The 129,018-nt window shown below is 49.1% G+C and overlaps 2 protein-coding genes and 1 long non-coding RNA gene across 7 annotated transcripts; 2 read left to right on the forward strand and 1 right to left on the reverse strand.

The window, feature by feature from the left end:
* Positions 1 to 691: 691 nt before the first annotated feature.
* On the forward strand, positions 692 to 17,417 carry Zfyve21 (zinc finger FYVE-type containing 21). 4 transcript variants are annotated; one of them, XM_032908523.1, is made up of 8 exons: positions 692 to 908; positions 12,367 to 12,417; positions 12,923 to 13,091; positions 14,152 to 14,227; positions 14,307 to 14,398; positions 14,901 to 14,954; positions 16,530 to 16,672; positions 16,813 to 17,417. In XM_032908523.1, exons 1-8 carry the CDS (start codon positions 771 to 773, stop codon positions 16,846 to 16,848), a joined length of 759 nt encoding a protein of 252 aa, XP_032764414.1. In that variant the 5' UTR covers positions 692 to 770; the 3' UTR covers positions 16,849 to 17,417. The 4 variants fall into 4 exon arrangements, with proteins under 4 accessions (XP_032764414.1, XP_032764415.1, XP_032764418.1 ...); XM_032908524.1 differs by having other exon boundaries at positions 16,533 to 16,672; XM_032908527.1 differs by lacking the exon at positions 14,901 to 14,954 and having other exon boundaries at positions 694 to 908; positions 16,533 to 16,672.
* A 63-nt stretch (positions 17,418 to 17,480) lies between these two features.
* Ppp1r13b (protein phosphatase 1 regulatory subunit 13B) lies at positions 17,481 to 88,689 on the reverse strand. Of its 2 annotated transcripts, XM_032908522.1 has the most exons (16): positions 88,435 to 88,689; positions 56,045 to 56,192; positions 52,452 to 52,571; positions 47,478 to 47,554; positions 38,011 to 38,112; positions 35,410 to 35,584; positions 34,146 to 34,342; positions 31,360 to 31,500; positions 28,559 to 28,739; positions 25,278 to 25,444; positions 24,479 to 24,980; positions 22,810 to 23,576; positions 22,188 to 22,325; positions 21,982 to 22,115; positions 20,620 to 20,786; positions 17,481 to 19,685 (listed from the first exon to the last, which is right to left on the reverse strand). In XM_032908522.1, the coding sequence occupies exons 1-16, from the start codon at positions 88,441 to 88,443 to the stop codon at positions 19,405 to 19,407; spliced, it is 3,306 nt and encodes a 1,101-aa protein (XP_032764413.1). In that variant the 5' UTR covers positions 88,444 to 88,689; the 3' UTR covers positions 17,481 to 19,404. The 2 variants fall into 2 exon arrangements, with proteins under 2 accessions (XP_032764413.1, XP_032764412.1); XM_032908521.1 differs by lacking the exons at positions 17,481 to 19,685; positions 20,620 to 20,786; positions 21,982 to 22,115; positions 22,188 to 22,325 and adding an exon at positions 27,085 to 27,189 and having other exon boundaries at positions 22,654 to 23,576.
* Positions 88,690 to 92,848: 4,159 nt separating this feature from the next.
* LOC116905503 lies at positions 92,849 to 97,341 on the forward strand. Its single transcript, XR_004388546.1, has 3 exons — positions 92,849 to 92,889; positions 94,224 to 94,321; positions 97,137 to 97,341. It is a non-coding gene; the product is annotated as an uncharacterized LOC116905503 (long non-coding RNA).
* The last annotated feature ends 31,677 nt before the right edge of the window (positions 97,342 to 129,018 follow it).

Here is a 129,018-nt window from a genome sequence, read left to right on the forward strand (position 1 = left end):
CCTCTGTTAGTACAAGGAAGGCTGAGGCAAGGACTGCTGAATTCAAGGCCAGCCTAGGCTACATGCGCAATGAAACCGTCCTTACAAACACAAGAAAAAAAAAGTCACAGGTCAAGTTTGCAGCGACGCAGTGGCTGGCCCGGGACACTGGTGCTGAAAGCAGGTTCCGCGCTCAGTGGAGAGGGTCAGGACTCTCGATTCGATTCCTCCAAACCCCACTACAGGCCTGAAGGGGTGCCCCGCGGGGGAAGTTCGTTCTTGAGCCCCAGCCCCGGCCTGGGGCTCTCGAAACCCACGTTGCCCTCTGCCCTCTCCCGCCGCCCCACGTCCCGCTACCAGCGATCATCTAGCTCACCTCCGAGATCAGCGACGCAGCAATTCTCCCGCGCGCTCCACCCGCTCCGGAAGCCACGCCCATCTCAATCTTCTCTTCCAATGAAAATCCGGAGTCCGAGCCTGCTCCACCCAGAAGAAGCGAAGAGGCGGCTACGTGGCTGATTAGTTGGGCCAATCCAAAGTCACAATCTCCCGAGAGGGGCGAGGGTGCTCCCCGGTCTTCGCCGCCGATTGGTGGTCGGTCGTAGGGGCGGGGACCTTGCGCGGATTGGAGAAGGGCGGCTCTGGGGCGGATACTACTCTCGGATTGGCTCATATTCCGAGCTGTGGCTATGGATTGGGCTTCGGAGTTGTCATCGTTCTGGCGGGCGGAGCGGGGTGGCGCCCTGTGTGGGCTCAGCGCGGGCGGTGGCGTGAGGGGCTCAGGAGGAGACATGTCCTCGGGGGTGGCCGCGCGTTGCGACGCCAAGAAGCTTGTGCGCTCGCCCAGTGGCCTGCGCATGGTGCCGGAGCACCGCGCCTTCGGAAGCCCTTTCGGCTTGGAGGAACCGCAGTGGGTTCCGGACAAGGAGGTGCGTCCTAGCCCCCGGGTCCCCAACTGGAGTCGGGGCGTCTCCCGCCTCCGCCCTCAGGGCGCTCGGCCGCGGATCCCCTTCGGGCGGTCCCGCTGTCCCTTCCGCGCTGTGGGGCGTTTTCCATTCCTTGGCGGTCATTGGCTGCGCGGTGCAGAGCCCGGGGAGGCCCGAGGGGAGCGGGGGAGCGGTTGACCAGTTGGCCGTGAGCGAGTTTGGGGCTGGAGTGTGTCCATGGAGCGAGGGTGAGCGAGTCCGCCTCCACCAGCTCACGGGGGAACGGTGCCAAGGAGTTTGCTGTCTTTAGAGTTCTAAACTCTGCAAAGCTTGGCCACTTGGGAGAGAATGGGAGCACTTCACGCATTCCATGCGATTTTATTTCAGAGCCAATTGAAATGTCTAAAAGGCACCGACGTAAGTATTGCTGACTTTGATAAACTTTAAAAACAAAAACTTTTTTCGTTTATTCGTGTGCCTTTGCCCCCAATGTCACAGCGCTAGTGTGTAGATCAGAGGATAATTTGGAGAAGGTAGTTTTATTAAACCATCCCAGTGACGGATTTCAGGTCTCAGGTGCCTTTACTTGGTGAGCTATCTTAATGGCTCTTGTAAATTTATCCATATGTTTCTCTGTCCCCCACCCCTTTCCTCCTGTTGTCTCCCTTAGGCGGGTCCTCACTCTATTGCCCTGGCAGTTCTGGACTCACTACAGGGACCAGGCTGGCCTAGAACTCCTAAGATCTGCATCTGCCAGAGTGCTAGCATGCACTACCACACCCTGTTGCTATGTTGCCCTCAAACTTCTCCTCCGTCAGCCCCTTGAGTACTGGAATTAAAGATGTGCTTCACCACACCAATTTTTTAGGTTAGAGTTTCTGCTTGGAATTCTAGTCAGCTGCTCCTCTCTCCCCTTGGGTGGAGAATGGGTGGGGCCCAGGTGGGTGGGGCCCAGCAATTTATTAGAGCGAGGTCCAGTGTTCTTAAAACAGTGGGCACTGGGGGCTGGAGAGCCAGCCAGAAGCTTGCTCTGCCACTGCCCCGCCCCACTCCCATGTTCCCCAGTGACTCCTGGCTCTACCAGGTGTGTCACTGAGCTGTCACTGTCCTCCCTGGTTGTGCCCCTTCAGTTTTGCACTTTATCCTTGTACACAGTTCCTCTTGTGTGGAGAGATAACTGAGCACAACCCTTGAGTGCTCTTAGCGCCCCAGAAGTGGGTGTGGGCTTAGGAGTGGGTAAGGAGATCGTTCATGGTAAAGGTAGATTTCTGAGCTCAGGGTAGTGAGATCCAGGCCAGCCAGAGCTACACGGTTGAGACTGTCTCTAGAAGACACAAAAGGGTGTGTGTGTGGAGTGTTGGGATACAGCCTGGACTCTGGCCCCTGGAAGCTAAGAGTTTATAGTAGTTTATGACCAGCCTGGGCAATACTGTTGTCTTGAAAATAAAATACAGTGGCTGTTGGGGGTGTGGCTCAGGGAAATAAACTGCTTGTTGTGAATGAGTTTCGGATCTGGACAGACATGACTATTTCCAGGAAAGCCCAACAATGCATAGATTGGAATAAGGGTACATGGGGGGGGGGGTCAGGTAGAGGAGGCCAGGTGGGGTGGGAGGCCATGCCTGAGGAGATCAGAAGCCGAGGCTCTTGGGAAAGTGTTCACTGTCTGTAGGCCAGGGCTCTAGACAAGCTTTCTCAACATTCTCCTTGTCCTACAAGGAGCCTTTAAGGTGGGTGTTTTCACCTGAGTGACACCTTGTGACATCTTTATGTAAAACTTTAGAATTTACAGTGTTTGTGGTATATCCCCATAAGTCTGGATAGTCTGACAGGACTCCATGTCTGCTCCAAGAGGGGAGGAGAGGGTGCTCGGACAAGTGATTGCCAAGGAGAAGGGCACCAGCTCTGTGAGTGTCTCAGGGATCACAGAAAAGTGGGCTTGGTTTTGCAGGGTGACCAGGGCTGGAGAGATGTTTGGACAAGTATAGGTGGCAAAGTCCCGCACAGGGTAGGGTAGCCCAGGGCCTGGTGGAGGAGGAACGGCCACTCTACAGTCCAGTCAGGAGTCAGGCCTCAGATCCACTTGGTGTTTGAGAGCCCAATTCATCGAGTGCTTTATGGGGAAAAGAATGGGGATTTGGGGCGCCTGCCAATCCTGGCCTGGTGCTGAACCCCGGAGTGGGGGTGGTGCTTGGGATCTTAGTTGGGGGAAGGGCAATTGGTTTGACGGGGAAAGGCTGGGATTTCACAACTGATAGGCTCACAGTGTCAGGCTGGCCTGTGCTCCTCTGAAGGCTGCAGGCGCCTCCTTGCGTGTTCTGGCTCTGAAACCATGGGCCCTGTGAGAGGCTTCCTCCCATGGCTGGCTGAGAGCCCTATAAAAGTCAGGATGGAGTTCCCATCTACTCCAGTCTTTGAGCTGTGATAGCAGCCCGGGAGGTGGAAATGCTCTCTCACCTCTCCTGAGCCTGCAGCGCCGCCAGCTTCCAGCTCCAGCAAAGGCATTTATTCCTTCCTCACCTCATGCTGTGTGTCTGCCCTTTGCCATCTCCTTTTGAACATTTTTCTTTCCTTTCCTTTTTAATGTATATGATTGTTCTCCCTGCGTATATGTCTGTGTACCAGAGGTCAGAAGAGGGTGTTGGGTTCCCTAGAGCTGGAGCAGAGAGCCATGGTGGACGGTCGTGCTGGGTACTGAACCCAGGTCCTCTGCAAGAGTAGCGTGTTCTTGTCACTGCCGAGCCTGAGACTCATGAGTTTGAATGCTCGATCCACAGGGAGTGGCACTATTGGGAAGCTCCTGAACTGGGCTTGTGAACCTGCCAGTTAATGAGTAGTTGATGTTGCGGGGTGTGCCTGTGTGAGTAGAGGCCAGCTTTCATGTTATTTTTTTTCTTTTTTTTTTTTTTTTTTTTTTTTTGGTTCTTTTTTTTCGGAGCTGGGGACCGATCATGTTATTTTCTTAAGTCACTTCCTGCCTTGTCTTTTTCAGTCAGGATCTCTCACAGAACCTGGAGCTCACCTATTGGCCAGCCTGGCTGGCCGTGAGACCCAGGGATCTGCTTTTCCACTGGCCAGGCGCACGTGGCTGTGCCTGGCTTCTCATGTGAGAGCCGGGGATCTGAACTTGGGTCCTCATGCCCCTAAGCAAGTACTTTACCAACTGAGCCATCTCTCAGCACCCCCTTTTTTAAACTTTATTTTTTTTTACTTTATCGTGTAAAATACATCACAATGTATATAGTTATATATGTTCACTTGCCTGTTGTCTTAGGGATTCCATTGCTGTGAAGAGACCATGACCAAGGCAACTCTTACAAAGGAAAACATTTAATTGGGCTGGCTTACAGTTTCAGAGGTTCAGTCCATTATCATCATGGTGGGGAACACGGTGGGGAAGGAGCTGAGAGTTCTACAGCTTGATCCACAGGCAGCAGGAGACTGGGTGCCACTCTGGGCATAGCTTGGGCATAGTAGACCTCAAAGCCCACCTCCATGGTGACATTTTCTCCAACAAGGCCACGCCTCCTAATAGTGCCACTCCCTGTGGGTCAAGCATTCAAACTCATGAGTCTCTGGGGGCCATACCTATTCAAGCCACCACACCTAAGTGTGCACGAACCGCCCCACATAAGCACAAGTCGGAGGACAACTTATTTGGTTGAGGGTCAGTTCCTTCCTTTGCTGTCGTGTGGGATCTGGGGATGAACTGAGGCTTGACAGCAAATACTTTATTCTTTTGAGCCATCTTGCTAGGCATTCTCTTTATTGTGTGTGGGCGTGGGTTTTGTTTGTTTGTTTTGAGACATCCCACAAGGTTGTCTAGGCGAGTCTTTGATTTACTGTAGTTTGGGCTGGCCCTGAATTTGCCATCCTTCTGTTTCATCTCCTGAATAGCTGTGACTACAGGCACAAACCACGAGGCCTACCTAGGGCTTAACTATCTTTGAAAGATCTAGGCCCTGGTTGATCCGGAGCCTGGTGGATGGACAGTTTTACACACTGGGGAAGAAAGGGCGGTGGGGTCAGGGTTGTCTCATTTCTCCTTCCTCACAGGGGACGTAGGTGTTTTCCTTATATGCTGTTCTATGTTAATGTTTTCACGTGTTTGAATGTTTGCGTGCATGTATGTCTGAGTACCTTGTGTGTCTGGTGCCCACAGCAGTCAGAAGAGGTCATTGGATCCCCCAGAACTGGAGTCACAATGGTTGTGGGTCACCATGTGGGTGCTGAAAACTGAACGTAGGTCCTCTACGTGAGCAACAAGCGCTCTCGTCCCGGGCCATGTCTCCAGCCTTCAGCTTCTTTTCATAGTAATCTTCAGGAGCCTACAATACACGGTGAGGTCACAGTAGCCTTGTGCTTTTCTGTCACATGTCCTGGAGGAGTAAGCGGAAGCCACATTCCAAAGATCTGAGCTTCCCAACTGTACAGTGGAGAGAAAAGGTCGGATCCTATCTCCTGGGTACTCTGACCTAGGCCTTGCTTTGCCGTGGACCTCTTGTTCTTTGCTCTCTCACCTCATTAGATGTGTAGTCTGCATTAAACAGCTCCAGAGTCAGGCTGGGTGTCTAGACCAACAAGGAATCAGCAGGTGCCCTGCTCCTGGTGCTGGGAAGAGAGTGTATGCTGGAGATTTTCTGGGAGGGCTCTTTTTTTTTTTTAAAGATTTATTTATTTTATGTATATGAATACACTCACCAGAAGAGGGCATCAGATCCCATTACAGATGGTTGTGAGCCACCTTGTGGTTGCTGGGAATTGAACTCAAGACCTCTGGAAGGGCAGTCAGTGCTTCTAACCACTGAGCCATCTCTCCAGCCAAGGACTCACTCTTACCTGTCTCTTCCTCCTCCCCTTTGTCTCCTGACTGAGGTTGTCCTCAGGGCAGTTCTTTTTAGCATGTTCCCCTATCTGGGAAATGGAAGCAGTACAAGGGCCCCAGGAGAGCACCGCAGCCTGGCCTGCTCATGCCATGGATAGTGTCTGTCCTGGTCAGTTTGTCTGATCAGTCTTGGCCAGAGGCTCAGACCACAGGTAGGTCTCATGGGGCCATTGCTGAAACTGGCTTTGTCTGCCAGGCCATGAGTGCTGTCGTCCTTGCTAAGCTACTGACTGAGTGGGTTGCGTAGTCTGCTCTGTAGGTCTCATTCTGGGGTTAATGTGGCGGTTGAGTTTGCCCGTCAGTGACCTAAAACATGGGTCTGACCCATGGACCTCCGGAGTGAGAGTCTGCTGCAGACACTTTGCTGCCTGCGGTGAGGCAGTGGGTCTCTGGGCTTTGTGTGGTGTTAACGCTGGAATAGCTGTGTCATACACAACCCAAGCTTCAAGGCCCAGCTGAGGGAGAGCTGCAGGAGCTGGCCAACTCCCCTGCTCTCTCCTTTACCCCAGGCAGGCCCCTCAGACCAGCTGGTCCCTGAGGAGGGACTTGGGGACAGGCTGGCCTTTTACTTTTACAGCTTCACCATCCTGTTAGCCCTTTATTCTCTTTTTATGATAAATTGATGCGCTGATAATTTGAATCTTCTTTATTTTTCAAGACAGGGTTTCCTTGTGTAACCTTGCCTGTCTTGGAACTCACTCTGGGGACCAGGCTGGCCTCGAACTGACAGAGATCCACCTGTCTCTGCTTCCTGAGTGCTGGAACTAAAGGCACAGTGTGTCATCACTGCCTAGTGGAATTTATTTTATTAATGAAATCAACAGGAAAATTATTTTGTTTAAAAATCTGTTTTCTGAATAAACACACTGGTTATTTGTGGGGTTTTTTGGTTTTTTTTTTTTTTTTTTTTGAGATAGTCTTAATTTATATCTCAAGCTGTTCCCAAACTCACTGTGTAGCTGTGAATAGCTTTCAGTGATCCTCCTGCCTCAGCTTGGGAGTATAGACTTGCACTAAGCCTGGCTAGTTCGTTAGTCATTTAGAGTAACAGAATACCTTTGGCCACTTAGGTATTAGAAGGAATGGGTATGTGTTCTAGTTGTGACCCAGAAACTGGTCTTCAGGGGTCAAGGAGATAACTTAGTTGGCACAAGTGTTGGCCACAGAGGCACAAGGACATGCTGTCTAGAAGCCATGGCCAGGCTGGGTGTGCCACCACTTGTTGCCTGCCTGGTAGCCTCTTGCAGGTCCGGACACTGCCTGTCAGCCTCTGCGAACACAGCAAGGGGAAGGAGACCACTGTTGGAAGTGTGGGCTTGGGAAGGAGGCCAGGGAACGGGGGTGCAGGAGAGACACAGACCAAGGGTATGGCCGGTGAAGACAGTGTGTCCTTTAGAGGGGGAGGAACTCCAGATTGAACACACCTCAGGGAGAGGGTGAGACTGGGGTGCATACAGGTGCCTGTTTGGAGTGTGCAGCCTGGACGATGGGTACAGCATGTATAGTCATGGGCATTGATCGTTATTTCTTGCTTTTATATTTCCCCACTCCCACTTGGTTTTTCTTCTTTTGGTTTTTCTAGACAGGTTTCTCTGTGTAGCTCTGGCTGTCCTAGAACTCATCCATAGATCAGCCTGGCCTCAGAGTTGCAGATCCTACTGCCTCTGCCTCCCAAGTGCCAGCCTCCACCACTACTTCTTAAAAGAAAAAAAAAAGTGGTGGAGAATGAAAACCAAAGAGTCCTTTCCAAGAGTCCAGAGACAGGACAGAGATCTCTGCGTAGAGAATGGCAGAGAGACCTAAGGCATCCCTCGGATCCTAGCACCAAGCTAGGGTGGTTGTAGGATTCTAGAAGGGGCTATGGGTGGTGCGGTACTTACTGGGAAGATCCAGGATGGTGGATCAGGGATGGTGCAGGCAGTATTAGCTGGACGAGCAGCTCAGAAGAGCTGCCAAGTCTGACAGGAAGTAGGGGAGCACAGCGCCCAACATCGCCTCTCGGCCAGGGGTTTGCTCACTCAGCAGTAAATGTGTCACAGTAAGTCCTAAATCTTTCACTACCTCATGATGTGGTTCTGGGGATTTGGGTGGCAGAGTACACTCGTAGTTCCCCACACCAGGGAGGCCAGAGATGGGCAGATTCAGTCAGCCAGCCTACCCTGCTTGGCAGATTGTAGCCCATTGAGAGCCTACCTCCACACACAAAGTGGACCTAAGAAAGACCTCTGGTGCCCACACGCACGTCACTTCTGAACACAGCACTCCACCATGCATGCCCAAGTAAAGTTGTTCTTTGAAGGTCATGTGTGTGTTGTGTTCCAAGCCAGAACTCTCCTGTCATGGCTGCATCAGGGTGGTCTAAGGACTATAAAACAGCCACTCTTACAGAACTGGTGGCACTGTGGCTTCCTTTTTTAATCTCACTGTGACCACCGTTAGCTTTTGTGATGGACATCTGAGTCATGGAAGGCACCATATAGCAGGAACCTGCCACCATTCAAAGTGTGTGGAGTGCTCATGAACTGACAAGAAGCTGAGCGCAAAGTCCCCTGACAGAGCTACTGACTTGCCTCTGTGGACAGTTCCAGAGCTGGGATGGGTGAGGCAGGGATTCCAGGTCCAGAAACCAGCAAAAGAGCAGCAAGGAAACACATGGTAGCCCCCTAGGGACCTCAGGAAACCTAGAAGCTGCATGACACAGTGCAGGGTCCCATGGAGCTCACCAGGGCTTGGTGTCTCTGCCTTGCTGCAGTGATGCCCTTTAGGGTCCCTGCTCTCCCACAGTGAAGGGACATTGAGCATGACCCCAAGGACTCCTCCCAAGCACCTGCAGAGGCTTGGTGCTGTGAGGCTCTTGGATCAACTGAGAAAGTGGGCGTCTTAGATAGGACTTCCTCCAAGCAGGTGTGTGCCATCGGTTTGTGTGGCTCGTGTGTAGTGCACTTGCACTAGCCTAGTGCCGGTGCGGGCTTTGTAGGTTTGTGTGCAGGCTCTCAGATGATGGTCCCATGTTCTGAGCCACTTCTGTGTGGGTATCTTCCAGAATCTGCCTGTGACAAGGCCAAGAGCAGAAATAGGTCAGGTTCCCACTGGGATGAGGGGGGACCCTCAATCTTTTTTTTTTTTTTTTAAGATTTATTCATTTATTCTATATAAGTACACTGTAGCTGTCTTCAGACACACCAGAAGAGGGCATCAGATCTCTTTACAGATGGTTGTGAGCCACCATGTGGTTGCTGGGATTTGAACTCAGGACCTCTGGAAGAGCAGTTGGGTGCTCTTAACCACTGAGCCATCTCTCCAGCCCCGGGACCCTCAATCTTACCTAGCTGCTGTAGTGGGGAGGATGAAGAGCCTCTAGGACATGTGTAGGTGGCCAGGGCTTGGGATTACTTAGTGTCTGGTGACCAGATACTCAAGATGAGATTCTATTCTGTGCAGTCCTGTGCTGTAGAAAGTGCCTAGTGGCTAAGTGGACCCTGACAAAAGCCAGGCCCATGCCGCCATTGCTGCAGCCACACATGGCTAGCCTCTGACTGATCACATTGCTTGTCAGCAGAGCCAGAGATGAATTAGTAGGTGTCGTATCCGCTTGCCAAGGACGCCAAGCCTTTCCATGCTGTGCAGCCCTCTGTCAGTGCTGAGATCTGGAATAACTATTAGAACTATTAGATAAAAAGTCTTGGTCAAAACATGACATTCATTTTTTTCTAGAAAAAAAATTTTTTTAAGCAGGCCAGTGAGCCATTTCTCCAATCCCCTAATATGCCTTTCCTTTCCTTTTTTGAGACAGAGTTACAGTATGTAGGCCTGGCTATACTGAACTTTCATTTTATAGACCAGGCTGGTCTCAGACTCAGATCTGCCTGCCTGTCTCTGGAGCGCTGAGATAAAGGTTCTGGAGCGCAGAGATAAAGGTTCTGGAGCGCTGAGATAAAGGTTCTGGAGCGCTGAGATAAAGGTTCTGGAGCGCTGAGATAAAGGTTCTGGAGCGCTGAGATAAAGGTTCTGCAGCGCTGAGATAAAGGTTCTGCAGCGCTGAGATAAAGGTTCTGGAGCGCTGAGATAAAGGTTCTTAAAGGTTCTGGAGCGCTGAGATAAAGGTTCTGCAGTGCTGAGATAAAGGTTCTGCAGTGCTGAGATAAAGGTTCTGCAGCGCTGAGATAAAGGTTCTGCAGCGCTGAGATAAAGGTTCTGGAGCGCTGAGATAAAGGTTCTGCAGCGCTGAGATAAAGGTTCTGGAGCGCTGAGATAAAGGTTCTGCAGCGCTGAGATAAAGGTTCTGCAGCGCTGAGATAAAGGTTCTGGAGCGCTGAGATAAAGGTTCTGGAGCGCTGAGATAAAGGTTCTGGAGCAGAGATAAAGGTTCTGGAGCAGAGATAAAGGTTCTGGAGCAGAGATAAAGGTGCGCCACCACTGCTCAGCCCATTTGGGCATTTCCTTCCCGTCTCTGGTTACTAAGACATCTGAAGTACCCGCTACCTCCCACAGAAGGCCATGCTCCACCTCACTGGCACCATCTCTAAGGCTGGGGGCATCAGTGTGTGGGACAAGCCTGTCGTAGTTCACATCATTGACTTCCTTTTCTTGGGAAAAGCCTCTGTCCATGGGTTTGTATTATGGTGGAACTCTTCCTCCAGAGCCAGGTGTAAGCATCATCTGGGTGTACGTGGGACAGAGGGAAGCTGTCAGTGGTGTCTTCTCACACTTCCCCTCCTTCCAGAGCATGCAGGAAGCTAGTTCAGAGCAGAGCCTTCCCCTGACTTGGGAGTTGTGTGCCATATGTCACCAGATACCCTGTGCTTTGAGAGTCACCATACACATATGTGGTGTCACTCCAGCTGGGCACTGCAGACACAGCTGGAGTCAGCGATGTCCAGAAGTAGCATTCTGGCCTGGGATATCTGGGAGAAGTCTGTGACCATTCCTCAGGACTCTGTAGGCCCCAGCTGGGCCTTCCAAGGTGCCATGGTGCACTTAGAACAAGTTGGGAGCTCTGGGCTGCTGGGTACTCACTCCAACATGGAGACTAGACAGGCCTCAAATCCCATGGGTACCTGGGCAGACAACCCCATCCATGTATGACTGAGGTCTTGGGAAACATGAGTGTTTAAACCCCTTTTTATTTTTAATTATGTGCATGCAAGCACCAGTGTCCACGGGCCAAAAGGCAGAGTCCATGTCTCTAGAGCTGGAGTTAGAGGCAGTCGTGAGCGGCATCATGGAGTGCTAGGAACTGAACTCGGACCTTGTAGAACTGAACTCGGACCTTGTAGAGCAGCAGGCGCTCTTTACTGCCGAGCCGTCTCCCCAGCTCCCACCAGCAATGTTTCATTACCGATTGAGCACAGCGTGCAGTGCGGGCCTGGCTGCTGTGCATCCTTCACGTATTCTCTCCTGGTCTGTGCTTATGTGACGAGTGGGGGCCGTCCCTTAGCACCGTCAGCCATCCTGACTTGCTCACCCTGTGTCCTGGCCTTGTGAGCCCAGTTAGCATGACTCGTTTCACAATTCGGAAGGAAGGTGGTCCTTGCCTGCTGTATCATCCAGCCTTCTAGTGTGGAGTGAGCAGCTCAGGCTGAATCCTGTCATGGGAACAGCAGTTCTGACAGGACCATGGATTTGTAGAGAGAATGTACTTTTAAAGTTGTGACCCTTGGAGTAACCACCTGCTGGCCCCTAGAATTGAGGTTCCCCAGAGTATCTGAAGAGATCATACACATCCCTTGGACTTGATGGCACTGGGTCATCTGGAGAGAGCACTTTGCACTTGTGTCAAGGGGAAAAGCAGCAGAGGGCAGGCGAGCACTGAGAGCAGATTCAGCCCTGTCCACTGATGAACTGTGCAGCCGCCCCCTATCCCCAGGTCTTTCATGCCAGCCTAGTTGGTGCCATTCTCCTGCCTCTGCAAATTCACATGCACAGACAGCCATTTGCCTTCTGCTTCTGTGTCCTGCATGAGTTAAGTCTCTTCAGGACATTTCGGGCCACGTGGACCTCACTCAGCCTGTGCTCTGTTCTAGCCCCGTTCTTACAGGCCCTGGTACATTGAGTCAACTTTATGTTTCAACTCTCTAGAGCCATACTTCCTAAGAAGAGCCCCGTACTTTCCTTTGACTGTAAAGCAGGGTCAGCGTAGGTCATTTCCTGCTATGGAATGTCAGGTTTATTTCTTCCTGGAACAGGATGGAGGTGAAGCAGCCAGAATGAGCTGCCCTCCGCATCTGGGGTCTGAAGGAATCAAAGCCCTTCTGATCTGAACTCTGCTGCCAAGTTAAACTGTGCCTTTGCATCCCACAAAGTATTGGGTATTCAGGCCGGGTCCTGGCTGGGGCTTCTGCAGGCCTTAAAGCGGCCTTCCTAACCAAGAGCCTTGGGCTATGGCCTGGCCAATCTTGTCTGGTTTCTGAGCTAGACCCTGAGCTCAGCGGGCTGTTCTGCCTTGCTGTTCATAACCTGCCTCTACAGGCAGGAAGTTGGCTTTCCCGGCAGCCTTTCCTTGTACCTCTTGACCCTGTGTCAGCTGTTAGCCACGTGACAGAGCTAGGTTATAATTCTGTGCCGTCTTCTTCCTAGTGTCCAAGATGTATGCAGTGTGATGCCAAGTTTGACTTTATCACCAGAAAGGTGAGCCAAGGTTGTGGTGGGCATGGGGTGTGGGTCGGGCTAGGCCTGGTAGACTGGTAGAGTTCTTTCTGGGAAAGCCTGGTTCCTTGGAGGAGCTGGGTCTTACAGGCTATTTCGATGCCCCCTCAGTCACTGGTACAGCTCCCCTACGGAGTACTGAGCTCTCAAGGAGGCTCAGGGGCAGCCTGTACTGGGCAGCAGGAGGTTGAAGGAGTTGAGAGCTTGGGTTATACTTGAGTGATTGAACTGCTCACCTTAAATGCATAAGGCCCTGGGTTCAGTCTCTAACAACACGCAACCACCCACCCAACATGAAGAGACACAGAGAAGCTGTTTTGGCCCATTTTTCCCGAATAAGGCAGAGCTATGCTGTGTTGATAGTGCACTTGTGCAGGAGTGACAACAGTACAGGTGCATTCTGGGGGTTCTGAGAGAACTGGCTAGCGGGGCAGGCCCGGTGCAACCTTGTTGACCCCTTTTACTGCCCAACCCTTACCCTCATCAGCATCACTGCCGCCGCTGTGGGAAATGCTTCTGCGACAGGTGTTGCAGCCAGAAGGTGCCACTTCGGCGCATGTGCTTCGTGGACCCAGTGCGCCAGTGCGCTGACTGTGCCCTGGTGTCCCATCGAGAGGCTGAGTTCTATGACAAGCAGCTTAAGGTGCTCGTAAGCGGTAAGTCAGCATGGTGAGTCACTAAGTCAGCATGGTGAGTGGACATGATGCCATTAAGGCGTGGCCTGCTCCAGCATGGTGTGTCTTGCTCTCTACTTTTTTTTTTTTCTTTTTTTTTGGAGCTGGGGACTGAACCCAGGGCCTTGCGCTTGCTAGGCAAGTGCTCTACCACTGAGCTAAATCTCCAGCTCCTCTACTTTGTTTTTAACCTACTTAGAAGCAGCTCTGGAGTTGACTTCAGAAATGGAAATGTTCTAAGATGTCTGCCTTACTGGCACTGTCATCAGATGGACAGGAAGTAGGCTAGCAGCACCTTCCCTGGATGGAAGGCTGTCACCAGTAGTCAAGTTTGTGACCATGGCAGGAAGAGAAGAGGCCTGGAGACAAGCTGCGGCAGATACAGATGCTGGTTCTGAACCACATCCCAGGAGCATAGGAGAGTTCTCTCTGTCAGATGGGGCCTGCCTCCCACAGCCTCTCTGTAGGCCTTGTCTGTATCCCGCAGGCGAGGGCCAGCCTCTTCTCTGGCACTGTGGTCCACTCTGCCCTAGAGTACTTACTACTATCTGGTCTGGGACTTGAACTCGCTCCCCTACTTGCCTTCTTTGAAGGTTGTAACAAAATTCACAGCTCTGTATGCGTAACAATGCCTTGATTTTATGTGGATGGCTGTTTTTCCTACATTATATCTGTACACCATGTGCCTGCCTCATGTCTACTGGTCAGCAGGGGTCGCCCACTCCCCTGGACTTCTAGGCAGTTCTGAGCACCGTGTGTGCACTGGGTGTTGATTCCAGGTCCCTTGAAAGAACATGAGTGCTCTTAACCACTGAGCTGAGATCTCCAGTCTCCAAGCAGTGCCTTTTTAAGCTTTTGAGGCCCTTGATTCATTATTGCCTTTTTGCCTAACCAAAGGGATCCTACAGCACAAAGCCATCACTTGTATCAGCCTGTCCTGTCCCATGTGGTCGTGAAGGAGAGCTTTCCTGTCTTGAGAGCATGGGTCTGGTGGCAGTTAGATGAAACAATGTGTCACGTGTGGTTGGTTTTGTCTTCCAAGGAGCTACCTTCCTTGTTACTTTTGGGGACTCAGAGAAGCCTGAGACCATGGTTTGTCGTCTTTCCAACAACCAGAGGTAAGTGGACGTCCCCCAGCACTGGCCAGTGTTGTTGTAAGCTTTAGGCCTCAGCCTTAGGACTTTTCTTTTGTTACAGATGCTTGATTCTGGATGGAGACAGCCATCATGAAATTGAGATTGCACATGTGTGTACTGTCCAGATTCTCACAGAAGGCTTCACTCCTGGAGGTACATGCCTTTCCTGAGCAGGAGGGGTCTAGTACCTATGTGGGCAACAGGAGGTACTGTATTTGGTCCCAGATGGCCCGCCATACTCTTCATTGGGGCTTTTGTTAAGTCAGTAACTGTAGAACCCACCAGGTAAGTGGAGAGGAGATTCGAGGGGAGATTGCCTGTTGTCCATGATTTCCTCTGACTTGGGTATTTACTTACTGACAGACAGCGCTCCAAATGCGCGGTCTGAAGTTCCAGAGGCGTGTGGTGGTGGCTGATCTGGAGCCCTGCTTGCAGACTTGCTGTCATTGCCTCCCCTGCAGGCGTCTGTGCAGCCAAGATCCTTGTTCAGCTCCGTGGTGAGCTCAGTGGTCTTAGCTCAGCCTGACTTCATCGGCTGAACTGCGCGTCGCACATTCTAAACTTGCAGATCTGACCTAATGCACCTTGCTTTCCACTTTCTGACTGACTCTTGGTTGTTTCTTCTTTGCACTGCCTGCCTACCTTCTTCAAGTAGAAAAAGACATTCACACTTACAGCAGCCTCCTGGGGAGCCTGCCGGCCTCTGAAGGTTAGCCTCCGTCATCCCTGGGTCACTCCTCCCAGCATGCTGTGGTGTCTGCTCCCCTCTGCTTCTATCTCTTGGGGTGGTTCTGAAACTTTAGGTCACTTTTGATTAGGAGAGTCTAAGAGCCTATGCAGAGTAAGTCAGTGTCCTGAGAGAACAAAGTAAGCTTGCTCAGCTCTTTCCCAGGGAGAAGGCGTGCAGGAGCGACAGCTTCTGTCAGTGTTGGCCAAGTGTATGGTTCTCCTTTGCTGGTTGGGCAGCGGCGTTCATCACTGAACCCAGTAGCTTACCGGCCGGAGACACTGTCCTCCAGGGGTCCCTGACTCTCAGCTCCTCCATCGCAGTCCCTAGAGGGGCCCAGCTAAGGAATGCAGCAGGGAGGTGCACGAGGTGCATGGAGCATTGAGCATAGATACCCTAGTGCCAGAGACCCAGCTCCCCAACCTCTTCTAGGTCAGCCCCTGCCCGAGAGTGTAAAGGTCAGGGCATCTGCATGTATGTGTGCCATGCGCATGCCTGGTGCCTTCCGAGATCGGAACAGTGCGTTAGATGCCCTGGAACCAGAGTAGGTTGGGAACTGAACCTATGTAAAAGCAGTAAGTGCTCTTAACTACAGAATCATCTACCTGGTCCCCGTGGGGGTGGTAACATTTTGATGGTAAAAAGCCCCAGACAGCCACAGCCAACAGCGGCCATGACCACTTTCGGCCCGTTTTTATTTACAGAAGCTGGTGGTGCATGGCTTAGATAGGAATTGTGCAATGGCTAGGATGAGGCAGTGCAGCCAGAGGCCTTCAGGGGGATTCTGAAGTTTCTGATTAGAGTTGAGTTCAGAAAGCCTCTCTCTGGGTAAGCCCACCCCCACCCCCACCCCCAGCCAGAGGTTTTGCAGGCAAGGAAGTCAGGCCTCTTTCTGGCTGTGGTCTGCATGCTTAGTCCACTGGCCAATGGGGCTCAGACTGTTTTGAGTTTAGAATTAATGTCTGAATAAAGGTAGGTTATTTCCTAAAACATTTCCCTTCTGGTCACCAAGAGGTTAGCGATCATGTGAGGCTGCAGTGGCCCTGATAGGCCTGATTTCCCAAGTGGTTTGTTCCTGAAGCAGATCCTAAATTAAAGAGCAGCTGGTCACAGCCCAGAGATGGAGCTGACTTGGCCTCTTGCTGCATCCATGGGATGCCCAGAGTAGGGAAGAATGGCGCTTGGCAGGGTAGTGTGGCTGCACACCTGTGTCAGCATCTGCTCAGCTGTCAGCGGAGCCAGACCGGATGTAACGATCTGCTTGGCTTATCTGGTAGCCAGGCTGTCCCTGAAGCACATCTGTGCTTCCACTGCTCTGCTCTAGCTTGTGTGTGTGTCTGCCTGTGTGCTGTTTCTCTGAGGTAGGAAGGAGCATGGCTGGCAGTCTCTGGACTGTTGGGGAGGAGGACCATGTTACCATCCTATTCTCGGTGATAGGTAGGTAGTTTATCCTGGCTGTGGGGATCCCTTCCCCTTCTCTGCACACGGGGTCGCATGTTTCTAACAAAGGCTGCTTTCTGAGCAGCACACAGGGCAGACACCTCCTCTCCCCTCCAGCAGGCAGCACTCGAGCCACAGGCATGTTCCTGCAGTACACAGTGCCAGGGGCGGAGGCTGCAGCACAGCTGAGGCTGATGGCTGGAGAGGACGCAAGCGGCAGCAAGAGGCAGGCGGCAGCGTGGCTGGCAGCCATGCACAAGGTATGGTAGGGCTGGGGAGGCTGAGCTCATAGACAAGTGTGTTTTTACCAAAAGACTGCCACATATCTGGGGTGCCCCACTTGATTACAAGGTGCACAGGCCGCAGGCACAGACCAATCGTGCTTTATGGTGTCCCACAGGCTACCAAGCTCCTCTATGAATCGCGAGACCAGTAAGTACACGGGAACTGAGCTCGGGCACGTCGGGTTACAGAGCCCACGCAGCTGGCCCTGCCTGTGCACTCGGGGTTCTGCCCTGTGTGTACTTGGAAATGCAGTTCACGTGTCTGGAAGCAGAGTGTTCACTCGCCTAGTGCGTACACCGCTGATTAATGCTTTAAAGAGCTTCTGTCGCAGTGCATCATGGGTACTTCAGTAGGGTTGGGAGAAGCTGCAGGACAGCACTGCTAGACCAGGTTTAGTGTAACCACATTTCTGTACATTTCCAGGTTCCTTAGAGATTTTTGGCCCTGTTCCCACAGAAACAGATTGGGTGGTGATCACTCAGGCCCTGGTTTAGCACTGGGCACTTCCGTTCTCAATAGCCCATTCACAATGCCTTAGCCTGTTTCTAGACTCTGTTCACTCTGTCACTAACCGGGGCGATGGGCAGTCCCTTTGCTGTGTCTCTAAGGAAGGCATCAGAGTTTCGTGTTTTCTACCTTGACTTACTATTCACTTTATTAAAATGACTGTACAGTAATTTGTATATAAAGTGTATGATTAAAACTTATTTTGAAAGTACACGGCAGCTCTGGCGTCACTTTGTGCAGCTGTCCTGCGTCCAGAACACAAGACTCAAAGCCATGTGTGAGAGAGCGGTTTATTGTGCACGTCACACAGCATCGGTGGCGTCGGGATGGCAGAGGTCGCTCACAGGGCATCACTTTCGGTGCCACCCTGAGTGATCACCGCTTGGCAGCTGACCACAGACAGCACTGCTCCCAGAGCCCACACGGATTTACACGTAGTTATGCACAAGACTCATGAAAAATAAAGCCTAAGGCTTGTGTTTCGATGAGAAGAAACACTGCCAACACAGTCCCGGTAGTTTCCAGGCCTAGTTGAAAAATAACCCTGGTGTATAAAAAGCCTGTCTACAGCGCTCAGGCTCCAGGACACAGAGCCCGCCTCACTTGGGATGGCGTCCCAGGTTGACAGTTGTCGATCCTGAACCGGGCTTTGCCCAGCCCACCACAAACTTAACTTAGACTCCTCATCGCTCAGACTCCCGTGTCTTAGCTACTCAGAATAGAATGAGCTTATGCCAAAAAGGGGAGAATAAATGACGGACGCTGTGCAGCTAGAAGCCGTAGGAATCCGAGAGCCCCATGTGCTGAGGCGTGCGAGTCCAGCCACAGCAGAACGTCATCAGGTAACTAAACAGAGCAGTCTCCAAAAGGGCTCCTTTGGTAGTGAAAGGAGAGGATTTTGTGAGAGGCGATGTGAGAAAGGACGACGGTTTGAGACTTTCCAGGGAGGGGTAGCCCAGGCCGCCTGCAGCAGCTTGCTCTTGCTGAAGGTCAGACATTTAACACGAGAAGGGGCCTCTGGGCCAAGTCAGCTTTTGTCTTCATTGGCAAGTCAGGGCTCATGGTCATGACTTCTTACTGGCAAAAGGGATGGATGTTTTGGAAGCTGGGTATTTATTCAGATTTACAGTAATTGGCAGAAATGCAGTCCTCTGAAGGCAAACGTACTAGCTCTCCCAGTCACTGCAGACGAGGAGGCCCTCACCTGGGGAGTTGGGGTTCACATTGTGGATCCTGTCTGCTAAAGTGAGCACCATGGCACCATCCTGGCTTCAGTTTTCCAGGGCAGCAGGAGGCTTCTCCTGGGAGCAAAGGACTGGAACTGCAGGGGCTCAGGCAAGTGTTCGCTGCCGGGGCTTGATCCGTGGATACAACTGGGAAGCAATGGACAAGAGTTAGGGCAAAAGATGACTGCGAAGGATTTGGTCTCTGGGTTCCACTCCTGTCACCACAGCGTTATCTCCAGGATGTGCTTGCTCAGACCTAGCCTCAGCTGTCCCCTCCACTAAGACCCAAGGATCTTGTTCATACATTCATCACCCCTGGGAACCTGTCACTGTCCCTAGACCCCTCGGTGTAGCACCCATGCTGGCTCGTGTTGGCATCTGGCAGGTTCAGAGTATCTGGGAAGGTCTGGCGGGAGGTGGCACTTGAGTAGAGGCAATCTCTCTGTTAAAGCAGACGCCACTGTGGATGCAGCGTAGCCCACAACCGTGGCCACTCCTTTCCACTCCTTTCTTTACAGCTTCCCTTGTGAGCAGTCAGGTCTCTAACCAAGGCAGGCAGTTAAGTTCTTCTGCCTTCCAGGGGCCAGGTTCCAGAGGCTGGGGATTTGGCTCAGTGGTAGAGCCCTGGGTTCAGTTATCAGTTCAGGAGGGGAATGGGTGGTTACGAAACCACCAAAGCACAACACCATCACCAAAGCAACCAGGCAGTAGGACTACAGTGTGTACTTCACCAAGCTCTGGAGAATCCAGATCAGGGAGAGCTAAGTGGGGTGGCTTAGTACTTCCCAGAGTTCACCATGAGCGGGGCAGACTGAGGTGACCCTGGTGGTCTCTAAACCTCACATGGTCTCCATTATGTGGCCCCGTCTCACAGCTGTAGGGACTCGGGGACTTGCCCTTATACAAAGCAGGCTGCTGGGGCTTGGAGAGAGGTGTTCTGTTCTACCTTGATGCCAGCAGAACTGAACCCCAAGCTATGAGTGTCTTGTGACTTTTGTACAGGTCAACAAGACCAGAAGACTCCAGCATGAGAGCTGAGTGTACGGAGTGCTTACCCCAAGCAAGTTTTTGGGCACATAGCCCTCCCGGTCCCCAAGACGAGCCCACCACCACTCGGTCTCGTTTTCGTCTTTGCGCCTCAGGATGGTGATGGCATCCCCTTCATGGAAGGACAGCTCATCGTTGTTCTGGGCTTCGTAGTCCCACAGAGCATACACAATGCCTTTGTTCATGACCCCCAGCTTCTCTTGTACCCCTGGGACCAGAGAGGGATACAGGTTTCAGCAGAGGGTGACAGCAGAGATAAAGGTGACGAAACTTCCATCACAAACCAACCTTAGGCACCATCAGAGGAGGAGCTGTGACCACCGAGTAGGGGTGCAGCAGCTGCACGTGGTGCTTTGCCCCTGGTGGTGCGACACAGGGTCTCCTGAGTGTAACACCACACAGGGTCTCGTGTGACTTTCTCCCTACCAACCCATGTGACTGCAGCCTCTTTCCCACGTAGGCTGCCAGGGCCTGTGTGCCTGTCCAGCTTCTTTAATGCCCAAGAATTGTGTTGCCTGCTGCTGTGGGAGTTCAGAACAGGCGAGTTTGGCTGTCATCACTTGTACCATCAGGCCAAACAGTAATTTCCCAAGTTGTATGCTGAACAAGTGACTTGTGACTACTTAACAGGGGACATGGTTGAGCTTCCCGATTTTGTCGCTGGCTACAGCACTTAATTAGGACGTGCCCTTTACTCTCCAGATGTCTGAGGTCTGAGATGGCCCCAGCTCCCAGGGGGAGCAGCCCTGCTTCAGCTCATGTACGCAGCAGCAAGTGTGGAGGCCACTGCTACCTGGCTCCCCACTCCTGTGACCCCAGGGCACCAAACAAAGCATCCAGGGCACTCTCCCTCTTCAGCAACTGAACAGAATCCCAATGTGATTTCTGTTTTCTTTTGTTAAGGCAGAGTCTCGCCACGTACAGGTTGGCCTGCAGCGTCCTAAGCCTTCCGAGTGATGTGGGTTCATACCACCCAGAGACAAACAGGGCTTCCGATGTTTTGAGGGTGAGCATAAAGGCAGTGAGCACTTGAGCATGATCCACTCACTGAGCCGGACTCTAGCCCAGCAACAGGACAGACAGACAGACACAGTGCCGCTTAGCCGGGGGAGCGGCTGGGCACACCGAGCCCCCGTACGTACCGTACAGGAACTGAGAGCACTGGATGTAGCCCTCCTCCATCTCCTCACACTTGTCTGCAGCGGTCTCGATGTCACTGATGGTGGAGGCAAAGATAGCGGCTCCACTCTCCACCAGCTGCTTGCAGAGGTGGACACTGTTGCAAGAGGCGGCACAGTGCAGTGGTGTCCTAGAAGCAGACGGGAAACAGTCAGGAACCACCCGCTCCTGTGTGACGCCACCCTCTGAGAAGAGGGACCACAGCTGTGTCAGGCAAGGGTCTAGGTGCTTTGTTAATTTTATGTGTATGGATGATTTCATGCATGTATATTTGTGCACCGTGTGCAAAGGCCAGGAGGAGGGTGCAGGGGACTCCTGGGACTCGGTTACAGATGGTTATGAACTGTCGTGTGGGCACTAAGGAGCAAGCACTGGGTCCTTTGGAAGAACATCCAATCAAGCACCTCTGGAGCCGCAAAGTTCTACTTGTTTTTTTGTTTGGCTTTTGAGACACTTTCTCTGGCTGTCCTGGAACTTGCTCTGTAGACCAGGCTGGCCTTGAACTCACGAGATGCTGCCCCTGCCTCTGCCTCCTGAGTGCTGGGATTAAAGGTGTGCACTACCACATGCTTCCACATCTCTAGTTTTAAAGTGTTGATTCATACGGATTACTTGTGTGTAAATCTTTGGAAAAAGGTGACAGGGTGTGGATCAAGAAATGGGCTGTAGGGGTTGCTAGCTCAGTGGTAGAGCGCTTGCCTAGCAAGTGCAAGGCCCTGGGTTTGGTCCCCAGCTCCGAAAAAAAGAAAAAGAGAAAAAAAAAAAGAAAGAAAAAAAAAAAAGAAATGGGCTGTAACAGTGGACACTCCTGCACAGCAGTATCACATACGTACACATTTAAAGACAGGTTGATTTACAGACAGCTAAGCTGACAGTTGTGTATGCACATCCTACGCAGGCTCCTGTGGAGGCTAAAGGATGACACTCAGGTGTTCCCTTCAATTGTTTTCTAGCTTTTTAAAGATGATTATTATTCCTACATTGCTTTCCCATTATTTATGCACTTTACACCCCAGTATCAGTCCCCTCTCCTCAACCCCTTCTCCCCACCCTGGGACATCAAGTCACTGCTAGGTGTTTTTCACTTTTTGGATGCACGTCTCACACAGAATGTCCGGGAACAGGAAGGGCAAATGGCTGCACCAGTAAGGCACATGAGGAACACACATGGCGGCAGGAGGGAAAGGACTGAGCAGCACAATGCTGCAGATGGCTTTTCTGGGAATGAACGAGGGTATTCTTCCTCTCCAGATTCAGTTTTCTGAGCTCACTTCCTTTCGTAAGGGAGGGGGTGGCCTTCCATCCCCACACCCATGGGTTCTCACCATCCATCACTGTCTGCAGCATTCACATTGACACCAAAGTCCAGCAGAAACTTCACGATATGGTGGTGGCCAGCACAGACAGCATTGTGTAGGGGGGTGATCCCTTCGTCATTGGGTTTGCTAGGGTCTTCCACCTAGGACACAGAGCATGTGAAAGCCAGCCCTTCAAACTCCCAGCAGCACAGACATACGGGAGCATGGCTCACCTCATAGATGATCCTCTGCACTAGATCAAACTCTCCTTCCAGAGAAGCATCTAGAAGCAGTGCCAGGGGGTTGAAGCGCACTCTCAGCCCATGCCCTGTCCGCTCAGAGTTAGGCTTCTTCAGGTTGGTCCGTTTGCTCTGTAGGTAGATGGAAGCAGTTCAGCCTCACGGGACCTACCAAGGACCAACCGAGGACCAACCCAAGACCCTGCTGTGGGAGGGAGGGGGTGGCTAGAACTAAGGCAGGTCTCCAGGAGCAGCTCTGGTGGCTGCCTTAGGGTCTGGCTATCAGTGGAGTGCAGTGGCTGCCTGCGGGAGGGAGTGTGGTAACAGCCACACTGCTGTATCTTCCCACACCAGGTATCCTCCCCAAGGGAGTCAGCTTACCCCACTGCCGGGACACACCCATAGTGGCGGCTCAGAGATCCCCGAGATGGTCCCAAGCCCTCTGCAGTGTCCACAGTGACACAGTGACTTCCTCAGGGAGGCTCACTGCTTTTCTCCTTGTCTGCCATCTGGTGTTGGTGGCATCTAGCTTACCAGGGCACCATGTGCTATGCTTTGGACTATCCTGTCCCATCTAATTCTGCATGCCTGGCTCTGGTCTAGCAAGGATACCCACCGCAGATGCTGTTGGAGGATGGACGACAGGGGAAAGAGGTGCAGGAAGGACCTGATCCTCCTCGGAAGGAGCCTCAGCCACAGGACTTGGGATCTGCTCTGTGGAGGGCACCGTGGCCACATTGTTGTTATTGTCCTCAGTGGGCTCAGCAGTTTGATGAGTTGTCTGGGGACAAATGAGCTCCTCTGGCTCAGGGGAAGGTAACTCATTGTCATTGGCATCTGAGGATGGGGCAAGCTCATCAGGAAGTGGGGCCGTGGGCCGGGGAGGGAAAGACTCATCCAAGTTGCCATTGGCATTGGTGTTTCCATTGTCCACATCAGCTATGGTGCCCACAAAGTCCTGTGACGGGCTGGGCTGGTAGAAAGGGGTACCCTCCATGCCGCCAGCCAGGGTGTTGAAGCGTTGATAAAGCAACTTTTGAATGTTGGGCCCTCCAGGGCCCTCCGGCTCCGTGATAGAGCTGCGCTTCTTCAGGGGTCGGGGTGCATTGGCCAGCTTCCTGCGGAGAGCTTCCAGGTCCGCATCGCTCTGGTAACGGAGCGGGGAGTGTACAATGGGTGTGAGTTTGGTGGGACTGAGCGGCCGTGGCAGGCTTTCCACCGTGCTGCCTTCTCCAGGCACGCTGGGGCCTTCCGGCTCTGGCTCCTTCTCAGCACATTCTGAAGGTGGCTGCGGCTGTGTCGTGCCTGTGCCCAGTGACCCATGAAGAAACGGTAAGGGCGATGGAGACGCTGACCCTGACGGTAGGACAGGTTTACCATACACTGGAGGGGAGACAGAGGACAGAATAATTTCATCCCGGCTGCTCTGACAGGAGCATCTCTCCCTGGCGCTGTTGGTTCTGCTTTCTGAATCCACAGCAAACCTTTCCCAGACCCTTGCTCACTCCCTTTTAACTGGATTCTAGGTTTGTTTCCAAAATGGGGGTCTTTCAAAAGGAAAGGATGCTGACCTGAGTTTTCCCACTTTGATAAAGTCTTCTGTTTTCTGGCCAAGCAAAATGCCAAATCCACTACATCTCCACTCATGCCTGGGACTGAGCCAGGCAACATGGAGAGAGACACTTACCTCTTTGGAACAGGATGCATTTGATCTGTGGCCCAAGAGCTTCTCCCAGGGTCAGAACCATGCCCACAGACCATACTACTTGACAGGTAAACACACCCAGGAATTGAATTACAAGTTTGGATGCTGCAGCCCTGACCTGGCCCACAGGACCCTCCAGCTAGAATGGGAATCTCTTGGACCTCATGAGGTCCGTAGAGCTGTGCTGTATCTTCTCATCTGCCTTCCTAGAAGGGCCCTGTTCAGTCACCCACTCCAGGATGTCCCTCCTGGCAGCTCCTCACTGCCCATGCCCAGGATGCTTACTTAGCAATGGCCAGCAGGTCCACCCCAATCACTGGATAACTAATAGCACAAGTTGCCCTGAAGCAGGAGGAAAATGGAAATTCCGGAAGTGTCATCCTGGGTGACGGATTTACTACTGGGTGATGTGCGGACACCCGCCCGGTGGTAAGTCAGGTGACTCACCTGAAAACTATTCTGCATCTGTCTCTTATTTCATCCCAAACCGACACCCCGTATTTTAGGTAAGAATTACGTTTTATCGTAAGTAGCCTGCAATGGCTCCTCCATTTCTGAAAGACTGTTGCAGCCAGCATACCTGCTTTAACTGACTTGTTTAGGGTGCCATGTGCTGGTGGCTGGTAATTCTTAGGTGGCGTGGCTTGCTGGAGGTACATGGAGTATATAGAGCTTGAGTTTACTGTCTGAGGTCCCTTCCTGGGAGACTGTGGCCTTGACCCTTTATCAGCCAGGAAAGGCCTAATGGCCACTGTGAGTGGCAGCTCAGGTTTTCCGTCTCCAGCTGGGAAAGCAGGGGGCCCCGCTGGTGGGTATGTGGGACTTGGTGGCACGGAGATCCTCTGCTGAATCTGCTGTGAGGAGCCGGGCTGGGGAGCGCTGCCCGCTGGGGGCAGTGGGGCGGGCTTCTGCCGACTCGGTGGGCCTGCAGCAGGTCTGGGCAAGCTTCCTTCTTTCCTCCTCTCCAGGGAGCTTGTTGACCCTGGGCCCAGGGGCCCAGGGCTTGGATATGTCCCATAACTTGGGGGAAGTGGCTTGCCTACACCAGGTATGGGAGGTGGCCCTTTGCCAATCTCGATGCCCTAAAGTTAGGAGTCAAGAAGAAAACAGTAAGTTACTCTTCGGAAGGTTACACACACTTCTTTCCATTTAGAACAGCACAGTACAATTTGTGAGCCTTAAAAGGACACAGGACACACTAGTGGGCTCATTATCTAACTGAGCGTGTTCAGGCACCTGAGGGCCATGGCTCTCTACGACTCAAGCCATGAAGGGGACACAACAGGAGTCCCTTGCCTTCATAGGTCACACCCTCGAGCTGAAGATCGGAACATAAGGGAAACTCTCTGGGGCTCCGTGATTAAAACCAGACGACATACCAGCTTGTCTGTAGCTCCCAGTGCGGACAGAGGCAAAGGCTGGCTTGAGATGGCACCTTGCTTTAGGGTCCCCTCCATGCCTGAGTCCTTCCAGTCCCCACCAGCCATCTGAGTCGACTTCACTGAAGCAGAATTCTGCTTTAACGTTGGCCAGTTTCCATCATTAGCTTGAAAGTAGCATAGAATTTAAATAAAAACAACAAAAGTCTTGAGGTTAGTGGAGGCAGAAACAAATACAGCACCAGGGCTTCCAACACCCGCATGCTTATGCATTTGCTCAGCAGCCCACAGGCCTGCCTGAGCCCAGGGAGCTCCTGGCCACTGAGGTCAGCACTCACCACACAGCAAGGCTGTGCTGTGCAGCAAGGGCTGCCTCACACTGGCATCGCCACAGCACAGAACACAGCAAGCTCCGACCCATCAGGCACCGTTTATAAGCAATCACACTCAGCCATAGGAAAAGACATCATCTGACTTCATAATAGATTTGATTTGTGTGATTTCCATTATTTAAATAAAATTTCTCCTTTAATGTGAGGGTTTCTTGCTCTGTAAAATAATTTGTGACCAAGCACAAGAGGCCAGTCCTCTTTCTGACTGGGAAACAGCATAAGCAGCAGCTAACATTTTGTTGCAATGATTAGGAAGCCAGTCATCACCTGCAAGTTTCCAGGAAGCCCACAGAAAGATGTTTACATAGAGCATTTTTCCAAACTGAAAAGGAGTCCACACGAGTGGCCTGAAACTGGGTCAGCCGTTCGCCCTGCCTTAGGCCTCTGCTCCTCTGACAGGCACAGACACTTCTAGTCCCAGGACAGCTAGCTGTGAGCAGGGACAGCCCATGTGGGGAGAAGTGGGCAGCAGAACAAAAGTCATCTGTCCTAACTGCTCCCAGTCCTAAGGGTGAGCCTCTCCAGAATATTCCGCCAGACCTGCGGGACCAGTGGCATGTGCTGCAGGGACAAGCCACTCCGATGCTCTAGCTGCTCTGCGCCATCCACAGACCACAGTGCGAGCGAGGCCAGGACCGCTGCAGAGGCTAACACAGACTATCACTGTGCTTCAGTCTGTCAGCCTCCTCTGACAAGCACGGGAACGTTCACTCCCTGCTGGGCGAGTGACTAGAGTATGGGCTGTATGAAACTCACCAGAGGCACCCAGGGGAAACTCAGCTTACTGGGAAGGTGAGGCCAACCGGAGATCCATGGCAGGTAGGCTGAGATGGGATTTTCTGCTCTCAGGGTCATGGGAATCAATGTGGCTGGCTGCTCATTGGCCTCAGAAATCCCGCAGCAATGCGAAGTTTTATGGGAAGCAGCCATGAGCGGATTGTAAGAAACTTTTTCCTCAGGATAAGGGAGATGCTAAAAGTAGCCACTTATCCATAGTGCAAAGCAAAGGACCTTCAATTATGATGAGAATCAGGCTTCATAAATAACTCAAAATCGCCACTCTTTTTTCTGAGTTAAGGTTTCACTACATAGCCCAGGCTGCCCTGGTGTGCCACGATGCCCAGCTGTGCACCTTAATTTCTTGAGAAATAAGCGACTCTCCTCTGCCACAAACATCTATAGCACAACCCCCTCCATGCCAACATCTTGGTGACTAACCATGTCTGGATGACCAAGTAGGGGCCATACCCCCCAATTCCTCAACTGGGCTGGAAGGGGCAGGTGCATGGCCCAGAATTGCTTCCAAGTGCAGGGGTAATTAATTAACAGTCCTTTGTCAGTTTGGAAAAACAAATGATTGTTGATTCAGCGTGTAACAGATCAGAAGTGCCCCACTAAGGTGTTAGGTGACACACAGTTTACAAGTGGGCTTGCAGAGTGCCCTGAGGAGCCGCAATGAGGCCCGATGTCCAGGTCTGACACTGTCCATGTGCTGGTCCCTCTGCATCTACTGTAGCCATCTAGGTAACAGAACCAGGAGAGTCAACATGGATCACAGTAACCCTGAGGATTTCTCAGCCTAGCTCCATGGCGGAGATCCTGACCCCAGGTTGTGTTCACACAGGAAACTATATGAGCTGCTTTTCAGCTAGGGGAGGGAGGGAGGGAGGGAGGGAGGGAGGAGGAGGGTAGGTAAAGGCATCCTCTGGCAACCCTATGAGGCTACACGGCACTTAAGTAGAGGCTGGGAAACAGGTGGCATTTTCAGCTTGGAAGTCTGTGTTGGTGTTGTTTTGGTTTTTTGGTTTCTCTGTGTAGCCATGGCTGTCCTGGAGCTAGCTCTGTAGACCAGGCTGGTTTTTGAACTCGAGATCAAAGCCCTGCCTGCCTCTGCCTTGCTGCCAGCTTGGAAGTTCTAACAGCCGATCCAACAGAGCAGCAGATAGCTATGCTGATCTCCACCACTGAACATCTCTACCATTGTACCACAGACAAGGGAGTCACCCTTACCAATGAATGCTGCAAGGTGGGGATCCAGCTCAACACAGAACCTATTTGACTGCTAAGACACGGCCATAAAGAGTAGGTTCCGGCCCCTTTACTGGAGTCGGGAGCCAGATGGCAAGAGTACTAAGCACAGTAGGTGCCGAGCAAGAGAAAGCTGTGACAGTGCCTGGCTTGGTGGTGTACACCTTTATCTCAGCAGAGCAGAGGCAGGAGGATCTCTGTGATCAAGATCAGCCTGGCCTACACAGTGAGTTTCAGAACAGCCAAGGCCACAGAATGAGACCCTGACTCAAAAACTCAACTCCTACTCCCCATGCCCAGAAAAGGCAGCAGCACTAAAGATTGCCACAGACTTGCTACTAACACGAGGGCGAAAACACAGAGCCTCACATCGGGAGAATGACAGTTTCACAAATATAATACGCCAGGACACATTCTTGATTCCGTGTATACAGGCCCACCCTTGTCACTGTAAGGAAGCCCTGATATTTTAGACAGAGTCTCCTGTGTAGCCTAGGCTGGCCTTGAACTTGTGGCCATCTTCCTACTTCTGCTTCCTGATCACTGGGGTCACAGGTGTATGTCCCCATACCTGGCATTCCTGAATTCTTAATCTGTCAGTTTAAAAATAACCATCCTGTCCACCTGGAGAGCCCTGTGCCTGGGTGGACACCACGCAGGGAGTGCTCGGAGCACAGGGCTGCAACGACCAAAGGAAGGGGTTTGGAAGTCTTCCCTCTCCTCTCCCGAGTGCTGGAGAGCCAGCCCCTGGCTTCATAGCCACACCTATAATCCCACCCAAGTTTGTGGATTTTCTGACCGTGCTGTATGTACCTTGACACACTCCTCCTGTGCTCCCCGGAGAGGACTGGGGCGACTTACCAGATTTGGATCTTCCGTGGGCAGCACTCGAGGCAATGGTGAGAGACTGGGGCTTTACAGGATCCCCTGGGAGAGGAAACCCGCCAGTACTGGGAACCTGGATATAAGGACCCACAGCAGCGACCCGGCCAGATGTGCTCAGGGGTGACTGTGGTGACGATGTGCCGTTCACACGGTTCAGCTGCAAGGAGAATGAAACCAAGTCAAGATGAATTCAGTGAGAGACAGGCTGGGAAAGAGGGAATCACTCAGCTTAGAAGCTGAGTATAAGCTGGAAAGTCCCTTGCCTGAAAGACCAGCATGGCGAAGGGGAGTGAGCCTTCGGAGAACTTGACTTACGCTTAACACCTGCCCACTGGTGAGCACTGACAATCAAAAGCTGCGTGATACTAGCACAAGCTCTAGAACCCGAGGACGGCCTCCCTCACTCAGGGATGAGAGCCCCTGCTGTGTGGACACCCGAGGACTGCCCCCCTTCACTCAGGGATGAGAGCCCCTGCTGTATGGACACCCGAGGACTGCCCCCCTTCACTCAGGGATGAGAGCTGCCCCCCTTCACTCAGGGATGAGAGCCCCTGCTGTATGACACCCGAGGACTGCCCCCCTTCACTCAGGGATGAGAGCCCCTGCTGTATGGACACCCGAGGACCGCCTCCCTTCACTCAGGGATGAGAGCTGCCTCCCTTCACTCAGGGATGAGAGCCCCCTGTTGTAGGCACAGATAAGCCTGCTTGTTCCCTGAGCATGCCTTCAAATCCTGTCACTTACTGTGCAGTCTCAGGCTAGTAACTTAGCCTCTCTGAGCCTCTGTGTCTGAATCTATAATTAGGATGAGAGCTACCATAAGGATGCAGGGCAAGTGTTCAGGTGACACTCCAGTCCTGATAGGGGCTCTGCATTTCTGAGAGAAGTTCTGCTTTTGTAAGAAAAGGTACAACTAAGCAGAAGTCACCCACCATGTGATACTGACCAAGATCAAAAGCAAGTCCAGCAGGATCCTAACTAGAGGACCACAGGCTCCTTATGGCTCCTTGCTAGGAAGGTTCTAAGTAGGGAAGCACGGATTCCTAACTGTGCACTTGACTCCACATGCTGGGAAAGGTTCAAGACCTTCACAAATGCTGAGAAGTATCGTGGAGCTCTTCCAGGAGAGCCACGGCTCTGCAAAAACACAGTCTTTCTCAAGATCCCTGAGACAGAGTAACTTCTCTAGAAGCTATTTGTGCTCTTTCATTTTCAATCGTGTGTGTGTGTGTGTGTGTGTGTGTGTGTGTGTGCACATGTCACACAGCACATATGTAGAGGTCAGGGACAATTACTATAGGAATTGGTTCTTTGAGTCCACTGTACTCTGTGTGTCCTAGACTTGAACTTGTGTTGTTGGGCTTGGTGAAACACATCAGTCCTGTGATGGTTTGTTTTGTTTCCCCTTTGTTTGGGATGGTGGTGGTGTAGTTTCGTACATCTTGGCTAAGCCATGGTACACAGATAGGTGCTCAAACAGTAATTTAGATAAGATTAACACTTAATCGACTCTGAGGCAGATGGCACTCTGTAAGATGGGTGGGTCTCACACAGCCAGTGCAATGCCTTGAGAAAAACTGAGGTCCTCCAGAAAGAGGGGACTCTAGCAGCCAGCCTGGTACTTAAGCTCCCAGGTTCTTTGCGCCATGGGCTTCAGAGCTGCCGGCCTTATCAACACGTAGGCCGGGCTGGAGAACTAACTGCCTTACAGGAGAGTACTGGCCGCTTTGCCAGTGGATCTGGATTTGATTCCCAGCATTCATGTTCAGTCCCAGAGAATCCGACACCGTCTTCTGGCCTCTGTGGGCACTGTGTGCATATGGTGCACAGACGTACATAGAATAAAAATCTAAAGCAGAAAGAACCCAATTCCTGAAGGTATGTTTTCTTGTCCTCTTCCCCTCCCTTCTTTCTCCTTCTCCTCTCTGAATAACTCTCCCCACCACACAATCTTGCCTCTCATGGCTTCTGTGTTGTTAACCTTGAGAGAAAAACATCATCTGAAACTGTGGTTACTAAGTTACTGGCCTGGGAACTCAAGTTTAACAAACAGGGCAGCTCTATGAGAACCACTGTTAAAGCCCAGTTCCTGTTTGCCACCTCCTTCAAATCCATCCTCCTTCAAATATGACGCCCACGCCCACCTCCTCAGAGTATCGGGGTCTGTCCCCTATCGGACTGGCTCAGTGTGCACATGGAGACTCAGGGCAGGGGAGATGCCTGGCGGGTGGGCACCTGCCCTGCTCTCCAACGTGAGGGCAGAGTGCATGGCTCCTCCCTCAGCCCTAGGTGCCCATGACATCTGACGGTTGGGTGTGACATCCAGTTAGACACAGGGCACAGTGCTTGTTCTCACTCACACACTGAGAGGCAAAGAAGGTGAAGGACAGGCAGACCCTGGACCATGGTACAGCAAGTCGCTGTGTCTGAACTAAGCAGAAGACTAGAACCATTAGCAACTGTCAACTCTGGAGAACAGGGAAGACTACCAAATCCCTGTGAATATTCCTGTCCTATTTCAGCTTTTGCTCAAAGTACTTACTATCTTTGAAATTTAGAATAGCAAGTATTTTTGAAAATGTAACTCTATATAGCATTTTGATCAAGGTTGTTGTTTAGACGTGATTTCCCCAGACTGGCCTCTAATTTACAAATCTCCTGCGTCCACCTCCTGAGAATTGCCACTCAGTATGTAGCAGCAGGTCCAGCAACAACGGGCACATTCAGATGAAGCCCGCATGGCGGCTCAGCTCACAACCGCCTGCTCTTGCACGTGCCTGGATTTTCTTGCCGTAAAGGCGCTCACGAAGCTCGCTGATCCGCTTATCCATCATGGCCACTTCCATGTTGCGCTTGTTCAGGAGCTCCTTTTGCTGCTGGAGCTTGGAATTCTGCTCCTGATTAAGCTGGTTACGAATCTGCAAAGCAGAAAACACAAATCAACAGTTGCATTGGCTACGCCCTGTTGGGTGTCCAGTAGGTGGATCCTACATGGGTTCCACATGTGAGTCACTGTGTCTCTCCAGGGCCAGACTGCCCTGGCCACGGCATGGCGGTCATTCACACAGCCGCAAGGTACTCAGGCTCCATCGATCCAAACGACAAAGACTTTAAAAACTGTAATCCCCGCTGGCTCAGTGGCACATGGAGACTCAGACATTCTGGAGAGCAGCCGTCAAGAGCTTTCAGGAACTGCATGTGCACACCTTTGATCCCAGCACTCTGGAGGCGGAGGCAGAGGCAGGTGACTGAGTTCCAGGTCACCTAGCTACACAGTGAGATATCGTCTCCAAATTAAAATAAAAGTAATAAAATAAGAGGAGCTCCTGGTAGACAATTCCATTTGTTTTTCAAAACTTAGCAACAGACCCGTGACCTTCCAGCAAGAGCCGTGATAAAGTGGCTGGTGAAGAAGGGTCTGAGATCACTGGAAACACCAAGCTAAACTGATAGTGACTAAGGCAGGGAAGGGAGCTCAGGCCTGCAATCCTAACACTAGGGAGACAGAAGCAGGCGGACCTGGAATTTCAGGCTACCCTTAGCTACTTGCACACTAAGTTCTGGGCCTACACCGACCGTGTGAAACCCGTTCTCAATAAAGAAACGACGAGCACTTATAGTCTGTAGCCATTTCTGAGTGTACACTTGATTCTGTTGTGTAAGGAATGGGCAGTATAGAGGATTTTTAATCCCAGTACTTGGGAGGCAGGGGCAGCTGGATCTCTGTGAGTAGAGTCCTCCTGGTCTACAGAGAGTTCCAGGACAGTCAGGAAACACAGAGAAATCCATCTCAAAAATATACCTCCCCCCAAAACAACAACAACAACAACAACAAAAAAAACACCCCAAAGATTTTGTTCTATAAAATCACTCAAACAAAAGTGACTACAGTATTTCCCCTTCTTCCACACAGCAGATGCTGACCGCCAGGGTGCATTTCAGTGTCACGGTTCCACTGACAGGTCTGCTTATGCTGATCGAGAAAACAGTGCAGAGGTGAACTGGCCATTATGTGATGGCCAGGCCATTTCCATAATGACATATGTTACAAATGCATAGGAACTAATTCCAAAATTCCTGGCTAGGGATAAATACATTTGCCGTGGTAAAGTAGTCCCTTTATTCGGGCTATAGACTAATAGGGACAGCAAGGAAAGCTTACACGACAACCTCAGATCTCTTAGTATTTTCTGTTTCTTGTTGGGCTGTTGTGACTTAGCTGTTTTGATAGGCAGTTATGGATGTCAGAGAAGAGAGTGGCCTGAAATGACAATTTTACATTTCTACTTTGGAGAATATTCAATTCCAAATTTTGATTCCTGGCAGAGTAATCTAGAAGCACAAGACTCTGTGCCTTTTAATATTTATTGTGTTTTCCAACGAGAGCCCCCCACCCCCAAGTCGTTTTGGAAAACAGAATTTATAGATAGAATGTTTATTTTAATAAAGTGGGGTACTTTCTAAAGTAAAAACTATATTTATATTAGTTAAAATGTCAAATTCTTAGGCAGACATGGTATCACATGCCTTTAGTCCCAGCAGAGGCAGGGAGGCAGAGGCGGGTCCATCTCTGAGTTCCAGGCCAGCCTGGTCTACAGAGTGAGGTCCACGCTATCCCAGGACTACGCAGACAGACTCTGTGATAAAACAAACAGAAGGATGGAAAGAAGGGAGGGAGGAAGGGGGAAGAGTGACCGAAAGAAAGGTCAAATTCTCACCTCCAGGGAATGAAGAAGGAGAAGGGGATGGAGGGGGGGAAGGAGCTGGCTTGGTGCTGTGTCTGCAGAGACCACCTACCGCTGTGGCAGGCACCTCAGGGGAGCCAGTGCACAGTAGCTTCTGCTTGCCTGAGTTCTGTTGCCAGGGACTGAACCCAGGGCCTGATAAATAATGGCAGGCAAGAACTCCCCCACTGACCAACATCTCAGTCTCTGTTTCTTGAGACAGGATCTTACATATATGCAGATTGCCCATGTTCTTCTTGCCCAATAGAGTTCTTATGGACCAAAAATATGACAAACATTTTCAACTAGTCATCCTCCTCAAAGCTCATGCAGGACAAGGGCCAACAGCACTCTCTGAGTCCTGGGGCAGCCCCTGCAGCAGCTCTATCAGAATCCAGGAGGCACACCCCAGGGCACTGAATGAGGAACTTCAGCTATGGAAGTGACGGGAGGGTCACAAAGACAACCCTAAAGTCTAAGTATAGTGCTTACTTCGCTGACAGTCCTAGCTTAGCAAAGCTAGGAACTGAATGTGGGTCTTCTGCAAAAACAGTGAGTGCTTAAAAGCTCTGAACCATTTCTCCAAGGCCGGGAGGTAGAAATGTTGAAGACTGAAATCTGACTGTTTTGTCTCCCCCTAAGTAAGTCCAAAGCCAGAGCCTGCACCGAGAAGGCACTAAGAGTGAGCCCTTTGGGGGCGTTTACATGTAGGTGAGTCAGAACTACTATGAGGGTAGGATCTATGGATCTGTTTCCAGGCTCTGAACACCCACGACATCCTAAGGACTAAGTCAGAAGGAGAATATCTGTATTTAACCATCCCAGACCCGGGCTCTTACCTGCAGCTCTTGGTAGAGTCGTTTTAACTCCACTGCTGCTGGCCCTGTCAACCTGCCGTTGTATGACTGGAACCCATTCAGCTTTCCTTTCTTTAAATCTTCTAGTTGCTGACTGAGCTGATCGACTCGTAAGATGGCAGTCTGAACTTCCTGCTTCTTTTCCTGGAACATGGCGCTGAACCTTTCAATCTCAGCAGCTGTCATTACCAAAAGAGAAAGATGGTTATTTAAAGGACATACTCTGTTTTCATTTCTAGTCATTACATGCAATTCTGGTATTATTTAGTGCAAGCCTTGGATTAAAGAATATGCATAAAAATAAAGTAATAAAGATGAAGTATATGTATAATCCAAAACAAGAGTTTTCCCTTCCAAGAGCCAGGGATGAAGGACTCTGGAACTAGATTTCCTGTGCAGGAGTAACACCCAACGGGCTTTGAAATCCATGATGTGACTAGTCACAAAGTCAGTAACTATGCTCCTATTAGTAACTGAATACTCTTTTGGGGTATCAGTTCAAGATCTAGTTTGGTCAAAACACTTAGAATCCGAGAGAGCAAGATAAAAGCTTTGTTGTGAGGGTCTTACCTATTGCTGTACCATTGAACGGGCATTAGCTCAACTGAGAGACAAACACCGCAAGCCCAGAGTCCACAGAAGCACCTGTGTGGCGTAACTGACCATTTGCTGGGATGAGGCCCTACTGCATGGTCTCTGCCTCTCACGGGCTGGGATTACAGGTATGTGCCACCATGCCTGGCTGTATGGCCATTTTAATGCATGGATGGAATTTAAGTAGTCAAACAAAACCAGACTACTCATTATAGCCCCTGGAGCAACCTGACACCGATCCATCACCACCATACCCAAAGGGCCAGAGCTATTCCAAGACAAACCCAATGGCATAGATATGCAAAAATCACCATAGTTTATCAAATTTTAAGTTCGAGGAGACAGATGTGAACCTCCTGATTAACCAATACACATTCATCAAATTAGATTTATATTCTTCAGAACCCAGGAAACTGAATTCAAACAACACCATCCTAGAACACAATCTCATTTGGACTTCATCAGCTTTTTTTCGGAGCAGAATATAGAGTTAAAGATGGCAGTTAAGCCAGTGAGCTCCTTCCCTTTTGCTGCTGGTGAGAGTTCAGAATGTGTACGATGTCATCTGGTTGACACTGGGACTGCCAGGCCACTGGCCTGTCTGCCTTGCCCTATCCCGGGTGTGGGGTGCAGAGGCCCGTGCAGCACATACACAGATTGCCGTTCATGATTTTGCTGTAGTCCACTTGTCCTCTCATGGCCCGGATCTTCTTCAGCTTGTTTTCCTGGGCTTCCACTCGTTCCTTCAGTTTCTGAAGCTTCTCATTCTCAGAAATGGACTGCTGCTGGCGGCGCTCCTGTTGCTTTAGGAAATGTAAACGCTGTTCCTAATAAAGAATGAAAAATCTAAGCTTTGCAAGTGGAAACTTGTGATTGCCTTTATACAGTAAAAACAAACAAAAAGCCTGAATGGACTCTACAGCATCCCAATTGAAGAACACTGGAGCAGTCAGACCACACAAGCTGACGTTCCTGGACGTCCCTATGTGTGAGACGTCTGAGCTGGGGGATCCCTAAGGCAGACCTGACTGATCTGCATGTCCAGCTCATCCTGGGGTCTCTGCCGAAGAAAGGGACTTAGGTCTGCTCCCGCATTTCCCTCTGCATGCCACAGTGTCTGTCAAGTCCCACCAGCCTTGCTCCTGCTGTCTGCTCAGGGATCCCGACACTACAAAGTCCTCCAAGGATCCCAACTCAAGTTCCTAAATGGCCGAGTGTCCTACAGGGAAAGAAGGTCGAGAGATGAACCTTCGATCTGTACCTCACACTAGGCAACCAAGGGACAGTTTGCTTTCTTCATGGTGCCTTAAATGGTGAAACGTTTTAGAGAATAGCAACCCTACAGTCAAATGCATGCAACACTTCTCACTAGTTTCTCTCCTCCTCATGTGAAAACACGCCTTAAAAGTGAGTCAGCAGTAAGTGTGTGGGGTCCCTCTGTGCACACAGCACCCAAGAGAGAAGAGGCTTACGCATGAATCCACAGGCTCTACTCACTACATTAGAGTACACTAAGGTGCAGAAATTCATGCTCAAGTATTTCAGACTGAACATTAACTTGTTATATTGTATAAAGAATCTACAAAGTTCTCTTCATTATATGTGTGTGTGTGTATGTGTGTGTATGTATATGTATGTGTGTGTATGTGTGTATGTATATGTGTGTGTGTGTGTGTGTGTGTGTGTGTGTGTGTGCAAGAGCCCACAGAGGCCAGGAAAGGCACAGATCCTCTAGAGCTGGAGTACAGGCAGCTGTGCGCTGTCTGATGGGTGCTGGGAGATGAATGTGGGCCTCTGGGAAACAGCAGTTACCCTCACCTGCTCAGTTCTCTCTCCAGTCTACAGTACCGGGTTTTCTTTTTTATTCTTGAGGTCCAATAAGCTTTGAGACAACTCATTTTACAATGTGTGAGTATAAGTGGGTGGGTCCATGTGTGCCTTATGTGCAAGTAAAGGTCAGAGGAAAACCCACAGGATGCGGCTCTCTTTCGCCATCTGCATCCCAGAGACGGAGCTCAGGTCATCAGGAGGAGTTGTCTTGTTGGCCATCTTATTGAAGATGTATTTTTAAGACAGTACAATCAGTTCTCACTTACATAAAGCAGTCAGAACAGTGAACAAAACATTCAGTAAGTGAGAAAGACTAGACTAGTCACTTGTTGACTGAGTAACTCTACAGAGAGGACAGACAGGTCAGCCAGATGGGTAAGGCACTGATCCCCAAACCTGAACCTCGCTCCTCTCCTGGGACCCAGATGGTGGAAGGAGAGAAACAACTCAAGAATCTGTCCTTTTCCCTACACATATGCCATGGCACGCATGCCACCAACACCTAAACACACATATAAAAGAGAAACACAAAATAGAGGCAATAAGCCAAGCTAGAATGTTCAGAGGCCTTTTGTTCTCTGAGAAAGGGATTCTCTGTGTAGCCCTGGCTGTCTTGGAACTTGACTCATAGATAAAGCTAACCTTGAACTCACAGAGATCTGCCTGCCTCTGCCTCTGCCTCTCTGCCTCTCTGCCTCTGCCTCTGCCTCTGCCTCTGCCTCTGCCTCTGCCTCTGCCTCTGCCCCTGCCTCTGCCTCTGCCTCTGCCCCTGCCCCTGCCCCTGCCCTGCCCCTGCCCCTGCCCCTGCCCCTGCCTCTAGAATACTGGGACTAAAGGTCAGCTGTTCAGAGGATTTCTTTAAAGTAGAAACACTTTAAAACATTTTTAGCATGAATAGCCCCCATGAGGGATGGGTAGAAGCTCTGATTTTTTTTCTAGTTGATTTTCAAAGCCTGATTAGACCATGATTTAGAAAAATCCCCAAACCCACTTTTGGGGTTTACCCACAAAAGCAGGACTTGGGGTAACAATGCCCCACACTGTAATAGCTCAGCATGCTCCATGTGGGAAAGCACTGGAGGGCCCTCTGTTACCCGCTCTCAGTCTTCCAGGCTCCGCCAGAGCTGTCATCAGACTGCCAGTCTCCTCCAGGACAGTAAACCTACTACATGGTGGAGACCACACCAGGGACACTGCCACATTCTCTCTGCCATTCGGTTCGATCAGTCACATCCCACTCTGTACGGCACGTGTACCGAAGGCTCTGATGCAACTCCAACATGGAGGGTCAGGCACGCGTGCCACTGCAGACGCGACAACACACACTGCTCACTGTCCTGCCACAGCCCCATCTCACCCATGACGGTCACCTCAACCTTAACGGCTGAAACCCACACTGTGAATTACGTCTCCTTGACTGTACCTTGGCAACCAGCATTTGCTGCTGACTCTCAATCTGCTGCTGCTGCCTGGCCGCCATGTCTTGAAGTTCTGAGAGGGTAAGTTCAACACGTGGGTTCCCAACCTGTGGAGAACAAGAGCACTCACTGGTACGTAACAGCCGCCTTTTGCGGAACGACCTTTCTCAGTGCCCGAATTCACACACAGCTCAGGTCTAGATAGGTGCCCAAGGAATTGGAAGAATAAAACTTAGTTTTTTCTGGACAACAATTTATCTTATCTGGCAACTACTTTTATTAAAGGTAAATAACAAGTATATTTTTCTAAATACTATTTTTCTAATGCATAAACCTCAGATATTATATTTAATAAAAACTTAGTATTACACGACATTTGCCAGTGTGCGTAACTGAAGCTCCTCTGGTTTGAGGAGGGATTTATCAGGTTTTATCTGGATTTATCAGGTGTATCTGAGCAAAGGAGGCGGCAAACAGTTAAAGACAACCAGAAGAGTAAACGTACAGACGACCCCACCCCCATTCACTCTCACCTGCTCTAGAGAAACTGAAACACAGATAGATTCCAAAATGCAAATATTCACTAAGAACCTTCTGTATGGCCCACCTGACAGACAGTGCATGTGGTTGGCCCCACAGAGAAGGAAGAGGTGGAGCACAGAACTGGCCGTGTACCCTTCCCACACGGGCGGGCGGGCCTCAGAGGCTCACCAGGCAGCTGCCAGAGGCACTCCACCTCACGGGTGGGAAAGCAAGGGTGCAGCCAGCCTGCACTCTTACCCTTCACACAGAACACAGCTCACTAAGCCCCACCACAGGCAAGACGCCGTCTCTCAGATGTGCTCCATGCACTGTGCACATATCCTTCACGTCTACGAGCTGGGTGTGAGGACCCAGGAGAGGGCCGTGGGAGAGGGAAGGATGGGTCCCAAGGAGGTAGCCCATAGAAGCAGCAGAGTTCCAGTCGAAGGGCCTGGTCTTTCTCTGAGCCCTTCCCTTCTAGCCAGGAAGGCTGTGTTGTATGGCACCCCTCGGACCCTCACTAACTACTTCCTACTTGTACATTTACACACACACACACACACACACACACACACACACACACACACACACACGTGATCCCTTTTAACTTTTTAACCTCTTACGATTGTCTGTCTAATTTGGAATTTGATCTTATGTGTATGACTGTTTTGCCTGTATGTCTGTCTGTGCATCCCACAGAGGCCCGAGGAGTCAAAGAGTTGTGAGCAGCCGTGTTGGGGCTGGAACTGAATCTGGGTCCTCGGAAACAACAGGCTCTTAACTGCTGTGCCGTCTCTCCGGTTCCAGCCCAAATTCTACCAGCTCTGTCTCCTCCTAAGCTCTTAGGATTATCTGAGCTAACTTTAAGCTCCAGAAACAGACTCAAACCAAGAATTGTTCAACATTCTTATCTGAATATTATTCTTTTTTTTTATAAAGATTTTATAAAGATTATTTTACATATGTAAGTACACTGTCGCTGTCTTCAGACACACCAGAAGAGGGCATCAGATCCCATTACAGATGGTTGTGAGCCACCATGTGGTTGCTGGGATTTGAACTCAGGACCTCTGGAAGAGCAGTCAGTGCTCTTAACTGCTGAGCCATCTCTCCAGCCCCCTGAATATTATTCTTTTATCTAAAGATCCTGATAGAGCAATGTGGAGCCAGTCTCTTTAAAATTAGATATTTTACATTAATTAGTTAATTAATTAGCACACATGCCATGGGCAATCAGGATAATTTAAAGAGGCAGCTCTTTCCTTCCCACATACAGATGGAAGATGCTTTCCTCAAGCACCTTTGCCCTCTAAGCCATCTTGCCAGTCCATAAAAATTAGGTACTTAAAGCTGTCAAGTGACAGAAGCTTCCTTCTTAACATAAGCACGTTCTACCAAAAATAAAGTTCCCCTGCACAGGCTCTGAAGAGCAAAATCAGCAGCTTCACTTAGCTGTGGACCTGCGCCCCACAGCACTGACTTGCCAGGCAGGATGTGCTTATTGGACCATACTGCAGACAGTCACAGGGCCACCCACTGCTTTCTGACTGGAGCTGAGGCCTGCTCTGTGGAGCGAGTTCATGCCTGCTATTTATAGCTTAGTCATAGGCCCTAGAGGATAAGCTAATACTGCTGTCTTGCTAATAGACATCCTGTGACCATCACCCTGCCTTCTAAATACTTAGGTTTATGCCCAGAGGTCAGTGCTGCTGAGTTTCAGTTAGAGAAGCTCAGTTTGCGATGGTAAATGGTTACTGTGGAGATTCATGATTGGCCCAAAGGCTGAGAATAAGCAACAATTGAATGCTTGGCTATAAATGGGATCTCTACACTACCCAAATCAAGGCTCAGGGAGCATTGTGAAGAAGAGGAACAAAGGTGGTAAGAGTTGGGGATAGAGAAAGTGGTGTAGAACCCTGACTTGGGGCATGGCGTGCCTGGTGAGCTCTTGTCCTCACAGCAGCTCTGATTACTTGTAAAGGAACTGCAGAGACGTGGGCCTGCCAGCATCCTGTCAGGGATGGGTAAGGGTTCACCAGACTACAAGCCTTCCTCGAGAGTTACTGACAGTTAATGGCTGCTGAGGCAGTAGCCACTGGTAAACTGCCCTGCTCCTGAAATAACTGTTCAGTGCTCATGTGAGCCTAATTAACCTCACTGGGTCACCAACACAAACACACAAGTACAGGGAGCCTGGCTGGAAAACCAAGTGAGTCAGTGGGAGTTGGGGTAGGACAAGAAAAGCCAGACACTGGGGCTCACACCTTGGTGCTTGGGAGGTGTCTGTCTGTCTGTCTGTCACATGCCGGAGCTGCTCGAGGGAAGAATAAAGTGTGCTGCATACGTTTGCTGACCCTGGTGACTTCAGGTGAACTATCCCAGGCTCTTCTGTTATGGTGTGAGTCCTGCACTGAACACTTGGGTCACAGGTGGTGGCCGCTCGAGATGTTATAGAACCTTCAGGTGAAGCCCTGCTGGAAAGTGCAGTGCTGGCTCTGAGGGGTTGGTTATACCTAGGCCCCTCTTCCTGTGTGTGGACTACGATCACCCCCCTCTCTCTCTCTCTCTCTCTCTCTCTCTCTCTCTCTCTCTTTGAGGCGGGTTTCTCTGGGTAGTCCTGGCTGTCCTGGAACTTCCCCTGTAGGTCAGGCTGGCTTTGAACACACAGAGATGCGCCTGCCTCTGTTGGTATTAAAGGCATGCGCCACCAACGCCTGGCCCTTTTTCTCCTTTTAAGTTTTGCCAGGCAATTCCTTCACAACAGCAGAGAATAAAACAATGCAGTCCCCAAAGCATCGCTTCCCTACATTCATCAGTCCCATTAAAAAAAGGCGATATTCTGCTGTTATCATTTTAGATATAAAAACCCACTGGTAGTTTACCCCCCCAAGGGCCGAGCTCTGAGCTGTGCGTGGGGCTCGGACACTCAGACCGGCCTTGGCAGTGTTTGGATCTAGTGCTTCTGCTGTACTGGGCACAAAGTCTGTCTCTTGACTTGAAGCTCTCTTGTCTTGGCAACCCTATCTAAAGATACATTGTTGTTCTTGAAGTCCATGCTGAGTCCAACCTACCCACAGGACAAAGCACACAGAAGAATGTCTAAAGGACGGGTCCTCGCCTCACACCCGCAGGCTACCCGTCCTGTGGCTGCTGCTTTCCTTTCCCAGCCAAAGCGGCAGACATACACTGTTCCTACAGAAACACGTTTTCCATTGTGTCTCACATGTATGAAAACTGTTTTGTACTGGGGGACTGTTAAGATCCGAAAGCACACAGACAGGGAGACAGACCGAGTCTAGATGATGGAGACGGTGAACTTGCTGTGGGCACTGCCTTCGGACTGTCCTGCAGGTTCAAGATCAGATCAGGACGTCTTACCAAAGCTATGGACCTGTCAGCCTCCCTGTTTTGGTTCAAACTGAGCAACCCTAAACTGAGGCAGGCAGACCTCCTTCAGAGACCCTGACACCACAGACTGTCCACCCACACGACGCAGGTGTAAGTGGAGCATCAAAACCTGTGCAGAGGGGTTGGGGATTTGGCTCAGTGGTAGAGCGCTTGCCTAGGAAGCGCAAGGTCCTGGGTTCGGTCCCTAGCCCCCAAAAAAAAGAAAAAAGAAAAAACAAACAAACAAACAAACAAACAAAAAAAAACCTGTGCAGAAGCGGCTGGGGACAGATGCTACCAAGCAAAGCCTGAGCTAGAAGTGACCTGGATGAGCGACCCAGTCAGCTGTGACAGGAACTGCAGGCAAGAGGGAGAAATAACAGGCATCTACCCACAACAGGGCAGACTAAGCACAAGCTGCCGCAGAGGCAGGTAAACCCGGGCCTGGCCCCACCTCTATGCTCCTGCCTCATCTCTATGCAGTAGCTAACGTCTAGGTTACTTTCCTCGACAAGTGTCATCTGACATGCACGAGCATGTCCTCAGTACCACACAGAAAATGAACACCGAGTGACCACACTAGTAACTGCTTCCACAGTCAATCTTGGCATCAATATTCAAGTGATCAAGTGTCAGGCAACTTAGGTGAAAGGAGAGTGTGTTTTTAATCAAATGATAAAACAATGCAAAGGAATGAATTTGGATTTCTACCTATACCATACCCAAAAATTAACTCAAAATAGATCATAGACCTAAATCTGAGCTGCACTTGTAACAGCTAGAAGAGACAGACTGTACTAGCCTTGCAGTGTGCTGGACATATGTGAGTACATAGGAGGTGGCTTTCTCAGCAGGGCTGGCTGAGGACATCCAGGACTCTACCAAGAACACGCTTTTCCATGCACTGTGTCCTTTCAAATCGAGTCATACGTGCGAGCACTTTATGGAATCAAAGAGCCCACGATCGTCAGAGCCCCACACAGGGCACACAAGAGAGTAAACCAAGTATCTTTACAGCACAGTCAGCCAGCACCAAGACCAGCCCGTCTGTCCTGGTGTCTGTCCTGGTGACTTGCAGGCTGTAGAGAGAACTTCCCCAGCCCTTGCCTGAGCAGCAGTGGGCATGACTCACAGCAGTTCAGTTCCTGCCGACTCCAACCCACCCACGCGGCCTGTCTCCCTCACGGCTGCTATGCGGTCTGCTCCTTCTAGTCTCAGCTCACAAGCAGAACATCTAAGATGCAACTGCTCCATCCGGATCACAGAAATCGTGGGGAAAATATTTCTAACATCTTGTTAATTTAAAAACGCAGGTGGGGGCTGGAGAGACGGCTCAGTGGTTAAGAGCACCCGACTGCTCTTCCAGAGGTCCTGAGTTCAATTCCCAGCAACCACATGGTGGCTCACAACCATCTGTAATGAGATCCGATGCCCTCTTCTGGTGTATCTGAAGACAGCTACAGTGTACTTACATATAATAAATGAATAAATCTTTAAAAAAATAAAAGTTTTAAAAAAAAGAATAAAAAGATTTATTAAAAAAATGCAGGTGAAAGTGCTCTGGAGACAATGCAGGGCTTTACACGGCCATGCAGGGCAGGTTAAAGGCGGGCAGGTGCGCGTTGTCGAATCACAGACCGCCTATCGAGTCACAGACCGCCTTTGACGTGACGCTTGCAGCAGTCAGCTCTTTACACAGGGTCTCAGACCGTCCTCTAGTTACAAGCACTTATAAAGCTTACAACACACTTTTTAAAAAGTTATTTTATTTTTTATTTTACTCTATGTGTCTGAGTGTTTTGTCTGCTTGTATGTCTGTGCACCACATGAATGCAGTTCCCTCAGAAGCCAGAAGAGCTGTGGATCCCCTGGAACTGGAGTTACAGATGGTTGCTAGCCTCCGTGTGGGTGATGGGAATTGAACCTAGATCCTATGGAAAAGCAGCCAGTGCTCTTAGCTGCTGAACCATTTCTCCAGCTCCATAAACACACTTTTAATTTTAGTTTCAGGTCTAAACCTTGTTGCTCCTAACAAACAATTTTATCAAGGAAGAAAACATCACAGACCTATCAAAACTAGCCTTCTCCCTTTATTACACATAGGAATATTATCCCATCTATCATTCATTTATGTTACCATCCCTGGGGCTCAGATCATGATCAATCTTAGAACTCAAAAGGATTTTCAACAGCTAAGGACATCAGCCTCCAAGACTGACAACCCGAGTTCAATCCCTGAAACCCACAGGGCAGAAGCACAGAACTGACTCCCTGAGTTGTCCTCTGGCCTCCACATACTCTTATAGTGTGCACACCCGCACGCGCGCGCACGCACGCACACACGCGCGCACACACACAGAAACAGTCACATAAGAAATGTTTTAGAGCCACTTCACAGAATCACAATTACACCAAGCATGCATGCATGCATCCATCCATCCATCCACCCACCCATCCATCCATCCATCCATCCATCCATCCATCCATCCATCCACCCACCCATCCATCCATCCATCCATCCATCCATCCATCCATTCTGAGACAGTCTCACTATACAGCCCAAGGTAGCTGAGAGCTTTACTGTGCAGCCCAGGATGAGCTTGAACTCAGACCATCTGCCTTCTACTTCCCAGGTGCTTGAAATGCAGGCCTGTGCTGCCACATCGAGCTGTGTCAGGAAATCCTAGAGTACGAGATGCCAGGTGTGGTACAGGCCTGTAAAACCAGTGCTCAGGAGGTGAAAACAGGAGGAGCAGGAGTGAGTGAAGATCATTCTTGGTTATACAGCAAGTCTGAGGTAAGCCTGGGATACAGTGAGGCCTTGTCACAAAAGTGGGTAAGAATGAATATGAAAGAGAGAGGGACCGAGGGAGGGAGGGAGGGAGGGAGGGAGGGAGGTTGGAAGAAACACAGAGACAGATAAGAAAGATTACAGACACACAGACAGATTGACTTCCTGAAACAGTTAAGAGGTCTCTGCATAACTCCTCCAGATTTAGAATAAAAAAAAGTTAGATGAGGACTGTGAAGTGATTGTTAGAGACTGGAGTGTGAGGAAGAGGAACATCCACCTTAACACCGGCACAGCTATGAGTGACAAAGGAAATACGACATTGAAACCAAATAGAAAAACTTATGGGGCTGTGAAAATGGCTTGGTGGGTAAAGCACTTGCCACAGTGTGAGGACCTGAGTTTGAGCCCTCAGAACCCACATAAAAGCTCGTCTATGTAGAGCACAGCTGTAACCCAGAGTTTCCTACAGAAAGCTAGGAGGGAGACAGGAGGATCCTGGGAAGCTAGCAGGCCTGCTAGTCTGCTGTATGCAGCAGGGGACAACAAAATAAAGACCAACACCTATAGCTGTCTTCTGACCTGTACAAATACGTATATGTACATGTGCACACACCACACATATACTTACACATGTGTGCATGCACACACACATTCTGTCTAATAACAAACTAGAAATCTGTCTCTGTGGTAGTCTGAATGAGTATGGCTTCCCCACAGCTTCATTTATTTGAATGCTTGGTCCCTAGCTGGTGAAATGCTTTGGGAAGGACGAGAAGGTGTGGTCTTGTGGAAGGAGGTGTGACCTTGTTAGAGAAGTATGTCATTGGGGGTGGGCTTTAGGGTTTCAAAAGCCATTGCTAGGTGTAGTCCTACTCTCTCTGCCTCTAATTTGCAGGTCAGGAAGCAAGCTCTTAGCTAGTGCTCCAGCCACATGCTGCCACCATGCTCCTACCTTGATGGTCATGGACAGCCTCTAAAATTGTAAGCAAGCCCTCAAATAAATACTTTCTTTTGTAAGTTGCCTTCATTATGATGTCTCTTCACAACAGAAAAGTAACTAAGGCAGGTTCTACGATGGCTATCTATAAGACTTAACGGAACTATTACTGAGTTATTTCCCTGCTCCCTCTCTCGCCTCAGGTCTGTCTCTGTCTCAGACTCACAGAGAGCCACCTGTTTCGGCCTCTCAGTAGCTCTATCTGAAGGGTGTACCATGCCGGCTTCTCTCTTTCTCAGACAGGTTCTCATCTATCCCAGATGGCTTTGAACTCACAGTACAGCCAAGGATGATCTTGAACTAATAACCCTCCTGTCTTTACCTCCTCGCTGCTGAACTTATAGGCATATGACACCATTTTTGGCTTGTATGGTGGTAGAGATGGAGCCAAGAACTTTATACATGCTAGGCAAATACTCTTAACAACTGAACTATAGCCTAGAACACTCTACTGACAAAGTCTAAAATGGTAACTACTGAGAATTCAAGTATATAATTATTGTCGACCTGACAATCTAAGCTATATACTGCTTAAAATTTAGAAAGAAGGAAACGATGGACTAGGAGGCTACTATCCTTCTTTTACAAAGATGGGCATCATGTGATTCAAACAAGTTCAAAGAAGCAGAGATTTGGGGCTGGAGTGATGGCTCATCAATTAAGAGCACTTCCTGCTCTTGCAGGGGACCTGAATTTGGATCCCAATACTCACATGACAGCTAACAATTGTCTGAAACTTCAGTTTCAGGGGATCCAGAGCCCTCCTCTGGTGTCCACAGGCACTGGTCATGCACATGGTGCACATATATAGATAGATACATATATGCAGGCAAATCACTTATACATAAAATTGAGTCTTAGGAGGAAGAGGAGGCGGTGGCAGTGGCAATTCAGATTAGATCGAAAAGCTCAAAATCCAACACTTCCTAAAGCTGTAACATTACTTTAGGATTAGAGATAGTCGATCGATGAAGCCTAAGCAAGTATTTCCAGTCTGAGAAGCCATGAGATCTGAAACCCTCTGAATAAGCGACTCTCAAACTGTGCATTCACAGCACAAAAACGGCATGTCAGTAACCTGCTGGAAGGGGAGAGGCAGCTGTAGCCGGAGTGCAAACCGTGCAGCAGTGTACAGCCAGGCCCCATCCGGCCTTCTTACCATAATCACCAGCATCTAACAAGACCACACACACCTGCCCAAGGTTAAATGTCTAGTTAGTTGTAGAGCAGAAAGAAATAAACTAATCCTCTAGTCTTAAAATATTTGAAAAAGTTAAAACTAAAACTTCCAAAGATCAGGCTTAAATGTTCCCTATCCCCTCGTTCTCTCGATGCATGCAGTGTTCCTAAGAACAAAATCTTCACGTGACCTAACAGCAACATCAAACTGACTGCCCAATGCCACAGAGTGCTGAGGGAGCCCCTCCTCTCCCTTCAACTGCTCAGACACGATCTCCCTCCACCTACCCTGTCCCTCGATCCTGGCACTAATCGGAGCATCAGCACCACAGAGATGGGGCCAGATGCTCCATCCATTGCTTTGTTTCAGTGCTGGGAAGGCAGACACAGGCCGACCTGTGCTCCCTGACTAGCCAGCTCAGCCTACTTGGAAACTTCCAGGCCAGTTAGAGCTCTCAAAACCAAGGTGGACAGGTCCTCAGGAACACTGCAGTTGTCGTCTGACTTCCCTAGGCTCACGAACTCAAGTACCTGCATACACACAGGACCAGTACACACATACAGAACCAATTCACTTAGTTCCCACGACTTACCCCATTTTCAGTGTGCTTCTCTCCAGGAACATTCATAACGTTTCTCTGCGTTCTCTGCTCTTGGCTCTGACGGACACCTAAAGAGATGAGAGGCTGAAGCACACTGTGATAGTTCTTCCACTGTTAACTGGGTCAGAAACACCTCAAAAAACACTGTGTGTCTAGGAAGGGGGATTGAGAAAGGTTTGACAGAGGTGGGAAGCCCGGGAAGACGCTCCCCGAAGGCCAGCACGCATGTTCTGCTTCCTGAGTGTGAGCAGTGCCTCACTCCTGACACCACAGCCGGAGCAGCTCTCCCACCACGCCATTCCCACCACCATGGACAGCTGTCGTTTTCAACGGTAAGCCACAGGAAACATTGTCAGCTATCTTCTGGATTTTTATTTTATATTTTTGAGAGTTTCAAGGATGAGTACTAAACTCACTTCTAGATTTCAAACAATCATCACCATTATTGTTTTTCTGAGACCAGGTCTTGCTGTGTGGGCCTACACACATGAGGGCAGGACTCATGAGGCCAGGAGAGGAGGGCACTGGGGGCCCTTGGAACTGGAGCTACAGGCAGTTGTTGCCTGGGTGCTGGGGACTGAACTCAGGTCCCCTGTAGAAGCAGTACGTGCTCTTATGCACTGAGAGGACTCTCCAGTCCCAAAAATATTTTTTGTCTTTTTTCAATTTTTTTTTTTTATTTTCAAAAACATTTTCTATCTTTCGTGCGCCCTTGGCCATGAGCACGTTCACTGCGAGTGTTCAGGGTCCAGAAGACTAGGGTTTCCCAGCAATGTGAGCCACCTGATCTTTATTCTGGGAACTGAACTCAGGTCCTCTGGAACAAGAGCTGTTGAGTCATCTCTTTGGCTCTCGGCTATTATCCCCCCCACCAGAAAAGAGAAAAAAATAACAAACACAACAAAAACAACCAACCCTTCGGTTTTTCACTTATTTGCATATTTATCGACAGTAAGTATAAAGTACCAGGCCAAGAAGTCCAAGACAGCACAGCTAAAAATGTTTTCCAATCAGTCTTTGCGTGTGTCGCTTCTTGTATTTTAATTACAAACGCACACGCGTCCTCAAGCATGAAACTGACTTGTTATCAAAAGTGTTTTAACTGGGGCTGGACAGGCAGGTCTGTGTTTACGAGCCCTGGCTGCTCTTCTGCAGACTCTGGGTTTAATTCCCCAACACCCACATGGTGGATCATAGACCTCGGTAACTACAAGTCCCAGGGGATCTGACACTCTTCTAATTCAGAAAGCACGGACACATATGTGATGCAGACACAGATGTCAGCAAACACCCATACACATAAATAAGTAAATAAGATAAATATAAAAACAAACAAACAAACAAAAAAAACTGCACTTTAAGTCCTAGGCATGGTGGTACCTGCCTTTAAGTCCAATACTCAGAGACAGAGACAGGCGGATCTCTAGGAGTTTGAGGCCAGCCTGATCTACATATTGAGTTCCAGGCCAGCCAAGGCTACAGAGTGAAGCCTTGTCTCAAAAAACAACAAAAAAAGAGAATGTGTCAGGAGCTACCTAGGAAAGGCTACAGACATGTGAGTGTGTTTCTGGAGATGCCACTGTTCTGCATGGCTGTGGTGGGTGAGCTCTGAGATGCGGGTCCTCAGAGACTTCATCCCAGGACTGCTCCTTGCTGCTGATTTGCCCTTCCTGTTATTATAGCCTAAGGATGCCTGGGCATGAGCCACCCTACTGAGCAAATTCCCTGCAGATCAGCATAGAGATGAACTTTCGTGAATGAATGCTGTTTAGATAAATTAATGATTTTACAGAATTCCTGATTTGATTCAATTTTTTTTTTTTTTTTTTTTGGTTCTTTTTTGAGCTGGGGACCGAACCCAGGGCCTTCGCTTCCTAGGTGGCGCTCTACCACTGAGCTAAATCCCACCCCTCAAATTTTAAGAAGAAAATTTAAGGAGATGGTTTTAGTTGTTTTGCCAGAAAGATGTAATAACATTAGAATCAAGAATAGAGTGTCCTGGGGTTGGGGATTTAGCTCAGTGGTAGAGCGCTTACCTAGCATGCGCAAGGCCCTGGGTTTGGTCCCCAGCTCCGAAAAAAAAAAAGAATAGAGTGTCCTCCCCTCCCACCCCCACCCCCCGTAGAACAGTAAGTAAAGGCTGCATAATAAGGAACACAATGAGTTTTCACAATTGCACTAAGAAGAGAAACAGGCTTGGGACAGACTTGTGATCAAGGAAAAACATTCATTCTAGGACAGGTCCAAGGATGAGGCCGCAGGTGTGCACTATGATAAAACTAGGCCACATGAAACTGTTGCTCTGAACTGATAATGAGCTTACAGAATGACACCCTGCCTTGAACTCAGTATCTACATCCTTCTGCGACTCCCCTTCTGTGTAACATTTCATCTGTGAGGTAACTTTATAAAGAACGTTTGTCTGAGAAGGTATAAAAAGGCCAGATAGAGTGTGGCATTTGGGGCTCAGCCCCATTCAACAAATGTATATATCTGTCTATATGTATGTATATACATACATATGTAGGTATATGTGTATGTATGCATGTAAGTATGCATGAACACTTGGAATTGATGAGGTGTTTGGCCTGACCAGAGTGTGAGTGAGTGTGTGTGTGTGTGTGTGTGTGTGCGTGTGCGCGCGCGCACATGCGTGTCTGTATCAACGATTTTCTTTCATTTACTTTCTTTTCTCTCTGGCTCATAAAAAGTTAATGAGTTCCAACGCTCTTGCCTGGCCAGTGAGCCCCTGAGTCAGAGGGAAAAGAAACCAGGGTTTATTAGTACAATACAGTAAGAGAAAAGAATCCCGCATGTATTAGCACAGAACAGTCAGAGAGAGTTACAAAGCCAGAGATCCCCAGCCTCTGGCCTTTGTCCAATGCTGTGTCCCACAGTACCTTTCACTCTAAAGGCCAGGACAGGCCCTAGCAGGAAAGAAACAAGAAATATAATTTTATAGCAAATACTAGTTCAGCTAGCAGGAATAATTCCTTTTAATACAAAATACAAATAAAGAACAGCAGCCGGGCACGGTGGCACACACCTTTAATCCCAGCACTTTGGATGCCAGTGTGGTCTATAGAGATTCTAGTATAGCAGGGACCAACAGAGAAAACCCTCCTCAATGAATGAATGAATGAATGAATGAATGAATGAATGAATGGATGAGGGTAACTTGAAGTACAGGAATCCTTTATAAAATTGCCTCCTTTTGAGTTTATTTTATAATTAATATCAAAAGTCATCCATAATCACTGTTAATACAATAAAAATCTCCTAACTCTACAGTGTTTATGTATCAGGAAAAAATTACCTTATTTTCTGCAAAATTTAGCTTAAATATGTATATATTTCTACTGTTCAAAATTCAAAAGAAACAGACAGGGCTACAATTAACACTGGCCACTTCCTGTCCTGTTCCTTTCGCCAAAGCTAACATGCCCGCTTTTCACATGTCCTTCCAAAGCTGCTTCACATACATACAAGCATGTGTGCTAACACGGTCACTCTTGTCTGAGTCACACAGGGCAGCACTAATACCGTATGCACACTGCCTGGCATCAGGTTTCCTCTACTGAACACAAGTCCAGGCCTGGGCACGGTGTCTTTAGTATTAGAGCTGCAGAGCACTTTACCGTGTGGACAGCCTGTAGCTCACAGTCCCTCGGGGTACAGCGTGAGCCTCATTTTGTACAGACTCAGGAACGGCTTGAACGTAGGACTTCCACAGGAAGACTGTTGGGCTGAAAGGCCTTGTGCTCTCTTGTTTAAGATTAATTCATTTTATGTGTTCTGCATACAGGAATGTATGTAATTATGTATGTGCTTTGAGTTTAAGGAGGTTTTAAGAAAGAAGATTCCCAAGAACTGAAGTTAGAGATGGTTGTGAACCACCAGCCAGTGCTCAGAACCAAACTCAAGTTCACTGCAAGAGAGCCAGTGCTCTTAGCTGATGAGCCATCTCTCTCTGGCCCAGCTTTGTGCTTTGCCTACATGCATGTTTGTATGTATGTATGTACATATGTATGTATAAATGTGTGTGTGTATGCGTGTGTGCGTGTACGTACGTACTTCTTTAGAAACAGGGTCTCTTGCTTCTCTACTAAACTTTTTTTCATATAAATCTCTAAGACTTCCTTACCTGGGAATGAAAATATACCCATCCATGTTGTCAGGATGCTTACTGCCATCGGTTTTTCTTTTCTTTCTGTTGTTTATTTTTTTGTTGTTTTGTTTTGTTGTTGCTGCAAGTGGTAATGGTGTTTTACTGTTTTTTGAGTTTTTTTGAGGGGGGACAGTTCAAGACAGGACTTCTCTGAGTACCTCTGGCTGCCCCAAACTTACAGAGATCCCCCCACCTCTGCCTCCTGAGGGCTGGGGTTACAGGCATGAGCCTCCATGCCTGGCTGGTTTGTTTGGTTTTGTTTGTTTTGAAGACAGGGATTCACTATGTAGCCTTGGCTGGCCTGGAGCTCAGAGATCCACCTGCCAGGTGTCTTGAGTGCTGGGATTAAAGGTGTGTACCGCCATGCCTCGCTTTGTTTTTAAGTAGCATACTTGCTTGTCTTTATGGTATGATGTGATACTGAGAAAGGCCTGGTCCACTCTAAAATTAGAAACATCTCTCATAACCTTTTTATTACTTCAAGGTTTAATTTTAAAAACTGGACATTTGACACATGTGGTACTTATTAATATTAATACCTTCATACACTGCATGTCTACACATTATCATACCGAGTGCATCATCTTACCCACAATGCCCTGTGAGAAAGCGAGAGCCGGCGCCTACAGCTGTGACACACTCAAGTCTGCATCGCAGAGGTCAAGGGCACGGGAATGCACATTCTCTGTCCTGACAATTTTGAGTCCAGGAAGAAAATGTGTGACTAATCTTTTCTAAAATTAACGAATATGACCAAAGTTAAGAATTGAGGGAGGTTTTAGAAAGCATTTACCGACCTTGTTCACTGCTCTCAGTTGGAGAATCCTCATGGCGAAGAAAAAATTTTACCTCTTCCCTGCGAGGCCCCCACTTCTGTAGGTGCTCATACATCATGTGGTCACAGGGGATGGGACGCTCTAGGAGAAAGACTACAGTTCACTCCAGAAACAAGACAGGGACACCGCCAGAGCAGACCCCACACTTGCTCTCACTCCCCTCCCCTCCACGAATCCAAGAACATTACAAGCACCACACTTTACTTTAATAAACAAGTAGAATTAATGAGAAATGAAGCACAACGGGGCAACGTACAAACACAACAACGTTAGCACAGCAAAGGAACTCCAGCGTCCGAGAGGGGACAGTGCCCCGATGCACCTCTGTCTCACTAGCTCTGTTTCCAGTGAGGCTGCTGTGGGCCTTGAGCACTGCAATCTGCTCCTCTGTAGCACCACTGTTTTGGTTTTGTCTGAGGGCTGAACTCGGGGCCTCACATAAATAAGGCAAGCACTCTGACACCGAGCTCACATTTATGGAACCTAGAGTTTCTGTTTCCCCCACATATTATCTTTTTTTTTTTTTTTATTTCCTTTTTTCGGAGCTGGGGACTGAACCCAGGGCCTTTACCACTGAGCTAAATCCCCAACCCCCATATTATCTTTTTAAAAGACTCCTTTTATGTGTATGTGTCTGAGTATAGGCATGGGCAGGGGTACTCAGGTACCCATGGAGGCTGGAAAAGGGGACCGAATCCTCTAAAGCTAGAGTTAGAAGGAAGTTGTCAGCAACCTAACATGGGTGCCAGGAACTGAACACTGGGCCTCTGCAAAAGCAGCAAGCATTCCTAATTACTGAGAAATAATCTCTCAAGTTCCCACATCATATCTCTCAAAAATGTTTTATTCTGAAATATTAATAATTTTAAACTATTACATGCCATGTTTATACTCCCATCACTTGGGAGGCAGAGCTAAGAAGACAGCAAGTTTTAAGTCAGCCTTATGGATAGGTAGGTCCTGTCAGCCTGGGCTACCTAGTGAGATACTTTGTCAAGAGATTTTAGTCCACACTGTAGAATAACTGCCAAGGCAGTACTACATACCTTTATCTGAGTCTCCCTAATGTAGAGCTTTCAAAACCAAGCAGTTCGCACTGGCAGACCACTGTAGATTACTGGCTCTATCTGGATTTCAGCAGCTTCTCGCTAACACTTCCTTCCTGTATAGAATCTCATCCATGAGAGCATATGCAACTGCGTAGTTCCCTGGTCTCAGCAGTTCCTCAGTCCTTGTTCTTTAGGACGGTGACAACGCAGAGAAGCAGACAGGCATTTGCAGGATGATCTTAATTAGAGTTTGTCTGATATTCTAAGAGGTCACATGTTTGGGCAGAAGACTACGGAGAACACTTCTTTTTCCTCTGGTTCTAACAGGTATGTGCTTCTTCAGTCAGAGCCAAAATTAACACGTGTGAGCTTTACTTTAGGCTTCCAAAGGGGTCACTTATTGACTAGGGAGAAACCCATTCTACTCAACTGGTAATTAATGATAACGCTGATCTTTAATGCACTTGGACCAAGTGCATGCTCCTCTATAACAGACTTGTACGATGTCCCACAACCTTTCAACTTGCTGTTGAAATGCATTAGCTGATATTTCTTTATTATTTTCTCATCTGTGTTCAAAATAAGGGGGCTGGAGATGCAGCTCAGTGGGAGAATGTTTGCCTCGCTTGTGGAAACCCGTCTGCCCTACACTGCACAGGTAGCATGGTTCCAGCACTAACGGAAAGGGAAGAGGATTAGAAGCTCTAAGTCACCCAGGAGTTTGAACCCTATCTGGGCTACATGAGACACTGCCTCAAAACACTCAAGCTAAGATTAGTCTATACTTTTCTTGCTCAGTTTTGGTACAGAATTTATACTTGTCTCATGAATGAATTAAGTGGTCATCTCGTTTCCTAACTGACTTTGCTTATATCAAGGGGGATGATTCGTTTTTTAAACATGTGAAAGAGGGAAAATTTGGGGGGCATATAAGGGAAAGGAGCCCCACCTCAGAGAGTAGCTGAAGCCCCTGACTAGCAAGGCTGTCATCCAAGGCTGTGAAGGTGCCCATACGGCGACAGGATGTTTCAGGTACTTCATGTTAAAATGGTCACAAATCAGCTTAGACCGGAATGCATGACTCTGGAAAAGGTTGCATCCCCTTTGGACATTTTCTGGGAATCTCAAGATCATTTGTTCACATCAGAGAGAGCCTATGTGCCACACTGTTGCTGCCATTATTATTTTCTGCTTGTCACCATCACTGCCACTCTTTTGCTTTGGAGACAGTGTGTCACCTTGCAGTTCAGGTTCCTCTGACCCCATGACCTCCTGCTGCAGCTCCTCTCCAGGCTCTAGTTTACTTGAAATTGTTTGGGTTTTATTATTTTATTTTTTAAATATTTGCTTGTATCTTATGTGCGAGTATGTCTGTGCACTACTATTTGTGTACCTAGTGGCTTTGCAGGTCAGAAAAGGACCTTGGATCCAGTGAAACCTGACTGACAGAGATCGTGTGCCACCATTAAATGCTGGGAACCAAACCTGTGTCCTCTGCAAATGAAGGTGAGTGCCCCCCTGGGCCGTCACCCTAGCCCCGAGCTGCTCACTCCACCCGCGCACAATAACCTGTCTCTAAGAGTTGGGTGAACACTTCCTTTGGATACCTCACACTCATGGACGATGACTCTCTGAGCATCCAATGTGGACTCGCTGCCCACCTCAGCTACCGGGCATATTCCCTCTAAGCATCACTTTCATATGCCGTTCCTATTTGAGATCTGCACAGCCGCTTTCCAGCTCCCTACGCTCCAGGACCTGTGTGCAGTGGACTTCTTCCTTGTCTTCTAGGTTCAACCCCTCTTTATTGTCTTGTTAGCTCTTACTTTGTCTTTTCAAGATGAGGTCTCATGCAGGTCCTAGGCTGGCCTCAAACTATGTGGAAGAAGCTAACCTTGAACTCCTGATCCTCCTGCCTTCACCTCAAGTGCCAGAATTATAGGAGACAGGCATGCACTAACACACCCAGCTTAGATTTCTTCTTTAATCATATTGTCTTTGAGAATTTTCTCTGCCTGCTTGCTAACAAGTCTTTTAATATAAGAGCCAGGATTTTACTATTTTCAGTTTAATACTATTTGTGGAGGACTTACCACTTACGCCACATGCTATCTTCCTGATGTTATTAGAACAGAAAAGGGTTGTTGAACAGAAGCTCTTGAACGTATAGCTCTTTGGTAGAGTGTATACTGAGCATTTGTAAGGTCCTAAGTTCCATCTCCAGCACCATAAAATACAACATAACACACACCAAAAACAAAAACGTTAAAAACCGTTGCTGATGGGCCAACAAGATGAGTCAGATGCTTGGCACCAAGTGTGACTCGAGTCTGATCCACAGAACCCCCATTACAGAAGGCTAGGACTCACGAGCACACCACTGAGCTATCCCACTCACGGTTTCCTTTACATGAGCTGCCTTCTACCACAGATAACTGGAGTCACAGCAGTGTTTCCAACTGAGCCCTGAGCTGTATGTGGCTAGCACCGGACAGCCTGACATACCACTTCCTCTCCACACTTCGGCCAGGTGGCAGCCGCCCTCTCCAGGTTCCTTGCAGAATTCTACGACATCTCGACAGGTAGTTTCAGGTGTTATAGGAACTTCTGTTAAAATCTGTTCATTGTTGCTCAAGAACACGGTTAATATCATCTGTAGAGAAAAGATTAATAGCACAATTTAGACTCCTCGTATAAAGAGCTTTCTACTTTAAACTTCCCGCTAGCAGACACAGCTCAGGCTGGAGAGATGGCCCAGTGGTCAAGAGCACTCCCAGCTCCCACACACCAGCTTCCAGCCCCAGGGAACTCAATGCTCTCCTCAGCACTTCTGTGGGCACTGGCATGTGTGTTACACACACATACACATATAAAATTAGTTTTAAAAATCTAAAAAGGAAAACCATCACATAGTAGAGCGGTGAGAGAGCTCAGTAGAGAAGACCGCTGCCAAGCCAACAGCCAAAGTCCAGCCTGAGTCTGACTGGGGACCGCAAGGTAAAAGGACGGCTCCAACATGGTCCTCTGACCGCCCTCATATCTGCACCCCAGGACATACACGCCCACACCAGCACCTCTCCCCCAGTACAAGTTAACTAAGCAAATAAAAAAACACACAATGCAAAGATAGAAACGAACAAGCTGACATCTCATAATCAACCCCATTTAAAAGGAAAAAAAAAAAAAAAAAAAAAAAAAAAAAAAAAACGCAATGCTTCAAAACCAAGTAGGAAAAAGGCTACATTGTAAGTGAATGTTTCCCATGGGGGGGGGAACTGGACTCATTCTCTATCTCATGCATTGACAAAAGTCTCTTTTAGATCAAATGTTTCATTTATTTTATTTTATCCCCCCCCAACCTGAGGACCGAACCCAGGGCCTTGTGCTTGGCAAGTGCTCTACCACTGAGCTAAATTCTCTATGTTTCCCATACAGAATCTCACTTTCTTTGCGAAATCTCTTCGTTCCAAATGGGACGCACTTGTAGCAAAACTACATTTCAAGATATAACACAGGAAGCTTTTCCCATACAGAATGGCACTTTCTCGTCTTATTATTTTCCTTCCAAACCGGACGCTTTGTAGCAAGCTCACTTTTCAAGATAAATACACAGAAGCCTTTCCCATCCCCTCATTTTATTTTTAAATTAATATTTCTCTGCATGTGTGTATGTTATGAATCTTAATGTAAATACCTGATATGCAGGACATCTGATATGTGTCCCCCAAAGGGCCCATGACCCTCAGGTTGAGAACCTCTGCCCAGAAAACATTCCAAAGTTTTTTCATTAATCCTTCATCGACCTTCAGAAACAAGGGGGAGCAGGTATGGTGGTGCACATCTTCAATTTTAGCCATCTGGAGGCAGGGGCTCTGTGAGTTTGAGGTCAGTCCAGTCTATACTGTACATTTCAGGCCAGTCAGGGCCACACAGTAAAACTCTTGTCTCAACATCAAAAACCAAGGCCAAGAGGACCTCTGGCAAATCGTCACGGAGAATAATCAGGGCACGGTAGCACACTTGCGGGCCCAGCACTGCAGAGGCAACAACTCCTAAACACTGGGGCTTGTTGACCAAGCAACAGACTACATCTCTAAAAGCAAAGTGGCAGGTGTGGTGGTCCACACCTTTAGTCCCAGTCCCCAGGTGGCCAAGTGTGGTGGCACACGCCTTTAGTCCCAGTACTCACGCAGAGACAGAGGCAGAGGCAAAAGAACTTCTAAGCGTTCCAGGCCTGCCAGGACTGCACAGGGAGAGCCTTGCAAACTACAAACAACAACAATTTAAAAAACGTAAAGAGGGCTGGAGAGGTGGCTCAGTGGTTAAGAGCACCCGACTACTCTTCTAGAGGTCCTGAGTTCAATTCCCAGCAACCACATGGTGGCTCACAACCATGTGTAAAGAGATCTGATGCCCTCTTCTGGTGTATCTGAAGACAGCTACAGTGTACTTATATATAATAAATGAATAAATCTTTAAAAAAAAAAAAAGTAAAAGATTGGACAGCACCTCAAAGAGCACCCCCTGGGTTGCCCTCCACACACACATACATGTATCCAAACACATGAATATACACAGCATATGCACCCCACACACAAACATACTTGACATACACATGAACATACATGTGCACAGACACAAAAATAGAAGTAGTATCTATAATCAAAAGACAGGTACTATAAGTGTTAACAAGGATGTGGAAAATAGGAACCCTGCACACTCGTGGTGGACGTGTAGTGGTGTGGCCATTCTGAACAATGACGACACAGCAGTTTCTTAACGATATGAAGCACAGATTAACCATGTGGTCCAGCAGTACCACTTCTCAGTATCCGCTGGGGGAAGTAACATCTGTCCTCACAAAGCACTCCACAGAAATGTTCATGGCGGCTTTGTTCATTCATAACAACTAAAGAAACAACTCTATCTTACAGAAGAAACAGTCTATCACCTATCAATAAAGAAAATGTCTTCCGTCACACAGATTATTGTTGGATAAATTCTGACCACATTATACAAGTGGAAGAGGCCAGAAACCAAACCAAACCAAAACAAAACCAACCAACCAAACAACCCCCAAAACAAAACCCAAAACAAGGCACACATAATGTATGACCCTGCTTATGTCTACAGCCATCGACTCTGCTGAGGTGGGAAGACTGGCTGCCGGGGTTGGACTGGCTAGAGAAAGAGACAGAGTGCTCTGAGTGACGACAGGCTGTGGTTCTGCAGCTTTCTACCTGTGCTGAGGATTACTACACTGTTCACTTAAAGTTCGCTTATTTATTTTTGAGACAGGTTTTCACTATGTGCACGAGATTGGCTTCAAACTCACAGAGATCCACCTGCCTCTGATGGCATTGAAGGCCACCAAATATCTGGCTTAAAACAGGCAAAGTTTATGGCACATAAACTGTACCTCAGAAGCTGTTTTATAAAGTGGACACTAGGGTTAGAGAGATGGCTCAGTGGTTAAAAGTACTGACTGCTCTTCCAGAGGTCCTGAGTTCAAATCCCAGCAATCACGTGGTGGCTCACGACCATCTGTAATGGATCTGATGTGCTCTTCTGCTATGTCTGAAGTTAGTTATAGTGTATATAATAAAGGCTTGATAAAAACCATTTAAAAAAAGAAAGTGGACTCGACTTTCCGAAAGGGAACTCAATTCTTAGGTAGCACAAACCCCTGACTGAGACTCAAGCTCTCTCCCTAATTGTGCGCTGACTTTGCTGATGCTGATGGGAAGGGCTTTCCTTCACTGCTGGCTCTCAGTTCCCGGAAGGAGCCTGGCAGACTCTGAGGAGGTTTCTTTTAGGGCAATGGCTCTGACTCTGCTCTGAGAAGCTTTAGCTCTGTCCTACTTTCACTTCCTATGGAAAAGGAACTGCGGGATAGCAAAGATAAATGACCTGGAAGAATTTAGTATGTTTAATACGAAATTTTAGCTAGTGATAAGTAAGAAGCTCACAGAAACCATGGAAAGGATCCATCAAGGTGGGTACACACAGCCATCTTGAAAGACCCTTAGCTCTTCCGTGCACCGGAGGACTGACTCTAAGCTCCTTCTGGGTCTGACATGTTATGTTACATCTCCGTGTACTGACTTAAAATACTAGTAGGCTGGAGATGGCTCAGTGGTTAAGAGTATTGGGTGCTCTTGCAGAGGACCCGGGGTGAAGTCTCAGCACCCACACGGCATTTAACAACAGTCTGTGAAACTCCAGTACCAGGATATCCTGTACTGGCCTCTGAAGCCTCCTGCACATACATGGTACACATGCATACATACATGCAGGGAAACACTCATATACATAAAGTAAATAATGCTAAGAGATAAGAAGACAATATACTCAGTCTCTGGTCACATCACCACTGTCACTGCTGGAGCTCCGACCTCTGCAAAGCAGCCTGACTGGAGTCCGCTGCAGCTCGGCCATTAGGTACATTACTTCACCTACACAAACACTGCTCTGATGCTGGACTGAACCACTCCACTCAGCTCCTCAGAGCTGTGACAGCCCCTCCTGGCACTTACCAGAGCTCTCCCTCACCTGCCTGTCTAAAGGAGCCCCGTCTGTTATCTGACTCGTTCCCAGCTCAGGGAGCTGTTCAAATGCTTGTTTCATTTCCCGAGATCAGAGATCCCGGCCAGTCTTAGCTGTGTATCAGTATCTGGATCAGCACCAGACATAGGGCATGGACTACATAAGTCCCCACATTCTATGACTTTGAAGGACTTTTGAATCCCAAAGAATACGTGTTTGTCTGACTTTTTATCTTCAAGATTTCTTCCCAAAAAAGATAAGAGAATCTTTACCCCTTTACCCACTGACTTAGTTCACATAACAGAAGGCAAGTATTATTGTGGAAGTCAGAAACCATGATTAAGATGTTAGATGTAATGTAAGAACATAATTCTTGGCAGATTCCTTCATAGCTAAACATTGGGATGCCTCCAGTCAAACCCCCTCCTCCCACAAGGTGGCGCTGTATGGCAATGGGGAGCAATGCCACCTTCAGAGGAAAATAACTCTAAACAAGAGGTAAGTTAGATGTGGCAATGCACTCAAGAAGTTGAGGCAGAAGGATCAGGAGTTCAAGGCTGGCCCCGACTCCATAGAGAATTTGAATCTAGCCTAGGCTACAAGAGTTCCATTTCATTTTTTAAAATAGATATAATTATAATTGGAAATTGATCACGTTTTAAAGGAAGAGTTGGCTTTAATAGAGTGGTGAAAAAATATCAAAATAAATAAATCCTTAAGCCTGAAAAATGCATATTAATTCCAAGCCTGGGGATTGTAGTTCAAAGGCAGGCCGATCTCCTGAGTTTGAGGAGCACCTGGTCTACAGAGCAAGTTGCAGACAGCCAGGGCTACATAGAGAAGCCCTGTCTCAAAAAACACCACCACCACAACAACAAAAATCCTAAAAAGAAAATTAAAAGTCACATCTCAGACTGAGAAGATATCTGCAAAGTGTACAGGTTTCGAAGGACTTGTATCCTGAAACACAGACGTCTCTTAACATTAAGTATGGGCACACTTTCAAAGAGGTGAACGACGTGAACACACACACATCCGAGCAGAGCTGACCTGTGAACGACATCAACACCAGTCACAGGGAGCAGCATTAGAACAACGACACACTAGTCACTGTCCGTCAGTCAGGTAAATGGCCCTCAAGAGTCTTGCCAACTCTGCTGTCTCTGTTTCATTTACGGCCACAGAGCAAAAGGAACTAAGCACTAGACAAGGCTACAGCCACTTCGGAAGACAGTACTAACTTTTAACAAAACAGGGACCCCTGCTGTAATCCAGTCCAGCACTTAGAAGCTGATGATGTAGGAGGAGTGCTACAAGTTCAAGACTAGCCTGGACTCCACAGTTAAGTGTCAGGCCCGTCTAGGTACAGTGTGTCAAGGCCCATCCTAGGTACAGTGTCTCAAAACCTCTCCTCAGACACAAAAGACCACTTTTACCAGATGATGTTTATTTCCACACAAATGCTTTTAACAGTTCTCAGAAGTGCCGGAAATTTGGAAACAACCAAGATGCCATTAGTAGAGGAATGAATCAACAAACTATGACCTATTCAGACAGTGAAATACTATTCAGCAATAAAAGGATATATGCCATCAAACCAGAAAAAGACATGGACCTCTAACTATAAGCTGCTGGGTAAACTGGTCTGAAAGGCTATGTACACACTGTAGGGTTCCAACTCTATGAGATTCTAGAAAAGCAAAACAATAGAGTCAGGACCAGCTACAGGGCTGCAAGGGGCAACACGCTATTCTGAATGACACCAGAAGTGTGGCACATTACACATCAGTCAGAACCCACAGAACCACCAAGAGTGAAGCACACATATATGCCAAGGACCTCAGTCAACCAAAACATGTCAACCCTGGTCCAGCAATGTGACAGATGGACCGCAATGACAGTTAACAGGTGCTAGGTCTAAGGTGGGAGAAACAGGAAGCAGGGGAGGAAAATTTTGTTTCTGTTCCATTTTTCGTATTCCTAAAATTGCTGTATTTAACTTATAGTATTTAACTTAAAATAACAATAGTATCCTGTAGCTTCAAGAGTTCGTGCAGATTGGGGCTGGGGATTTAGCTCAACGGTAGAGCGCTTACCTAGGAAGCGCAAGGCCCTGGGTTCGGTCCCCAGCTCCGAAAAAAAAAAAAAAAAAGAACCAAAAGAGTTCGTGCAGGCGTGTGTGTGTGTGTGTGTGTGTGTGTGTGTGTGTGTGTGTGTGTGTGTGTGTGTGTGTGTGTGTGTGTGGCAGAGGAGGGGTGTATATAAGAACTGAGTCACTTAATAAATGTGACCCGTGTGGCCCATGGTCTAATACTTAGGGAAGTCTCAGGATGGTCCTATGAGCTCCAACAGTATAAACTAAAGGAAGGGTCGCTGCACTACAAAGTCCGTGTCCTCACTGGTTTCCAATCTCCTTAGTACAGTGCCAAGGGCTTTTCACATTCTTAATTTCTGTGCTTTCTCTGTGAAGACAGTTACTAGTTTTGACTTTACAGATTAGGAAAGGGGCTTAGAGAGGTTAAATAATGGGTTCAAGCCACGGAGCCCACAAAACTAGAGAGAGAACTTAATTCACTCTGCCTGACTCCAAAGCTAAGACACTCTGAACCCGTTCTCCAAACCAATTCCCCAGTGCTTCAAAATGAAAACAGAGAAGAGAAAAATCAGTGAAAGTTTTAATAAATAGTATCTTAATTGTATAATCTTTCATTGTTTGTTTACATTTCAATTAGCCAGGTTATACCTAGTGTTTTTATTCAAAAGTATCAATTGCAAACTGAGAGCTTTTTCCCATGTAATCTCTATACTGTGGAAGTAAGAACAAAGAATCATGGCATTTCCCCCAAGTAACCACAACAAAGGAATCGAAAAATTACTTGGCCTAAGCCATACAAACTTTCTAATTAAATGTTCTTGGTTTTCCAAAAATTTCCATTAGGTATATACCAATAATTCTCAGAATAAGACTTCCTTGTCCTACACACTGATAAAACTCAAGAGAACTTATTCCTAATGCTTTTGTTGACACTAAAGACTGGGTCTCTATGCTGCCCAGGACGTCTCTGTCTTATTGGCAAAAGCGACCCTCCTACCCTGACATTCTGAGAGGCAGACACCACAGGCAAGTACCCTAAGCCCAGCTCTGTGGCTATTGTGATGGTGCAGGGGATGGGATCAGGGCTTCATGCTCGCAAACGTACTATCATTCTATCTACCCTGTCCCATATGCATTTTTATCTGTGTCACTCATATACTGAAGAACTACATATGTACATTTCACATAAGCCTGAACTCACACTATCATTTAAAACAGCCAAAAATAGAAATAGCCCAAGCTTACAAAGATAATTTAAATGTTTCCTTATATCTCTGTGTCTGACCCTGTGTGTGCATGCCTATGGAGGCCAGAAGGCAGGGACTGACTGATCCCATGGAGCAGGAATTAAAGGCAGCTGTGAGCCACCAGATGTGGGTATCATCTTCCTGAAGAGCAGTGAGCACTTTTAACTGCTGAGCTGTTTCTCCAGGCCCAAACATATAAATGGCCGAGGAACATGGAATATACTCTGAACTTAGATTACTACCTGGGCAGAAAAAGAAGTGAAGTGACTGTTACAGCACAAACAACCCTTGGAAAGAGAGCAAATAAAGTCAGACACAAACTGGCTGGTGGCAATGGGACACACCTCTGATGTCAGCACTTAGGAGGCAGGCGGGTCTCTTGAGTTGCCAGCCTGGGCTACAGACTGAGTTCCAGGACAGCCAGGGCTACCCAGAGAAACCCTGCCTCAGAAAACAAAAATGAACAAAAAAAGAATAATTCTATTCACATGAAATGCCTGGAGCAAACAACCCATAAAGACAGGAAGCAGACTAGTGCTTGCAGGAGCTGCCGGGATAAGTAGCAACTGACAGCTGCTAAGAAAATGGTCTTTTGGGGAAGATGAAGACACTAAAGAGTTAGAAAGTCATAAGGATTGTACAACTGTGGATATTTATTAAAGCCCAGAACTATATGATTATGTATCAACAAAACATATTAAGACATCAGTTCTGCCAATTTGATCTATTGGTATTCTTCCTCGATGAAGCACCTTTCCCGATTACAACAGGGCACTGTACCACGGGCTCATGAGCCCAGCAATCAGGAAACTGAGGCAAGGAGACTCCTGAGTTGAGGCCAGTCCAGGCTACACAGCTAGACTTTTCCTCAATTATTTTTGTTTTTTTCTTCCTTCCTGGTAATACAACCTTATAGCAACACAAATCCTGCTCTGTCGTGTCTATAAACACAAAGACTCACATTAATCCTTTGGTTAGCAGGAACACAGGGCTTAAAACAAAGACAGTTAGCTAAGGATACTCCTCAGAGGTGGAAACAAAGACAGTTAGCTAAGGATACTCCTCAGAGGTGGAAACAAAGACAGTTAGCTAAGGGTACTCCTCAGAGGTGGGAACAAAGACAGTTAGCTAAGGATACTCCTCAGAGGTGGAAACAAAGACAGTTAGCTAAGGATACTCCTCAGAGGTGGAAACAAAGACAGTTAGCTAAGGATACTCCTCAGAGGTGGAATGCAGGACTGGCAGGCATGGAGGCATGGAGGCATGGAGGCCTACCACAAAAAAAAATTAGGAACCTTGAAGAATAATTTTTATAGAATCTGGTATATAACAGCAACACAAGCATAGCACAAGTTCTAGAAGAAAAGTAAACCCAAAAACCCACCCCATCCCTATTTTACAAGAGACTGCTAACTCCATCCTTCAGGTGTGCACTGGCTCTTGAAAGCTGTACCACTTTGGATTTGCTTTATAAAGGTCTGAGTTACTGTTTTTAAATATTTCCCATCTTAAGAAACTCAGCAGGAGCACAGTGGAGCACACGTGTCAGTGCCGGGACACTTGTCTGTTGACATAGGAAATACCCAAGCAGATGACCTGGAGGTCCAACTACACTGGGAGCTACTGCGACAAGACACCATGAAATAAGGCAGACACACTGTGTCAGAGTGGCCTGGGTAGTTTCACCTAATTAAGTGTGTTCTACAGGGACAGCCAGTGTGAGCAACCTTCAATGGCAGCTATGAACAGGGCCAAGAAAACAACTGGGAAAGTAAAGACTGAACAGGAATTTACCAGGTACACTTGTGGCATGTGTTATATTGAAAGAGGAGACTGAAAAGCTGGTTCAGGGGTTTAAGAACACTGGCTGTTCTTCCAGACCTGGGCTGCATTCCCGACACCTACACTGCTCACAACATCCAGGGGCTGCCATGACCTCTCCTGGCCCCCTCAGGCACTGCACAGACACAGCACACCAGCTTACACACAGGCAAGACACTCATAAGGAAAAAAAAAAAAGAGCAAAAAGAGGAGGAGCAGGAAGAGGGGTGCCTTACATAAACCTAATTATCACCTTTAACAGTAAAACCTGAGCCAGGCGGTGGTGGTGCACACCTTTAATCCCAGCACTTGGGAAGCAGAGACAGGCAGACATCTGAGTTTGAAGCCAGTCTGTTCTGCAGAGCTAGTTCCAGGGCAGCCCTACACAGAGAAACAGGTCTTGGAAAACAAAACAAAACAAAACAAAACAACGAAAACACAAACGAACAAAGACAACTAACCAAACAAAAGCCCAAGGACTAGCCGTTTACTAGTGTTAAAAAGCCATGCATTATCCCAGTGCTTACTGAAGGGTAGGTCTTCTTTTCTCACTGCGCTACATCATCAACTCTCCTAACAACTTTCTGGGCCAGTTTCTGAGGAGATCCATTCTACAGGTAGGCCGGACTGTCCAAAGCCACAAGAGAGGAACCAGAGAGCAGGAGCTAAGCCAGAGTTGGCTGCAGAGCACACGCTTCTGCTTGAGTAGTTCTGAAACTACGTGACCATGGAGTCACGATCACTTCAGAACCCAATTAGACAAGTTCCTCATGTCCATGAAGCTGTACACTGGTCTACACAAAAGTTAGCAGATAGGAACATAAAGCCAAACTTCTCTAAATGAAAGAACTCACTTCATACATATAATATGCATGTGGCTTTGGAAAAAAACACATTTTAAGTATGACTATAAACAGTCAACGAGTAGAAGCATCATAAATGAAAGCCCATGCTGCTTCGGAGAAACTTCCTATTTAACAACAGCCATGAGAGTATCTCTGGTGCCTACAGACTCTAGCAAGGCTCCACCATCATGTCTTCAGTCTCCACAAGCTGCCCAGTCTGGCCTAGACATTGTACTCCCACCGCAGGCTCCGAAGCTGCTGGGAATACAGGCTTGTGCCCATCCAAGCACGGGAATGGACCTGATCTGAGCCCTAAGGTCCTTATAAATCCATGCTAACTGGACATGGTGGTGCATGCTTTTAATCCCACACGTAAGATGCAGAGGTAAGGAGATTGCTAGGAGTTCAACAAAAATTCATGCATACTTGTGGAATTTTATCCTCATTCCTTTCAGTCTAATTTAATAAAACATACAGCTAATTTGAGTTTTCATCTCATTACACGGCTATAATCTTCCAAACAAGCTGCATCCTGAATGGTTAACTGCTGGATGTTGGTAGCCATCCTGGTGCCATCAACTGAGATAACAACTTGCCCCTCTCTCAGGGACTGGGCTCCCAGAGCGTGTGCTTGTTTCACGTGGTGCCTCCCTCTTGTCAGTGCTCACTCAAACACACGTTTTCATTGTTCCACAAATATGAGTGCCTACTATGTGCTGGCAACTGCACTGAGGAATTAAGGCTCTAGTCCTTATGCAGTTGTGTGAAGGTGAGGGAAAGACACAGTAAAATATGCCGTATAGCAGATGGCGGTATGCACTATGGAATCATACAGCAAGCAGAACAGATGGGTGATGGAGTGGTTTCAGTCTTAAAGAAGGTCGGTAGAAGGGTTGGGGGTTTAGCTCAGTGGTAGAGCGCTTGCCTAGCAAGCACAAGGCCCTGGGTTCGGTCCCCAGCTCCGAAAAAAAGAAAAAAAAAAAAAGGTCAGTAGAACCTCAGAGCCCAGGCATGGTGGTGTGTGCCCATAATCCCAACATGCAGGAGGTGTTCAAAGCCAGTCTGGGCTACAGAAGACTCTGTTGTCTCACCAAAGTGAGTGCCTCACTGAAGAGGGTGACAGTAAACCTTGACTACAGTCTGAAAGAAGAGCACACAGAGGAGAAAGTCTAGCAGCCCTGAGGCAGAATGAAGGCCAGGCAAGAGTAAGATCCCTGAGTCTACCTTGGCTGGAGCAGAAAACTCAGAAGAGAGGAAGATGGGCAGTAAGACACTTGCCAGGCATTCCTAAGAGCCTGGTGGGAAGCCAGAAGGATGCTAAGACCAGCACATTTTGATAGACATCTCCCAGCTCATTCCAGCTGCTGTGCTGAGAACAGACCCATGCAGAACAAGCACAAATACAGTAACTCCTCAATAATCAACTAGTGTAAGAATCCAAGCAGAGCGCCAGGGTGCAGCAAGAGAAAGCAGCTGGAGAGACTGTGAAGGATGCTCTGACAACCTTGCTAATTGGCACAGATGTGGCTTTAAAGAAAAGAGGGATGCGACAGGGCTTTAGTACTTTGGCTGCCAAGGTCCCCAAAGCTGTCCCTTTCTTGCCCTAGCTGAACACCATGCTGTTTGGTTTTCCACCCAATGTCCTTCCAAAAAATGTGTTAAAACTATTTATCTATTATCATTTGTATATACGTGTGTGAGGTGGCACTTCAGTGTTCGCCTACATGTAGGTCAGAGTACAATTCTGGGGAGTTGTAGCAAGCGATTTACCCCCTGGGTTACTCTGCTGCTCAGCAGGTAAGGTGCTTGCCGCTGAGTACCAACTCTATCCCCAGAGAGCAGGAGGGAACTGATGCCTTCCGGCTGTCCTTTGACTTACATACATGCTGTAGCAACTGAAAATGCACACGTGCACACAAATACAGTAACTAAATTTAAAATTATTATCACTTTACAAACAGAAATGTGAGAGCAGTTTTTGAAGGTTTTTTTTTTTTTTTCTTCTTTTCTTTTTTTTTCGGAGCTGGGGACCGAACCCAGGGCCTTGCGCTTGCTAGGCAAGCGCTCTACCACTGAGCTAAATCCCCAACCCCGTTTTTGAAGGTTCTTATGTTTCCTCCAAGTACCACAGCTAATTGTAACAGCTCAGAAAGGCTACCTTTGCTCCAGTGAAGCCAACTGCTGGTAGGCTCTGACTAGCCGAGTGCCTGCCAGCGGTATAGAGCTTAACGACTAGGGAAGGGAGTGAGAGAGAGGGTAGCAAACCCTGCTTCAGCCCACTAAAGGGCTGCCCAGAGAAGCAAGAAAGGCTTACAGCTGTAAAAACGCCCTTCCTTTTCCATCACCCCAAGGTCAAGTCGCTCCTCCGTTCATAACACAGAGAAATCCTGCCGCGCCTGGTGACAGACAGCACAAGCTGAAGAGGCGTAAGCTAAGGCCACCTTCCCCTGGTCTTATCTCTTTCTCAACAGTCTGTCTCTTCTGATCTCAAAAACAGTTCCTGTGCTATGATTGGCTCAGTACCCAGCATGTTCTCATAAGGATCCATATTCCAGCACAAAAATAAAGGTAGCATTCATACTAGCCCACTAAAAGGAGCGCACATTTTCAGCAGCAAATTTGAGACTATAGTATCTAGATGCTTCACTTTCTTTTCTTTTTTTCTTTTTTTCTCTGAGCTGAGGACCACTCTACCAATGAGCTAAATCCCCAACCCCGATGCTTCACTTTCTTAAAACAGTGTTTTGTGTGTAAAAGAAGAAACTTTTTTTTTTTTTTTGTAATTTGAGTTAGTGATCAAGCGATTGCTTCCTTCTCGACCCTTTTAAAGGTGTTCAATTTAACAAAGAAACAGTCTGAGGATTTAAATGTAAACGCTTAGCTCTGCCATCAGATGTCAGAGCCAGACTAGCAACCATCTAACCAACACCCGGTCCTCAGTTTACAGATGAGGGACAGAAAGCCGCCAGAGATCAACAAACTTTTCAGTAATAAACCAAGACTGAAATCTAGGTGCTTTGATTCTCAGCACAGCAAGCTGTTTCCTTTCTACATTTAGAGACTTAAATTACCTCTTATATGCTAAAGCCTGTGAGACGTCTAGCACAAAAGCCCGGCACATACCTGCAGCATGTGGCATGAACCTGTAGTCTCAGCACTAGGGAGGCAGAGGAGGGCTCTGAGAGTTCTAGGTTACCCAGGGCCACATAGTGAGCCCATAAAGATAAAATAAAATAAACTAGAGAGGGAGAGAGGGGAAGGGAGGGAGGGTGGGTGGGGGGGAGACACTACCTAAGCTTGATTCCCAACACCTGCATGGCAGTCCCTAACTGTAAACTCCAGCTCTGAAGGATCTGGCATCCTCTTCTGGCCTCCACAGTCATTCCATGAATGTGGTGCAGAGATGCATGCAAAAATACCCATACACATAAGCATTTTTTTTTAAAGTTAAAGGTCACATTGGGCTCCAAGCAAGTCCCACAGTGAGCAGAGCCCTTGAGTGAGAGCCTCATCCCGCAGTGAACAGAGCTAACTGTCCTGACGCTTGGTCTCTGCCCTCCATATGCCTGTGCTCTCTCACACATACAAAGTAAAAACCTGCCTCCCAGACTTCCTTACTGTGAAGGGAACAGGGCTCTATTTATGACATGCTGGAAAACGAGGCAGATCACATCAGCTCTTTTTAAAGGAAATGCAAGCTTGAGGGGCTTGGGGCCCACTCTGGAACAGACTCTAAAGCTAAACACGGCTCCCCAAAGCCTATGATATGACACTGGTGGGCCTAGGTCCCAAGTAGCTTTAAAAACTTTAAAAAATCTTTATGTGTATGGATAACTGAACCAGGCACTCTTGTAAGATCAGCAACTGTTCTTAACTGCTGAGCCATCTCTCCAACCCTGTAAGATCTTTTAAGACAGGTACGACTTGGTAGGCCATTCAACCTCTCCAAGATAAAAATGGGCACCGTTGCTCTCCAAGAGAATGGGGCAGGAGGGATGAAGGGAGAAAGAAAGGGAGTGTTCTTGTGTGCTTGGCACTCAGCTGAGCTCAGGGTGGCATCTGGCCTACGCCACATGAAGGCAGCTAAGACACACAGACTTGTCCCCATCTGATAACCTACACTTGGGGAACCAATTGGTCTAGGAAACCATCACCCCAACAGCCATTTCTGCCGTCAAGGGCCACATGTAGTCAAGGAGTCTCCCCCTCAGATCCATCTCCAGTCATAACCGGTACTAGCGCTGATCCAGGGGGTCAGATCTACTGCCGAGCACTAGCCACACAGAATGTTTCGGCCTGGGATAAGAGGTTTCCTTTTCTTTTCAAACAGCCATCTGTGGTAGTATATCCTTATGATCCCCACGCTCACGAGGCTGAGGTAAGTTATCATGGATCTGAGGCCACCCTGAGCTACATACTAAGAAGACAAAGGCTGGGGCTAGCTCGGTGGTAGAATGGTTGCCTGGCATGTACAAGACCCTGTGTTCAATCTCAGGCACAAGATAAGTATGTAAACGATAAATCAATGATGAAAAACACATTGATTTGTAAATGATAGCACATAATGTTTTGAAAGTGGCGAACAGAGGAAATGAAGTTTCTTTTACTTTTCACATCCAGTACATATTTCTCAGACCTGTCCTGCACCACACAATGTTCTTTTTATTTTAAATTACGAGGGCACACTAAGGAGGATGTTTAGCATTTAGCTAATGATACCCCGTAGGCATGCTCCCATTGAGTACACAGCTCTACTCTGTTTAGGCTACGTACTCTTTCTCTATGTGACCACACGGTAATTCATCAACAGGCACTATTACTTTATTTCACAAATGAGGAAATGAGTTCCAGAAGGTTATATAATTTGCCTAAAGGTCACACAGCTAGTATGTGGCCCAGACAGGTTTGAAGCCTGACTCTTGAGACTGCACTCTCAAACACTCCCGCCCAGTCACGCCTGTTCTGCCTCTACCACCAGGCTGAGACGCATCGAGAAAGTCTGCGCCAACCACTGTGAGAGCACACAATAAGTCAAGTATTTGCTCCATGACAGTTTTGGGTTACTATATTCATCTGGACCACTCAAACCTCTCTCAATGCCCTGTCACAGTTGACACACAAACAAAATGTCTGGAAATATGGATCCAACAACTAGCATAGAACTTCCTCTCACATGACCAAAGCAGGGCCTCTTGGCCTTCGTAATTAGCCTGATGTAATTTAGCCTGACACCACCACCACCTCGAGAGGAGCCTCACCCGAAACGTTCTTACACTTTTTGCTTTTTGTGAGACAGGGTTTCTCTGTGTAGCACTGGCTCTCCTGGAACTCACTCTGTAGACCAGGTTGGCTTCAAACTCAGAGCTGCCTCCAGAGTGCTGGGATTAGAGGCGGGTGCCGCTATGCTCAGCTGGTGTGCTTACACTCTTCCTCGTTTGCAGAAGTCTACCCTCCAACCAATCCTGGCAGGATTATCTGTGGTCAATCACTGTATAACAAGATCAAAAGCCAAACTGATAAACTTGTGTGACATTTTCTAATCACTAGTAAAATGCATGCAAGCTTAGATCACACCAGGACCTGTAATATTTAAATGTCTGCTTGAGGCCCCAGATAGGAACCCCCAGTTCAAACTCTATGCTTCACACTCAGTAGAGTGCCCCAGTTTGATTTGGGCCCTCTCTAGCACAAGATGTCTTTGAATATTGGCCAATATTCAGTAGGGTTTATCTGTAGTCTTGGCTGTCCTAGAACTTGCTATGTGGGTCAGGCTGCCTTGAACGTGGAGACTGGCCTGCCTCTGCCTCCCGATTGCTGGGACTAAAGGAGTACAGCATCACTGCCTAGCAGGAACAATTTCTTGATATTAACAATTAGTTGTCACCTTAAAAAAAGTTGGCAATACAGAAAATTTTACTTTTCAATTTAGTCATGGAATGTAACTTCTTTTGACTTTAACATTAAAAACATGAGTAGGGGCAAGAGAGAAGGCTCAGCAGGTAAGAGCATTTGCTGCATTTACACAAGATCTGAGTTCTACTGTAGAGACAACCTCGTACAAACTGTGTGGGAGCATCACTTCTCAATTAAAAACAAAACAACAACAACAAACCATGGCCAATGAGCTGAGGCAGGAAATAGGAGGGGGCATTCTAGCAAAGAGAAAGGAATTCTGGGAAAGAGTCAGGCATGGGAGATGCACCCCAAACTCTGCAGGAGACAGTGGCATAAACCTGAGGAGAGGTAACTAGCCATATGGAAGACATAAAATAGAATAAACAGGTTAAATAAGTTAGGAGTTAGTCAGGGAACGAGTCAAAGTGTATGACCTAAGCATTTATTCAGATATAATTAAGTCTCAGAGTTGTTATTTCTGGGAACAAAGAGGCCGGGTAGAAAACCTTGCAGTTACATTCAATTCCCAGCACCCATGTTGGGCAGCTCACCACCACCTATAATTCCAACTCCAGAGTCTTCTAGACTCCCTGGGTACCATATACACATCACCCCCAACAACACACACAAGAATAAATATTTCAGAAAACAATTTCAAAATAAAACATGAACAGCTACTATTGCTACTATCTATCTATCTATCTATCTATCTATCTATCTATCTATCTATCCATCCATCCATCTATCCATCTATTTGGTTTCTTGAGATGGGTTTTCTGTGTAGCCCTGGCTGTCCAGGAACTCAATCTGTAGACCAGGCTGGCTTCCAACACACAGAGATCCACCTGCCTCCCAAGTGCTGGAATTAAAGATATGCACCACCATGCCCTGTTATTGCTACTTTTCATTTTATTTATATACATATTTTAACTTTTATTTTTACTTGTGAGTTTCACATCATGCACCCCAGTCCTGCTCATCTCCCCATCCCCTCATATCTGCCCTTTGCCCTTGCAATCCCCCTCCCCCCACAAGGAAAACATACAAAGAAACAGCAGCAGCAACAGCAGCAAAGCCTAGAAGACATCTCATTGTGGAGGCCGCAGTGTGTCAGTGTGTCCCACACTACACCCCTCTGTCCACACGTCTTCACTTGCAAATGCTCACTGCAATGAGTCATGGGTCTGGTTCGAGATAGATCTCTGGCTTCTGTTACACCAATATTGGATCCTCACTGGGACTCCTCCGGGTCATCCCATCGCTGCCCTGTGTCATAGGCATCCTGTAGCTTTAGGTCAGCAGCACTGGCCCTTTCACACTTCCCAACCGTTCACAGATGATACAGATTCTGGGGTGGGCCTGGGTAAAAGCCAAGTAGGACAGCACGCCAGCTCTCCCTTATCTGCACCACCAGGGCGAGCTCTCCAGCACTGCTCCGGCTGGGCCACCCAACACTGACATCAGCAGGAGCCAGGGCGAGCTCTCCTGTTCTCATGCCCTTGAGCCTGCTTACTCTCACCTATGCTTCCAGAGCCACATTCCCTGTGCTGTCCAGGTAAAGTATGGGCCCACCCTCCCAAGTGCTGCAAAAAGAAGCCAAAAGAGGGCATTAGAGTCCTCAGGACTCTAATCGCTGAACCCTCTCTCCAGCCTCTACTGTTACTTTTTTTTTTTTAAAGGAACTTTATTTTATTTATAATTTTTTAAATTTTTATTTGTGTGAGTACACTGTAGCTGCCTTCAGACACACCAGAAGAGGGCATCAGATCTCATTACAGATGGCTGTGAGCCACCATGTGGTTGCTGGGAATTGAACTCAGGACCTCTGGAAGAGCAGTCAGTGCTCTGAACCTCTGAGTCATCTCTCTGCCCTTACTGTTACTTTGAAAAGTCCCACTCTTTCTCCCCTCCAACTTAGGCATCTATTTCTGGACATTCTCCAAAAGGACAGGAAACCAACAGGACCATAGGCTTTCCTCTATTAACAGAGCTATCTGAAGTATATTCAGTTACACAGGTAAACACTCATATAAAAAGATTAAGATCCAGCTACCAAGTTTCTTGTCACTTCCTGCAAAGCTTACCGTACAGTAGGAGGAAACATCAACACTCACACAAAACAAACTGCTACTTTGTATGTACCTAAGTTGGGTACATTTGCAGGGTCACTCTCTATTCATTTAGGAAATGTTATTGAGTCCAACCTGGCCCCGAGCCAGACTCTGGACATACAAGGTCAGAAAGACTGGCCAAGCCTCACTTCCTCACTGGACCTGAGACCGAAGAGAACAGAGAACTACAATGTGGAGCTGCTAAGTGCCATGGATCCCGTGGGGAGGAGCCAGACTCCAGGATCAGAAAAGACTTCCCAAAGGAAGCAACAAGTAGGCCGGGCAGGAAAGGAGTTAGCTGTGGACAGGAGTGGGGAAAGGAGTTAGCTGTGGACAGGAGTGGGGGACTGGACAGGCAGTGCTCCAGTTGACAGAGAGCAAAGAGCAGAGCCAGGCGGCAAGGAGTCTGCCAAGATGGCCTTATTAGGCACAGCAGCAGTCTAGATACACCGACCAGACAATCAACCCCACCATGACATGGTTATCCACCCTGCCTGTCTCACTCTGCAAAACAACACAGGGCCTCCTCTTGGTCTTCCTGACAAATGGTCATCTTTTTACTCTCTGATTTATTTCTGTTATTCTCTTGTAAAACTCAAAATAACTTAGTGTGTTAAAATATACTAATTGAAAAAAATCAAAAAAATGAGAACTGGAAAGTCTCCCCAGACACAGTAGGGCTAATAAAGTATTTCAGAGAGAAAGAGTAGCTTAATTATAACCGTACTGGCAATTAAAATGTTGATTAAATCATCCCTTCAAATTTTTTCGTATACCTTAATTAGAATCCTAAATCATTTAATCATTAATTATACTATTCCTCTAGTTGTTGGGTAGACTCGAATGTTGCAGCAAACAAGAAAATTAGTTACCCAAAGACACCAATTAAAAAAATCCTTATAAAAGGATAATGCAACATTTTCTTCACCTGTGAAAACTTGTTTTGTAAGCCCTTATCTAGAACAATCTCCAAAGCAAAGCCGTCTGAGCTGAACTGACTGAAAACCACTAAGCACTCTGCAGCAGGCCTTAGTGCTTGCAATGCCAGACCTTGTGGGTGCTTCACAGTGCCTCAGCGCTTCTCTCAATGCTCCCTAACTCCACAAGGTTAGTCTGCAGTGCTCCCCATTCATCAGGAGACGGGGACAGGGAAAGTAAGTAACTGACCCAAGATCACATTGCTGGGACATGAGAGTCTTCCCCCAAATACGTGTTCCCTCATTACTTCACTGTCCTGATTAACAGTCTACAAACATCAAAGCAAATGTTAGCAGTGGAAAACAACGATAATAAAAGCCCTTCCAGGCCCAGCATGGTGGTACACGCCTTCAATCCTGGCACTCAGGAAGTAGAGGTAGGTGGATCTCTGTGTGAGGCTAGCCTCGTCTACAAAGCAAGTTCCAGGTACAAAAGAAAAAAGAGAGAGAGAAAAACCCAAAGCTCTTCCATCAAATCCTTGAGGAATTAAACTGCAGGACTGATAGCATTCTCTGTACAGTTAGGGCTTTAGCCCTTTTACCTAAACCACACATGGCCACTGAGAACTTAAGAACGTGGTAACATGAATTGAGATAGATTTTATGTGTAAAATATGGTCTAGAATTTGAGACTCAGTCTAGGAATTTAACATATCACTAACACTTTAATTCTGGATGTTGAAATGCTTTGATAGAAAGGGTTAACTGTACTGAGTCGTCTGACTGTTCTGCTCAGCTCCTGGACATGAACAATTAGAGCTGCAGCTCCATCGTGTTCTACTGCACACAGCAATCTAAAGAGCATCAGCTCTAGACATCACTGACAAGGTTTCCTCTTTTCTGATGACTCAGGCATCATAAGGAGCTTTAACTATACCCTGCGTGACCTGTAATCATGCCTCAGGTACTAACAAGTCAGGCTGCCCCGTAGACCTCAGATTATAGCCTCCTGGCGTGCTGAAGCCGTGCCACTGTATGACTTCCAGGCGGAGACGGAGCCCTGCAACTCTCTGTACCTAGCTCCCTAACCCTGGGAGGCTAGGTAAACTGCAGTGGTGCCACACAAGAGTAAAGATCCTAAGAGAGTTTAAAGAACTTTGACAACCATACTGATGGCTCAGTCGTCCTCTGTCTTTACTTCAAGAGACTCTTTTCTCCAGCTTTAACTGGAAGACACTCAGTCTACCTTAAAAGCTTCAATAGTAAATTTAGATTGAAGACAGGAAGGTACTGTAGAGGGCAGTGGTGAACAGTGTGACTTCAACTCCCTGCCTCCACCGAACTGGACAATCACATGGTGACTTTACCTTACCACAGTAATATACTTACATTTAAAGATCTTCCCAGTTTCATGTTTTCCTCAGAATCCAATTCAAGCTCAGGCACAGGTCAGGGTTAGCCCTCAGACTCTAATCTCTGCCTAAGTTCTCAGCTCCTCCTCCTTCCTCTAGTCTCCTGCTCCAGTCACTTTTCCTTGTCATAAATTTCAATTCTGACCCTGGTCCTTTCTGACTTGCAACCTTTCCACCTGTCAGCCCTGCTCCATCCCCTCCACCTTCTTTCCTCGCTCTTCTAGAACTATCTCTGACCTCCCACATCAATCAACATGGAAGGCTGGAAGACGGTGGCCAGCACGCTCCCCCCCCACACCCCAGCAGCTGGTACTTTGAATCTTTCAAGTGGCACTTCTGTTTACATCCTACAGGATGAGCTCATTCAAGCAGGGCCAGACCCTGCACATAATTAGTGCATCCCAATGCTGTTGAGCTCATTCAGTAAACAGGACTTTCTGAAGGCCACTGGGGCCTTGCAATGTCCTCAGCACCGAGGACACCAAAGGAAAACAGACTCCTGCCCTCCTCAGTGCCCAGAGATAAACACCAGGCAGGCACTGGCCTGAAGGAAGTAAAAGGCACAGTGTGGGAGGGGTGTTTCCTCTGAGGCTGTCTGGGAGGTGCCGGCTACCGGCTCCTATCAGAACCCTGGTGAACTGCACTAGTCTGGGTCTGAGTTGGTCTGAATATATTAGAACACTAGCCAAGGCAGGCAAGCTTTCATTTCTAACAGAAGGAAACTATGTTCTCTGTGTTTTATCAACTAGGTAGATGTTACAATCTCATTCCAGCTCCCTCAGCAGGAAGAGCGGAAGCACACTGTGAGTGGAGTCTCAACTCTGTCCTATCTCCACAATGGCTCCTGGTTACAACAACAAACGTAAGAGCAAATGTTTACTGAGTGCTTATCATGAGTACTGATACTCCAGCACCTGACAATCACACAGCCATCTTAAGAAACGTGTCAGTCATTAAACCTATTCCAAAGGCGAGGAAGATAAGGCACAAAGATGTTACATTATTTATCCAAGGCCTCAGAAAAGTGAGTGGCAAAGCCAGAATCAGAAGCCACCATGGCACTGAGGCCAGCTTATAACCACCATGCTGTGTGGCTTTATACTAGTATTCCTCCAATCAGAGTCTGCGGTAGGAGGATGCAAGCTCAAGGCCGGCCTGAAATATATAGTATATCATATACGTATGATGAATACATATGAAATACATATGATATACACACATATATGATATATTTCGTGTATATGACAGTGTGTGTGTGTGTGTGTGTGTGTGTGTGTGTGTGTGTGTGTGTGTGTGAAGCAGTACTTCAGTACCAAGAAGAAAGCGCTCTATCCAGCCGATGTGGGAAACTTGGGTCAGTCATCTCAAGAACCTGTGTACTCTAGGAAGTGCAAGGTGAGGTATTCAGTGCAGTGGAGATGCCCAGGGAGCAACACTCACGTCAAACACACAGCACTAAAAGCCACTGAATCTGAAAGGAAAGACTTGTTTACCCTGCACTGACTCAGATTGAAGAGTAAGATATTTCTGGAGTAGCGAACATCTCAAACAGCCCAAAGACAACACATCGTCCTCACAGCCCTTTACACTAACTGCTTCTCTTACGCTCCATCTTGAAGGGAAGACAAATCCAGCTGCTGAAGCAATGAGCCTGTTACCCTCAACTCCTGTCACTGTTCCTCCTCTCGCACACACACGTGCACTCACATCCACACAAGCACTCACACAAATACTCACACATGCACTCACTCATGTAAACACTCTCACACTCACATGCACTCACACACACACATGCACTCACTCACACGCACTCACTCATGTAAACACTCTCACACTCACATGCACTCATACACAAGCTCTCTCACACGCACTCACTCACATGCACTCACACACATGCACTCGCACTCACACACATGCACTCACACACAAGCTCTCTCATTCACACACACTCACCACATGCACCACCACACGCACCACCACATGCACTCACCACATGCACTCACACCACATGCACTCACACTCAAGCCTCATTCACACATACCACCACATGCACCACCACATGCACCACCACATGCACTCTCACCACATGCACCTCACCCACATGCACTCTCACCACATGCACTCACACTCAAGCCTCATTCACACATACCACCACATGCACCACCACATGCACTCACACTTACATGCACTCACACTCACATGCACTCACACTCACATGCACTCACACTCACATGCACTCACACTCACATGCACTCACACACAAGCTCTCTCACTCACACGCACTCACTCACATGCACTCACACTCACATGCACTCACACTCTCACTCTGCACTCACACACACCCACTCCCACTTACATCACACACACACACTCACACACATGCACTCACAAAAACTCTTACTCACGTGCACTCACACACATGCACTCACACACATGCACTCACACACAAGCACTCTCACATGCACTCACACTCACATGCACTCACACACATGCACTCACGCTTACAAGCACTCATCTTGTACCCTATCAGATTACCTTTACTAGTAATTGAAACTTCTTCTGGACAGTCTAATCAACTGGTCTCTTAACTGATCTTGTTACTTTCATTTTTTCCAAGGTATTTTCTTGATTATTACATTTTGTTTATTTCTGTATGGTAGGTGGGGAAGAGGTTGTGTGAGTGCCACACTACAACTGCGGAAGATGGTTCTCTCCTTCACCGTGAGGGTCTTAGGGATCACACTCAGGTCTTCAGATGTGGTAGCAAGTGCCTTTGTCCTCTAAGTCTTCTCACTTGGCACCAACTACATGCCAATTGCCAGATTAGGGAGCGGCCAAACAGAAAATAAAACAGAGTATTCCTGCTCTCCTCTCCTGAAAGGCAGAAACGGAGCCACACAAAACTGTTAAGAGCTGCAACTGTAGCAGGTACAAGTCGAGCATCCTATCCAAAATCTGAAGTCCAAAGTTCTTCAAAAACTAAAACTGAACATCAGTATGAAACACAAGTAAAAGACTCCACACCTGACCCATGTGACAGACCTGTCGAAATAGTGGACATTAAAAATATTTACAGAACCTCCTTCAGTCTACAGGTATGATGCATATGGAACAACAAACCGTGTGTTTAAACATGAGCTCAATTCCCAAGTCGTATATGTAGAGAAACATTCTAAGATCCGGGGAAGGAGCTAACTCTGAGGTGCAGTCAGAGGCACTCAGATAAGGACACACGCTCACTGCAGGACAAAGAAGAACTAGGTAAACTATTCTGAAAAGAGACGGCTGCCACAGTGCTGCCTTGCCACACTCTAAGCCGCTGATTTACACACACTCGAAGTGGCATATAAAGAATATTCCCTCTCACTACAGAAGAACCACCACCCACACAAGTAGGATGGCGCAGCAGGTTTCTACTGCTACGATACAATGCCACATCCAAAACCAACTTAGGGAGGAACTGGTTTAGTTAGCTTACAGTTTAGAGTCCATCATGAAGGGAAGCAAAGATAGGCACTCAAGGCAGGAACCTGTAGGCAGGAACTGAAGCAGAATATCACGGAGGAATGTTACTTATTGGCTTGGTTTCCACAGCCTGCTCAGCCTGCTTTCGAACTTATAAAACTCAGGAGCACCTGCCCAGGGCTGGCACCACCCACAATGGGCTGGGCCCTCACACATCAACTATTACTAAGAAAATACACTGCTGACTTGCCTACAGGCCAATCTAATGGAGGCATTTTTTAAAATTGAGGTTCCCTTTTCCCAGATGTCCCTAGTTGTGTCTAGTTCATAAGACTGACCAGCACAGCAGGTAAAATCACTCGCTGTGTAAGCCCGAGGACCTAAGTGTGATGCCCAGAGCCCACAGGATGGAATGACCCCGGAAAGTTGTCCTGACTGCTTCATGTGCACTGTGGCATTTACATACTACAGAATCTCTCATATTTTCATTCATTCATTCATTCATTCATTCATTCATTCATTCTCTCTCTCTTTCTCTCTGTCTCTCTGTCTCTCTCTCTCTCTCTCTCTCTCTCTCTCTCTCACACACACACACGCTCGCTTGCTCACACATTCATACACTTTTAAAAAAAGAAAACCACTACAGCAGGCTGTATGTATGCTTCTGAGCATTTACTATGTGCCAGGTACCTTTTATGTAAGTTTAGGAGCTCCTCCAATCCTAAACTGTGACTGTTATCTTTAATTTAGGGAATAAAGAATCCAGGCATGGTGGCACACACCCTTGATCCCAGCATTTAGGAGGTAGAGGCAGGAGAATTTCTATGAGTTCGAGGTTTACCCAAGACCCCCCCACATGCTTTCCTAACACATAAAGTCACCTTAGCAATGCCTGAAGCTTAGAACTATGTCAGATACATTAAGGAGAGCCTGTCCCACTTCTTATAACAGGAATGTCGGGGTTGGGGATTTAGCTCAGTGGTAGAGTGCTTGCCTAGCAAGCGCAAGGCCCTGGGTTCGGTCCCCTGCTCCGAAAAAAAGAAAAGAAAAAAAAATGTCCCTCTCCCTTCACTGATGCTGAAGACACTACTACAGTTACATCACCCCCCACCTCTGCACCCCTCATGAACACCAGCACTTTCCACCCTCTGTCTCCTCCCTCACTCACTTTGCTCCAATCACAGGCCTCCCTGTGTGTCCAGCATACTGGGCACACTCCCACTATGGGGTCTTTGCATCTGCTTGAGCTATGATGGCGACAATCATGGCATATGCTATCAATCACAGCTGTGCCAAATCTTCAGTTACCATTTCCTTTAAACATACCAAAGTACCAACAGCACCTTGCACTGACGTATACACTCATATTTAAGATTTCATTTATTAATCTTAACAAAACTGCTTCTCGTTTTTCAGGGCTTTCATTGTTCTTCATGATTTCAGGCCTTTCATTGTTCCTCATGATGTCACCACACATTCTTATTTTATAAAATCTAGTAGCAGCAGCTTTTGCTTATCAATTAGTATGTACAACAGTCAGAAAGCTATCTTTGCAGCAAAATAAAGCAAGGCAATCAAGCCAAGAAAGTGTCACAATAGAACCTGATTATACTACTTTTTGGGCCCCAGAAGCACACAGTCTGTGAAATAACTATGGCAACAGCACTCCAAGGCACCATACCCCACCACACTTTGCTGAACAACCGTTCTCCATCTGGGCAAACACACAAAGATGCATGCTGACACCCAGTTATGTAACGTTAACATAATAGCCCAGTGGTATTTTAAGCTCTCGTCGTGTTTAAAGTCCTCAGTAACTACAAAGCGAATATGCGGCCACACACTGAAGGAGGCTAAGAAAAGGAAGACACAAACATAATGCAAGGCAGAGAAAACTACCACTCCTTACCAAGAACACTCGCCCTAGGAGTCTTTTAATGCCAGGCCCTACTTGACACAAGCATAAAAGAAAGAACCTTTTTGCCAGATCCCATTTAGCGGCACCTCTGGCAACACGCTTTGACTACGGCAATCTCCCCGGTTTCTGGCACAAGGACCAGGAGCAGAGGTGTCTGAGTCAGATCCTTTGTCTTTAGACCTTGCCTCGCCACGTAGCTTGGAGAACTTGGCCAAGTTTCTTTACCTCTTAAGGCTCACTCTGCACACAGACAGCACACAGCAGAGCACACGAGGACAAACACCACTTGCTGAGAGCTCACTCTCACCAAACTCAATCGTAGGAAGCCACAGAGCTGCGAAGATTCTGGCCTGAGGTGGAGCCTGGAGAAGAAAGGGTTCTCCTCTTAAACTCTGTTGCATGTGCAGAAAAACCACACCGGTAGCTTTTATACAAAACATTTTTGGCCCAGTGAAGTGGGGCTTAGTAGTTCAGAAATGCATTATGTTTAGGTGATCTTGTATGTCTGATTCTATCTGGGGGGACTTGAGCGTTATTTACTTAGCGTATAAAGTCAGGCTTATTGAGCAATCAACTAAATGCACCAGCATCACACACCCAAGTCCTCCCATCTGCTCCATCACACCACCTCCTTGACCTCCTTGACTCTTGCCATGCAAGAATTAGGATGCCTAGGTCTTTATGTGGACAAAATGAATGTCGGCTTCAGGGAAGTTTCTGCTCTAAACCAACTAACAGGCCAACCACAAATGCTTGGAAATTACCAGCTCATTGGACATATGAGAGGCTAAGGTCACAAGCCATTATAAGTCAAAAGGTCACAACATTACCAAGTAGGGAGTTAGAATCCAAGTCTCTCACATTTACTATTCAGTGCTGTGTCGCCCGTGGGACAGTTGGTGGTTTATAAGAGACCTACTCTGTATCTTAAAATATTTCTACGTAGGGGAAAGAAACATTGAAAACCTGCAATGTTTGTTTAATAAACGCTAACTACCACAAGTGAGTGCTACCCATACCTTACAGTGAGCATGCTCAAAGGGCTCCAAGGGCGCATTCAGTGGAACCAGGTGGTCAGACGGGACAGTCAGGTGGAGGTTAAGGAGCGCCAGCGTGACCATCACCACCGAAGCATCCTCCTCACACAGAACACACTTCAAAGCTGCATCACTTCCTGCTAGCCTCCTTTTGGAAGGGGAGAGCAGCCTCAGTCCCACTCCCTTGGTGTGTTCTATCCTCCGAAAGCTCTGCCAGCTCCCAAATGTCACTCTTTTCACAAGCATCTGTTCCGCAGTGTAGGTCAGACTTCCCGTTTTCAACTAAAATTTTTATTTCCACTCAATTTGTCTAGATATGGCCTCGGTATTATCAGCCCAATTGGGTCCTGTGGCATTCTTTAAATACCCCCTTTCCCTTAGGCACACTAAGTTTTTGCTGTTTTTAACTTCTATGTGTGTTTGCCTTCATGTATGTCTGTGTATCACATTCATGCCTGGTGACCACAGAGGTCAGAAAAAGGTGCTGGATACTCTAGAACTGGAGTTTCAGTTGAGAGCTTCTACTTGGATCCTGGGGCTCAAACCTGGTCCTCTGGAGCAAAAGCTAGTGCTCGTAACAGATAAGCCATCTCTCCGGCATCTTAGGCAAACTTCTTGTGGGGGCAGTGGTAGAAAATGCTTTTCTTTTTGTTTTCCTGAAAATAATTTTTCATACAGCATATTTTGATGGTGTCTCTCCTCCCCCAATTCCTCTCATTCCCCCCTCCCTATCCATCCAACTTCGTTCTTTTTCTTTCAGACACACACACAAGCAGAAGTCCACGAAAACACCATTGAGTTCATTTTGTATTAACTACTTCTGAGCATGGGACCTGCCCTTAAGTGTCACTGATACACCCAATGAGATTTCGTCCCTTTGCTAATGGTCATCAACTGCAGGTGGCTTGTCTGTTAGGGGTAAACCCTATGTCTCCACTTGCCCTTCTCAGTGCTGGGACCCTGTTGGGTTTGTGTTTATGTGGGTCTTACTGTCTCAGTTTCTATGTACATCAGGCCTGTAGTTCCTGGAAGACACCTTTTCCTGGTGTTATCTATCTCCTATGGCTCTTAGAATCTGTCTGTCTCCTCCTCCACATAAATCCCTGAGCCCTGAGGAGAAGGGTTTGACAAAACATCCCATTTAGGACTGGGTGCTCTTGTGTTGCTCTTTCTGCACACTCCCCATTGTGGGCCTCTGTGCTCTCATCCACTGCAAATACAAGCGTCTCTGATGCAGGCTGAGTGCGGCCCTGACTTATGGCTATCACAGCATGCCATTTGGAGTCAGTTTTTGCTATGTTCCTTTAACAGAATAGCCTGTGAGCTGTCTAGCCTTAGGTTCTCAGCCACGTTAGCAGTGTTAGGTACGGGTTTCACCTCATGGAAAGTGGCTGGTTACGCTCCAAACATCTGTGCCACCGTTACACCCGTAGATCTTGCAGGAGGGTCACTGTCGTAGGTCTCAGGGACTGTAGCTAGGTACAGTAGCATGCAGAGCACCTTCCAGTTCCCTGAATGCTAGCCAGCAGGGGGAAAGCTTCTCATCAGGTACGGGGGCTCAACCGCTCCGCGCTCTAGAGCATTAGTGTTGCCTTCAGTGAGGGGCCCTACCACCATCGAGTAGTAGAGAGGAACCAATAGCCTTGGCAGCAGCCTATGACGTTTGGGGTTTCCGTGGAACTGCTTCCCCAACAACTAAACAAGATGTACCCACTGCTGGAACTGGAGTTCCTTGGTGGCATAAGAGATCTAGTTGGGGCACTGTCTCCCCTATTATTTGGTGACTCTATTTAGAGTTCTTTCATATATGTGTATATTTCAGGAAGATTTTAAGAGTAGGTTCCCATGTGGTTTTTGAAATAGCCTTTAGTGTTAGTGGTCCCTCTCCATATTCCCTTCTTGACCCTCCTCTGCCTTCCCTCTCTCTAATCCTACTCTTCTAGTTTCCTGTCTTCCCACAACACTACATTCTAGTCCCCTCCCCTGGGGGAGCCTTTCCTCCTTCCATAGGCACCTGACTCTGTGGACTGCAGCACACATTGAAAGCTCCAGATATAAGAGAAAACATGAAATGTTTGTCTTTTGATATCTGGGTTACTTCATTTGGGATTTTTTTTTTTTTTAGCTCCATCCATTTACCTGCAGTTTTCAGAATATAATTTTCCTTAACAGCTAAGTAAAAAGTCCACTGTGTAAATGTCCACAATGCATTCATTCATCAGCTGATGGGTAACTAGGCTGTCTCCAGTCGGGGCTATTAGGAGTGGAGCAGCAATGAACGTGACCGAGTGAGGCTGTGTAGTAGGATGTGGAGTCCTCTGAGGTTATTAGGGAAAACATCTCTAAAGGGTCATCCATTGACAGAGAAGTAGTAATTAATGACTGGAACATAATATAATTCTGTTTATAGGGGAAATTTTCAAATCCAACTTTAAAAGGAGGAAGTTGCCAGGTGCTGTGTTATACTCCTTCAGTCCCGGGGTTCAGGAAGCAGGAGCAATCTCTGAGTTTGAGGCTATCCTGGTCTACAAAGTGAGTTCTAGGCCAGCCAAGGCTACATGGTGAGACTTTTGTCTCAAAACAAACATCCCCCCCACACACACACAAAGTAGAAAGTCACAGTGCTTTTTTTAAGTTTTATTTTCTGACACAAGGTCTCTTGATGTAGCTCTGACTGACTTGGAACTATGTAGGCCAGTGTTGCCTTGAACTCACAGAGATTCTCCGCTTCCAGCTCCCAAGTGCAGGGATTAAAAGTGTGTGCCATCACATCAGCCCAAAGCCTTGGGACTTTGCACAAGCGAACAGATGTCTTTTACAAGGACTTTGTCTGATGGGAGCTTGGCCACTCTTCACTGATTTTCAGCAGCTGAGATCCGGTGCAGTACACAACCATCTGGTCAGTTAAAAGTCACCAGAGACCATCATTACACCTGTAAGTCTCAAATCTGCATTGCCCAACCTGTTAACCACTACCTACCTATAGGGGACAATAAACACTTGAAGTGTATCAGTCCACTGGAAGTATGCTGTAAATGTATACTTTCAAGGGATTCACACAAAGTTTAATTTAAAAAAAGGAACTTAGGAGGCAGAAACAGGCGGGTCTCTCAGTTTAGAGAACCTTCTAATCTAAAAGAACAGCCGAGGCTACACAGAAAGACTATCTTGAAAACAACAATATAAAGTCTACCATCATATTGATGACTTAGGGGTCACTTTTTAAAACTATAGTTCAGGTGACCAGTGAGATGGTTCAGTGGGTGAAGGCATTGCTATCAAGCCTGACAACCTGAGTTTGATCCCGGAGACCCATCTGGTGGAAGGAGAGAACCTTCTTCTGTAAGTTATCTTCTGACCTGCATACTTAATGGTGGTACTGTGCATATACAATAAATAAATGTAATTTTAAAAGTATAATTCAGATAAACACAGTTAACAAAAGGGTATGAAGAGAAATATTTTGGTAATTTTTATAGGACCTAGGATATCTTATACTGCATTTAATCCTAATGGGTATTACATTTTATCTGACAGTCCTGCTGCTTTTTACAACCACAGAATAAGAACCGATCTTTCTTTGATTATTCATGGTGATGATCCACATCAAATATAGAATAAAGCCAGAAAAATCACATCTACACTTTGGATACATAGTGTAAGATATCATTAAGAAAGAAAGATGTGTTCTTAAAAGTTGTATTAAATTTACAATCTCCACCTGTGTTAACAGAGGAAGGACTCAATCATACAAATAGTATCTTTAAAGATAAAGAAAACACAAAATAAAAGACATAAAAGAGGGATTAAGAAAAACACCATAGGTTTCTCAAAGTCTCTTTAAACAAAAGCAGTTTTAAACTAATAAAAGATCTGCTTTAAAAAGCACTATTTGAGTTTTTAAAGTAAACATCCCATTCTCCTGCTAAACAAACATTTTAAAAACAAAATTTGTTATTGTAGACTGGCAACTCCAATTGCATGGATAGGAGTAAAAATGTCTGAGCCACCATATGGAAAAGTAACCCAAGGTTCCTAACAGGACATTTATAATTAAACACCACACAATGAATCATAAAACCTGCCAAACATTTGATAATCTTCAATATTATTATAGTGTGGCTGCATTGTCACGGTAACTTTCAGGACTTCACTGAAACGGCTTTCAAAATTCCAAAATACCACAATACCATCTCGACATTCAGCCAGTAAGAAAAAGGAGGAAATAAGGTATATCCTGTAGAGATTAAAATGACAAACTGAAAACCCAAATCTATATTTAAAATGTAGTACGGCATGGCATTCTGCTTAGCACTTCTGAAAAACCGTCCTGGTTGATCTTCAGGATCATACTTCAAATACTGATGAGTTCTTATCCCCATTTTAGAGGTAATTCAGGCTCAACTCTGTCAAGGACACAATGCTTAAAAGTTCCAGAACAATCGTTTGACCCCCAGCTCTGATGCTCACTTAATGCTCTTTCCACTACCAGACAAACGGTTAAAAACATGTTTAGAACTCAACAAGCCTAACACCAAAGGATTTAAGGATCAAGTAGGTCAAACCTTAAAACTCTACAAACACCAGGGGTTGGAATCAGCTCAAAAGGGGGGAGAAGAGATTACCAAGAAACAGGCAATTATTTCAAGGGGGGAGGTGGCTTATAAACTAATCAGCTGGGTGCAGCATTGCAGAACGACAGTATTCAAGTAAAAACGCAGAGAGACATATTTCCCCTGTTTCACGTAGGCTTCAAATTTTTTCCCCTGTGGATCTGGGATATATAAACTCAGTGGTAAAGCACTGGCCTAGCCCTGCAAAGCCCAGGTTTGATCCCCAGCACTTCAAAGAGAAACGAACAACAAAAAAAGCATTGTGTGTTACTTTATTAGTCTGAGAATTTTACTGAGTAGACACTCAAAAAACAAGACGTCCAATTGGGTGCAACCTATGTCGCGTTTTGTTTTTTTTTAAACATCAATTAACGTATATACTTCACAAAAAGCCCACTTTAAAGAAATGAGAATTCGGCGTCCACCGCGGCTTGTATCGCACGCAGGTAAAGGAAAAGGCAGGGAAGGTGGCAACTCCAAAGACGAACGTCTTCCTAGCCAAAAGCATCCTCAAGAGCAGGACAAAGGCTCCAGCGACACACAACCCGCTCAACCTTAAGGGCACAGGGACATCACGCCAGGTGGAGCAAATGTACCCACGGGGAAGCCTCGACAAGGGGACTTCTAAGATGGCTCTCTCAATCCACGCACGGCGTGCGTTCCACCCAGTGCAGGGGGAAACGTGAATTCCGAGCGTGTGAACACCGCACCCGGGTGTCGCCGCGAGGAAACCGAGGCACGGGTCGCTGGCCGGGAGGGGCCGTCCGTATGCGCCGCAGCCCCAGGGGCAGCCGACAGCCCTGCGGAGGCCGCTCGCCCGGTCCGCGACCCCGCCCACGCTCGCCCGCCTGCTGACAGCCGCCGCCCCACCTGCCCCTGCGCCCGCCCGCCCTGCGCGCCCGCCCGCCGCTTCCTCCCTGCCCGGCCCGCCTCCGCGCGGGCGCCGAAACGCGGCGCCGCCGCCCGCACCCACCGGCATCATCGCGGCGCCGTCCGCCGCGCCCGCGCTGCCTGACAGGACGCAGCTCCGGCCGCCTCACAGGCCGCGCACCCGCTGCGGCGCCCTGCGCCCCGGCTGCGGCGAGGCGGCAGCTGCGGAGAGCCGCGCAGCCCTCGCTCGTCCTGTCGCGCCGCCCCGCGAGCCGCGTCGCCGTCCCTCAGCCGCCACCGCCGCCTCTGCTGAAGCCGGCCGCCTTCCGCCACCCACTCCGCTCACCCCCGCAGGCTGCGGAGGCCCCTCCCTACGCGTCGCTCCCCCACCCGCCTACGCCACCCATGATTGGTCCGGTGGGGGAGGCGGGATAAAAGGGCGGGGCCTCTCCGCCGCGGCCAGGTGAGAGCGCGCTCGTGCGCGTCTGCGCGCTCGGAGGCGGGGGGAGGGGCGCGCTGCCGACGCCGGCCCCGCCCCCTCTCCTGCATACCAGCTAAGGGGGCGTTGGGGCTCCGAGGGACCTCCGAACCTGGAGTCTATGAGACTTTGGCTCAGGGTCACCTCGGACGAATAGGGAAGGGCAGAGAGGAAAGGGCGGCTGGGTCTGGCCCAGAGTCGCAACCGGAGGAGATTCGAACCTCAAGATCCGAGAGGCCAGTGGCGAGTTGGCCACAGACCAACTCTGACCGTAACATACCGCCCCCCATGTGTCCAGAGCTATGTAAGGCCACGGGCCGAAGCTATGAGGTGGGCACAGGGTGTCCCCGACGTGTCTACATCAGCCGATTGCAGACTGCTCAGTGCCCCGGGCCGGGCCGCAGGGACTTGGGTCTCTGCCCGGCTTCCACCGCGGACTGAGCCATTGAAACCTTCCTGGACAAGACACAGGCTCTCAGCCTCAGCCCTTCACATGATCCATCCCACGACTGAAGAAAGGGCCCATCCCGACCTGTGTCAGTGTCCTTGGAGATCCAGCTGGAACGTCCCAGGGTAGGGTCCAGTCTGCAGCTTCAGGGCCCAGGTCTGTCTTCAGAACGTTGCTTCCTTTGTCATTCTTCCCTCCAGCCTGGGAGCCTTCGTGACAGAGGCTAGAGCAGGCCCCAGAGCAGATCCTCAGCAGAGGCTGCCGGGTGGGCAGGCACCCTTTCTGAGTACTCCAGGTTGCGCCATTTGCCTGAACTCTGACAGATGAGACGCAGCGGCTGATGAACTGCACCGGACTTAAACTTCCATGAGATTCCAGAAACATGAAGACCCGCTGGGTGGCCCCAAACACAGAAAGGGTAGATCACTTTGGGAAGTACCCAAGCCCTGGAGAGGGCAGCAGTTGTTGATCAGGGGCAGTGGATAGCCTGTCTGGTTAGCTGAGTGACGGGAGGCTGCTGCTAAGTGGGGGCAGAGGGAGGGAGGAGGCCAGAGTTACACCAGCCCCCTTATAGGCAGCCACGCCTGCGCTTAAGAGGCCACGGGGGTTAGTGATTGAGAGCGTGGACTTTCCAGTTGAACAGACTCGGTTCCACGCCACTGCTGCTGACACACCCTCGCTGTGTGATCTTAGGCGAGCATATCTCTGTCATAGGATGTGGTAGGATAATAGTACCTCTCTGGAGGAAGCTCAGGTGTGATGGATGAATACTTCCCGAAGTTTGTGGCATGTGCCAGCTGCCCTGTGAGTTCTGTAGTTACTTATCGTTAGCAAGCAGGCTTGGTGTGAAAATGTCCCCAGGGTTCTAAGGCTGAATACATATGGACCATGAATGGTCAATGACACATCCTTTCTGGGAGCAGGATTCTGAGAGAGGAGGAAGTTCGGGGAATGAGTGATTTTTACACCAGATGTCAAGAGACCTGGGCCCCGATTCCAGCTCTGCTCCATTTCCTGCAAGGTCTCAGGCACCTCATACCCTGGGCCTTGCATTTCCCATCTGAAGCAGAAGGCGGGTTAGAGTCTGTAACCTCTGGGCCCTTCCAGTCCTGATGTACTAATGTCCACATGCTGGGTAGGGGTAGATGCTGACCCACTTAGGCCGGACAAAAGACAAGCCCAGAAAACTGTTAACTCACTCTCCTAAGAGCATCTTGACTACAGGTCTGTTTTTGCATAGATTTGATCTCCAGAACCCATGTGGCTGCTCACAACTCTCTGGAACTCAGTTCCAAGGGACAATACCCTTTTCTGTCCTTTTCGGGCGGGCACACAGACATATACAGAAAAACAAATCTAAAGTTTTATTTATCTATGTGTAAGGTCTGTGTTACTGATGCACACATGCATACATTTATGTATAAGGTCTGTGAGTGTAGATGCACGCATTCATACATTTATGTATAAGGACTGTGTGCATTGATGCACACACACATACATTTGTGTATAAGATCTGTATTACTGATGCACACACATACATTTTATGTATAAGGTCTGTGAGTGTAGATGCACACATGCATACATTTATGTATAAGGTCTGTGTGTGTGGATGCACACATGCATACATTTATGTATAAGGTCTGTGAGTGTGGATGCACACATGCATACATTTATGTATAAGGTCTGTGAGTGTAGATGCACGCATGCATACATTTATGTATAAGGTCTGTGTGTGTGGATGCACACATGCATACATTTATGTATAAGGTCTGTGAGTGTAGATGCACGCATGCATACATTTATGTATAAGGTCTGTGTGTGTGGATGCACACATGCATACATTTATGTATAAGGTCTGTGAGTGTAGATGCACGCATGCATACATTTATGTATAAGGTCTGTGTGTGTGGATGCACACATGCATACATTTATGTATAAGGTCTGTGAGTGTAGATGCACACATGCATACATTTTATGTATAGGGTCTGTGGGTATTGATGCGTACACACATACATTTTACGTATAAGGTCTGTGAGTGTAGATGCATGCATGCATACATTTGTGTATAAGGTCTGTATTACTGTTGCACACACACATAAGGTCTGTGTGTGTGGATGCACACACATATACATTTTTTTCTAGAGGAACCTTCTGGGTCCTCTAGAAAAGCAGCAATTACCCTTAACCGCTGAGCCATTTCTCCAGCACCCAAGCCTTTTACCCTTACCTGCAGAACTTAGGGGCACAGTGTCTTCCAGGATTGCCTCCAGGCAGTATTTACCAGGCCAGGCTGGACAGCATGTCCCTTTGGTCCCAAAAGTCACACTAGTGTTCAGGTCCCATCTTCTTGTACCTCAAAAAAGACATTTGTAGTTGCCACCCTCTTCCCCCAGACTTTAGCATCCGCCAAGCCGCAACCATTTCCCACAGCACCTGGAACACAGACACAGATTCACCACAAACCCTTCAGCATTTCCCATCATCTACATCAGGATTGGTTCATCAGAAGCCCCCCAGAATCACATTAATGGTAGATTGCAGACATTGGGGGTTATAAGGTGTCCATATTGTTTAGAGATGTGTCCCAGCACGTGTGAGAGGTCTAGGCTACAGTTGGGTGTCAGAGGGACAGAACAAGGCAGTGAGGAGCAGCTGAGCTGTAACTGGTAAATTCTCAGTTAGTCTTAAGTCGGGGTGATGAGTCTGTGGGGCGTGCTGTACTCTCCTCTGTTCCGTACCTTTCTAGTATTGTGTACTAAAAATGGTTAAGTATCCTTCAAAGCAAATTAAAACTCCCTTGAAGAAAATTAGCATATACTCACATTTGCATAATGAAATTCCGGGAGGGTTCCACCGAACAGGAAGAATACAGGAATGCCTGCAGGTGAGGATGGGGACTGGGCATACCAGGGACAGATATAAGTCACACTTGGCACAATTAGGTGGCTTTCGTTTTTTTAACTAAGTCTTGTTTTCAGAACAGTTTTAGAGTTGAATATTTACACCACCTTTGCAGCCACTCTCACACTTACAGGGTTTGCGTTCCAATAAGCATGCCGACATGGAACATGTCAATGTGGGGAAGTCCGTGTACCTGTAAGCTATCGCCTCAGCGGTAATCAATAGATCCCCAGAGTACCACTTCCTGGTGATCGCACAGCTGACTGGGAGTTACGACTCTCCTGCTGTCCCAAGTCATTGCAATGTACCGATCCCAACACTAACTGCCCACACAAAGATCAAAGTCCAAAATGTGAAATATGGTTTCGACTGAGCTCACATCTCCCTTGCACCACCATAAACAGCCTTCAGTGAAGCCGCTGTAAGGTGTGGCCCTCTGTAGACTTTTCCTGCCCAGTTTCCTCTAATTATCACTATTATTCTGAGGGTGTGTCCGTGTTTGTGTGCGTGCCTGTGGTATGTGAGCATGTGAAGTCCCATGGCTGATGTTGGGTATCAGCCTCAGTTGCTCCCCACCTTATTGCTCCTAATTATTTTTAAACTTTATTTCATGTGCATGGGTGTTCCCCCTCCACGTAGGTCTGCGCACGCATGTGTGCCTGTGCCCGTAGAAACCAGAAGAGGGCACGAGATCCTCAGTCCTGGCGTTACAGATGGTTGTGAGCCATCAGGTGGGTGCTTTGACTTGAACCCAGGTCCTTTGGAAGAGCTCCTACCTGCTGAGTGGTCCCTCTAGTCTCCCATTTTAGTTTCTGAGACAAGGGCTGGGACTGGGTCTGAAGCTCATTGGTTCTAATAGACTAGCTGGCCGTCAAGGGTCTGCCTGCCTCTGTCTCCCCAACACTGTGGCTGCAGGCGTATGAGTCTGTGCTGGCTTGGTTTACTCGGTTTTTGGTTTTGTTTTGTCTGTCCTGGAACTCACTCTGTCCACCGTGGTGACTTTGAACTCAGAGATCCTCCTGCTTCTGCCTCTTGAGTCCTGCTGGGATTAAAGGTGTATGTCACCACAGCCAGGCTCTGTGTCCGTTTTTTTTTTTTTTTTTTTTTTTTTTTTTCGGAGCTGGGGACCGAACAGGGCCTTGCGCTTGCTGGGCAAGCGCTCTACCACTGAGCTAAATCCCCAACCCCTGTGTCTGGTTTTTTACCTAGGTGTCCTAGTTTGCTTTCTAACAGCCTGAAAAGTGTTTATTTCTGCTTAAAACCTATTGAGTCCACCATGATGGGAAGTCAAGGCAGGAACTTAAACAAGAACCTGGAGGCAGGAACTAAAGCAGAGGCCATGGAGGAGTGCTGCATAGACTTACTCTCCATGGCTTGCTCAGCTTTCTTGTATGCCTCAGGGTCACTTGCCCAGGGTAGGGACCACCCACAGTGGGCTGGGCTCTCCCACATCAGCTAATAATCAAGAAAATGCTCACAGGCCAATCTGAGGGTGTCTTTTTCTCAACCGAGGTTTGTTCTTCCCAGATGACTCTAACCTGGGTCAAGTTAACAAAAGACTAATCGGGGCACGTTCTGTAGAAGGTTCCTCTTTGGCATGTATGAGATGTTTTTTTTCTCATGATCAGACTGAATTAGGGGTTTATTTCAAAGGAAGATCGTAGAAGCGGCTGCCACTCTTGTCATGTGACAGCAGGGCATAGACTGTCACCAAAATTTAGCCTTGGATGTGTTCATTTTTATCACTTGGTTGCCATAACATTTTGTTTGATTTTTTTTTGAGTCAAACTGTATAGTAAGATAAATATTTTAAAAATTTAAGACATGCATAGCTTACTGTGGTTACCATGGGAAATACCACATACAGAACTGAGTGACTTAGACAACAGAAATAGGCAGAAATAGTTTGAGAGGCTGGAAGTCCAAAGTCAAATTCAAAAGATGACATCCAAGGCAGGGTGGGTTCTCCAAGGCCTACCTTGTGGTCTTGCCAATGGCTGACACTAGCTGTCTCTTCTAGAGTCTTCTGTGTGTTCACGTGCGTGTTACTTCCCTCTTTTTATAGGATGCCAGTCATAGTTGGACTGGGGCCCAGCCACAGAACCTCATTTAGCCTTAATTTCCTCGTCTTGCAACCACAGTCACATTCTGAGGTGTATTAAGGTGAGGACTTTTGTATCTGACTTGGGGGTAGGCACAGTGGAACTCATAAGACCTTTCTAAGCACAACTTCTTTGGGGGAGGTATTTTATTTTTTATTTTTGTCTTTTTTTTAAATTGGATTTTAAAAAATTATTTACATTTCAAATGTTATCCTCTTTCCCGGTTTCTTGTCCATAAGTTTCCTATCCCCTCTGCTTCCCCCTTCTTCTATAAGGGTGTTCCCCCACCCATCTACCCACCCCTTCCCACCTCCCAACTCTGACATTCCCCAACAATGGGGGTCAAGCCTTGGCAGTACCAAGGGCTTCTCCTCCCACTGGGCCCAACAAGGCCATCCTCTGCTACATATGCAGCTGGAGCCATGGTCAGTGCCTGGGAGACCTAGTTGGTTGGCATTCTTGATCTTATGGGGTTGCAAGCCCCTTCAGCTCCTTTAATCCTTTCTCTAACCCCTCCAATGTGGACCCTGTTCTCAGTTCTATGGTTGTCTGTGAGCATCCACCTCTGTATTTGTCATGCTCTGGCAGAGTCTCTCAGGAGACAGCTATATCAGGCTCCTGTCAGCATGCACTTCTTGGCATCCCCAATAATGACTGGGTTTGGTGGCTGCATGTATATGGGCTGGATCCCCAGGTCGGGCAGGCTCTGAATGGCCGGTCCTTCAGTCTCTGCTTCAAACTGTCTCCGTATCTCCTCCTATGAATGTTTTTGTTTCCCCTTCTAAGAAGGGGAAGAAGCATCCGCACTTTAGTCATCCTTCTTCTTGAGCTTCCTGTGGTCTGTAGATTGTATCTTGGGTAATCCGAGCTTTTGGGCTAATATCCACTTATCAGTGAGTGCATACCATGGGTGTGTTTTTGTGATTGGGTTACCTCACTAGTTCAGCTCTTCCCATTCCTCTCCCGTGACCCAGCAGCCCACTCATGGCTACCCCATGCCCTCCCCCTTTCCTTTCCCAAGGAGACAGGCCCAAGATCATCTACCTCCCCGTGTGACCTAGCAGTGGCCAAGTCTCTGTTCACTTTTCAGACCTTCCTTCCAGCTTCTGAGGGTGGACCTCACTCACTTTCCCAGACTGCTGACCTCAGGTCAGGGTCACCCCATCATGACCTCCCTTAGACATGCCAACGTCCCCTTCCCTCCCAGGGCCCAGGAAGCCAATTCAGTCAACACGTGTCCTATGAGCTAGGCCCCAGTGGCCTAACTTCAAACAGGATAGATGAGGTCCCTGTCCTCACAGAGTGCACATTCCTGTCAGGGGAGAAGATGTTAAATGCTGGCAAATGTGCTTTAAAGTTATAAAACCAGGTAATGGGACAGAGATGGCTGTTCTACCAGGAGAAAGTAGCATCCGAGTCGGTAGCTGAATTTCGATGACATAGCCTTGTGAAGTTCCAGTTGAGGAGGAGGGGGTGGGGAAGGAAGGCGCCGGTGGGGTGTAGTCAGGGCTGGGGAGCTCTATGGAGGGACTGTGGAGCATGATGAGCTCAGTGTGTGTTCTGCGCCCAGTCTGGATGTGTCCCGAGGAAATTCCAAAGGAGTAGAGAGACCAGATTTATATTTTTTCAGTGCCCAGGGACAGTTTAGAAGGCTAGCTGGCCTGCTTCAGGAATGGAGGAATACTAGGGTAGAGAGAGTGGAAAAGGGGGTGGGGAGTGGGGTAATTTAGGGTGTGGTTTGAATGGTGGGACTTGGGGAGGGTGGGAGAAAGGCTCAGGATGGCCCTAAGCTTCTCTTCAGTGCTGGGGACCGAGCTGGGGGTAGCAGATGTAAAGGGAGGCTCAGTGATGATGTCAGCGTTGATACTTTGCAGGGCTGGCCTCTCCTTCCTTTGTCCAGCATAAGCCTGCACCTAAACCTGCCGTCCTACCCACACTTCATCAGGAGCTAGCCTGGGCACTTCATCAGGAGCTAGCCTGGGCACTTCATCAGGAGCTAGCCTGGGCACTGGCCCCACCATGCCTGCTTCACACGGGTTTCCTGCCCTTTCCCCTCAGCACGCTCCCCTCTGACTTCCAGTTTAACCTCCCTGTACCAGAAGTGGGCTCCTAAACAGGAAACCAAACCCAGCCCTGTAGTTGTAAACCCTGAACATCTACCACAGTCCCAAGACTGGGCGGCGGGCAGAGCTGGACTGGGAGAACAAAGCTCCTCAAACCCTGGGGATCCGGTCTCCTCCACCATGGTGGACAGTAAAGCTACCTCATCAGCACCAAACCGGTCTGCTCCTGATCAGTGTGTGGTAGGGGTGGCAGAGGGACAAAGGGACCCTGGCTTCCAGGGAATTTTCACAGTAGCTGGTTGTGAACCAGACTTCTTCCTGTGGCCATTAAGAGTGCGTAGGAAGGAAGTCAGCGGCATTTTGGGAGTTCACAGGCCCCAGGAGTGAATCGGTTGCTATCACTCTACACTAAATGGACTCTCCCGTTTGTAAAGTTGTCAAGTCTGTTTGTTGCTTTTTCAACCCGACCTAAGTTAGACTCAGCTGGGGAAAAGGAACCAGAGCTGGTTCCTCTTGATTGAGAAAATATCTTCATCAGATTTCCTATGGGCAGTCTACAGTGTGTTTTCTTGATTCATGTTTGATGTAGGTGGACCAGTCCACTGGGCACGGGTCACCCCTGGGGAGGTAGCTCTGATTTGTATGAGAAATAAAAGACTAAGAAAGCCAGTAAGAAGCAAGTCAGCAAGAACAAGCCAGTAAGCAGTGCTGCTCCTCACCTCTTCAGTTCTCACCTTCAGGTTCCTGCCCTGACTTCCTTCAGTGAGGGACTATGATGTAACTGGAAGCTGAAATAGGCCCTTTCCTCTCCAGGTTGCCTTCGGCCATGCTGTTTTAGCACAGCAGCAGAAACCCTAACTAAGGATGGCCATGGTATCGAGCTGGCCTCTGAATTTCTATCTCTAGACCCATAGAGAACTCATCAGAGAAGTGTCTTTGTGCAATAGAGAGGTTAATGAAGAAATTCACCTCTGATCAAAGCTCAGAGAATAAGTGTCAGTCATAAGTGGGACATGTGTATCACACGCACGTACACATGCATGTGCATGCATGTGCACATATACTCACACATGTTCACATACCTGCACACTCGCATGTACATGTGCACACGCATACACACACACACACACACACACACTTGCAGGGCTCAGTGACCATCTTGGAAGAGCCAGAGGTTGGGACAAGACCGGAACAGTGTACACACAGAAGCCCTGCACTCGTGAACCCACAGCAGCAGTGTTTGCCTGCACGAGACCTGTACAAGATCAAACCGGCCAACATTCAGAGGTGCTTTTGACAGTTGATGGCTTCTGCAAGAGACGATTTTCTTCAATTTAGATCCTGGTAGGATCAGACTCCACTGGGTGACCATACCCATGAATGTGGGCAGTATGAATTGGATGTGGTGGGTTACTAAGAGGGAAAGGCTGGTAAGGCAGGGGATAGATCTGGGAGGAGCTGGGGGAGGAGTGGGGAGTGGATGGAATCAAGATATATTGAATAAAGGTCTTAATTAGTAAAAATGTATCTTAAAGGGAAGAAGGGTTGGCATCAACAGGTATTGAACATTCTGTAAGGGTCTCACGTACCCCGTGCTGACTCCAGGTGCCTACACAGAGGAGTCTCTAATAAACAGCACAGCAAGCTGCTGTCTCCACCAGAAAACAAAATACTTCGGAAAGCCCACAAGCGCTTCTAGAGCTGAGTGTCAGCAGGGTATTCCTGCCAGGAGACGGCACACAAGGCTGGACACTCTAGAGGGGTTTAAGGACCTGCAAGCAGGCCTTCTGACACTGTCCCTCTGGGATGAGGGATTAAGCCTGAAGGCCAAAGCCCCTGGCAAGTGTTAGGATTTGCAAGGCCTGAGGCAGATGGAGCGCGACCAGCTATTCTCCATAGCCAGGAAGACCCTGCCCCTCATCCAGGGCTGCAGAGCCGATACCTACTTGGAACAGGGCTCAAACCAGCAGCCTAGGGACTGGTTCAGTTCTGCAGCTCTGTGGTACATACCCCACTCTCTCTCCCCAAGCCCAGTGCACAGGCTGGGCGTTCCCAGGTGCCAACAGCGCACGCGCGCACACGCGGGTGTGTATGTGGTATTCTGTAAGCTAAGGAACTATTATTCTCCCAGCTCTTAGCCTCTCCACCCTGCTCCCCCCACACACACACCATGGGAGGAGAGAGGCCAGAGCTAGGCCTGGATGATGCTTTTACTAGTTCATGCCTTGGTTCTGACTTCTTCTGTACCCTGGTGCTAGATACCATCAGGGGCTATGCCCACGGGTGTGCCGGCCTCACCTGTGGCTCCTTTCCCCTCTATTCCAGGTTTCCCTAACTTTTTTTTTTCACTTCTGCCCTGAGCTGATACCAGGAACCTCTAGCTTCCGCTGTTATTCACAGTGCTCTCTCGTCAGTCGGGGTCCCCGTGGGAAACAGATGGCTTCCTGAGAACTAGGGAAATTCCAGGAACGTTATTTACCAAGGAGAGGCTTATAGAAAGGGTGGGAGTGGGTGCCAAGAGAGGGGAGGGATCCCGGCCCTGTTTTGACAAGATCACTTCCACTCCTGGAGCTGGAGGACAGAGAGTGAGCTATCGAGGGAAAGCTAACCCTGAGAGGAAAGATGCAGATCCTCTGGGGTGATCCCTGGGAGAAGGCAGACCTCACTCTCCAGCCCAGTTCTGACCTCCTCCCACCGGGGCAGTCGCTGAATACCAACTCAGTACTTGGATGCAGTCCAGGAGAGCGGCGAGAGATGGAGGCATCAGGACCTCTGCCCGGTTTGCGCTTTGTGAGCTCCTGAGGGAGTCTTTTTGCCTCATAAGAGCAATTTCGAGTAACAGGGCTCCTTTGCTACAAGCGAACCACTGTGTCATCCATGCCTGTCACAGAGCATTCAGTCACGCAGAACCCACACATGTGGCAGTCTTGCCTAAGTGCCCCACACCCTTCAAGCCATACTGCATGAATCCAACAGCCTTAGTCCAGTGGTCTGTCATTCTCTAGTGTTCATCCTCCCATCCCCCTTCCCCTCCCCTCCCCTATCCTCCCCCTCCCCTCCCCCTCGAGTATACGGGAACCAAAGCAGAGCTGTAGGATTTTCTGTTATGTGACAAAATACCTTAGAAAAGTGACCTTAGGGGGCTGGAGAGATGGCTCAGTGGTTAAGAGCACTGACTACTCTTCCAGAGGTCCTGAGTTCAATTCCCAGCAACCACATGGTGGCTCACAACCATCTGTAATGGGATTCAATGCCCTCTTCTGGTGTGTCTGAGGACAGTGTACTCATATACATAAAATAATAAATAGATCTTTAAAAAAAAAGAAAAGTGACCTTAAAGCAGCCAATTCTGTTTTTAAATTTTATTTATTGGAACTTATATGAAGCTCACTACCGTAGATCAAGCAGACCTTGAACTGGAGATCTACCTGCCTCTGGCTCTCCAGTGCTGGCACTAAAGACAGGCACCAACACACCCAGCCCAGTCTTTTATTTTGACGAACAATTTCAGGGTTTCAGTCCAGAGTCACTTGGCCTAGCTACTTGTGGGAAGGCAATAAATACATCATCGTGGGAGGGCTTAGTGGAGGTAGAGAGACACTGGGGAGGGAGCAGGCCGAGGTCCCAGGAACATGCACCTATGACTTCCTTCCTCCAAGTAGGCCCAGCGAGTTCCTACTGCTGCCTGCTTTCCCCAGCAGCTGAGGGCCGAGCCTTCACCACACAAGCATTCGAGGGACTTTCCAGATCCAAACGACGCGCCGCGCCGAGCCCGGTCGATAGCTCAAGAGTATTTGGCATCAGTCCCCGCACGGACCGAATCTCTGCAACCCCAGAGGTCAAGGGTCGGAATCCTACCCCGAATTCAAGTCGTAGGGGAGCTTTTGGAAGGTGTTCAGGTTGTCGACCTCATGGGGGGTGGAAATACTGTCCTTAGAGAAGAAACCGGAGAGAAGCCAAGGAACCCTTGTGCAATGTGAGGGTTCAGAGAAAATTTGTTGTCTCCAAACTAGAAAGGAGGCCCTTGCCAGACTCGAACTCCGCCTTGATATTTAACGTCCCAGAATGCAGCACTGCGAGACTAAGTCCCTGCTGTGCTTAATATACCCAGTTTATGGTACGTCTTTTCTTGTCCTGCGTTTTATTTGAGACTTTCTTGCTTTATAGCCCTGTTGGCTGGAGTTTGCCATATAGACCAGACTGGACTTGACCATCCTCCTGCCTCTGCTTCCTGAGCCCTGGGATTGTAGGCATGTGCCGCCACACCTGGCTGTCTTGTCTCGTCTCGTGTAATCCAGGCTAGATTTGGTCTTCTAATTTCCCATCTCTGCCTTCCAAGTACTAGAGTATTAGAGATATATGCCGCCGCCACACCTGGCTGGGCCTCTATTTTAGCAGCCTGAACTAGGATACCCTGGCCCGAGAATCATCTACGTTTCCTGCAAGCTCCTCGGTGACTGAGACTCACCTTAGGTATCTCTGACCCATCCCTATGGCCGCACCCCAGGACTGAGGGAGGCCAGCGCCAGAAGTGCTCTTCACAAAGGCTGCCGGGAGTGGGGAGATAGTTTGTTCTGCTTGGAACCTAACATCTTATTCAAACGTTTATTAATTACATGTGCTGCTCCTTGCCCTGTTAGAGTGCAAGTGGCAGGAGAATGACGATGCCTTTATCCTCGGTCCTTAGAGCGGTACCCAGAGGATAGAAGATGCTAAGCAGATGAATGAATGAATGAATGAATGAATGAAGAGTGAATGACAGCTAAGGGGATTCCCCAGCACCCACACCCAGGAACCTTGGGGTGAAGCTGGGAGGTAGAAAAATGAAGAGAAATGAGGAGGCTCTGGTACTGGATTACCCCCTTCTCGGGGGACCTTTCCTTTATGTTACTCCTGGCTCCCTAGCCTCTGACTGCATTGAGAGGAGCTACCAGCACTGCCCCATAACTGATGGCAACTGTTGCCAGTCCTCAGCCCATCCCTGCTTGTGTCCTTGCCAGTGTTTTGGGCTCTGCTTACCTAAATGGGGCACGCAGAACCCATCTCTCCTCAACTCTCCTTCGGCGTTTCCCAGCCTCCGGACACCTGCAATTCTGACCACTATTCTCCGTGTCTCAGTGCCCACTGCTGCGGAGAGGAGCGGGGTAGGGGAAGGAAGCAGGCCAGATGCTGGCTCCCATTCCTGTTTTGTGGACTCTGGGTGACCACCCTGTCATAGCAACCTTGGCTCAGACTCTGGAGGACGGCGAGCATCCTTCCACTGACTGTCTTGTGCTGAAAGATGTCTCGAAGCTTCCGGGACTTCCCCCTAGCCCTGGCCTGGCTGTTTATCTGGTCCTTAAGGGGGTTATTTTTCAGATTGTTGAATCAAGGCGACCTGAGAGCCCCTTGATTGCTTGTTTGTTTTTAGGTTGAGATTTAACCTTGAATTAAATGTCATCTGCTAGCCCCAGGTGGTTGGGCAGATTTGACCTCATTTCCCGGTGACCCTAAGGAGTGTTTCCCTTTCACAGAGAGGAGATGGGTCTTTGGGAGGTACAAGCAGAGCTGGAAGGTCAGGTTCCAAACCTGGCTCTCAGTGCCTCCTGTCCTCCCCTTGTACACCTGTCACGTTGTTTTATGAGCCTGCTTAGGATCTGTTTTGTAATAACATGTAGCAAGAAGTTATCAAGCTGGAAGCCGCGGCAAGCATCTGTAATCTCAGCACTTAGGAGGCTAATGCAAGAAGATCACAGCGTCAGAGCCAGCCTGGTCCACACAGCAAGACCAAATCTCAAACAAACAAACAAACAAAACCTAAGGAAAAAAGTTTCGAGCTATTTATATATTTCTCTTTGTCTTGGTTTGCCCATCTCTAAAATAAGGGAATGGTAGTATCTACCTGGGGATTTTTCTCTTTGTCAGAATTTCATAAACTAAGAGGCATGGCCTATGGTGAGGAAGCATAGGCTTTGCTGTGTCCTGCACTTCAGGGAGGTCCTGGATCTCCAGCCTCACAGCACGGATGCATAAAGGCAGCCTCCGGTGCTCAGCCGGGTGGCTTGACCTCGAGACGCCCCCACTAGCTGAATGACACTGTCTGCTTTCCCCATCGCCCACACTCACTTCCCCTGCACAGCCAGCACGCTCAGGAACAAGGCGATCTGTCCCTTCTGCCAATGCCAGAGACGGCAGCTGGCCCTGCTGATGTCAGAGACACTGAGGCCAACCGCGGTAGCGGACGGACGAGATGCTGAAGCAGCAAGCGCCTCTGAAGCCAGCCAGAGGGCACAGCACTGTCCTCCCAGGGACACCGAAGGGAAGCCACACAGCTCTGCCGGCCCAGGTGAGGATGGGTGAGGTAGCAGTGTCCCGGGGGGCTTCGATGGAGGGCACAGCTCTACTGGGTTTAAACAGTGCCAGAGCCTCCTCTCTCTCTCTTGTCCTCCTTTCTCCCCTTCTCTGTCTCTCCCTCCTAAAGACACACACACACACACACACACACACTCATTCACACATTCACAACTACACACTTACACACTCATACACACACATACTCATACTCACACTCACTCACCACACTCACGCACTTATATACTCACACACAACACTCACATACACACTCACACTCACTCACACTCATTTATACATGCTCACACACTCACACCACTCAACACTCGCACACACAGACACATACCCACCCACACACTCTCACACACACTCACATACCCACATACTCACTCACATACACTCACACACACATACACACACACATACACACACACCCACACACACCCACACACACACACACACACACACACACACATACACAAACACACACATTCGCACACACTCACTCACATACACTCACACACACATACACACACACTCTCACACACTCACAGACACATACCCACCCACACACTCTCACAAACACTCACATTCGCACACACTCACTCACATACACTCACACACACATACACACACACTCTCACACACTCACAGACACATACCCACCCACACACTCTCACAAACACTCACATTCGCACACACTCACTCACATACACTCACACACACATACACACACACTCTCACACACTCACTGGCATACTCACTCACCCATGAGATCACAGGGCATCACTTGCCTCGCTCTCCTCACTCTGTAGGTCCAGATGGCCATCTCATGGGCTGTGAGTTCTGAGCTGAGCAAGAAGGTGAAGCCCACCTGAGTACCATGTCCATCCCTCTGCTTCTCGACTGCACATACTCATCCTGTTCTGCTTCCTGACTTCACACGCTCATCCAGCTCTGCTTCCGACTGCAGACACCGTAGGGTCACACCCTCCTCACTGCGAACAACTGAACCCTGGGAGCCAAAATCAACCCTGCCTTCCTGGAGTTGCCTTTTGGGCAATTTGTCAGAACAACAAGAAAAGTAACTAACACTTGTGGTTAATTTGGTCACACACACACACTCACACACACATTTATGATATATATATATGTATATATGATTATATATATAATTTGATTTTTAACACTATACAACCTTCCAGTGAGAAACTACAGGCTCACACACCCATGGAGTCATGTGTCTCAGGAGGCTTTTTGAAAATTTTTTTAGGCTTTTTTGTTTGCTTTATCTTCATATCTCTACATCTTGTGTTTACTCTGTTCTTTCCTGGTTTCCCTATGAGCCTCAGGGATATGAGCCTATGGTCTCAGCTACTCCAGAGACAAAGGGAGGATCATCTCTACCTCAAGGCCCACCCAGGTTCTAGAGCAAGTAAACTTGGCATGATCCTATCTAAAAGAAAAAAAATTAAGGGACCATAGAGGGGCTGGAGAGAAGGCTCAGCAGTCAGTAAGTACTGCTCCTGCAGAGGACCTGATTCAGCTCTCAGCACTCACAGGCTATAACTCCAGCTCCAGGGGCTCTGACACTTCTGTGTCAGTGGGCGTCTGTATTCATGTGCACATAGAAGCACACATACATATTCACACAATTAAAAATAAATCTTAAGGGCTGGAGAGATGGCTCAGCGGTTAAGAGCACTGACTGCTCTTCCAGAGGTCCTGAGTTCAATTCCCAGCAACCACATGGTGGCTCACAACCATCTGTGATGGGATCTGACGCCCTCTTCTGGTGTGTCTGAAGACAGCTTACAGTACAGTTATATACATTAAATAAATAAATAAAATCTAAAGGAAGGAATCGGCTGCAGGGAGCTAGAGAGATGGCTATACAGTCAAGAGTTCTTACCGCTCTTGCAGAGACCCGGGATAAGTTCTCAGCACTCGAATGCTGGCTCACGGCTGTTCAGTTTTAGAGGCTTCAACATCCCCTTCTGACCTCCACTGGCACTGCACACACATGGCAGGCAGGCACACAGGCAGGCAGCACATTCCTACACATAAAATAAAAAAATCGTGACGGTGTAACTGGGTGACAGAGCTCTTGTCTGCTGTCTCAAGGCCGTGGTTCGGTAAGAAGTACGGGTGTCGGGGATGTGATTGTCTAGCTGCTGGTTACGGCCAGAGAGAACTGAGTCCTTTCACTTGCCCTCTTCCACGGACACATCTACCCCTTTATGTTTGGTTAAGGTGATGCCCAGATCCAGTACTGTGCACAGGAAACACTAGTCACTGCTGGTCCAAACTGTGATCAGGCTCTTTTGATATAACATGTGTTTTGTTCATGCCAATCAGCAAGTCGATACACGGGTGATCAGTAAACAGGGTATACGGTCAGTGTTTCTAAGCCAGTGGCAGTAAACACCCCAACAACTAAAAGGAGGCCTTCCAGGCTGAGGTACCTTGTGCCTTTAATCTTGGCACTTGAGAGACTTAAACAGGTGAATTGTCAAAAGTTCAAGGCTGCCTGGGGTACAGGCTACCAAACAATAACAAACAAAATATCACACCCAGAGTGAGACGGCCTTTGCAATAAATGAAGGCCCTCCCCACCGAAGGCAAGCTGAAACCTCCCTCAGAACAGTCCTTCTTTTCTTTAAAAAAAAAAAACAAAACCAAAAACCAAAAAACTCTCTCGAACCAGGCAGCCTCAGCCGTGAACAACACAGCAGTGGCCAAGGTTAAGGCTCAGCAACTGCGTGTCAAGAAGGAGGAGCTGAGGGGTTGGGGATTTAGCTCAGTGGTAGGCGCTTGCCTAGGAAGCGCAAGGCCCTGGGTTGGGTCCCCAGCTCGAAAAAAAAAAAAAAAAAAAAAAAAAAAAAAAAAAAAAGGAGGAGCTGATGAAAAAACTGGACAATCTGAAGGTGGAACTGTCCCAGTTTCCGGTCGCCAAAGTGACAGGCGGCGGCGCGTCCAAGCTCTCCAAGGGAAAGGAGTACAAGACCCTGGACCTGCGGTCCATGAATACTAGAGCCGTGCGCTGCCAGCTCGCCAAGCACGAAGAGAAGCTGAAGACCAAGAAACAGCCGCGGAAGGAGCTGCTGTACCCACTGCGCAAGGTACGCAGTCAAGGTCTGAGACGACAGCGACAGTAAAGTGCAAAACTGAAGGAAAAAAAACCTCACTTATTCATTTGTGTGTGGGTAGGTGTGCGGGTTGGTATGGCACACGTACGAGGGCATGCTTGTGGAGGTCGGAGAACATCTTTGTGGGACTCTGTTTTCTCCTTCGACCGTGTGAAGGTCTAGTGGATCAAACTGTTTGGCAGTAAGTGCCTTTACCTACTGAGCCACGTTGCCAGCCCTGTAGATAAAAAAGCTGGGGTTGGGGATTTGGCTCAGTGGTGAGTGCTTGCCTAGGAAGGCGCAAGGCCCTGGGTTGGGTCCCCAGCTCGAAAAAAAAATTAAAAAAAAAAAAAAAAAAAAAAAAAAAAAAAAAGCTACCGGGGTTGGGGATTTAGCTCGCCTGCAAATGGCGCAAGGCCCTGGATTGGTCCCCAGCTCTCGAAAAAAAAAAAAAAAAAAAAAAAAAAAAGAAAGAAAAAAAAAAAAGAAAAAGAAAAGAAAAGAAAGGAAAAAGAAAGCTACCTCTTGCTTGAGGTTGCTTTCCTTGGTGTTGTTTTGTTTATGTGCTTATTTCATTTCAAGACAGGGCCTGCCCTGGACCCTGGAGCTTTCCATGAAATCCAGACTGGTCCTGACTTCCCAACCCTCCGGTCTCAGCCTGCTGAATGCTGTAGTTACAGACAGACGTGAGCCACCATGCCTGTCTACTTTGTATCCTACAGTCTGGAGACCGGTTCGCTGTAGAGGTAAACATCTGCAAGGATCTCCCTGAAGTCGGCTACTCAAAAGGCAGCGGTTGCAGGACTTGGTGCTGACGCCCGGGAGAGAAGACCGAGCTAGTGTTTTTATTGGTATCGTTGTTGTTTTTATTAGGAGTCTGGTTACAACCTTCCAAGACAAAAGACGCAAACCTAATAAAGGACTTGTACCCAGAGCATATAAAGAAGACTTGTAACTCGATAATAAGACAAAAACAACCCAATAAAAGGTGAGCAAAAAAAATCTTGAACCTGTGCTAGCAGAGATAGCGACCCATGACAGCTGAGCTCAGAGCATCGTCCTCACTGTTGCAGTTCAGGCCGGAGTGACTAAGACATCCACAGTCACGAGCCAGTGAGGATGCTGAGCCCCTGGAGCTCTCAGACGGGGACAGGGACACAAATGGCTCATCCCTGTCACAAGCAGTCAGGTCCATTCTTATATTAAGTCACGGGCTTCTGTATTGTGTCCTGCTGCTGCTCCCTCAACCCTTGGGCAGTAAACCATTTACAGTCAGACCTCTAGGCTCACAGCATCTCGGGCCATAATAATACCCCCAAATTGGAAATAACCTAACCTGATAGCCATTGAACCGATGAACGAGAGCTGGGTGTGGTGATTCATGCCTGTAATCCCAGCTCTTGAGAGGCAGAGGTAGGAAGCTTGCCACCAATCTGAGGGGAACAGAGGCTATTCAGGGAGACTCCATCTTACAAAGAAGACTGGGGCGATGGCTCATTGGTCTGAGCACTTGTCCTGCGAGCAGGAGGTCTTGAGTGTGACTCTCCATAACCCATACAAACGGGATTTGGTAGGGATTCATAAGCCCAGACGTTGTAGGGAGATGTGGCAGGGAGGTAGAAGAATTCCAGAAATTCTCCAGCCAGAGCTGTAGCCCAGTGGTAGAATGCTTGCCCTAGGTCTGACCCTGCTTAAAGGAGGGGCAGCTGGGGAGCTGGCTCTGGACATACAGTGCTATGATCTCGACCTCTTGGAAATTGAGTCAGGACCTCGAGTTCAAGACCTTCCTGAAGTACAGGGCACGATCAAGGTCGGCATACGCAACTTAGACATTTTCTCGTACTTTTTAGTAAAGAAGGCCTGGGGTGCTGGTGAGATGGCTTGATGGGTTCAGGTACTTGCTTCTAAGTCTGTCTGTGGGACCCACAGGGTGGAAGGAGAGAACTGACCTCCACACACAGAACATGGAATGCTCCCCACCCCCATAAATAAATGTAATTAAAATAAAGTAAAAGGACGAGGTCTGGCTCAGTAATCAAGTGCTTGCCTAATGTGCCCAAGACCCTAGGCCCAACCCCCAGTTCCAAATAAGCCAAAGGCAGGAGGGGAACCTTACCTTCCGTCAGTATCAAATATACTGAACTAGGAAATGCTTCCCTTTCTCACACGACGCTCCCGGATCCTAACAGATCTGACGTTTAACATCACTTACGTGCTTGCCACGAACATACAACTTTGATCAGTGCCCAAGGTGCAGGCACAAACCCCAGTGGCCAAGAACCCCTCCTCCAGGGCAGGAAAGCCCGCCTGGTTCTCCCTGCTGGGGATTGCACTCTAAGTGTCTGGACAGGAAGTGAGTCGGATGGGGTTGACTGCCACATCACGAGTGCATTGGCTGCCTTGTCGCTCTGTCAGCCTAGAGTAGAAGAACCAAGTCCATGTCCTATCCTGAGAAGACACAGAGCACATAGGTCTGTCCCTGGCCTTCTGACTCATGCCCAGGATCACTGAGCAGTGGCTGGCTGGGCTACATGTGTATCTCTGATGGGGCCTTGGGTACCAGCTAGCTGTCAGGGGAACAGCTTACCCGGCAGGGGACTGGGAGTGTGTGTGTGGCAGAAGTGGTAAGAGAAGGCATCTGTGATTCAAGCTCTCACCCCAAGTGCATACACACTGAGGATCCACTGGGCTTCGCTTACGGAGATGTTAAGAGCATGAAGTGTAGCTGTTCAGCCCGTGCCTGAGGCACTCTTTAGCCGGTGCCTTATCCCTCCACACTGGTATGTATACAAAGGCCGCCTGACCTGTAGTCAGACAATGACCCATATGAGGAAGACTGAGTGGAATCCCTCCTTCTGAGCCAAGAATGCTGCACCCGCTCCTCCTTGGCTATACCCTCTGCCCTTTGTCTTGTCCTTGGATTAGCCTTCCAGGTGGCCAAGGTGGCATGTTAGCTCTGGGATAGTTGAGTGTGGAGGCCGGCACGTCTGCAGCACCCAGGACAGACCAGTATCCTACAGATGAGGGAGCGAAGGAGGTACAGGCCCTATTGTCAGACCTGCCGGGCTCACCCAGTTTCCTCTCAGGAAGTGTTCCAGTTCCCCATGAGGCATCTCTTCTCCACCTCTGTACACAGAGACCCCCTGGAGCAGGTTATCTCTCCCCGTCCAGTCTAACCAGGCCCCCTGCCCTTTTCTCAGCCCTGCTTCTGCCTTTCAAAGACAGTTTGGTCGCTGTTTGTTCTCCCATGTCTGTATGTCTGTCTGTCTGTCACCCGTGTGTCAGGAGGTCAGGAGAGGGCGTTGGATCCTCTGGGACTGCAGTTATAGACAGTTGTGGACTTCGATGTGGGTGCTGGGAATCAAACCCAGGTCCCCTAGGAAGAGTAGTCAGTGCCTTTAACAGCACAGCCAACTCTCCAGCCCCAGTTTGTTTGCTTTAACTTGGGAAACTCTATTTGCCACCCCAGAGGAAGACACTGTAGTTGGTATCCCAGCCGTTTAGGACAGTGACCAGAATCAGAGAGGTTAAGCAACTTGTTTGAGACCACAGGGCTGAAGTGGGACTGGAACCCAGGCTGCTGACCACAGAACCTTGGGTTCTAACAGCTCACATTTCTGTGGCTTAGTATGTCCCGATTCCTGATTGTGGTAGAGTGCCTGCCCTAGCAAGCCTTCGGTGGAAACGCCGTTAGTGTTTTCTGTAATTAGGCCTCTGGGGTGACTCTGAGCTACCTGCCAAGTGCTCCGGGGGGCTCTTGACAGGAGCTTGGAACCTGCTCCTCCTTCCTGGAACCTTCTAGAAACAATGCTGCCTCTCTCGTCTCTGAGGAAGCAACTTGGAAGAGGTGGGTACTTCAGAGAGGATGGGGGCTGCTCCATCAGCCTGCACACTGAGCACGGGCTGCAGAGGGCCTCACAGGGAACCCTGGGAACGTGATAGGATTGGATAGGACTGAGCTTCTTCCCTGGGTCACATGACATCCAGTCTCCAAAGCCCAGGGAGGCACTGCAATGCCCAAGGAGGCCAACGCTCTGACGTGGCTTGAAGGATAGCCAGGAAGCCAGCCTCAGGGGGACACTGCAAAGCATTCCTGTTGGAAGCCTGGGCACCCCTCCTCCCACCTTGTGACTTTCTTAGAGGCTGTGTGAACACGTCAGGTAGTTCTGGCATGTACTTGGTCAGATGTGCTACCCGAGTCTTCCTCCTCTGCCCTGTGAGCTCCCTGCAGCCTCTGGGTGGGCACGCTCAGTCACATAGCCACAGGGGCCTGGAGATGCCCCACAGCTGCTATTTAAGGCCACACAGCTGCCCCAGGGTTCCTTTATCTGTGTTTGTGGTTCCCCTATCAAACAAGCTGGCTTGAGGCCAATGGTGCAGTTCGTGCCAGGCAGTGGGGGGTGGGCTGGGGACTCACTTGAGCTGGGCTGGAAGCTCCAGCACTGGGCCTGCTGGCCAGGGAGAAGCGATCTGTCTGCTGGCTATCAGAGCAAGCACTTCTCCTGGAGGGGCCTCGGCCTCCATTGGCTAGCAGTGAGGAGAGACTCATGGTGGCACTGGCTCTTTTGTATGCTGCCCCCATCTTTGTTCCTCTGGCCCTCTTGGCCATCAGTCATGGGCTTGGTTGTAGCTAGGTCACCCTGCAGCCTCAGGAGGGTTAGTTCCACAGGCAAAGGAAGTGGTACTTGGATCTCTTTTCCCTGACACCAGTGGCTCATAACCTTTCTCATGCAGGGACCTTTAATGGATTTCCTCGTGTTGTGTGACACCCCCCCAATCATAAAGTTATTTTTGTCATTACTTTGTAATTGAAGTTTTTCTGCTGGTATTATCTGTGTTTTCTGATGGTCTTAGGCAACCCCTATGAAAGGGTTGTTTGACCCAAAGGGGTCGGGACCCACAGGTTGGGAGCCATTGCTCTACACCCTGCCACCCTGCCCAACTCCACTGCCAGGGTCTGCCTCTGAGCCCCTGAGGAATGCAGGTTTGGAAGGGATCTGTTCTGTTCCTTGTCCCTGCCACTGGCTTCTGGTCCCTACTCTGGCTGTCAGGGCTGGTCCAGCCTATTCCAAGCGTCCCCTGTCACATCCTCGACAGCCCCAGTCTCGGTTCCTGCTGTCGATGGCTTGCTCTCTGGTCTCCTTATTATTATCAACTTGGCCTTCAAGGCCCAGCTTAGGCACCCCCTTCCTTAAGCAGCTGCTCCTGGGCTACCGTGTCTGTCTGTCTGTCCGGCCTACTCCAAACAGTGCTGGCCGGAGGGGAAGGGCTACAGTTTAGGGCAACCGGCTTAGGGTGGAAAGGCAAGTCACGAAGGGGCTTCACCCTCAGGAAAGCCTGTGCTATCTCAAGGTTCCAGGTGGGGACAGCTGACTGCCAAAGGCTGCAGCAGGGAGGGGTTTCCACACCTCACCCACCTGGCCCCTCAGGGCCTACGCTCCTGCCTCACTAGCGGTGACTTACACAACTCCGAGCCCCAGTCACTTCATTTGTAGACCGAGACAAGGAGACTAGTGCCAGGCAGCAGGCTACAGCATGTCAGGCCCCTACTTCACACGGATTGGTAGCTGCTACAAATGACAACCTGGTTCAGTCATCCAGACAGCGCCTGGGGGAGAGGAGATTGAAGCAACCACAGTTCTGTACTGCTACACTGTGTGTGTGTGTGTGTGTGTGTGTGTGTGTGTGCGTGTCTGTGTGTGTATATATGTGTGTGTATGTGTGTGTGTCTGTATGTGTGCATGTGTACATATATGTGCATTGTTTGTATATGCATGTATTTATATGTGTGTATATATGAATGTGTGTTTGTATGTGTATGTGTGTGCATGTGTGTGTTTATATGTGTGTATGTGTGCATGTGTGTATATGTGTGCATATGTGTGTGTATGTTTGTATATGTGTATATGTGTGTGTCTTGTGTGTGTGTCTGTGCATGTGTGTGTATGTTGTATATGTGTGTGTATATGTTTGTATATGTGTGTGTATCTTTATGTGTGTGTACATGTGTGTGTCTGTGCATGTGGGTCTGTGTGTATATGTGTGTGTCTGTGTGTATGTGTGTATGTGTATGTGTGTTTACAGGTACATGTGCCTGTGCATGTACTAGTGGCAGCCAGAGGAGAACCCTAGGTGTCCTGCTCTGACACTCTTCACCTTATTCCTTTGAGGCAAGGTTTCTCACTGCCCTGGAGCCAGGCTGTAAGCTCCTGTGGTCCTCTTGTCTCTGCTCCCCTCCTCCAAGGCCTCCTCCAAGGCCAGAGCTATAGGTGTGTGTGCAGCTCTACTGGCTGTATTTTTCTTCACATGGGTGCTAACATCTGAACTCAGGCCCTCATGTTTGAGCAGTGCCTTAGGCTTTTGTTACTGCAATAGAACACCTTGACCAAAAGCAACCTGAGGAGGAAGAGGTTTATTTTGGCTTAAAACTGTCAGTGCTGGGGTATCACTGGGGTAAGCCAGGAGGACATCCAGGAGCTGGTGCAGAGGCCACAGAGGAGCTCTGCTCACTGCTCCTTCCCATTGCTTACTCCGCCTGCTTCCCTGCAGCACGCAGGACCACCAACCCAGAGGGCACTGCCACAGCAAGGCACATCAATCATCAATCAATCCCATAGGCCATTCCGGTGGGGGCTTTTTCTCAAATGAAGTTCCTTATTCTTAAATGACTCTATGCAGCAGGCGGTGGTGGTACACACCTATAATCCCAGCACTCGGGAGGCAGAGGCAGGTGGAGTTGAGTTTGAGACCAGCCTGGTCTGCAGAGTGAATTACAGGATAGCCAAGGCTACCTTGTCTGGGGAGAAGATGAGGAGTAGCCAGCACAAGCCATAAAGACTCCTATCCACTGAGCCATCTCTTCAACCCCAAGGACCAATTTTGATGTCCTTACTAACTCCTCCAGTCCCCACTGTCACAGTGTGGCTTCCTGCACATGTCTGTCCTTCCCCTTTACCTCTCTGGGACCCTTGAAGGTCTCAATACTCAGCACTGTGCAGGGGTGAGGGTGAGGCTAGGGAGGACAAGACTCAGGGAGGCCAGCAGGCTGGACCAATAGCACAGGGGGTGGGGGCAGGGGCGGGGGAAAGCATCAGCAGGCAGCAAGCCAGGCGAGGCGCCTCAATCTAGGTCTTTGGTTTAATCACAGTTGAGATCTGGATTTCTGGAAGACTCCTGGAAGCTACCAATACAGGTGAGATTCTGGGGCAGCATGGGAGGCATCTGGAGGACACAACTGTGTATCCTGCAGCTGGATCCACATGGAATTCAGCTGCCCAGGTGACTCAAATAGCCTGGGCACCGGGCCACAGTGGGGCTGTCGCCACAGATGGCTTCTGGGAAGTCCAGCAACACTGCTTTGGCTGAGCATCTCGGGAAAGTATGTGTGTGTGTGTGCGCGTGCGTGCGTGCGTGCGTGCGTGCATGCATGCATGCATGAGTGTGTGTGTTTGTGTGTGTATGCAAGTGTATATGTTTGTGTATGTGTGCATGTGTGTGCGCATGTGTGTATATGTGTTTGTATGTGTGTGTCTGCATGTGTGTATGTGTGTGTATATATGTTTGTGTAGGTGTACATGTGTGTGTTTGTATGTGTGTGTCTGTGCATGTGTATTTGTGTGTGTGTATGTGTATATGTGGGGGGGGAGGCTGTGCCCCATCCCTGGGCATCATGGTATGTCCTAGGTGTATGCCAGACCCCTCAGCTTTCCCGTGACTCCGTGACCCTGACCCTATGCAGTATCACCTTACTTCTTGCCAAGCATGGGGCTGTACCCCCGTACACCGCTGTCATTCCCCGGGTTTTCTGTCTAGGTTCCACTCTTTCTGAATGTCTACACAGCGTCCTGCCCAAAACCCAGATCAGATCAGGCCATGCTGCAACCCTCTGGCTCCCGATTGCCTGCCGGATAAGGTCTGACCTTCTTTCTGCTCCTTCCTGGCTCTTTGTCTCTGCTTCTAATCCCTGAACATCAAGAGAAGGGGTCACAGCAGAAGGCTGAGCTTTCTCTAGATGTAGGACTTCTAAGGCTCGCTCTCCTCCCTCCCTCCCTCTCTCCTTCCCTCCCTCCCCCCTCCCTCCCCCCTCCCTTACTGCCTGCTTGACCCGTGCCCCCTTCACAGCGAGCTCACCTCCCTTTCCTGCCTGCCTCCACTAGGTCTGACCTCAGAAGATCACTTGAATCCGGCCTGGTCAGACAGACAAGTATGTGGGACAGCGAGTTGGGCCTCTAACCTCTGTGAATGGAATCTCAGGCCTGTCCTGGATCAACACTCCAAGGTCACTGAAGCTACTGGTTGTCCCTTAACCCACTCCATGCCTAGCTCTAACCATCCCCAGGGACCTGACCATTTGTGAGTTGGCAAGGGTTGGTCAGTTGGGTTCCTGCTCCACGCAGAACCCTGTCACATGCTCTACACCTCAGAACCTCTGACATCCGCCATGTTGAACTCTGTCCATGAAATCCTGTGCTGCCCCCCTCCCCTCCCCAGAGCCACATCACCTTCCATGTCTCAGTCCTGGGTCACCCTGTGCCCAGTAGTCCGCTCTTCTTGTCACACATGGCTGGACTTCCTAGCTTACCCTCCTCGAGCTTGCAGCTGGCTCTGACTATGTGCTATGTGCTATGGTCAGGCCTCCTTCCTGACCATGCCACCCCTGGACACTAGCTGGTCAGTGGAACCAGCTGTCAATGAAGCAAAATCCCCAGGTGCGTGCCGGGAAGCCACTGTGATGGCCATAGTTATTCCTATGTTATGTTAGCAGCTGTCCACCAGTCTTTCTTTCTGCTTTAGAAATCAGATGCAGGGTTCTGAGTCTCCTCACTGACAAGGGGAACCAGGTGGTAAACAAGGTGAGGGGTGTGTGTGGAAGGAGCCCTCAAAGGAGCCTCTAAGGTTCCTGGGATGCCACTTCCTAAATACCGGGGAAGTGGAAGGAGTTATGGGGGGCACTCCAGGCCAAAGGTCTTGCACCCTAGTTTCCTAGGGTCTGTATTGGTGGGCGGCTTTTCTGGACTCAGACCTGGAACTTGGCCTCCATGGGTGTGGCTAGTAATATCTTCAGAGGTGTGGCACCATCTCCAGGCTTCCCGCTCCTGAGTGTAATAGGCCCTCCTGTCCGCCACACTTCCTTCCTGTGGCTTTCAACTCCATCCCACATTACCCCGTTCCTCCTCTCTCACAGCTACCCCTTCAGCTCTGATCCCGTGTGCTGAACTGGAAGTCAATGAACAATACGGAGAGCTTGGGCTTTTCTTGGGGCACCTGACACCTTTTCCAGGACCCAAGTGGAGGAGGGTCACCAAATAACCTACCTGAGCTTTCTGGCTTTCCTCTCCTATCTGTCTCTACCCTCCTTGCAGTCCATCACCCCATCCTCCCTCAGCAATTCACTCCCTCTCTCTTAGGAAGGGACTCAGTTTACCTTCACCTCTACAGTGGCACCTTGTCCCTGGACACGGAAGTCCCTCAGGCTAGGCTTCAAGTTTTTAATGGAAGGTGGCCGAGTGTGGTGGGTAGTGCCCTGCTCGTAAGTGCAACTCTACGGTCACCAGGTGAACCTCCGATTAGAGTATCCCGACAAGCATCTCCACAGTAGCCACTACCAATCCAGCCCAGTTCAGCCCTTCATCTACAGGACCCAGGACTACTCTTTCACAGTGAGGAGTCGAGGAGTCGAGGAGTTGTCGTTCCCTGCTAGGGACCTGTGAATGGGTGAAGCCTGCGGGAGGGAGGCCAGAACCACAGCCCAGGCCTGTCCACTCTTTCCTGCAGACTACACCAGGGATGGCCAGACTTTACTTAGGGAGAAAGAAAGCACAGCCCGTGTTGGAAACTTTCCGCCAGCCTCTGCCAGTTCTCAATGGGAAGAGAGGACTGCTGGGACCCCAAGCACTGGTCCAGGGAGCATCTAGGACATGCAAATTAGGGTACTCTGGAAAGAAAGACTGGTGGACAGCTGCAAACCCAATACATGAGAAGGCGAGCCCTTTTCTGAATGTACACTCTGATTCAGCCGACGTTTAACTAATGTATGCTGTCCTTTGACCTTTAATTTTTTTTTTTACAGTTACATTAGGGTTGGGGGTGGGGGGAGGATCAACAAAACCAAAGTGTGTATGAAAATGCTATAACGAAATCCAGGAGCTGGTGAAAGGCTGTGGGGTTAAGATGCCCGCAGCCAAGCCCGACTCCCAGAGTTCAATCCCCAGTGACCTGCGTGGAAGGAAGAACTGACTTTCAGAAATTATTGGCCTTTGGCCAGGTGCAGTAGAGCTTTAATCCTAGCACTCAGGAGGCAGAGGCAGGAGGGTCTCTGTGAGTTCAAGGCCAGCCTGGTCTACTTAGTTTATTCTAGACCAGCCAGGGATACATAATGAGAACCTGTCCAGGGGTAGGGGGGAGGAGGGATGGGGAGGGGAGGGAGATTTTATCAAAGACAGAAACAAGCAAACCCACTATAGTTTATAGCACCATTTATATAAGTTATCCAGAAGAGACGAATTCACAGAGACAGAGAGTGGGTTAGCAGGTGCTGAGAACCGTGTGGAGAGGGCACACCTGAGTGCTCACGGGTGTGGCGGACGCTTCTTTCGCACCATGGGAATGGTGGCGTTAGGTAGTAGTGACAGATCGTGCGATCTTGTGATATAATAAAAATGGCCCAGTTTTAAACTTTGGGTATAGTTTTGCGACTGGGAATACAGCTTAGTGGTAGAGTGTGTGCTTAGCAATCTTGAAGTCCCAGCTTTGCCCCCCACAATCAAAATAAGGGACCGACAAATGCATCATGGTGGTGTACACTTCTAACCCCAGGTCTCGGGAGGCAGAGGTTCCAGAGTTTAAGGTTATCCTCGGCTACAGAGCAAGCTCAAGAGTAGTTAGACTGAGTAAGACCATTCTTTAAAAACAAACATGTAGAATGAATGAATGAATGAATGAATGAATGATACCTAAGAAAGGAATGTGCCTTACGTCTTAAAAGCTGTATGTTGGTTCAGCTTTCATGTCCCAGCTTCTACCTGTCCATGGTCAGCCCCGAATGTTGACCATGAACCCTGTCCACCATCAAGCTACAATCAAACACCAAGACACGGCAGGAGGTTAAGGCTGGAGAACGACCTTGCAAAGGAGCAGACCTCTCCGGCCATGACTGTAATACAAAGTGATTACAGTTCACTGGGACTGAGTCCACAACGAAGCAGCATTTAGCCCCCTAAGGGTTGGGTGTGCACCACCACAATAAGCTTCCTTATGACCTTGAGGTCAGTAGTACTGTTCCCATATTATAGATGAGGAAACTGAGGCTAAGTGACATCCTATGACAAAGTCTTTGACACGGTGGCTCATGCCTGTGACCCCCGAACTCAGGAGACATAGATAAGAAGATATTTGTGAGTTCCAAAGTTGACTGGCTCTACATGGCGAGGTCCCAGCCAGCTACAGAGTGAGAATCTGCCTCAAACAGCACAACAATGGGAGCTGGAGAGATGGCTAAATGGTTAAGAGCACTTACTGCTCCTCTAGAGGACCCAGACTCTGTTCCCTAGCACCCACAGTGGCTCCAGACTGTTGTAACTCCATTTCTAGGGCATCCATGCCTCTTCTGAACTCTGAGGGCTCCTGAACACATGTTGTGCACATGCACACACTTTGGCACACACATGTGCATACACACATACACATAAAACAAATATTTTCTTTTAAAGCCAAACTCAAGGGAGCTGGTTCCTTTGGTAGAATGCTTGCCTAGACTCCACAAAGCCCTTTGCAGCTCAGAGCAGGGAGAGCATTACTTTAATCCCCACACTAGAGAGATAAAGACAGTGGGATCAGAAGTTCAAGGTTACCCTCGGCTATGTAGGGAGTTCTAGATCAGCCTGGGTTACACAGACCCCCTGTCTCAAATAGCTAACACGTAGCAGACTTGGCAAGGAAGCCAGACCTTTCTGTCTGGAAACTACATGGGGTGGGGGGAGGGGACATCCTCCCATGATTCAAGTCACCCCCACGTTTCCACCTTCCTTTCCTCCCTTGCTTCTCTTCCCACACCCCTTTCTCCAGGGTCTCATGTAACCTATACTGGCCATATCCTTCTGTGGCCAGTGATGGATGCCTTTGAACTCCCGCTGCGGTTTCTCCAGCTTGCGATGACAGGTGCACACCACACCCGGCTTCCACATTTGTTTTCCGCAACAGCTATAGGTTTCTTTATGTCTCCAGCTCTTTCGACACCCAGAGAGCTTTCTTGAGAAGACCCTTTCGTGCAGGGGAAGATGGCAGCAGCAGGACCTGTCTCTCAGCTTCCGGAACCTTCACCATGACCTCAGGCAGGGTGGCAGCCATGGCCTGTTCTACAAAAGACAAAGGGAAACCTGTTTTTCCTCATCAAGGGTGCTGGAATTAGACAGTGTTTGGCTTTCCCTTGATGGAGGATGGTCCCCTATTCCCATTGGGCAGGAACCAGTTCCTGTTAGGCAGGGCTGCCTGGGCCCCTGCCAGGACCTTGGGGGAGGGGTCTCTTTTCTGGGTCGCTCCGGAGTTCTGTTCTTGGGAGACATCGGAGGTTTAATCATTAATGGGCACGTTTACCTTCGGTTGCAGGCTGGAATTGGGATCCGTTCCCAGGAGCAATTATCTCTGACACATTATTTTGTGTAAAATCACTTTTCGCTGATAAAGCTGAAATAAAAAGGGGTCCATTACCCAGTGCTGGCCTCTTGGTGTCTGGGGCTCCCTGGGACCTCACCAAGGAGCAAGCTTTCAGGAGCTGTGAAAAAGCTTCTAGAAAACACGCCGAAAAGTTGGCCCAGCATTAGGAGCGGCCTGATGTGTTTTCAGATTCTCCACGTGTCACCCCCATCTGCGGTTTCTGGTCTTGGCAGAGTGTTCTGGAGGCACGCCCACATCGGGGAGATCTACCTGGGGCCAGGGAAAATCGATGACTTGCACCCCCTATTCCGGGGTCCTGCATGAGAGCAGTGTGTTCCACCCCTCGCCCCCAGCCCCGCCCTCCAAGCCCGGGCTGGGTCCAGGCACTAAGGGGAGGAGGGGCGTCCTTGGTGCTTCAGTGCGCGGGTCTGCAGGCGGGGTTGCTAAAGCGCAGCCGTTCACCTCAACCATAGCTTGGGCTCCCTCTCCATTGCCTTTCTCCTTCCCTGACCTTCAAGTCAACTCTCTGAAAGCCCACCCATTCCCGGGGAGAGCCCCATCGGGTCACCAATTCCCTGGGAGAGCCTCTTCGGGCCCAGCCACTACAGCTGTTCCTGCTGTTGTAATATTTGGGTGGGGGATCCATAGAGAGACTCTCGTGGGAAGGGAATGGTCGGTCTCCTGCTTTTTTTTTTTTTTTTTTTTTTTTTTTTTTTTAATAAGTTCTTTTCTTCTACCCTGGGTTCCCAGGGTCCCTTCTTGACATTCTCTTATGTTAGCCCTGCCTTGGAGCTCGTCCGCCCTCTGTGACTCCCTTCAGTAGTGACTTCCCTACTGAGGCATCGCACCCTTCGCCTTCAGCTGGCCACCTTACCTCGATACCCACATTTCTTTGCCCTCAGCCTTGGGAACCTCAGAGTGTGTGAGCCTTCACAGTCTTGCTGCTAATTCTTCCCTGGGGTTTTTCTGGATGTGAATGTTCCCATTGCAGAGCCGGCTTGCACCGGCTTAGCTACTACAGTGCATACTCCTGAGACTCGGGAGAGCGGGTCAGTGGTGGTCCAGCTTGGAGGCTGCTCAGCTAAAAGTGCTCAGAAAAGGCCAAAGACCTGGAGCCATACTGAGGTTAGCCAAGCTAAGGACCTGGGCCACGGCCAGCTGCTGCCTGTTTTTCCTCAATAGCCCCAGGGCCTCCCTCTATGGCACTTCTGTGACTGAGCTTCATTTCCTGATTTTTGTGAGGCTTGGGCCTCTGTGACCTTTGGGGCCTGCCAGGCCCCACCCTCCACCTGCCCCCACATACTCTTCGATAGCCAGATGCACTCAGAAACGCCAACCAGCCTCAGGGGAAGAGCTGACCAGGGGTGCTGACTGGCACAGCTCTGTGTGGAGCTTGCCCACAGTTAGTAGAATCCAGGAAATTGAGGCAGATTAAGGTAGAGGACCCCAGGGATTTGCAATCCCATCTCCACCCTGTGGAGGTCCTGGGCCCATTCTGGCCCCTGCTAAGAAACCCTGCTCCACTGCCCTGTGACGAACTGTGCCTGCATGGTGTTCTGGAGACATGGTTTCCCTGGGAGCAAGTCTTCTGAGTCCTTCTGAGCGGCCCCTCATTGTACCCTGCCATATCCACATTCCCGGCCGGGCACAGTGTTTGCCCAGCTAGTCTCCCTTGCCCTGTGTCTTTTTGACAAGAGGTTTCATGTAGCTCAGGCTGGCCTGGCATTCCCTGTGTAAACAAAGAGGGCCTAAACCTCTGGCCTCCCTGCCTCCACCTCCCAAGTGTTAGAATCACACCGCCTCCAGCTTCCTTCCTAAGACCCTAGCAGACTTGATGGGTTAGTGAGTACGTGCTCTGGGAGTCAGGCTTGTTTTAAAGTGAGATGGATATTTAACAGCTATGTCCACACGGACCACAGAGGTGCGTCCCAGCACACACTCAGCAATTCCACACCCTCCAGAGCAAGCTGAGCGTGGGCTCCAGAGGATGGTGTCTGTGTGGCGGTGGGGGCGGTGATGGGGGCGGGCAGGCGCTGCTGCCTCCTCCCGGAGGGTCACCATTGAGAACACAGCATAGATGCACATCTTCCCAACCAATAGGCTGTGTTATCTCCAGTATGCATGGGAGAGGCAGGTGATGGTTTCCAGATGTTCAGGGAGCAGCCTCCCATCCCCAGCCTGGCTCCTCCTACATACTTTAAGTGCTTGCCAGACGGTAATGTCTGGATTCTAGGGTGGGATAGACTGGCCTGGGTGAGGTCTCCAGGGTCGTCCTGCAAACACCTGCATGTGGGCTTGTGAGGACCAGCAGTAGAGGGTCTAGTCTGACCTCGGGCACTTTCATCTGAGGACAAGCCTGCTGCAGCCCAGCTCTGTAAAAAGGGACAGGGACAGAGTGAGAGAATGAGGGGGGGAAGGTGACTTTGTGAGCAGGAGGCTGTCAGGGCCTTGGTCAGCCCTTCCCTGAGCATCCAACGGTTCTTGGACATTGCAGGTATAAACCAGGCCTGCCCTGACCCATGTCTCTGTCTCCTGAGACCAGTAGCTCATTAGCTACTCAGATAAACTAATTGTTCGGAGGCTTGTTGGCGTGCACAGACATACTCCAGGCCCTCCCTCTGACTCTTCATCCTACAGATAGGAAAACCGAGGCCCAGAGAGGGGAGTGGTTAGCTTAGGGACACAGGGTGCTGGCAGTAGAACTAGGGCCACCCCCACAGAGGGAGGGCAGGCTTGGCCTTGAAAGTCTAGCCTGGCCCGGAGCCAGCGTGGGCTGGGGGGAGTTGAGGACGCTGTTTCTTCTTTGAGTCTTAATTCCTAAAAGACACCCACTTGCAGGACCCAGCCTCATAGCATTGCTGGAGATGAAAGACAGACAGACAGACAGACAGACACACACACACACACACACAGAGAGAGAGAGAGAGAGAGAGAGAGAGAGAGAGAGAGAGAGAGAGAGCGCAGACAGGACACCTCCTCAACTAATATTTGTTGAACCTTTACCCCTTACCTTTGGGTACTTCCCTGACTCTTTGGGGTTATCCTCAGATCTCGAATCGAAGTAAAGAGGCTTTCCAGCTAGGTGGGCTTTGGCTACCCTCCAGAGCTCAGATGTCATGTCCTTGTCTCTGAGGTCAGCCCTGGCCACTAGAGCAGGGCATCTGCCTGGCAGGACAGAGCCTCTTGCCCCGAGGTACATGCTCACTGCCTTCTGGGACACACCCAGAGCCTTGTTCTTAGTGTTGGCACCAGGCTATGCCTTCTCATACACACGAGAGCCCAGAGACAGGCGCTGGGAGCCCCAGTCACAACTCTGGCTTTTTCTCTGTGGATCTTCTGCTCCACGTCTGCAAGGGTGCCCGAGAGGGTTCCTTCCCAGATTCAGAGGGCCAGAGGTTGCCTCTCAGCACCTGTGGGATGTCTTCATACCCCTCAGTCTCCGAGTCTCATGCCCTCCCCCAGGCCTTGAGTAGCAAGCTGGCATTCAGAACAATCGAGCCAGGGTTCCCAGGAGGCTTTACAACATCATCGGCCACCATTCTAGAATCTCCTGATGAAGTTTTATCTCAGAGACACAGAGAAGCCAGAGACACAGAGAAGGTTCCCGGGAGCACCTTGGGGGCTTCCTGTGGTTAACTCTGTGGCTGACGATGCTGACCTTGAAACCGGTCTCAGTCACAGCGTTCTCTGTGGGCTTCTCCGAGGGCAGCATGCCAGCCAATGGAGGTAGCCTGCCTGTACCCTCGCTTCCTGTGCTCCTGGGCTTCTATTCCCATTCGCCATTAGCTGCCCGTCTTTGACAGAGTGCTTGGTGTGGAGATGAGAAATCCTCATGTAACTAAGGGCTTCCATTCATGGCTTCCAGACATCCCGGTCTTCCTACTGAGGTGACTCCAATGACCTGGCAGGGCACCCCACCCCCACCAGTTTCAATTAATTAGTCCTGTGTGGGCCAGGAGCCCAGGGACCACCCTAGAGACAGGGTCATCTGCATTGCTGTTGTCAAGATCATATTGGATTTATTTTCCATTTGTAGAATGAAGCAGTGCCTCACTTCATAAAATAAAACTTACAAGTGGGCCAAGTGCCCCGTGTCTTTGGATGTAAGTAAGGAGGAAGTCCGACAGAACAGACACAAACCCCAGAGTCAGAGTGCTAGCTCAAAGCTATGTTTCCGTAAAGGGGACAGGGATAGGGAGCGATGGAGACATCACCGATCGGTCAGCTTCCAGTCACTAAGGTTAGGTGACAGGTGGCTTGGGGTTGGCAAACTCTGACACTGAGTTACAAGTGTGAGCGCCTCCCTGGCGATTTTCACCCTGTTTTCCCAACGGCTTTCTAGATTTCATACTTAACCACAGAAAGATGACTATGTCAATACTACACGTTTATAAACATTTTCCTCAGAAAAGAGGTTTATTTTCTCCTGATATCAGGAGGAAATACACACATATATCTACACACCCTGCAATGGTCCTCCCGTGCTCCCCGAGAAGTCCTCCTGCCTTCCTAAGGTGGCCCCTTGAGCCTGACGATCCCTCCCTCCCGCTGATAGGTGTTTCTGGAGCTGGTGTCGATGCTGCTGTTTGAAGGACCCATAACTGCATTCTACCATAGCCAGGGCCCATTGAGGGGAGGCTCCCCACAAACTCCAGTGAGCTGGGGCGGTTAAATCCCTGCCCCAGACTGGAAGTGAGAGACAGCCCGACTGGGATGCAAGCGTGGGTTCTGAACCTGAAGTCCAGGCCCTGAGATTTAGTGCGTGGGGGCAGTTTTCTGTTTAAGATTTTTATTTGTGCGTGTGCGTGTCCAAGAGTGCATGTGTTCTCGTGTATGCACACATATGACTGAAAGTACTCATGGAGGCCAAAAGAAATGGTCAAAGCTGGGTATTGCTGCCGCATGCCTTTAGTCCCAGCACCTGGGAGGCAGGCGAATCTCTGAGTTCTAGGCTAGCCTGGTCTATAGAGTGAGTTCCAGGATGGGTGGGCTACACAGAGATCCTGTGTCAAACAAACAGACAGACAGACAACAAGACAGAGAAGAAAAAGAACTTTTTGTATTCCCTAGAGTAGCAGGTGGTTGTAAACCACCCAATGAGGGTACTGGGCACTAAACTTGGGTCCTCTCCAAGAGTAGGACTTGCTTGCCCTTTTTTTTTTTTTCCCTATTCTTTTTTTCGGAGCTGGGGACCGAACCCAGGGCCTTGCGCTTGCTAGGCAAGCGCTCTACCACTGAGCCAAATCCCCAACCCCACTTGCCCTTAACTGCCAAGCCATCTCTCCAGCCTTGGTGGGTGGTTTGTTTGTTTTTCTATGCAGGGTTACATCCTCGTAGCCCATGCTGACCCTTGGCTCTTGTAGCCCTTGCTGACCCAGAACTCACTACTCACAGTAACTTCCCTGCTGGGTGCCCTGTTCAGAGAGTAGAACAGGTTCAGATGAGCGCTGCGGCCTCTGGCATCTCCAGAAAAACTCCAGACTTCACGACAACAGCTTTTACCTAGAACTGGAAAAGAAGCCGGAAGCGTGCATGAACAACTGGAGCTCCGGCTAGTCTGAGCAGCAATGGAGTCCCCACCGCAGGAGGCTGGGCTTGCATACTCCTGAAGCCGTCTTCGGTTCTGCTGAGCCGCCTTCCCTCTGCTGTGGGCCACAGAGACCTTCCAGATTGGGCACCTTGGTGATTCAGTCACCCGTCAGTCCTAGACTAAAGAGCTGAAATTGGCCCTACAAGGCAGACCTGGGTTTTGAGGACTTGAGCCCTCTTTCTGGGCCTCCTAAGGCCCCTGTGTCCCGGTAGGGCCTGCCCTGGGGAAGCACAAGGAATTGGCTTTAGAACCAGCAGGTGAGGAAAAGCCAGGTCTAACTGACCTCCTAATTAGGATGACTTGAGCCTCCAATCCATGACAGCTGCTGGGGACAGAGAGCACAATTACAGCTCCAGTCTCCTGCCCTCTTCTGCTGGAGGCGTTCTTCCTCCTTCTGTCCATCAACCATTTCTTTTTGGCCAGCACGGTTGGGGGTGGGGCTCATGGATACTGGGGCTACAGCAACACCTGTGTTCTCTCCCCAAGCTGAAGCCACATTGCTCTTCTGGTCCATCGGAGACCGGGCTTTCCTTCCTCCGGCCTTGGCCTGCCTACCTGGCATTGGGTTGGCTTCCCTTCAGGCTGATTCCTCATTAAACAGCCACGCCCCCTGAAAGTTCCATTTTCCTGGTCACTCATTGGGAAACCCAGTTCCTATCCTACCTTCGTGAGAGAATGGGGAGCCGAGCTGTGCAAACTGTGGAGGACCTACTCTGCAGGAAGAAGGTCTCCCTAGGAGCCAGCAGCAGATGCCTCTGCCGCTCCTGACAGCCTGACCCTGGCCATGCTCATCCTGCTTGCAAGGACTCATGAGTCCGTCCTCTCCCAGCCCCACCTAGATGAGGCTACAGATGAGCCAGGCTCAGCGATGACCCCAGGAGCCGAAGGAAGTCCTGAGTCACCCTGGCCGGGAGAAGGAAGTGGTTATCACCAGAACCAGCACTGCCAAAGCCCAGGAAGCTAGAGTGTGACATCACAGCGGTGATGTCACCAGCCAGCAGGGACAGGAAGCATCTGCCAGCTTCCCAGCAGCCAGCCCTGTGCTTGCTTCTCCATTCATCCTCTGTCCCTCTGTCTACTGTGTGTGCTGAGGTCCACTCTGAACACCATAGCTGAGAGTAGCTGGGTGAGGGCCTTGTCTAGTCCAGTAGGACAGTGTGTGGTTCAGAGCTGGCAGGCAGGGCCTGGGCGGCTAGGAGGCGGGGCCGAGCTTAGGACCGCCCTCGGGAAAGGCCTCAGGAGCTGCTGTTGGTGTCTGCTTTGGAGCTTTGCAGGGCTGTGAGCCAGGAAAGATTCCATTATGAACTGTAAGCTTTTGTGAATGTGGAAGGTTTGTAACTAGTTAGGCATTCTTTCCCTCGTCCCCGCCTCCGCCCCCCAACCCTGCTACACGCACAATGGAGGTGGCTCTGGTCTCAGAGGTCCTTGAGAAGCCAGGCTCCCAGACCAGAACCAGGGTTGAGCAAACAAGTTCCAGGGGATACGAGGGAGGGGACCTGATGAAAGCCCGGCCGAGTCCGCGGGCACGTACAGTTGGTCCTTTCCACGGAGTTCTCAGATGTGTCACCATTGCACCCTGGTCTATCCCTGCATGCTCCTCCGTGTTCAGAGAAGAGAGGAGGAGGAGGCGGCTGAAGAGGAGTAGCCAGGGGTGCCACTTAGTGGAGCTTGGAATGAGGGCTGCCCTGAGGCCTGACCTGCTTCCACGGCTAGGGCATACCAAGGACAGTCAGCACAGGAAGCAGGCTTTGCTCTTCCTTCCGGCAGAGGCAGCCTCCTACAGCCTCACTGCGGTTGAGGACCCCTATCACAGGACGGTATGCAGGGACTGAGTGCCCCCTCAGTTTGTCCCTCGAGGCCCACGTGCAAGCCATCAGGAGTCTTCATCCCAGGGCTCCGCTTTGGGATACATCAGGTCTCCAGAGCGACCTGAAACACAGGGATCTGGAAGTGTGCCCAGCCCTCGCTCCCACCCCTACATCCCACACAGGAAGCATCTGGGGAAACAAGATAAGCAGCATGCCGGGTGGTCACAGCAGCTGGGGGTGGGGGAGGGCAGGCCGGCTGGGTCAGCAGCTCTCTTGTCCAGCTCCTACCCAGACCTACTCTACAGTTCACAGCGAGGCTCCCAAGGAGTGTGTTGTGGATGGACTTTAGTTGGGAGAAGGACTGTGGTTCATGGCATTTATCTCTGCCAGGGTCTTAGATGAGTTGTGACTTCAGTGAATTATGATTGGGCAAGTCATCCCCATCACGAGGTGGTAAGGACAACAACATCGCCCACACATGCTTAAAGGACTTTATCATGAGCCCACATCACCTCTATAACCAAAAAAATAACAAGGCACTTCAAAACCAATAAAGTGACAGTCCCCAAGCCCAGCGGGCTGCAGATGATATCTTGTCAGGGCAGAGTTGAACTCACACTCGGGTCAGGGTCCAGATGCTCCAGGCCACCAGCCTCACAAGGGTTGTGACCTTGGTGACCAGTTTCATAGGCCTTCAGGGAGGCTGCCTGGTGACTCAGTCTCTTTCTACAACCCTGTAAATAGCCAGAGTCCATCCACACTGAAGCTGTGCGAAACTGCCTCCACCAGGAAGGGCAGTTTTAACTGGCCCAGACCCCCACAAAGCCCCAAAGCAGACTCAGCTCCTGAGGCCTTTCCTGAGGGCGGTCCTAAGCTCGGCCCCGCCTCCTAGGCGCCCAGGCCCTGCCTGCCAGCTCTGAACCACACACTGTCCTACTGGACTAGACAAGGCCCTCAATCAGCTACTCTTAGCCATGGTGTTCAGAGTGGACCGCAGCACACACGGTGGCCAGAGGGACAGAGATGAACGGAGAAAAAGCACAGGGCTGGCTGCTGGGGAGCTGGCAGATGCTTCCTGTCCCTGCTGGCTGGTGACATCACCGCTGTGATGTCACACTCTAGCTTCCTGGGCTTTGGTAGTGCTGGTTCTGGTGATAACCACTTCCTTCTCCCGGCCAGGGTGACTCAGGACTTCCTTCTGCTCATGGGGTCATCGCTGAGCCTGGCTCATCTGTAGCCTCATCTAGGTGGGGCTGGGAGAGGACGGACTCATGAGTCCTTGCAAGCAGGATGAGCATGGCCAGGGTCAGGCTGTCAGGAGCAGCAAAGGCATCTACTGCTGGCTCCTAGGGAGACCTTCTTCCTGCAGAGTGGGGCCTCCAGTTTGCACAGCTCGGCTCCCCATTCTCTCTCCTGGACTGCCCCAGCAGCAGGGTTTAATCTCTCTCCCTGATCTTAAGTTGAATTTCCGTTTCACCTCATGCACTTCACCTATCCCAGAGTGTTGTGTCCCAAGGGACTTGGGTCACCTAAGTTCACTGTCACATGGTCATACACTGCCTTGCTGATTGGTATTGCCACCTCATCTGCAGTTGAGGACCGCTCACCCTTGACTGGACCCAGGAATAGTGTGCTGTCTTTTATCTTTCTGCCCCATGGGCATGAGGTCCAGGCTGGGGTGGGAGGCAGCGTCTGGAGAGTGGAAGCAACCAGAGGGACTTTAGCTGGCATCAGGAGACCACTTACAGTGACACTTCCTTTTTTCCTGGCTACCTCTCAGGCAGGCCCTGACCTAGGCACTGGTGTTCTACTGCCCTCTTGGGGACATGTCTGCCTTTGGGCTCCACCTGTCTGCTACTTGGTATCCCTCCTGTCTCCAGGCAGCTTAGACCTTTGCCTTCTGGTGGGGCCATGGCAAGCCTCGGGGTGCCAAGGGTGGCACCCTCCAAAGCCACCTTGGCACTCTCCCTCACGTGTGACCATGCTGTTGCCCCTTTTCAACTGCAGTCTTTCCTCAGCTTCCTCAGCCCTGGGGTCACTGGGCAGCAGGCGAGGTTTTCTGGGAGGGTGGCTCTGGAACTGGCTTTTCATGGTGCTCTCCCCGGAAGGACATGCCATCGTAGTCACAGTGAGATCTCCGGGACTAAGGTGACAGGTGTGGGGAGGTCACCGAAGCCCATGGGTGAGTGAGGATGCTGGGCTGTGGGGTCTGGCCTGGGGTAGTCTCTGTGTTTGCTGGTTATGCCTACAGGAAAGGGGTAGGTGGTGGATTCACTTGGCTGGCTTAGAGGTCAGAGAATTTGGACCTGGAGGAGGAAGGGTTGGGCAGGGCACATTGGATCCCCATCAGGGGAGTCTGCCCGTGACCCTTGGAAAGGCGCCACAGTCAGCACTGCACGCAGGAAGGGTCCTTTAAGCGCCGAGGCCATGAGTGTGCGGCAGGTGAGTCAGTGCGCTCGACTCCTTTGGTTTTGCTGAGGATTTTACCGTCATGTTAACTTTGATCTGACACGTCTTTTCTTCTGATGGAAACTTCTCTAGTGTTTAGCATGGAAAACGTGAAAGCTGTTTGGGGGGGCCCTTCGCAATGCAGAAGAAATATTCGCTGGAGCCCTGGCATTCAGAAACCCCCATAGGGCCAGAGTCTCTCCAGACCCCGCTGGGGAGGAATCCGCTGACAGAGAGGCTAGCCTGAGGTCAGCCTGAGGTCAGCATGCAGGCCGTGCTGTGTGCACTCCTTAAGTGGATCGGTGACCTTGTCCGGGGGTCTTAGAGATGAGAGGCGCTAGGGTAGCAGTAAGGTGGCTTTATCAGACTCTAAGGGTGTCAGTCTCTTTACAGACGTGCAATAGGATGCTACTCTACACTTTATTATTTAAAATCGCGTGGGAAGCCAGGCATGATGGTGCTTAGCATAATGCTGGCACTGGGGAGGTTGAGGCTGAAGAACAGCCATGAGTTAGATGACATAGGGGACATACAAACGACCCAGGATCCTCATAGGGAGACCCTACCTGAAAAATAGCAACAACAAAAAAGTCAGTACAATGAGGAAATAAAGCCACACAGTAATTCTTGAGCACAGTTTCGTAGGAACTGAAGCGTTGCCCAGATAGTTAAAGTTCTTCTTGACAAGTCCCGTCTGATCTTGTTCCCTACTCAGCGTGTATTCTCCATTTTGTTTTTGG

The sequence above is a fragment of the Rattus rattus genome, chromosome 7, assembly GCF_011064425.1.
Source record: "Rattus rattus isolate New Zealand chromosome 7, Rrattus_CSIRO_v1, whole genome shotgun sequence".
Lineage (NCBI taxonomy): Eukaryota > Metazoa > Chordata > Mammalia > Rodentia > Muridae > Rattus > Rattus rattus.

Coding starts and splice junctions, on each gene's coding strand:
- Zfyve21 (XM_032908523.1), top strand. CDS start 771: ATGTCCTCGGGGGTGGCCGCGCGTTGCGACGCCAAGAAGCTTGTGCGC. Junction 909..12,366: donor AGTGGGTTCCGGACAAGGAG/GTGCGTCCTAGC, acceptor TCTTCTTCCTAG/TGTCCAAGATGTATGCAGTG. Junction 12,418..12,922: donor TTGACTTTATCACCAGAAAG/GTGAGCCAAGGT, acceptor TACCCTCATCAG/CATCACTGCCGCCGCTGTGG.
- Ppp1r13b (XM_032908522.1), bottom strand. Junction 47,555..52,451: donor AACTGAGAGCAGTGAACAAG/GTCGGTAAATGC, acceptor TCATCTCTTTAG/GTGTCCGTCAGAGCCAAGAG. Junction 31,501..34,145: donor GACTCTACCAAGAGCTGCAG/GTAAGAGCCCGG, acceptor TCTGCTTTGCAG/ATTCGTAACCAGCTTAATCA.